At 35.8% G+C, this 121,896-nt stretch overlaps 5 protein-coding genes across 7 annotated transcripts; 2 read left to right on the top strand and 3 right to left on the bottom strand.

Moving 5' to 3' along the window:
* Positions 1 to 9,556: 9,556 nt before the first annotated feature.
* On the bottom strand, positions 9,557 to 14,070 carry LOC100893430. The gene is made up of 3 exons (XM_003729456.3): positions 13,676 to 14,070; positions 11,764 to 12,030; positions 9,557 to 11,160 (listed from the first exon to the last, which is right to left on the bottom strand). Exons 2-3 carry the CDS (start codon positions 11,991 to 11,993, stop codon positions 10,395 to 10,397), a joined length of 996 nt encoding a protein of 331 aa, XP_003729504.2. The 5' UTR covers positions 11,994 to 12,030; positions 13,676 to 14,070; the 3' UTR covers positions 9,557 to 10,394.
* A 656-nt stretch (positions 14,071 to 14,726) lies between these two features.
* On the bottom strand, positions 14,727 to 21,618 carry LOC764101 (protein LLP homolog). Its single transcript, XM_001200305.4, has 4 exons — positions 21,511 to 21,618; positions 18,247 to 18,400; positions 17,750 to 17,956; positions 14,727 to 16,371 (listed from the first exon to the last, which is right to left on the bottom strand). The coding sequence occupies exons 2-4, from the start codon at positions 18,392 to 18,394 to the stop codon at positions 16,217 to 16,219; spliced, it is 510 nt and encodes a 169-aa protein (XP_001200305.1). The 5' UTR covers positions 18,395 to 18,400; positions 21,511 to 21,618; the 3' UTR covers positions 14,727 to 16,216.
* A 5,322-nt stretch (positions 21,619 to 26,940) lies between these two features.
* LOC100893273 (8-oxo-dGDP phosphatase NUDT18) lies at positions 26,941 to 37,643 on the bottom strand. The gene is made up of 8 exons (XM_003729455.3): positions 37,495 to 37,643; positions 35,367 to 35,526; positions 32,740 to 32,929; positions 31,511 to 31,637; positions 29,835 to 29,925; positions 29,400 to 29,540; positions 27,883 to 27,982; positions 26,941 to 27,428 (listed from the first exon to the last, which is right to left on the bottom strand). Exons 2-8 carry the CDS (start codon positions 35,432 to 35,434, stop codon positions 27,198 to 27,200), a joined length of 948 nt encoding a protein of 315 aa, XP_003729503.1. The 5' UTR covers positions 35,435 to 35,526; positions 37,495 to 37,643; the 3' UTR covers positions 26,941 to 27,197.
* Positions 37,644 to 53,307: 15,664 nt separating this feature from the next.
* Positions 53,308 to 94,168, top strand: LOC100888387. Of its 3 annotated transcripts, none has more exons than XM_030999920.1 (11): positions 53,308 to 53,404; positions 71,627 to 71,710; positions 72,776 to 72,990; positions 74,308 to 74,512; positions 76,776 to 76,940; positions 78,373 to 78,579; positions 79,126 to 79,257; positions 81,433 to 81,561; positions 86,759 to 86,869; positions 88,283 to 88,465; positions 89,908 to 94,168. In XM_030999920.1, the coding sequence occupies exons 2-11, from the start codon at positions 71,635 to 71,637 to the stop codon at positions 90,435 to 90,437; spliced, it is 1,953 nt and encodes a 650-aa protein (XP_030855780.1). In that variant the 5' UTR covers positions 53,308 to 53,404; positions 71,627 to 71,634; the 3' UTR covers positions 90,438 to 94,168. The 3 variants fall into 3 exon arrangements, with proteins under 3 accessions (XP_030855780.1, XP_030855781.1, XP_003729019.2); XM_003728971.3 differs by lacking the exon at positions 53,308 to 53,404 and adding an exon at positions 61,574 to 61,636; XM_030999921.1 differs by lacking the exon at positions 81,433 to 81,561.
* Positions 94,169 to 95,412: 1,244 nt separating this feature from the next.
* On the top strand, positions 95,413 to 101,213 carry LOC579833 (flavin-containing monooxygenase FMO GS-OX4-like). Its single transcript, XM_011670589.2, has 4 exons — positions 95,413 to 96,301; positions 96,722 to 96,860; positions 98,319 to 98,452; positions 98,764 to 101,213. Exons 1-4 carry the CDS (start codon positions 96,096 to 96,098, stop codon positions 99,578 to 99,580), a joined length of 1,296 nt encoding a protein of 431 aa, XP_011668891.1. The 5' UTR covers positions 95,413 to 96,095; the 3' UTR covers positions 99,581 to 101,213.
* The last annotated feature ends 20,683 nt before the right edge of the window (positions 101,214 to 121,896 follow it).

The following is a 121,896-nucleotide window of genomic DNA, read 5'->3' as shown; positions in this document are numbered from 1 at the left end:
GTGACTTGATTAGGGTCCTACATTACAGTTAGAGACTTGATTCTGTTTTTCGAGGTATTTACATTCCTGTATGAATCAGATACACCCTGGGAACCTTTCAACTTCCATAATACATATCTCATCTAAAGCTTTATACAACTCTAGGTACATTCCAAAGTCTTGTTATATCCCTAGTTGACACCATCTGAAAGAATTATGGTAGCTTAGGCAAGCTTTAAAGATGAATTTGAGTAGTCATGCAAACAGATAATGAGGAAGCTATCTGGAAGCAATCCGAAAACCAAGGTTGATTAACCAATAATAATAATACATGCACATGAGAATATGTGCATACTGCGTGTTTTCAGGTTCATCATATTGATGCGAAATTGTCTCAAACTTGTAATAAGAAATGGTTGTCTGTGACAACACACACATCATTATGGCAAGACCCTTGGTCCGCACACTTTAGCTCTTTCTTGTCATATTTTTAATATGAATGTATTCAAAGAGCAAACCATATAAGGGAACATTTCAATTATGACTTTCCTCTAAACTGACATAATTTTTACCTAAACTGTGGGTTCTCTTTAATGATGGTATCATGGATGGCGGGCTATTTAACATCAACTACTATGGTTAACCATACTTGATGTACCTTGATCGAAATCCTAGTATTCATTATTAATATGTAGCTGAGTCAATAAGGTGGAGATACAGACAGGATGAGGTAACCATATTATTAAAAAAATATGTGTAGTGAAACATATTTTGCTACACAATGTACTGGGATAAAAAGGCTACATGTGATATGTCTCACCCATACCTGTATCATATCAAATGTATATCTTCTAATCTCCAAAAATATTTGTACACAATAATTATGGTACGGTGGTTTACTTTGGGCGTAATTGTTGTTTGAATAATAACTAAAAACAAAAGGGTCATTTTCCATTTACTTTGATTCATAATTATAATCGCCTTTGAAAAAATAGGCCTTTAAACTATATCATATATTTTAAAGACGTTAGACGTAGTAATTGCATTATATTCCACCATAAGGGATACTGTAATAACATCGGTCTTACAAAATATTGCTAATTTAAGGAGGGCAAACTTTTAATTGACAGGTTTCGAGATGTAACATTAAAAAAAAATGAAGCAATGACTCTCTTTTTCTTCTTCCGAATGCGACTTTATTTCTGAGGCGTCTGCACATAACCTTAAGTCTTTTCTTTTTAATTTTTGATTAAACTTTTCTTTAATTTCGTCTCTCTTATTAATTTTAACCAACATAACGAAGGGGAATCATTATTTTAAAGACATTATTCATTAATGATATATACTTATCTACAAAATTTAACAAACTCCAGGGTAATAAATAGTTGTATCAGAAAAGGTAAAGAAAATGAGGTACTATATAGTACATTGATATTATTGCAATCACTTTCTCAAAACTGCACGCCCTTCCAACATTGGATCAAAACAAATATCCCCATTATCTCTTTAAAAAAAAAAAAAAAATTCCAGGTTTGTCATTAGTTCTAGGTCCTCAGTGAAGAAAGGTCTTCAATTTGATTTCAGCCAAGTTTTTTATGTTAAATCTTCGTAGACACATGTCTTTGTAAACATAAAGTTACAAGAATCACACAGCTAACATCTTTGTAAATCCAGGGTCACTTGTCAAAAGTTAGAAATGTGAATGTTTGGTGATGGTCAGAGCTATTATATAGCTCATGGTCACTCAAATAGTTCCTAGCATAGGCGCCGGAAGTAGGGGACAGGGGGAGGGTACTCGCCCCCCCCCCCAACCAAAAATGTGGGGGGGGGGGGGACAAAACGCATTTTTGCCCCCCCCCCCAAAAAAAAAAAAACGCCCCCCCCCCCTCCACAAAAAGTAGAAAAGCAGTAAAGGAGTAAAGATGATTTGTATTTTTAACTCCAAAGAACATGATAAAAACCTGAAATAAATCACATATACAATTCCATTCAAAGAAAAGGAAAGTTAACAGGAATTAGATTTCCTAAACATTCTGCATGCCACCTATATTTTTCAATGGAGGTTTTTATAATAGCGATACGCGCATATCGTGGAAATATTGTGAGAGGATGGGAAAACGTGTGTGTTTTTTTTTATAGGGGTGAGAAGACATGAGTCCCTGAACGCTGGTTTAGTGATATGGGGGGGGGGGGGGGGGAGGTTATTTCTTATTCGATACCGGTGATTTACAAATGTTGCTGAAATGACATGATTTTCCGGTATTTTTTCACAATTTTTTTGTAAGTCTTACCTTTTTATGCGTTTTTGTGAAATTAGAAATTCCCAAATCTACAGTCGGGCGGAAATATGATTATTTACGAGCCTTCATGTCAGGGCCTGCAGAACGGCTGGGCTCGGAGGATCGAGCCCCCCCCCCCCTCCCTTACTTTTTGAAAAAGTATGTTTATACAGGGAAAAAGAAAGAAGGAGAGAGAGAAAAAATAAGTGATCTTGAAGATTTTTAATTTTTTTTTAAATAACCGGGTCTGGAAGAAAAACTACGCTCTAATCCCATGCTTTATTACCGGGTCTTAATTTGGAAGATGGTGGGGTCTTAGTTTAAATTTTTTTTTTTTTTTAAACTTTTGAATGACCGGGTCTGGAGGAAAGACTACGCTCGATTCTCATGTTATTCCACAGGAAAAGGATTATGGGGTCTTAGTTTTGAAGATTTTTTAAATTTTTGAAATAACCGGGTCTGGAGTAAAGACTGCGCGCTATACCCATGCTTTATTACAGGGTTTTAGTTTTGAACAAATTCGACAAAATATCCCTTCAAATTTATTACATTTGTGGGTAAAGTCATTATTACATTTGTGGGTGATTCAAAATTATTACATTTGTGGGTAAAGTGGTTATTAAATTTGTGGGTGAAATTATTACATTTGTGGGTGTTATTACATTTGTGGGTAAAGTGTTATTACATTTGTGGGCGTTATTACATTTGTGGGTGTAACAGGGGGACATGCTCTCATGGATACGCCACTTGTTGTCTCTCTTTCACCTCCATTGTCCACCAACATGCAAATGTATGCTGGTGTCTGGAGATTCCTCAAATTGATTGATAAACGTAATACATTCTCTCTTCACCTTTTTTCTGTATGACACACCTGTATCTGTAAGTATGCTGTGTCTTTGATCTTCAAGGGGGATATATATAGTTGACCAATAAGAACGTTATCTTTAAAGAGAGGGTGTTTATTGCATTTAGTATATTCGAAATTAAGTCCAATTACTTTGAAGTTGTAGGGAGGTACTTATATTGCCCCTTTTGGGTTGCTTCCCAGAATCTTGTTTTGAAGGTTTCTAATGAATTGCAGGCAAACAATGTTTGGGGAAAGTCGATTCCACGCACGAGTGGTACTTGGAATTTGGAAAGAAGGTGAGCCGATAAACATCCGTCTTGCATGTTATGTTTGAGAAGGAGAGGCTACAGTACGTGTCCCTTTAGGATCTTCTGGGCTTGTGTAATGTACACCTAATCAAATTTGCATACAATTGTGATTTATTTCACTTCACTTTTTCCTAAGTAATTAACTCTAAACATTCAACACCAGAGCAGAACAGACAAGAGTTTGGCTTTAAAATGAAGATCGGGTTGAGTTCCATGAGCCATATTTTTAATGAAATGGAAGTGATTAACCAAACACACGATCATGATGATTTTCATGTTGCATAATCCAAATAATATTTTCAAATTGAACTGAAATCAATGCCTGATTTTCATGTGGTTGAATATTGTGCAATACTACATATAGGGTGTTGAAAGACTCAGAATTATAAATGAATCTAGAACAGGGTCTTTGCCTCAGACTATATAGTTTCATAAAAATCAATTAAATTTGACGTTTCTAAAATAGAAACCCATTTACAATCACCTTTTCACCCAATCGAGTAAATTAAACAGGCTTAACGAAAGGACAAAAGACAATGAAGTTCACCGAAATGTCATAATAATAAGCAATGCCAATAACGTGTAGTTCAATCCTTGCCAAGTAATGATAAACATTGTTGCTTCCGTAAACAGTACAAAGTTGTACTTACATATATTAGTTAGAGAGAGTCGCTTACACGTATCAAAATCAACTGCAAAAATAGTTGTATTATTATTAATTATTATTATCATTATTATCGTGTTTAAAAAAATCTTTATTATTATTATTATTGTTATTATTAGTAGTAGTACCAGTATTAGTAGTAGTATAGTAGTATAGTAATAGTAGTAGTAGTAGTAGTTGTTGTAGTAGTAGTATTAGTTGTTGTAGTAGTTGTAGTAGTAACAGTATTTCATTAGTAGCAGTAGAAGTGTTATAGTAATAGTGCTTGTACAAGTGGAAGAAGAGGCAGAAGAAGAAAAAGTAGAAGTAGAGCTACGATAATGACGTCTGATACTCCTACTCACACCAAGGAGGTTAGACGTAACATCCTTGCTCATTTACTACTACTACTACTACCACCACTATGATTGCTACTTCTACTACTACTACTACTACTTCTACTATGATTGCTACTACTATACTACTACTACTACTACTACTACTACTACTACTACTACTATGACTACTAGGCCTACTATACTACTACTACTACTACTACTATTACTACTACTACTATTACTACTACTACTACTAATATTACTACTACTACTACTACTACTACTACTACTACTACTACTACTACTACTACTACTACTACTTATTCTACTACTATACTACTACTTATTCTACTACTATACTACTGCTATTACTGATACTTCTACTCAATTTCCCCGAAAGTATATTCAATGCATGTCATCACAGAACATAACGAACCGGTTTATTTTTCTGAAATATGCTTTAGCAAACGTAGTGGTACATTGTTGTGAAGTACAATATACGTTCATTTGCGGTGCACATATTAGCTGTATTATTAGCAACAGAATATTATGCGAGGATATTGCCATTTAAAGCAGTCGGTGCATAAATACAGTAAGTACACAATAAATCAATTGAATCTACACACAGACTATCCAGGCATGTGTATTGAAATAAACGAAACTAAATATCGCATTTCCATTATCAACATGTGTTGTATTTATAATACACGAAGTCCTGTGCCATGCATGCCCCGCCCCTCCCCTCCTTCAACGACGTGTGAATATGAACGACGTTAGTACACTTACCTCGGAGTGGAGCTAATTCAATTATCATTTAAATTGCTGCCAAAGAATTCCCACATAAAAAGTTGTTTACATCAGCATTCAATAGAAACCATGTACAACTGCTTCAAGTTATTCGCGATATTTGTGTTCTCGTAGAAACTGATATGTTCAATCAATTTGTCCATGAAGGACCCGGTCTAATTCTTCGTGATCCGTGGTCAATAACATGTCGAGGTAAAAATACAAATGACATAGAATTCAGCCTCGGTACCTTGGGTTTAGCCTTCCAGACGAGCTCCTATTCAATTTGTGGCACTCTTCTCAAAATTCTATTATACAATGTACTATTTACCTACACTCCGTCATAAATGCGGATCATTGATGCGTGTATATATACACCGTCAATCCATACATGTATACAAAATACTGTCACCACAGTAGGCTACTAACATTATCATCGAGACTCATTGGATTTAATGAATATAAGACTGTGTGGTGAAAACTCGTTATCAAATCATAATTATATAAGATTGAACATTTTGAATGTATTTACCTTTTGGTTGTGCTAAACCTGCAGTAAGAACAGTTCCGGTTGATGATATAACGATGTAGTATTCCAAACAGTTTCGCTGCACAAGATCGTAGGGGTAATACAAAGTTCCTCCTACCTGTTAGCGACCCTGTGGGATCGTGAAGTACCGCTCTGTGGTATGTATACCACGGTGGTTGTATAGCTCAGTATAGTGAGATGCGAAGAGTGATTGCGATCAAGGTAAATCCTTCACTCAGGAGGAGAAGAAAAAAGGTCCTGTATTATCAATAATCCTTGATGACCTCTTTACGGGGGCCACGTATTAATGGTTCCTTGACTATTCTGAAAGAGAATGACTGATGTAACCAATTTTGTAGGGTTTCTCTCTTTTTCGAAAGCTTTTATTTTAGTTGGTTAAATATTATGACGGGGTAAATAAGCCAATACCCGGGAAAAGGAATTACATATTGAAGCACTTCCTTGCCGACTATGAGGTCTAGGATCAAGAGACCTTCAGTTGGGGATGTTCAGAGTTTTGACAGTTTAAACGATGGAATAAGATTATCTCTGCTACTTAATCGCAATGATACGTACGCAAATATCCAAGTAGCTTACTGGAATATACAAAATAATATTATTATAGGAAATCGGTGCTCGGGCAGAAATCGAGATCAGCTTTTAAATGAATCCTCCAGAACATCCTGTATTCTATACATAGAAGAGTGTAGAGAAGTAGGAGACAGAAAGCAACTGAACTTACTCAAATGTCTACCTTCCTTTTGCTTATCTCTTTCGCAGCAGTCAGTGTGCATGTTAGAGCTTTAAAGAAAAGAGTAAACATTGGATAGATAGGGAGGGCATACACCTGAGAACATATACATGTAAACAATCAGTCAAGTTTCAAACACGAACCCGACTATCTTATCATTGAACCTATCCTTTATTAAACCGTTATACACATGCAGACTGTCGTATGAAGTCATAAAGATGAGTGTCTAGATGGTGAAAAGATTCTCAATCCCTCTATACTGGTCGAAATACCATGGTGATCAGAGTATTCGCAAAATGTATTGATCAGGAGTTCATTAGAAGTTGAACATGATTGTGAGAGGTACAACGAGGGCCATGGGATATTCCCCAGTTACGTCTCTCATAATAATATGGGAGTAAACTGTAATTCTGTAAATATAATACTCTTGAAAAAATGGATTTACTTGTTGTATCAGTCAGAGTAATTGGTTTTATTGAAGTATGTGTAAGCATGGTTTTAATTTCCATTACCAATGAATTCGGTTCACTCTAACATGTTAAAGCAGTAAACTTCTCTCACTATTGATCATTCTTGTTTTATAGAAAAGATTAAAACAAGATCGAAAGGACTTTCGAAAAATCCACTTAACCCTATTATACTGCCTTTGAAAATCAACTTCAGGTTTGTGTAATGTGGTATTGTTCGTACATATCAAAGATGACGTATATATATATTTAAAATTGCCCTAGAATGATTCTTTGCAAGTCTTGGCGATCCTGTACGCATTAACTCATGCATGATTGGATATTTTCCTTCGCTAAAAGCGACTCTCACGGCATCACAAACGAATAGTTATACCTCCTTGTGTGAGTTGGGGGTGGACTAATATTGTAAACCTAAATAGAGAATGAATCAAATCCATATTTGGATCACACTCAGTGGCATACTCTAGATTCTTTATTCTTTGTCGGAAGGGGGAGGGGCGAGCATTAAGTCGAAATATCACAGCTGATTAGCTATTCAAAAATTGATTAGCACATTTTTTACAGAGGCAATAATTATTTTATAAGAAGAAGAAAAAACACTCAAAATCTCAAATAGGGATCTAAAATTTGGCTGGGGGTACACGCGCGGGGATTTTTGCGAGGGATAGAATCTGCCCTTAATAATATGATAACATTGAACTGTTTTCTGTAGAGCATGTAACCGCGATTGTTGATGTCCCTATATGCCCTTAGATCGAAATGTACCCCCCATGCCCATTCCCATGCCTCCTCTTCGTCATTCCATAAGAATTTAATCCAACATAAGTAAGAAATAGTGTTTATAAAAGAGAATTAGAGAAGATGGGGGAGGGGTATGTTGTGTCAGTATCATAGAAAAGGATTGAGGGTATTTAATTATAAGAAAGTATGCTAATAGTTTTCATGTTATTTAATGTATCACTTCAATTTAAAGTTATTGTATTTATTGCTTCCCCCACAGAATGCTTAGGCACATCGTTGGATCGTTGTATTGAGCGCTATATAAAAAACCGGATTATTATTATTATTATTAAGAAATCTGACTACGTTATTATCATTCTTTATTTGAACCAGACATGTCAGATGGACGGATCACTAATACATTGCCAATGATTTCACGACTCTCATAAAAGTTTCATTGGTATGTTCACAAAATTGTTCATAAAACAACAAGAATGTGCGTCACAGACAGGTGTCCAACTTCAGAGACCGAGTTTGCCAATGTGGAACATGGAAAAGAAGCTTAATCATCTCTGGTTTTGAATGTCCTCGAACACTTTCAACCTCTCGGAATTCTTGTTTTTTTTTGTATATATATATATTAAAGTGCATGTTCATATGATATATGGACAGTTTTCTGTTGCAATTGGTGGGAGGTCATTTTCATAAAAATAATGACTGTCCTAAAATCTCGGTATCCAGTCAATAGAATTAGCGGTTGGTAGTGGAATGGGCGAGAGATGGCGTACTCTTCGTTTTGTATAAGCGCTCAGGGAAACCATCGTCGTAAATGTCAGATGACATAATTACCATGGCTCATACTTATTTTTCTTTATTAAGCCTACTTGGTAACTAAAATATTTTCAAGTTTGTCAATTACTATCAAGTATTTACGAAACCTTAGTGCATATTTAATTGCAGCTAGCCTTGTTCACGAAGCCTACAGTTAATACTTGGCAGGCGCGGATCCAGGATTTCTTAGGGGAGGGGGCCAAACTTTTTTTTTTTTTGCTCCCGAAAATTTGAAAATCGCGCCGGCCGAAAAGTCGCTCAGTGGGGGGGGGGGGGGGGGGGGGGGGGGGGGGGGGGGGGGGGGTACAGAGCACAATTTTGATTTTTTTGATTTTTTTTTGCTCCCGAAAATTTGAAAAACGCGCCGGCCAAAAATGCTCAGTGGGGGGGGGGGGGGCATTTTTTTTTTTGATCCTCAAAAAATTTTCAATTTACATGAGCGAGGGGGGGGGGGGGAACCCCCAAAAAAGGTAAAAATCACGTGATTTTACATGATTTTTTCTCAAGGGGGGGGGGGGGGGGATGGTGATGATGGATGATGCTATGGTACCCATATCGAATAAACCAAGGTTAGTTGGTGATGATCACGATGATTATGATGATGGTGATGATGGTGATGATGGTGATGATGGTGATGATGATGATGATGATGGTGATGATCATGATGATGGTGATGATGGTGATGATGGTGATGATGGCAGGATGGATGGTGGTGATGATGATGATGATGATGGTGATGATCATGATGATGGTGATGATGGTGATGATGGTGATGATATTCAAATGCACTAACTATGACATTATACAAGGAATACGTGAATTATAAGATATTCTTTGAAGATTTTGAGAGATCTTTAGTTTCAGAGAAATGTTGGTAGTTGATTCCACAATTTTAGAGCAGGAGTTGGTAATCATGTGTCATCACGTGTTTGGGTTTATATGAATAATAATGGGCGGATCCAGGAAGTATGTTCCCCATGAAAATTCGTATACTTAAATTTCACACGTGTGTCCCACGCCAACATTTTATGTGCCAACTCTTGACAAATTTGAGAACTCTCTTGGACACATTGAGACATTCAGATTAATTCAATGTCAACTTTATTCCACAAATACAAAAACACATATACATGTACAATCCAAATATTGCAGACATAGAATACATGGAATGATAAAAGTACTATCTTCATGTTTACACGTCTGTTGAAGGGGTATTTAAAAATCAATGATCGTGAACTACCCCAGTAATAACAAAAATGTATAACATACGGGAACAATTACATATAGTTACATTTAAAGATAATATACACTAATGGGCAGTTTGTACCAAGAGAGAGAGAGAGAGAGAGAGAGAGAGAGAGAGAGAGAGAGAGTGAGAAGGAGGAGAGGGGAAATACAAAAAGGGAAATACAAAAAGGGAAATACAAAAGGGGACCTAGACATGGTAAAGGAACAATGATAACAAATATATCTTTCTTTTTTAAGTGAAAGATATTTTTACTTTTTATACTGCCGCGACACCTAATTTGTAGAGATTACTAAGTATTTTAAACTATCCTAAAGAAATAACAAGTATACTTTTTTAAGGACCTTGTGGTTAGGGGCTTTGTTCGATACCTAGCAGAATTATCTTTCCAAATGTCATTCGTATAATTGTTTTCTAACCAGATCACAAAGATGAGTCATGAAATCCATGTTTGTACAGTGCATTTCATTGGCTCAATTTAATTTCAATAGCATGTATAACTATGAATCATACATATGTTTTACTTTATGTTTTCATTAGTTACCTCTAAGAGCAGTGCTTGACTTTGTCTCTCCGTCGAATAGCAACTACTGGCTGGTATCATATTATTTCTAAATAACAGTTATTTATTAAGGTACACAACAATGACAACACATGATGCAGTATAATGCTACATACCCTTATTAGCTTCATTAAGTTTATCAAGTGGTAATTGTCTCAAAGTGGCACGTTTTCCTTTCTTAAGTCTCATTTCTCGAACATCATGAAGTGTCTCAGCTGTCATCCTTCTATCTCGTTTTAAAGTTTGATGAAGTGAATTGATCATTGCATCGCTGTAGATTGTCACCCGACGTTGATTACGTAGAGCTGATGGTTGCCTGTAAGGAGGTGGACTCTGAGCGTTACCTAGCAACCCAGCTTCCATTGTTTGTTGATTATACTCTGGTGATGGTACAGCTGATTTCAGTCTGTCTGATAAAAGTTTGGAGAGTTTAGGTGCTATCAATCTGGATGCTGTTACTTCAATTTCAGGAAAGGCTTCATGTTGATATTCAATAGCCATTTTTCTGTTGGTGTGCTCAATGCAGTCTGCACATACCCTTTGTCCTAGCACCTCACAGTAATGAAGTTTCTGCTTTTCGTCATGGCTTTCAGCTAGGTTTGATTGCAGAATATGTCTGTATTTCTTATTGGATAGGAGCATCTTTCCATGGACGCCATTGTGCATCCAGTTATACTCGTCACAAATAGTGTTGGCAGTTGGTAGTCTAATGGGCGAGAGATGGCGTACTCTTCGTTTGGTCTCATTCCTCATTCCATTAACACACGCACTAAGAGGGAAACCAGTCACTTTCTTGATGTATCCTCTTTCTTCCCGCCATCCAATGTCCGATAATTCCCGAACTATGGCTGTCCGCTGGCCAGGGATGGGCAGTCTACACACCATGAAACAAGAAAACAGATGTGATTTTTATTTATTTCTTTGAGAACTATAATAACCCCTAATTACGCAAAATTTCTTCACAAGCTTGCCATTTCTTTCATTCAGCAGCTATAGCGGAACAGTTAGTTGAAATTGGATGCCATGAGTCTGGTCTCCGGTATGGATCAGAAAGTCTACCATGCAGAGCTCTCCTGGGCATTAAATAACAAAGACCTTTCTATATTATACCTCATAGGCCTACTTGAATAATCTACTTAGATAATTCCTATCGATTCCAAAACCACAAAACTTCATCCTTTTCTCCATTCACTCTCAGTTTCCATCGATTTGTCATTCCAGTGTAGAATCATTTCTTTCGGCATTCTTTTACATTTATTTTATGTTTTAGTGTTGTAAAATCTGACTTGAAAGATAATGATTGAGAAGACAGAAGATGATTGAAAATCATTATAACTGCGATATCCATCTCTTGCAGGTTTGTTATCGGTGCATTTATAATTTCGAAAACTTGCATGATAAATATAAGCTAAACAGAATACGAATCGTGACAACTGATCCTAGTCCAAACTTAATATTGTTAAAACAGTATCCTTACCCGGTTAAATTTGAAGGATTTCCATAGATAGAGTGTTTATCAATGACATTCTCTCGTCTCTGATTGAGGGTCATAAACTCCCAACATTTTGGGAACTTCACCGGAACAGGTTTTCTAGCGTATCCCTTGATAGCTACCGCATCATCTTCTTTAGCTGCTCCTACGCCCTGTGCTGTTTCCACAACATTTCCACTAGCAACGGGATCAGCGGAAAGTGTTTTGGGGTTCATCTTGCATTACCCTTTCTGGGTGAAGTTGAGAAAAGGCCTAAATATTGTAAAAGAAGTTGAAGGAGATGGATAAAAGAGCAGGAGAGAGGAAGAAAGAAAGAAAGAGAGAGAGAGAGGGGAGAAGTGGAGAAATATGATATAATATGACATCGATTTTAAGAATATACACATGGCAGAGAAAATAATGCAGGATAACGACTTCTACATGTAAGGATGTATCAAAAATACACCATGAATCAAACTGTTCTGGCAGTTTTATTTGTAAAAGTTAAGTACATGAATGACAATTTACTTATCCCAATGTGTGGGCTACCCTTAGACCCGTTGGAATGTTTGCTTTGTGAACAATTAAAAAAAAAAACACTATTGAACTTGAATGTGTAAATAATTCGATAACTGAGCTATCCAGAAGTTATGAATAGGGGAAGGGGGTTGGAGCTGCAGCTTTGCATGCCCCCCCCCCCCCACGGACCCATAATTTCATACATTTTGCATAATACATACCAGGCAAACATGCATTTAAATATAAACCTATAATGTTGGACCATCAGTAATATCCGTCTAAATGTCACTATTAGGTATTTCATTTCATTTCATTTATTTATTGTGTCCATATAGGATAATTGTTTATATTTACATGAACAATCTTGCTTCAACATATGAACATAGGAACAACATATATTTGACATTCATAGGACCCCTTTTTTAGTATACATTTGATATAATATACATGATCATGATGAATATACATTTAAATACTCTTTCTTCTTCTTCTTCTTCTCGCTTTATTCTTACATACACTCCAATTTTTTAAAATTCTTATATGCTCTAATCTTAAGTAGGTATTTTGTTTTAAAAATTATTTCTTGATATGGTATAAATGTAGGGGTACAACAGTAAAATAAGTTTACTGAAACAATATATATATATTTGTGTAATATGTCAATTAAGGTATTTTGCATGGTTTTCACATTCTCTTCTCTTTACTGGATTTCATTAACAACTCTTAAGGAAAGTGGAATGAATGAATTAATGCGGCGACTAGTTCTTGCTTTAACAGATCTCAATCCTCGTCCGCTTCTCAGGTGTATGTACTGGTCATTAAGGGGGTGATGGGTTAGATCAGACATAATAGATAGGGCCTTAGATACTACTCTTTCCTTACAGACTTGGTATTACGCTTTGACTTGTCTTCCCAAGGCCCAAGACAGCCTTTTGTCGATTTCTGTGCCTAGGTATCTATAACTTTCAACATTCTCAATGGTATCATCATTAAAGTATACAGGTTTATCAATGGATTCAAAACATTTCTTTTACCTAAAGTCAAAAACATGGAAATGGTAGCTCTGTAATCAAGTTCATTTTCAGTATATAAAAGTTATAGGATAATTCGTAATACTTATGAGATATAATTATTGGACGCTTCAATACTCATGAGATTGATTTCTAATATCTTTGAGACACTTTCGGAAACCATGGCAAGACTAGTGCAAACATCGAGGTTTTAATGATTTACCTATCAGTTAATATCAATATACATGAAATATGCAATCATATTGCTTTTAAATTTTAATTTCCATATATGCCATGACAATTTATCTTTCTTCCACCAACCCATATTGTAAAGAAACACTGATATGCAGACAAACACAAACACGACAAAGTAATTTTAATCAACTTACAGTATTTTCTTATCTTGTAGCTTCAACTGTCTAAGATTTCTCTTGATAAATAAGGTGTTCCTAAGGACGCTGCAAATCCGTTGTTCCTGCTTGGTCAATTTTTTTTTCTCCAGAGAGCAAATGTGATAAATTTTACCGAAACTACGATACGATACCCCTGTTTGTATGGCAGTAGCCATGTTGTACCGAGTTTGTTATTGAGAAACAATCCTGCGTGCCAATCAATAACGTCTTGGATTCTTTTATTCTCATTATCGATAGTATGCGTCGTTAACCCGACATTAAAGAAAGGCAGGCCTCCTAGCCAGATAGTATTGTCTGATTTTAAAGAAAAACCGGTATGGCGTATATATAGTAGTGATATACCGACATCGGGTTCACTTTACGACGCAGAGGGAGAGGAAGAGGAAGAAGAAGAAGAAGAAGAAGAAGAAGAAGAAGAAGGAGGAGGAGGAGGAGGAGGAGGAGGAGGAGGAGGAGGAGGAGGAGGAGGAGGAGGAGGAGGAGAGGAGAAGGAGAAGGAGAAGGAGAAGGAGAAGGAGAAGAAGAAGAGAAGAAGAAGAAGAAGAAGAAGAAGAAGAAGAAGAAGAAGAAGGAGAAGATTGAAGAGAAGAAGATAAGGAAAAATTAAAGCATCCGCGTTTCGCTTCAAATTCATTTTTTGGGGTATACCGATCACCCCCCCCCCCCCCCCCTTCTCCCCCTCCCTCTCTCTCCCCCTGGACTCCTCTCTCGCTCATTTCTTTGCTTCTGTCTTTCCCTTTCAATGTTTCACTAGTCCACTTGACATATTTTGACCTTCTCGCACTTAATCAACAATGTTTCCTTAACATTAAAAAAAAAAAAAAAAAAAATGTACAGTACTTTGTCATTAGCAGGGCATCAGGAAAATTGAGTGTTTCATTTGTACCGATTCCAACGAAGCCATAAGCGGCATTGCAACAACAAAAAAACTATTCAAAATTAAAGAAAATTTTAGTAGAATCTCAAATGTTTACTTCACTACACAAACTTTCACTGTCGCAAAGCAAAACAAAAACAGACCAATAAGTTGAAATGTATGTATTTTTTTAATTACATGTACGAGTGCATTTATACCTCACCAATACAAATGAGGCTAATCTTTTAAAAAATGTCATGTTATTCAACAGATTTTCATAGTTTATTCTGTCTCCAGACTTTTAATAAGTTTATGAATCTTTATTCAATATTTGACCAGGAAAGTGAGGATAAAGAAATATTAAAATATTGAAATTACCTCATGGGTAAAAAGTGTTATGAACAGCTCTTTGCAATTCATCATTCCTTGGTTAATATTCTGATATCATTAAATCAGAAACTGATAATCTTTTATATTCAAGATTAAATTTCAGACTAGGTATCTACTTTCTTCTACCATGTCTAGACCAATGTAGTACATGTATCTATGATTCAATATTTGTTTACACTCACCAATATAAATATGAAAACAAGTAATCAACACCAAATTACTGCATTTGGGTTTCTTGTATGGGTTAAATACCATTAGCAGTTTGTCACAGAAATTATTATACTATAATTATAATATTTAATAATATACATGTAACTTACATTTTTTTTTAAATGAAAGAGGGAAAAGAAAATGGAACGGGCTATGAGTCATCCCATGAATTGTTAAATACTCATCAATAAATCTTTTGAAGTTGTGGAAATGGACTTAACTGTAAAAAGACAAGAAACATTCATGACATCGTTTGACATGCCTTGTTTAAAAGCAGATTACTAATTATCTTTCATCATAAGGTGGACCATCTATAATGTATCTGCTTTGAAAGTGAACCAATCACCAAAATATAGTTTGCTCTGTACATGTACGGTAAGGGCAACAATATCCATGATAATGAGATTCAAATACTCCTTCTGTGAAGAGATAATACAAGTTGAGAGACGTGACTTGTGAGTAGACTAGATGATGTACATGTATGATGTACGTGTCAGCATTGAAACAGTTGGGCAGGGAACCCAAATTTGAATAAATTTGAATTGTGTCCTTTATTATCTTCATATTCCTCAAACCATTTGACCCATAGAATGCAAGGAAATTTTAAGGAGGTAGATTTTATCCATTCTCTCCTGACAATATAAGATCATTCACATCTTGATATACAAGCAAGATGATCTTACTTTCCCCATAATTAGTTGAAATTGGATCATTAAGAATGTTGAGAGCGTACAAGACACGCTTTGTTGCTGCCTTAAGAGTTGTGAGTAGTTGAGTACCGAATACTCTTCAAACTCCTCTGATGATCAAAGTACACTTTGGGAAAATCAATAGAATCCAGCTATCAAAGAGTGGAAATCTTATCCACACGCTTCTCAGAACTTGACATGGATTCATTGCAGCTTCAAATCAGAGACCAGTATGCTATCCCTCTCTCTCCTGAGGGTTGTTGTATTGTAGGTCAAGCCTCAGTCCAAACACGGTTCTTCTTCCATGATCCTTGTTGGGCTTTCAAAGTCTTTTAAAAATACAAGTCTGAGATGAGCAGGATGGCTGCCTGGCTACCATGCTTGCTTCTTTGTGCCTTTCTTCAAGATCTTCCCTTTAGAGTTCTTATTTTGCATCTTCTTGATATTTCTACTATTCATCCATACAGGGTAGTTACCATGCTCATTCTGAAGCTTTGTCAGATTCCATTTGGCGTCAACAGCCATGCCTGTAAGAAAAAGAAAAGATTTTTTTTTAAATTCTTCTTAAAGGCAAAGACCAGTATTGGAACGCCCCAATTAAAAAAAAAAATGAAATGGAAGCTCTTATTACCAATCGTGTGAAAGAACATGTTTTGACTAATACATAATGATAACAAATTTGCCGGGAAACCGCCTACTGATATATTTGGTAAATTAGTTTATCTATTGTTATGTGATAGATAAAACGCACGTGTCACCCACGTGTGCACAGTCCCATATACATCTTTCTGTGTACGGTCCTTGTGACTTTACCAAGGTGGGCCAAATTTCTGATCATTTTGATGATTCCAGAACCTTGCAGTACACACCAATACTTATGCTAGATGATCAACCTTTTCTGATCGATACCACAACGTTTCTTTCACAATGCGATCGCATGACCAGAACTGATCTTTATCCCTAAGTCACTGAACACAATAAACATACTGTTGACTGCAAACAATGATTCTATAATAATTTCCCATAACAAAATTAATGAAGAATGGGCTGGAGGCAGGAGGCAGGGTATAGGGAATGAGACTGTTTTGATTTGTTTCACATGTATGTAATTAACCAACGATCAAAAAGCGAAGTTGAAGAGAAATGTTGAGTTGGTAGACGTCCTGCGAGATGGCTAGACTACGTCAAAATTTGGAAGGTAGAATACAAGAGTGAATGCGCGAGAGAGAAGCTGACGGCCTTGATGGTACATGTATAACATAGTTCTAATTCACCTTTATCAAATTACAGTTTATGATTTCAAGACACATTTAAATAGATCATTCTAATACATACTCATACAGCAATTCTACTAAAAATCATAATTTCAGTCAAACTTCAAATAAAATTGTAAACAATTTAGGAATTTCTATAACATTCTCATATTTACAAGCACACCTATGTAGTAAGCCAATTTGGTTCAAAGCAGAAAAAAAATAATGAGAAGCGTTGGTTTGATATACGATAAGAAAGTTGTGAAGATTTTAATTTTATTCTGAACATGAGATTGCTGAATGTACATGGATATCAAATTGAGATACTTTCTCAAATGTAACTGAAATTTTTGCTCTTTATCCCCAATTTTAAAAAAAAGTCATGAAATTACAAAATAATTCTATATTAAATGTAGTATTTCTGTGAATATAAAAAAACAGGAGGGATATGTGACATTACACAATGGTGATACAACCAATTAAACCTATTGAAATACCCTAATGTCTAGTGATAATAACATGTCAATAATTGACAATTGCTCTTGTTTTTGTTTAACCTTTGATTGACCCATTTCAGAGACTTGCCTGCTCCCCTCCAAGGTAACTAAGAGCTACGTTGTTGTAATGCCTTTTGAACTCTATTAATATTTACCTTCAGTAGTATCTTCTTCTGCAGTAGCATCAGCCATCTTTTCTTCCTCTTCATCATCATCACTTTCTTCTCCTCTCCTTCTTCTTCTTTTCTTCTTCACCTCTGTGACCATCCTCACATCAGCGCCAGGTAAGTAACGGACATCATAGTCTTTCCCTGTAGCTTGGTTCACATCAGGTTTGGTGATCAACTCTTTTATGTCATCAACTAATAACAAATAAGAATAATAATAATATATGATACATTGACTACTCTTAAAACTATCATTCTTAACAATACTGGAAATCTATTAACAAATGAATTCATGCTATCTTAAACAGTTTCTTTTATATTTCAATTATAACAAAATGCTGAAATAAACCAAGATGTTAGAAAGAGAAATAATGGTACAAGAACTTTTATCATATTATTGAGGATCATTTATAATGATAAATCAGAAAAGAACTGCTGTGGAAATGTTTCTTAAAATGAAAAAAGAGCAAACCATCAACGCTTACATTTATATCTCCTTTTAGAAGGATCCTCCTTATCATATCCTTCTAACTTTAAGCACTTTTTCAGTCTGATCAGCTCCTTGGGGGCATTCCTCTTTCGTTTGACTGCCTTCAGCTTACGTCTACTCTTGCTACGTAAACTTTTGGCCATGTTGTTCTAGAGGAAATCAAAGGAATAAATGAAAAATCATTATTTACGTTTCCCCTAATGGCCTGATTTCTTCTCCTATCCTAGAAGATCTGTCCTAAAACTTAGAGAAGTACATGTGAATATGTAATGGGCGTTAAAATAATTTATGTGACTGATGCTGAGTGTCACACGAAACGTGCAACTCGATAGAGTACATGCAACAAAAATCTTTACCAGTTTCAGATGAAGAAAAAAGCAGGTGGCAATTGCAATTTACAATGCAATGGTCTATTTCAAGCACTTTTGGTTTGTTGACAAACCAGGAGTTAGCTGAATTATTTTCCTTTTAGTTCAGAAGACACCGTAGCTCATTTTACATCTACCATAGCGCGTATGGAATTTATGCTAATTCTAGTTCAGAGCGACGTGTTTGCAGATGCCATGTTTCTTTCGTTAGGAAAGGATCCACAGGAGACGAAAGTCTTACTATGTTGTTTTAGTTAGCCAGGAAATGTCGCCATAGAAGTAAGTTTATCTTTAAAATATTATGCTTTTGATATGTGGTGATTTAAGAATGTGTTTTGGTCAGGTTGTTGAGGGAAAATGACATTACATAATAAATGTGTACCGAGTACGGTGTATAAATTGCCATGCACAAAACTGTATAGTGATAAGGTCTAGGTATGAGTTAATTTGGAAGTCTTATTGCTTTTAGAAATGACAATGCATAACTTACGGACGCGATGTTAAATATTGCTTCATTTATGTAGATATGTTTAAATACCATGTATTCAGGTGGTTTAATACATTATTTAACCTGGGGCTTATTGTTGGCCATTTAGAGTGATAGCTTACATGTAAGTGAGAAAGTTGAGTTAGTAAATAAATACATGAATGAACAAAACAGAGTAAGCTTATAATCCGTAAATGTTTGCTCCATAAATGGAAGTTTGTGAGTTATGATGTAAACAAAGGACTAGGGGTTTGATCTTACATTTGATTAACGAGACATTGTTTTGGTGACGTTTAGGTTAGTCTTTGTATTCAGCGGGGAAGTTTCCTTAGTCTTAGTGAGTTTGTTATAATGAGGTTACACTACACATTTCAAGGAGCTAAAGTAGTATTCTGACTTGATTTCAGTTTCAGAACAGAGCATAGAAACCACACTGTCAAAAAAGTTTAGATTTGTTTATCTGTTGATTCAATGATAGTATATGCCGAGCTTGAAGTGGATACAGTTAATTTGATGTAGGCATTTAGCTTTCATTAGCTTAGTTGATGTTTGGATATTTCAGTCTTCATTTATATGTGCAAAGATTCTTCTTCTTCTTCTTCTTCTTCCTCGGTAAATGCAACTTCATACAACGAAGACTACGCACTGCAGTGTGGTGTGTGCCATGTCCAAAATGTGTGTAGGCCTCAATCCAGGTGCAAAATATATGTACATGTATTTATGATCTTTTTGTGTCTCATTTGTATTCACAGATTGAATAAAATTGCAGCTTGATTTTCAAGCTCTACCTATGCAATTCAAAGCGGCATTCCTGGTTTTGATTCCTTAACTTCAGTGATCCAACTTTCATTTAACAACATCAGGAATCCTGAACTGCGTGTAATTTTAATATAAGGAGTTAGGCCTACATGTATTTTGCCACAAAATATCATGGGAATGACTTTACTTTGCTGATTTGGCAGCTAGAGCTCTTGTTAGGTGCCGATGCACTTTTGAACCTAAGGTACGCCGATTTAAGCAGGTTTTTTTTCTTTGGCGCTCAGCTGCGCGCTGCTCTGTGCAAAGTGTGATTGTGAAATGCATCATCACCTGATCAAGGAAGGAAGGAGCATCATCACAGAATTGCTGCATTGCCAACGTTAGACCGAAAGCTTCAGTCTCTATAATCGTCGGTTGTTCCACTGAGACTACGTCTGGCTCCACTAGACCTCCGGTTATAGAGACAGAACGACCGCCTATGCCAGCCTGTGTTGAACTTATTCCGCTAGATTTTAGCCGCTAGGCCCCTCCCACAAACTTGCCACGGCCGTATTGTTATGCCCCAAAATCCCCCAAAATGTCATTTTACCTCGTTCATTTCCAATTTTAAATTAGGCCTAGGCTATAATACATCGGTTCCACTTACTAACTTTATTGATATAATCCGTTTAATGGTCCCTTTTAAGGAAATTATCGGTCAAAATCGACATCCATGTTGAAAATCTTGCAAGCCGTGTTAAACTCTCGCTGCCGTCAATCTCATCCCTTCTAGTCTACGCCGAAGGCAAAATGATTATGAAGGAAAAACTGTGCGCCATCTACACGTTCGTAAAGGCGTTATCACAGTTTTTCCTTCATAATCATTTTGCCTTCGGCGTAGACTAGAAGGGATGAGATTGACGGCAGCGAGAGTTTAACACGGCTTGCAAGATTTTCAACATGGATGTCGATTTTGACCGATAATTTCCTTAAAAGGGACCATTAAACGGATTATATCAATAAAGTTAGTAAGTGGAACCGATGTATTATAGCCTAGGCCTAATTTAAAATTGGAAATGAACGAGGTAAAATGACATTTTGGGGGATTTTGGGGGCATAACAATACGGCCGTGGCAAGTTTGTGGGAGGGGCCTAGCGGCTAAAATCTAGCGGAATAAGTTCAACACAGGCTGGCATAGGCAGTCGTTCAGTCTCTATAACCGGAGGTCTAGTGGAGCCAGACGTAGTCTCAGTGGAACAACCGACGATTATAGAGACTGAAGCTTTCGGTCTATGCCAACGTGCGCATGTGATTAGAGGCTATTTGCAAAATTACTCTTTAAAATAACAAGAATAATATAAGATTAATCATCAAAGCAATAGGAACACATTTATGGATCAATTACTAATCGAATCTTCATTTTAAATTAAATGTTAATCATGCCAATGTGCAATGTGTGGCAAATGCACAACTACTGTGCCTACGCCTAGAACAATGATATGGGACCGAAGCATCATTCAGTACCGCATGTACCGTCTGTAAAAAACGCTCAAAATATCTGAAAGACAAATGCTAGGAAGACAATCAGCAGCAATTGGAATTTTAGGTAGGTTTAAATTGATCACAAAATCGTACATTGCTAATAAATTGAATGAATACACTTACTGGAAACTTGAAATATTTTGTAGAGAATCACGCCTTGCACGGTTAATTGTCACAGTTTTCGCACGTTGTCCACTGCACTTTTACGATATCATATGATGACGTCATTGTGATTACACAGACTAATCTCTTGCTTTACGACTAGACTACGTTTGTAGAATTTATTTAATTTTTCAATTTAGAAAAAAAAAAGGTTGTGTATCACAATATAGAAATGGTATGATCGTGATAAATTGCTCAATATAGGCCACAATTCTCTCATGAACTCATAACAGACCTATTTCTTCCAGCGTAGCCTACAAGAAAACAGAAAAGAAGCAAAATTAACATAACGAAATAGCTATGCTGGGAATTTTTTTTCATTGCTACTCTTCTTCTGTTGAAATACAGGCCACCATGTTGTTGGTGTACTCGAGGGAAATGTTAGTGTTACTTTTCAATATGCAAAGTCTGAAATGATATATAAGGGCTACATCGTGTAACAATGAAAAATAATATAGATATCATCATATTGGAATCCCATACAGGCGCGTACGCAGGATTTTTTCAAGGGGGGGGTTTTAACATTTATAAATCGGTCCGAAAATTTCGCAACGACTCAGCCAGCCGCTGAATAAGCGGGGGGGGGGGGGGGGGGGGGGGGGGGGGGTGGGGGGGGTAAGAGGACACATTTTTTTTTTTTTTTGGTCCCAAAAAAATCGCAACGACTCAGCCGACCGCTGAATAAGCGGGGGGGGGGGGGGGGGGGGGGGGGTAAGAGGACACTTTTTTTTTTTTTTTTTGGTCTCGAAATTTGGAAATTTGACATTTTGCACCGTTGGGGGGGGGTAAGGTCACCTTTTTTAGGTCGGCCATGGGAATAATTTTTTTTTTAATTTTTTTTTATAATAATTTAAAAAAAAAAATAAAAAAAAAAAAAAAAAAAATCCAAAAGGGGGGGGTTTTAGTTTTTTTTTAGGGGGGTTTACACACAAAAAATTTCCAAAGGGGGGGGGGGGGGGTTTTAACCCCCCAAACCCCCCCCCCCCTGCGTACGCGCCTGATCCCATATAGGCCCTATCAATTTTGCCATACAATCTAGTTTCCCCACCCCTTCCTGAAAACTCTGCTCATGCACCTCTCACATTTGCCCTTTCATCTCATTATTCATGCATTCCACTACCAAATCCATCACCTCAAGCTAATACACCTCAATGACCGCTGATCATGGTAAAGCTCAACAAAAACACCCTACATCAAAGTTGACCAAACACACTTGATTCCAAAAAATACCGGTACTCATTAACACAACGATAGGGGTAATTCTGTTAGGAATCTAATCCTCATTTTTAATCCATATAATCTCTACACACAATTATCTTCAGTAAAACATATCATTTGAACTGAGCAAAGCCATGGGAATTCATCTCAAGAGCAATATATTCCCTAGGAAGTGTATGATTTTAGGCCGCCTACATGCTGAATAATATTTCATTTAGAATTTTTTCCATACAGTGATTGTATAGAAAAATATTGGCAACAATAACATTTAGGGTTCATGGATGTTTGAAAGTGTTAAGGGAAATAAATATTCTTGATTTTTTCAGTAGAGAGCAAATGGGAGCTAGGGGAGCTCACAAGATACATCACAGAGTTAATACCACTTTGTATTTGATTGATTGAAACTTAAAAAATTCAGAACTCTCTTATTTTCAATCAGAATTTGCTCCAACTTTCACGGACCCATTCCCCTGTATTTCTGCTTCTATAACTTAATTTCAGAGCGGACTTCCCCTTGACTAGAAGGAGTCTGGTCTTATACCAACTATATGATGATGAATGATTCTGTGCAGCGCTTTGTAACTGCAAGGAAAAGGCGCTATAAATATCTTTTGGAATGGGATGGAATACATTGATGCCAGAAAATTTTGCTTAAGGCTGATTAGCATAAATGGTTATAAGCTCCACACAATCTCTACGAAGACTGATTTTTTGTTATTGTTATCGCTTTTGTTATTATATATACTGGTACCAAATTGTTGATAAGTGACAAGCAATTATTACTACAAATGAAATTATGGGATTGCATATATATAAACATTACAGTCTCAAACATTTCCATGTGAAATTCACTGTGTCTTTAGCACATATAATTCAGATTTGAGGATGAAAACAAATAACATTTAGATTAGACTGCATGTTATGAATGCAGTACTTGATTAGTAATAACAATGCTATGTGCAATCTCAATCATACAATTAAAAATATTTTGCATCATACATCGTAGCTATGAGAGCTCATATAGTCATATACAACATCTGTATGTTGCCTGTATAAGCCTAACTTTCTGCACACATGTATGAACCTCGCACACTTACATACAGTACTCTGTCTATACAGGATTTCATGGTTTTATCTACAAATATAGAGCTTTTAAAAATAACACTTGCAACTTATTTCATAATATGGCAGTACATGTGTTTAGGATCTAGTACTGTTTGACATATAACTCATTGGCCCGTATTCACAAAAGAGGTTTGTCGACAAACCAAGGTTTTCGTACGTCATATGACGCGTTTTTACGCGTTTTTTACAAACCTGGTTTGTAAAAACGCGTCGATATACGTGTCATATGACGCACGAAAACCAAGGTTTGTCGACAAACCTCCTTTGTGAATTCGGGCCAATATCTACACACATCATCATATGTAACACTGATTTGTTCATTTGTTGAAATGTTACACGCAGTTCCTTCATAAGTTAATACATAATGAGAGTTCTCTGCATCCAGAATAAATGACATTAAAGATATTTTTTGCATTAGAAAGGACTTTTATGGGCACAAATAAAATAAAAAAGTGACCACTACACTACAACTACTGAAATAATAATAATGAATAAACAAATTTTATCATTTACTTCACGTCACTCACCCTGTACAAACTTCACCGTCACAAAAATGATGGCAACAGAAATAAAAAGTGAATACATCTGTATTACCACATTCTTCCTGTAACTAGATCCACAGACCCAAAATGTGCAGGAGAAAGTTTGATGAGCTTATTATTGAAAGAAACTTATGATAGCATTTTACTTTTGTATGGCCTAGGTATCAATTGAATGGACAATGAATTTTGAAGAAAAAAAATCACTTTAAAAGTTACAACTTAAATGAGGACAAGATAAGTACACATTACACCTATTCTAAATCTGTGTTATTTCATGTATTAAAGTAAAAAGTATGTTTCTTGTCATAACAAGTTTAAAATGGGCAGGATCAAGATAGTTATCATTAGTTATTAAGCAGAAGGTCTATATTTATTGTACCGGTACACATACACTGACAGCTTAATAAATAGTAATAAATTAACTAAACTTTAATATATACATGTATGCAAATGAGATAAAATCAGCTATACAGAAAAAGATACACCTTTATCTTTCATTCCCTGATGGCTACAATGAGACACAAAGCTAAATCAACACATTTGTACAAATTCATTCTCAAAAGTACTGAGATAAGTATATATTAAAACAAACAAAAAATCTAAAATATACAACAACAGCACCAAATATACATGCGTTAATTTAAACTAATTTATTTTAGTTATTTCAACATGAAGACATGGGAAAGACTGACAAGGGAAAGACTTGCCACTAATGGAATTATTTGGTTGATGGCAATGGCAGCAATATTTTTTGTAGAACATCTACATCTCTCAACACAATTATCACCACAGTCCTCTTAATTTCACAATACATCACAACTTGAGGATAAGATAAGAACATTGCTGAATCGTAACACAAAAGGAATTACTTTATGAAATTACATTTTGAGGTGTTCATTTAAAAGAAGTGTACAGTACTGGTTAAAATTATTTGTTTGACTGATTAATGACTATTGAAAAAGATCAAAGATCAGATCAGACATCCCACATTTTCAGGATTTTTTCTCTCCAGAATGCGGGATTGTCGGAAACTTGGCGGGTATGTGTATGCATGTATATAGCATATTACATTGATTATAGATAGAGGTATGAATTTATGAATACATTATTAGGTTTGTGCTTGCTTTGATAAGAGTAATGTACTAGTATACCTGCTCACATGGGTACATCTTTAACAGGTTACATAAAATAGGAGATTAGTCATCACATTGGGTAGTGACTGTCTACAGTGCCTTTGTACACCATCAAAACTTCTGTCTCTAAAAATTCAATTTTCTTTAAAGGACCAAATTTATGGAATGAGTTACCTCCTAATGTTAAAGCAAGCCCAACTCTAAATACATTTAAAAAGAGATACAAACAATTACGTTTTTGTGAATAGAATTTTATTAGTTTTTATATATATGCAATCAGGTGTTAGATGTTAGGTGTTGGGTGTAAGGTGTTGTTGTAGGTTAAAATTCGTTATTATGTTGCTAGGGACCAGCACCACACAAGACTTAATTGTTCTTTCTAGCTGGTTCCTCATTCGTATATATATTTGTATTTTATGTTTATCTTTTGTTATGTTATTTGTCTGTTCTTTACTTCTCTGTAAATATCAATGTTATAATCATGTATGTTTTTATATGACGAATAAAAATTAATTTAAAAAAAAATGACCATACTACAATGTTGAGCAATGTTTGTGTGTTGCAACAGGTATCAATTGTTCTGGGGCAAGTAATGTACCTTCTGTATGCTTGCAAACATAACACAAACCAATCTAAATTTCCTCTGGTTTATGCGTTGAGGTGCACCATTAGGAAACTTCTGGAACCAATTTTTATTTTTAAAGGGGGTTTTAAGTCTGAATGTCTTCCTTTAAAAGCTGTGGACATACATTTCAAAGGTTTCATTTAAATTCTCCACATACAATCAGGTTGAATTTGCTTCCGATTTACTAGGTGAAGAAGACCCACTGCTTTACACAAGTACAAGTGTGTAAAGACAGAAATCGAACCCGAAGCTTGATTCAAAACAAGAGTAGGTAAAAAGGATAATTATAAAACAGGGTGCTGCATGGGGCAATATTTTGGAATTTTAAGCAATTTATTCAAATGTTGCAGCTACGTTGCTGTAAACAAATATATCAACCAACAAATTCAGCATTTTCTAAGTAATGGCATAAGGGGAATCCTGAATTTGGAGGTGAATATAAAATTATGTTGAATTGAACAATGAAATAGATGCAATATATATTACATAAAACTAAGGGTATTTGCAATCTCATGCCTTGCTTCCTTGGATTCCATTCTGGTTGCCTTTGGTTCATATATGTATGTACACATCTAAGACAATACAAACAATGGGGACACACTCTAATTCACTTTGTACATGTTCTAGATTGCAACAAAGGTTGTTATTAATATTGCATGCTTGTGCACATCAATGTACATGTATAACATACTGTTTAGAGTCACAAGACACATCAGCCAATAGGATATTCGCTAACATTAAAGCCTTATTTCATATAATGGGAATATTGGAATGATCAAATTTCTGAATTTGATTTTTTCTAGAGTGTTAGAAGAAAGAAAAATTCTACCACAAATGCATATGTATTGCCACAAGAGAGAGATTGTGGCAGCACAGACACATAGCAATAGTGTGTTCTAATCTGAATACATAATAATTACAAGTCTCTTCATCAATTTCAAAATATTTGAAAGTACACAAATGGAATATAACATGGAGGACATTTTCAAAAATACTTTTTATGTGTTACGGACATAATACACTCATACCATGTCTGGTTCTACTTGCGAGTTGTCTCTTGAGATCATTACTTGAGATAGGATGCCAGATGTAGTGAGGATTGTTGAGTTCTCTATCTACTTCTGTCATGGTAAGAAGATTGAGACATACACCATCGGCTGAACCATGAGGGCTCCCTACATGCTCTATACATACAATATAATGAGAGCCGTACATGTTCTTCCCTTTGAATGCCTCCTGGAGATAAAAGATGGAGTAGAATATGAGTCAGTTAGGTGTCTTCAAGTTTCATAGGCAATACACAATAATGGTGATTACTGTGTGCTTTTAATCATTGGAAAGATAAGTGTCAATCCCTAGCAAACCATTTACAGGGTTGTGAATGTACATTAGTCCAAAGCAGGATCAACAGCCTAAAATTCTAGCATTAAGGTAAAGTATTTCTTATGAAAATGAAATTCACAAGAATTATATTTTCTTTCCTCTCTTTGAGCTGGGAGCATTTGGTACACCAGCTAATCCAGAGGCTTGATCAATAATTTGTATTATGAATATGTACAAAGATGACAAAACTCTCTCAAAGCCGATGGCTGGTATACATGTATATCACTCTGTAATAGTAGTGTACATAAACAAACATCACACAGAGTGATAATCACTTTTAGGCCTCTATCCCTCTATCATATCTTACCTTTTCTAGTCTATGTAACGAATCCTCTGCCTGCCATCCATCTCTGATAATAGGAAAATGAAGTGAATCCTGAGTGCAGAGTAGTACATCAAAAGAATTCCTAGATAAAAAAAATAAACACACATAACACATTTTACTGGCATCTCATTGTAAAAATTATTAAATCCTTGAAAATTTAGCAAATTATAACTTTCTCATTCCCAAATCCAGAAAACAGCCTGGCTTAAAATGCCTTAAATCCGCTGTCCCACGCATATGGAACAAACTCTCTGCATTTCTGAGAAAGAGCACTCCACTTGACTTCATCTGAATTCTGAAAACATACCTCAAAAAAGATCTCGGTGACCTTGCACCTATTATTACATTCAAACTAAAGTATAATCAAGTTTGTAGTTTATCGTTCCCAATGATTCTTGAGATATCACAATAAAAAATGATGGGAAGGATAGACAAAAACTAAAAAATCAGTGACAGACTCCGACCCCCCCCCCCCCCCTCCCCCACTACATGAACGGAGGGATACCATGCCTGTTACCAAAATGTCCGGTAAAGGGGTACTTTTCATGCACCAAAGTCCGGCTCGTAGTACACAAAAATCCGGCCCGTATTGACTTTACATACCGGACTTAGGGGGTGTTTTCAAAAGGAGGGAACATGCATATGAACCCTAAATAACACTGAGTGGGGGGGGGGGCGGGGACTGACCACACACAAATTATATATAAAGGAAAACAAAACTGAATTAAATTTTTTTAAATAAAACAAAAAATTACCAGCTTTTGACAGGAACAATGTCAACAAGCTGTGAGATAGCTTATGGTGCTTGCTTTAATAACAACAAATAAATCTAGATCTTGTTATTTGGGGCCAGTCATTTTTAGCCATGCAAAGCCTCATTTTAACACAATAGAGAGCTTTACTAGCATTAACTCATTGCCTACATGAACCACATTATACCTGTACTTAGCCTATCATCATTTGACTATTTAGTAGTCAAGAGGTTAAAACTTATTTTTAGTTGCAACTGATTTAGACGACTCGGTAGCTAAAGCAAATTACTGCACAATAGAAGGATTCACAATGGATACCCATGAGTAATTATCACCCTTAACAAAAGATCTCCGAGATAGACACCATCATGGTTCAAATATAGGCCATTCTTATCAAGGAATGCATAACCAATCAAACAATGATTGATGATTTAGCAATTTGTGCATTTAGATATCAAAGAATTCCTTGTTATGGTGTGTGAGATTATAGTCAAGCAAGTATGAATAATAAATCCACAAAGAAATTATAATACTTTCTTATTTCATCTTGAACATTATGACTATGGCCCATTTCACTTGATGTAACATGGGTGTCATGGGGTGTAATCAGTCTTAACTGAGAGGGTGAATTATGAGAGAACAAAGCTGTCTTCTCTCCTCTTCCCCCCCCCCCTCTCTCTCTCTCTCTCTCTCTTCTTTTTTCCATTAGAATTGGGGGGGGGGGGGAGGTGGGGGTGGTATACTTACTGTTTCTGTCTAACAAGCATGATCCTCATACACATATGTTTATGAGGATTGAGTGCTGGCATGATGCATGGATGTCTCTCTGTAGGTGAACTTTGGTAATACATCTGGGTAAGTTCAATGACTGGTAGGATATCTCTTGCTCTGTAGCATGACAAACAAAGAATAAAAACATGTCAACATTCATCTATCTCATGCCCTGCAAAACACATTAGCAATAGAGACATGTAAACATGCAGAATTTCAGTCATTCTTTGTAATTTTTTCTTTGAAATCGACATCACAAAGAAAGAAATCTGACACATCAATTTGATAGAAAGAGCTAGAATATTGCTAAATATTTTAACCCCCTCCATTCGTTATCGGTTCCATTAGTTATGTAACAAAGCTGTAACATTTTTAACACCTATATTTATTAGATACTGATGTCAAACTGACCTTAATCTCAGGTTAGCGATATCATTCATAGAGCACCATCTTGCTTGAAGTGATTCTGAATCAGCTTCTTTCTCAGTCTTCAGAGTTCCTCCTAATATGATAAAAAAACAAAAATACAACCAAAATACTTGACCTGCAAACGGCGTATTATGCTCATATTAGATGTCTCAAGATCATTTTCTAAACTGGATGAATTACTACTGTGATAGACTCTATACCATAACAAAGGTGTTTGAGTTTGAGTTTGAGTTTATTAACAACAAAAATAATAACAAGTAAAACATAATGTATCAATCAAGCATGATTACATAAAATATAACAATATGACACAAGATCGATAACATAACACATGAATAATATAAATATTGTTTTACAAAGTATGTCGTATATAAATGGAATAAAATATTATACATACACTTTTGTTGTTAAAGGGAGTACCAGAAGTTAGCACAAGTGCTAGTCGAGTCTGGTTCCCTGTCTTTGGCAAGAATTTTAAAACGTTTTTTTTTTACTACCGGGTATACTACATTATATACATGTAACATAAACTATATAAGTAAACAAAGAAATAGAATAGTCATTTAGAAATATTCCTTACTTAATATACATGGAAGTTAAACGTGTGTCGACTTCCATATCAAAACCAAACATACAGTAAAATAAAAAATATATCATTATCTAGTGATATTTTTAGAAATTCTCTAATCTGAAATTTCTTTTTGCCATTTTAAGAAGTCTTAACTTTTGTTTAACTCAAAGTATTTAGATGTTTCGTTAACCCCTTCCGAAAAGCATTTTTAGATCGTATTCCTCTTAAATTGTATGGTATACTATTCCATATTTTCACGCCCATAAATGATATTGAAAATTGACCTTGTGTGGTTTTGCATTTAGGCAGATATAGTTGTCCTTGTTCTTTGCCCCTTGTGCCATATCTGTGCTCTATTACCTGACAGTATTCAATTAAGGAGTGAGGAAGATTGCCATTTAATAAGTCATAGATGAAGGTTGAGACAGATATGAAATGAAGGTTGTAAATATTTAACATTTTTATCTTTTGGAACAAGGGTTCCGAACAGGTACCTCTTGGGCTAAAAGTTATCGCTCTCATTGCCATTTTCTGGGTAAGGAAAATACAATTCAAATTGGTTTTGTATGTGGTTCCCCATACTTCAATTCCATACAAAATATGTGGCTGGATTATCGCTTTGTATAATAGCACTAAAATGTTCTGTGGGACATAATGCCTTACTCTGAACAAAATTCCGACTTTTGAACAAATATTTCGATTTACCATTTTTATTGATAATTAAGAAGTCGCTTGCCTCTCAATTATTATAACTTCTTATTGTTGTACACACGTACGTACAGATGTACGTACGGACGGACGGACAACCCGAAAACATAATGCCTCCGGCTACTTCGTAACGGAGGCATAAAAACTAGTCTTCAAATTACACCGAGTCTAGCCTATGATCTTTAAGAACTAGTCCATAGCAATGAAAGATAGCATACTTCACCAGTTGATGATGCATATTAAACTGGTACATGTATGATCAAATTTATCTCAAACATACTGTAGCCTTCAAAGATTTTTAAGTTTAAAAGTCTCTCTTACTTTCAAAGCTCTGTGTATTTTCAGTCAGTTATCTAGTGTAACAATATCAAAAACTTACCAATGATATTGCCAGTAAAAGTAAATCTTATCCAGTAGCCTGCAAGCAACGAACTCTCCACTTTTACAATATTAGTTGGCTCAAAATCAAATCCTGCTTCTTCCTTTACTTCTCTCTTCACTCCCATCTACAAAGAAACACAAAAGACTTGGATGAGACAGGGAAATTCCCCGAAAGGAGGAAGATTAAATTGGGTTCCGGGGGGCAAAGGGGACCTTCGAAAAATGAGAATTTTTTTCTTGCATTTTAATTCTAAATTTGAGAAATATTTGTTACCCCATCTCGCTTAGAGACTATAATATTGTTCAGATAAGAGATTTGTTTAAACAATTATTATTATCATTATTATCCCCCCCCCCCCCCCCCCGGTCTTGAAATCATCTGCAGTCTAAATAATGAGCCTTGGATATTATTCTATAAATTAAAATTAATCATACATTTAGTTTCTCCAATGAAAGGAAATGAAAATCAATCTACTTATCATAAAGCTATTTGATATCAGATGTAGTCAAGCTAATATCAATTACACAACTACATGTATACAAATGTAAAATGTTAAATTTGTATAAAAATATTCATATGTACCTGGGCTACATTTGTCTCTTATGCAATCTGCATCTATTATCTAGGCTACATGATAATGTAGTAAAAACAACTTGGATGATGATCTCTTGATTAAATTCCAACTACATGTAGGTTCAATCTACAATTTGCCATCATACCATAAATGCAAGAATGTTTAACTTCTATAATACAGTGGAATGGCCACAGAGTAGTCACAGTTCAGTAGCTTGAAACTCAATCTTGCAAAAAGGGTCACAAACGCATTGTTTATACTTGCCATGACGGCCATGGCCATTCATGCATTATAATAATTTGGTTTCCTTTGAAATTTCCCCACCATACACGTTGACAAACATGAGGACCTCTGTTTATACTTTATATCTCTTTCTTTGACTTATCATATTTCACAGAAAATGTAGCTCAATATATGTCACGTATTGGCATCATTAACCTTCATATTTATGATCAAGGGTCAAGTAGGGTATCCAATACAATCAGGAAAAACAAATTACATAAAGTGGAGTCTGTGGAGAGCAAATATATGACTTTATAAATCTCATAAAGTGCTCTGGGAAAGAAAAAAAATCTTGTATTTTCTCTAAAGATCTAAAGAGAGGTTTTATAAACCAAAGATGTAATTTGTAGTAAGTCCTGTGGTTGATTACCTCCAAGGTTTCCTCTTTCTCCAGCCTTCCAGCAGGAAGATACCACTTCCCTCTACAGGACTCCTTAGCTTCTTGAATGAGTACAATGCGTCCTTCATCATCCAGTATCACAGCAGCAACAATGATGATAGTATTATACCCAAGTACTGTAGGCTTGGCATTGTCACAAGACTTGCGGCATATATCGTACCTAATAAAACAGACAATAATTTGAAATAGTTATTAGCATTCAGTTTTAGGCAACCAACTTTAATACATACTGTACATGTATATCCTCACATTTTGTTTTTTGGCTGACTACCTCAACAAACTTTGGACATAAAATTTGCAGCCAACAAATTCTGTAGAACTTCGCAGGAATATGTCACGTATGTACTATCTGTGAAATTTAGATGTTAGCAGTGTCTTAGTATTCAAATTATGCAAGGAAAACTGTTTACTTTCTAGACTTCACTGTCCGACACTATTGAGTGACTGACTGACTTCTTTGGTAATAAACTATAACATACATAACATGAGCTGTTAAGGGTACATGAGCATTTGTCTACATCAATAGCCCACATCTCGTAATTGGCAAAATTAAACTGATTAAATACAATCCCTAAATTTGATTCCACAACTAACGGTTGTTATTTTCTTACAAAAAGACATTTTCAAGCCCGTTCGTTTTGAGAGAAGTTCTAAATTACTATTATCTTTCAAATTTTATGTAATTTTTTTTTCTTCATACATTAGATGTTAAAATGATTTACTCAGTAAATCTTTATTAAGAATTTATGAAGTGTTTAATACATGTACATGAACTTACATGTAAATGTAATTATATATCCTGGAAATAATTGATTCCCGACTACTGACACATTTTATTTACAAATTTGCTATTGATGATGTACTGTAGCACTCTCTTAAAGATCAAACCTGAACAGCTTAATTTTGATGGAAATCATAGCTTGCATCAGTTGACACGAGATATACTCATGCGTATTCTACTAAAAATAGAAAATGAAAATAATGGCCTAACTGCCGAAATCAAATCTGGAATTGGTTTTCTAACATGATGGCCTATCAACTTCAGAATGTATTATTATTTTACTCTTTGCAAATCATCACAAAAATAAAATACTATTAAATTCAGTGTTTGGAGATTATTCATCAAAATATACCGAGTGCAAAATACTGTAACCTCTTGATGACTTGTGTAGGTAGAACAAAGAAGACTGAAAGCTGTATATTCCCCCTTACAAAGAAAAACCACAGATTCACCCAGTGCCATGTATTTGTTCAGTCACGGCAATGGTATTCAAATCACAAACCATACAATTCAGTTTCTTTTTAATTGATATGTTGATGAAAAGAAAACAATCATTATTTCCATCTCAAGGCGTGCTAATAAATGACAATACATGTATATATGTTAATTACAAAAACTTTTCATAAGCCAAATTGTACTTGATCATCACATATTCAAAGTACATTTAACAAGCCTCATCTGTAAAGTTAATCACAGCACTTGAATTTTGCAACTTTAAAGAATGAAACAAAAGAAAGTTACACCCAGTTTCTGCATACATCCCAATTCATATGACCTCTTTCATTTATATTTAAAGATAAACTCCAGTACTGGTTAAAAAAAAAATTTAAAAAAAATTCTCACAGAATCAAACGAAACTTACACTGAATGTTCAAGATTACAAATAAATGACATGTGCCAAACAATTTTGGAAGAAAATGTATACTGGCTGAGTAATGAGCATAGAAAGACAAGGAAATCAAGGTAGTACTAGCCCCGACATCATGTGTGTTGTCCCATATATAGCTTTCTATGTGAGTGCTTGTTACTTTACCAAGACTCGGTCAAAATTATTATGATTTTGATGACTCCAGAACCTTGCAGTGCACAGTAATACTTACATGCTACATGATCAACTGTTTCTGATCCTTTCCACACCTTTTCTTTCACAATGCAATCGCATTACCAGTACTAAAGTTTATCTTTAACTTTAAAAAAATTGAGTTATAACTACCATAAAACAAATTTTACTCCTGGATAAACACATCTGATAAATGGGTTCCTACAGAAAAAACCACAATGGCATTCCAGTGTAATGTTATTGTCTAATATTTTAGCCTTGGATATAAGCACTTTCAATAAAATTGCCTTAAATTACCATTAAATCAAATTGGCCTTGGGAAAGGAAATTCACTATTTGGTCCTAATGATGAAGTCAGTGACATAGTTAGATCCAGTAGAGTGAGGGTGTGGGAATTTGGCATCATGTTCTTCACTTTTCCCTCTTTCTTTCTTTCTATTTTTCTTTTGTCATTTGACTTCAGGGGACACATGTCACCCATAGACCCCTCCCGACAAAAAATTCATGATGAAGTCTATCAAAACTGTGCATGACACACATAAATTTATAGCTATATAATGCAATAAAACAACAACAAAGTATCTAATGCTTTGTTAATCACTGTTACAAGTAGATAGTAGGCCTACTTAATAGCGTGCTTTCAAAACAGGAACGACTTCTCTGGCAAGACCATGTTTGACTTTGGTCCAAACTGAGTGATTTCTGAGGGCCCTGGTGAGAATCCTACACACACATTTAAAGCAAACTTCAACTGACCTGTCAAGAGGAATATCTGGGGCTTTTCCAGCAAGCAGATCTCCGATAGCACTATCAATATCAGTCATATTAATAGTGACACACGGCAAGTTTAGATGTTAATAGCCAAGTCTCTCTCATTCCTTCATGTATCCAATCATTCCAGTCTGATATAAAGCTCCTGTGGATGAAAGAAAACAGACAGGAAATGGATTACGGTAATGTTGGATAAGAGAACCTGTCATGTTAACATTTGTTTGATGCCAACCTAACCGGTCATAATAATAATAATAATAATAGCTATTTCTTATATGATCAAGCAAATGTCAGTTCGAGTTCCAATTATCCAATTCCAATAAAATTATATATCACACACATACAAGTCATTCATTTACAATCTGAAAAACAGAAATACAGAGTAGATGCAAATAATTACTCATGGAATAAAGGGTACCATAACAGATTAAGGCAGTCTGGTCAAGAAGGTCCCCTTTATGTAGTAAAGTACAAAGTCCTTGAATGCAAGAGGTGAGGATATCTAAACATTTATACTCTTTTCACACTGGTTTTGCTTAACCCTGTACTTTGCTTAGCCCCGTACTATCCTTAACCCCGGACTATTTTTTTTTGGCTTTTCACACACGCTGTTTTTAGGCCCGTATTAGCGCCTATTCCGGAATAAGAAAATTCATGCTGTTCTCACTGTAATTCCTTAACCCCGGATATCGTGAATGTTATGATTGGACATACATGTACTTCGCATCTGGTCAGCTGCGATTTCTTCGCCTATTTTTCGTTTCTGTTCTCATTCATTTGCTTGGCACCGCAATTGCGGGGTTAGCAGGAGTTAGCACCACAAATGCTGGGTTAGCCCTGCTATTTTGCAGGGTTAGTTAGCCCACTTGGGTAAATACGAGTGTGAACAGAAAGTGGAATAGGCTTAACCCCGGACTATAGGTGGAGCTAAGACCCCCCCCCCCCTTAACCCCACCTGTAGTACAGGGTTAAGCAAAATTTTGCCAGTGTGAAAACAGTATTAGTTACGCATGCAAAACAAAAAACATGAAAAAGTCTCAATAAAACACAAAACAATATATAAGAAGAAGAAAGAACAGACAACCCTGAAAAAAGTTACTTTTTAGTTACTTTTAACTTTTAAAAGTCCAGAAAATAAGAGAAATTCCTTTAATTTCCTCTTCAACCTATTATTGACTAAAACTGACAACAGACCTGAAATGTGAATAAAAGGGTTAAAGCCTGCGTTTGAGAAGCTTCCATAATCCATAGATTTAGGGCCTAGAATAATAATACAGAACTTATACTACTAATGATTTTAAGCGCTGTACTTTCAATCCAATTTTAGTTTAAACCACTCTGCACATACATGTAGGTAAATCATGGATGACTTGAGATATCAATATCATATTTCATATTATCACCAAGTCCTCAACAAGGCTATTAGTACTAGTATAGGGATAGACCGAAGGCTTTTGTCTCTGAAGTCTGGTATTGACGGTTGTTCCGCTGAGACTGTGTCTGGCTCGATCAGGTGACCATCTCTATTCAAAGACTTATTAGCTAAAAGTAAGTCCTTATATTTTGATGTTTTATGTTGTATGGTTTTCAATTTATATTGTAATTTTGAAAATTGGATCTACTTTCTTTCCAATCATCATTTTTCCAAATCAAACTGTTATTAAATCTAGATAATAAAAAAAAAACCGAGGGCAAACTTTTCACAGGATTTCGGCCCCAATCAGCTAATTAATCCCCACCCCCCTTGTGCATGTGCACCAAGGCCGGGTTACCACCATCGGCCCTGGTCCGGAGAAGGTCGACCAATGTCAGTTTTAAAAATTCCCCACACCATGACCATGAATGATGGCAATATCAGTATATCTACATAGACCTCTATAATCACCTAGCCCTGGCTTAACGCTACCCATACCAGAGGGATAGCTTCACCCCCTCCTCCCCTGGTCCCCGATCGATGCATCCCCCATGCCATGCCCATAGGCCATAGTTAGCCATGATCCCATTTAACATGTTAAATCCTTGATTGGGTAAGTCAACGTAAGATTGACACTGAATTGACTGCACAGTGCAGTGGTCACTGTTTATCAACCGCAGTGATTGACTAGAAACTTACCGCTAATTTTTATATTTTTACGCGGTACTTCCACAATGTTTCCCCAAAATAGGATGATGTCTGGCAGAGCACTGATTCCTGATAGACCTTGATTAGACAAGCTAGATAGATCTACAAAACAACAAAATCTGAATGTCAGGAGTCAGACAGGACCACTCCAGCAAAGCATAGAGAGTCCATGCTAATGCGTATGGACCTCTAGCACTGCATGTATGTGGTATGCACGGGGTGGATTTTTTCCACTTTTAATATCATAAAATGTAAGACAAATACAACATAACATAGGTTATGTTATATTTGTCTTACATTTTACAACAGTTAAGTATGTTAATTAAATGTTAGTATAGAAATAAAAAAATGTAAACTCACTTTTAAAGCACTTTTTTCTCCTTCTGATACAGACACGGGTCAATGATGCCCTCCTCTTGCTTGCAATAACATCAAAATTGCGCACTTTGCGGACACCACACTGAAACGCGATCTAAAGCTCTTACGCAATATCTGACGAGTAGCTGTCTTATCTCGCAGACGTTTTCATTTATTGCTTTATCGCAGGTTCAAAGCACCTAGGCCTCTTATTCCGTACCAGAACAAATTTAAACAGCGCCATCTTTTGGTAGAAAATTTCACATGTTAATGACAACGAAGAGTGGGCGAGTGTTTTAGTGGGAGAGCACATCAATTAATAATTTACCAAATAACCAACCTCTTACTGAACACACCCACACACATAAAAAAATCGTTTACATACAAGTTTCGGAAAAGATGAAAAAAGATAAAGCATTAGACCCTTGGTTTCTCCAGTAGATTTATATATTCATAATATGTTTTATACATTACAAATATTTATTTTTTTTCTTCATATTTTTGTAGCGAATAGTGAACGTGCTGTTATAGTTGACAATATGTAAAATAGTCTAGAGTTGTGCATAAGTTTTTGTTGTTGATTTTCAGTTGCTGATGAAATCTTGCGTTCAATTCATTATGTGTTTGCTGCCAACGAACCTTTCTGTAGTAAGATGCATACATGTTTTTTTTTCTTTCTTTCAATGTTTTAGTTGTAAAAAGTTGTAGAAATGATTGTCCGTTACAACCATGTTACCATCATATTGAATTGATGCCAGGAGTAGGCGAACAGACAACAAAATAACACGTCGTTCATAACGTTAAAGTTCTGATTATTTTATGCACCATTATGTCGGATCGTACAGTAAAGCAACGTAATACAAAGTCTTGGGAAATTTTGAAAATTGGGTGGATAGGGAATCTTTACAATTTTGTTATATTTGGATGCCCCTGTGGATGTATTATAAGCACTAAAAAAAATTAGCCCCTAAAACACTTCTGATTTTGAGAAAAATTGAATATAAAAATTTACCGGTGCTCCCGGTAAATTTTGATAAATTTGAAATAGCGCCTATGGCCGTACAATATTAGCTGCGACCATGAAAATCTCAGAATATGTAGTTGTGATATATAATTTCCAAGCGGGAATAGCTAATCGGTCGATTTTAGTCAAGAAACATTGTTTCATAGCTAAATTAATATCTTGACCTTGAGAGGGAGCTATACAACATAAAGAGTTTATTATTTATAATTTCATAACTTTAGACTCGATTTTAACCGCGACAACGATTAATGAATATTGTAAGAACGCATATGCTTCAAATATGTTAATTTGAACCAAATTCATGACCCCATACCAAAACTTTGTAATACCTTTAACAGTCGAGAGTCGTGATGAGAAGTGGGTATATATGAGAATTGTAAGAGAGATGAAATATCGATGGGCAATACTAACAACAAAGAGGCATTCGCCTAATTATATCCATGCCGGACCAAAAGGCAGACCGCATTATGTTTATATCACGACCTAGCCAAGTACTAGTAGGGACTTTTAGATTGAGTGGACGAGAACACGACGAACGCCGACTGATCATGCGTGTTGACGTACTCAACTGCCCATGTTGACTACAATTAGAAATATTTTAGATTGCTTTCGACGATATACATGCATGCAGGAAGTAACACTATGAACATAACAGACAAAGAAAGAGGACAAAATATACAGTTCCTCATTCTACCCTCAACAATAGGCCATTTTCGTAATGTAACCAAATTTAATGCGTAGGTCTTTGTGAAGTGCACAATACAAATTATTTCATTCACCTGATAGGAATAATAGTATTTCAATAGTCAGAATGCAACTGCATATATTAAGTGTTGCTAGGTAGGTCAAGCCATAATGTTTGTCAAACCTGGCAACAATGATGTATGCAGTTAGGATTCTGTCTATTGAAATACTATTATTATCAGGTGAATGAAATAGTTTGTATTGAGGCACTTCACAAAGACCTATGCATTCAATTTGGTTACATTACGAAAATGGCATATTGCTGTGGTAGAACATCCCTTCACTGCTATTATGTAAAAATGTGTTTAACAGGTGAATAGCAGGGAAGGGATGTTCCTTTGTCTACCTGGGGAACTGTATATTGTATGCGCACGCGGCATATATACTAGTACCGTACTAGATTTAGGAAAATCAAGGTTGACGCATTCTCGATCGCTGACTGAGACGACGTGACGCATGCGCAGTGCCTTAAAATGACGTCACACGTTGCAGTCAAAGCTGTCAACGTGCAAATATAAAAGTCCCTATTATCACGTTTATGACGACGGCTTGGGTGGGTCGGTGATAAAAATAACGAGTTGAAGGCCTTGTGGTCAGATGTTTCGTATCAGGACAATTACCCCTATAGGATGATTACCACCAACCTTAAAAATTACCCCTAGGACAACCACCACGTTGCGAAATTTTCAGCCCGATTTCAAAATGTTAACCCCCCCCCCCCCCTTGAAAAAATCATGCGTACGCCACTGCCCGTGTCTATAAAGCTATATCAGATTATAACAAATGTACGTTTTCAATATTTTCAATATTTTTTTGTCTTCATTCTTTTAAATACGTGGTTATTATCTATTCTTTATTTTATTTTCATTTTGTTAAATGTATTTTCTAATAAAATTGAAAATTCCTTTAACACATTTTTTGTATATGATCCAAGGATAATTCTTGAATGATTAGTTATTTCATGAGGATACCAATTAATTTGTATTTTACCTGTTTATATGCTTGTGTATTTATCTATTTTGTTTTTGCTGCTGTTATTTTTTTTTATTTTTACCAAACAGGGCTTCATGGAAGACCATCAAATTGGTAATAATGTGCGACGTACCCATTATCAGAAATAAATAAATACAACCACTAAAACTTTACACTCTTTGTTTGTCTATATAGAATCAAGTTTCTTTCCTCGGAATATTTATCATGGAGAAATTATGGAGATAGTCCATAAAATAAAGTAATGGGAAATGAAAAGTCGCTATCGTACTTATTTTATTCATATATACTATTAAATGATTTACGTGTTCTTTTATTACCGGGTGGGCAAAAAAATAATAATCTAGAAATCAGAGATAAATTCTTTCCGAAACGTCATAACCGTAATGAAAAATGATGACAAAATGTATGGTGAAAATAATAGTCTTTATGTTACAGTTTAGAATAATGCTAGCCATACACGTCACGAATTGTTCATTTCAAGAAGACTTATTGTTGAAGTTAATAAAAGCATTATGCATGTTCATGAGAGCTTTTACAGTCCGATGTACATGATTGTAAAGCAAATTATTGAACATTATACTCTCCTTATCTCAGAAATAATGACGCTTGACAAAGGGATTTGCCCAGGGGTCTCGGTCAAATATAAATTGATGGCTGCATTCGCATGCGTAACCAAAAAAAAAGGCCTATAAGCTTCTTCTTTTTTATAGATTGGACGCGGTATTTTTTGGATCCCGACTCTGAATTGAAATCTAGTCTGGAATCTGGTTGTCTATAAGTTTCGGTTACGTCAGCTTGCTAATGTAAAAACACATATTAAAGAAGACCATTTTGTTTGTATACTAGATAAAAGGCAAAAAATACGTGTTCAAAATGTGGATGCTTTCATGTACATGTTGTAATTTGTTGCAATAAGTAAGGTTTTAAAGGTAATACAAAGTTTTGGTATCGGGTCATAAATTTTGTTCAAATTAACATATTGGAAGCATATGCGTTCCTACAATATTTATTGATCATTGTCCCGGTTGAAATCGAGTCTAAAGTTATGAAATTATAAATAATAAACTCTTTATTTTGTATAGCTCCCTCTCAAGGTCAAGATATCAATTTAGCTATGAAACAATGTTTCTTGACTAAAATCGACCGATTAGCTATTCCCGTTTGGAAATCATATATCACAACTACATATTTCGAGATGTTCATGGTCGCAGCTACCATTGTACGGCCATATAGGCGCTATTTGAAATTTATCCAAATTTACCGGGAGCACCGGTAAATTTTTATATTCAATTTTTCTCGAAATCAGAAGTGTTTTAGGGTTTAATTTTTGTAGTGCTTATAATACATCCACAGGGGCATCCAAATATATCAAAATTGTAAAGATTCACCATCCACCCAATTTTCAAAATTTCCCAAAACTTTGTATTACCTTTAATGGTATTGACTGGTGTGCTTTGTCTGTGGAAAAAAAGAGAAAGCAATTTTTTTTTTTTTTTTTTAACACAAGTCACCAACTGATGGGTGTCATTGACATAGGGTATTTTTGTACATGTGTTCCTCAGGTATTTACATTTATATTTTTGTTTCTATAGTAGAATAGAAACTGTTCATTGTATTTGTGTACTTTTTGTAAACACTATGTACAAAATAGATCAAATTTGAAATGTAAATGTTTTTTTCCTTCAAAAAAGTGTGACGGTGTATTAAACACATTTGGAAGTCTACACGTTGATGTTTTGGCTTCTCTATAGAAATAAATGTTTACATTGTGAATTTTCCATCACAACTGAGCGCAATTTGATTTATTTTACATTGTCAAAAACTTAAATGGTGATCCCTATCGCACTTCAAAATGCTCAAGGGTTTCTCTCTCTCTCTCTCTCTCTCTCTCTCTCTCGCTCTCACCCTCTCTCTACCTCTTGATATTGCTTTATCGATTGCTCTCCTCTCAGCCTTGGTAAGTAACCTGGTGAACACACATTCTATTTTTTAAATATCATGTGGTTGTTTATACCAGCCATTATGATACCAGAACTGATATATCAGTTGGCATATAATATAATCATCACCAACTAAAGACAGTAAACAAAGGAGTCGGAAAAATCATGATCAATCCATTCGGATTCGCAAATGAACACTGACGCTAACCAAATATAACTGCCCCACCACCTGACAAATAATTATGTCCCATCATTTAAAATAGACAAAAGCCATTTAACCCTCCAATATGAATATCAATACAATACAAGAAGGTGGTTTGCAAACACCGGCCCCCTTCGAAAAAGAAAACTAGTCCTGATCAAGGTCAAGTCGTTGCTTCGACCGAAGTGATTCAAGAACCGTTATTGTAAACTGTTGCTTGTAAAGTTCAACAAAAAAATCTTACCTCTTTTCATAATATGATTGTTTCTAATTTTAAAAAAAAATTAGAAAGATAAAACTTATAAAAGTACATGTTACTTCTCTGAAATTTATTGGTCGATTACAGATAGATTGTTCAGTAAATTCGAGAAGATAATACAATCTTACCCTTCACGATGCGACTTAAAAATATATGGGATTTTCTTTAAAGTAGCGAAATAATTTATTATATTGTTTAAACTGAGAGGAAGCTTATTTGGATATTTGTTGGTGTTTTGAAAGTTACTTCATTTTTCATTCAATGCACACAAAATATAACAGAACGATAACATAATACATCGCGGCGGCAAAACCGAATTGCCATTATCTTACAATGAAAACGGTATTCAGCATTTACAACAATAACAAATACACCACAACAATTAAAAATCACATTTCATTAATTTTCCTCATTACCCATATTGTTTCGTATAACAAAAATGACATGTGATTCGATATTGTACATGATAATGCGAATATGAGATAACTTATTTACTCCCTGACCAACTTTTTAAAAATGTGACATGAGCTCATTCTTGTATTACGATACACACACAAATCATACATTTACATATAGGCCTACTAGTATGTATATAAATAACTTAGAAAGCATGACTAGTTAATGTTAATGATAATAATGATAATATCTATAAGTTACGCTCTCACACAAGACACAGCGCTTCACATGCATGATGCTATAAAGGTTTGAAAAATACTGCTTCAAGTGCTTCTTCAAGTGTCTAGACAAGTGCGAGTGCTGTACGGATGTTCCGGGCAGTTGATTCCAGAGGGTATGTGGAAAAGAGAGCTGTCAGTTGCTGAGTACGTGCATGATAGATCTGTCAGGAATTACAATTTTTAATAATTTTCATCATTGCTCAGTTTAGTTTACTTTACTTTCTTAATTCAATGACAAATAAAAGTCAAACAAAATAATAAACACTGTACGAATTTGGAAGAAATAAATAACAAATCTACTAATTTATGAGAAAGTTACGATTATGAGAGAGAAAAAAATGAGAAGAAAGGGACGATTATGCAACAGAATATACAGTGCACTCAAATTAGGAATTCACTGGATAGATAGGCTGTGACAGGCGCGTACACAGGGGGGGGGGGGGGGTGTTTTGGGGGGTTAAACCCCCCCATTTGGTAATTTTTTTCGTGTAAACCCCCCCTAAATTTCTCTAAACCCCCCCCCCCCCTTTTGGATTTTATTTTTTATTTTTTTTTTTTTTTATTTAAAAAAAAAAAAAAAAAAAAATTCCCACGGTTGACCTAAAAAAGCTGACCTTACCCCCCCCCAACGGAGCAAAATGTCAAATTTTCAAATTTCGAGACCAAAAAAAAAAAAAAAAATGTGTCCTCTTACCCCCCCCCCCCCCCCCCCCCCCAAGTGTCTCAAGAGTGCCTCTTTTTACATAGGGAAAGTGACCCTTTTTACATAGGAATAGTGCCCCTTTTCCTTGTAATAAGTAAACTTTCCCTTCCAGTGATAACTGAGTGCCCCCTTTCCTTTCTCTACAATATGATTGATTGATTGATTGATTTTTATTCGACAAGCTTCCAATATACAACAATATACAATAATAACAGATCAAAAATAAGTCAGCTTGAACAGGATAACCCACGAAAGCTCGAGAGCTTATTTCCAGTGGGGTCCCTTACAGACATGTATACAATTAATAAATTAAAATAGTAATATTTACAGACAGATAAGAAAATTAAAAGAACTACTTATTAAAGATAATAATAACAACATTAAACTGATGATAGAAATGATATTAAGTACAAGAAGAAAAAGAAGAAGGAGAAGAAGAAAAAGAGGAGAAGGAAGAAGAGGAAAATAATGATGAATTTGTAGAATTTCTATAACGTACGAAAACATAAGTATATACAACATGAAAAAGTATGAACCGACAGAAGAATAACAATTTCAATCATATAACATGTCATTCACTTCTCTTCTCTGACTGTCAAGTATTAGGTATTCCTTTAATTTCCTCTTAAAATGATCATAGTTTCCTATTTCTTTTACACCATTGGGAAGGGAATTCCAATGTTTTATGGCATTGTAATAAAACGAATTTCCAATACTACCTACTCTTTCTGGTAAGTTAAAGTTGAATCGTCTATTTCTTGTATTATAATCATGTACGTCAGTAACAAGATCGAAGTTGGATCGAATATAATGATTCGCCCTAGTATGATATATTTTATGCACGTGATGCAATGCGAGTTGTTTTGATCTTTGGTCGACTTCAAGAAAACCAGCTTTAGAAAGTTCGCTATAGCCAACATGAGTTCTTGGACCAGAACAGTTGATAAATCTCACCATTTTGTTCTGTATAATCTTCAACTTCTTTTGATCTGACTTGTTTATGTTACTGTACCATGCAGGGTTAGCATAGTCAAATAAACATTGAATAAGAGCAAAACAGAGTGTACGTCTTGCTTTTAAATCCATACAACTTTGATATCTGTACAAAAATTTCAGACGAGAATTTGCTTTTTTTACAACTGATTCTACTAAAGATGAAAATGAAATTGCGCTAGCCAACTCAATGCCTAAATACTTCACAGACTCTTTTCTCTTGATTGCTTGATTATTGTGTGTCACTTTGAATTCAAATGACTTTTTAGAACTACTTTTAGAACAAAATAAAATGCTTTCTGTTTTTCCCAAGTGTAAAGAAAGCTTATTATCAGTCATCCAATCGACACACGTAGACAGCTGTTCACTGAGCTTTTCCTCAATATATTTAGGATCAGGATTTGAATAGAGTAGTACGCTGTCATCTGCGTACAATAATAGTTTGAAGTCTTTTATACAAATACACATATCATTTATATAACTTGAAAATAGAATTGGGCCTAAAATACTTCCCTGAGGAACACCGCATGTTATAGGCATTAGTTTGGAACGAATATCATGAATGGCCACTACTTGGTGCCGATTAGATAAGTAGGATCTGAACCAATCTAAACTTGCCTTATCAAAACCCATTAGTTGTAACTTCTTCAATAAGACGCAATGATTAACTGTATCAAAAGCTTTTTGCAGATCAAGGAGCACCATACCAACAAAGCGTCCTTGGGAAGTTTCTCTCCTCAAATAATCAGTCAAATGAATTAGACATGTTTCAGTCGAATAATCATGTCGAAAACCAGATTGAAATTCATAAATTATATCATTTTCTTTGAAGTATCTTTCAATTTGAACACAGACCGATTTTTCTAGAATCTTTGATGCTACGCTTAAAACACTAATAGGTCTATAGTTGCTAACATCAGTTTTATCTTTCTTTTTATAAAGTGGAGTCACTTTTGCTATTTTCATATCTTCTGGAAAAGTATACTCGTCAAGATAGATAGGTTCATTAAGTAACTTAGAGGCTTAAATAAAACCTTCGCACCATCTTTTAGAAATTTAGCTGGAATCAAGTCTAACCCAGTACTTTTTGATACATTCAACTTACGTAACTCTTTGAAAACAAATTGTTCACTGATTGGTAATAACTCGAAGCTGTTTTCACGTACACCTTTTCTTTCGTAAAAGTCACGAATACAATCATTGTCTGCGCTGAAAAAGTCTTTGGAAGGGGGGAGTTTGTCTACTAATTTGGCAGCCACATTTGTGAAATGAGAATTGAATTCATCAGCGATGGCCATCTTATCATGACATAATTCCCCATCAATTTTAATGACAGATTCTTGTTCTTTTCGCTTCTTATTTTTCAATCCTAAGCTTTTTAGATTCTGCCAAAGTTTTTTCGAATCTTGTTTATTTTCTTCTATCTTGTTTTGTAAGTAATCGAGTTTAGCCTTTTTCACCTCTCTTTGGACCATATTTCTTAATACTCTGTATCTTTTATAGAGCTTCTCATCTTTTGCTCTTTTCCTCCATTTTTTGTATACTATATTTCTCTCTTGAATTAGGGAAAGAATATCTTTAGTCACCCAAGTTTCTGATCTTTGTTTTATTCTTATCCGTTTCAGTGGCGCTATCATATTCAAATTTGAGATAAAAACATGTTGAAATATTGACCATGCCTCATTTACATCTGTACAGTCAGTTATTCGTGACCAATCAACAACAGATAGTTGAAGATTGAAAGACTCTTCTGTATATTTTTTCATGGATCTGATATCATTATATGCGCCCCTAATTCAAAGTAAGTTAGAGACAGAGCAACTGTTTCTTTAATTTATTTGATTGTTCGCACTGTAATGGTAGCTAGGGTAAAGATGGGGTAATAATAAATGCGCCTCGGAATAGAATTTCAAGATAGACTATAGAAATGCCGATTATTATTATTATTAAGACCCCACAATTCTTAAATTGAATATTATACTTTGGAATTATATAGTAATGCTCCGCCACCCCTGTCGGCTCAGTTGGGCTAAAATGATATTTATGACTTCTTTCCCTATCCTGAAAGAATTATGATTTTAAAAAGTCATTAATTTCTTTACAAATTCTATTTTAATGTACTTATTACGAATTGCTCAAAGTGCTTTCGGGGACAGATCTGTCGTAAACGGCGCTATTTGACAAAAAGCAACGCTGCAGAGTCATGTATACGTATTTAATACCAAACTCTAAAAACGCTCGTACGCAATAGCCTACCGCTGAGCTAGTGTACACAACCGATCGCGTCCATATCAACATACATATATTCGGACGTAGCGGCCGTAAAAATAAGGGTCATAAAATCCGAAAATGGCGCACGTTATCTGAATTGCGGATGGGCTATAAGCAAACAAGTAGGCCAGATGTCTGGAAACCAAGGAAATTTACACAAACGAAACTTGTAAGTTCCATTGTTTATTTATTAGTGATGGGTTATATCCCATGTAATTGATTATAAGTGCTTTTACAGCATCGTAGTGTAGTATTATAGTAAAGTTGCGTTAATGTACTGGTGCCAGTGTTGCCTGTTTTACTACACAGTCAGGATAGTGATGCTCCTATGTGTGGACAGGACTGTTCTTCACGATTGATGTTAGTTCACAGCAGCCAATTCAAGCGATGGAGCGCAAATAGTACAGAGCTAGCTGGCTAACTCGGCTCCCTCGGCCTCGTATGATACACGTATCATGCATATCGGTGGCGTATTTTTTTTTTACATGAAAGCCCGGGGAATTTGCGATCAACCTTGTGAAGAGTCTACACATCTTCTTCGGTTTTCGTCGAGATCAGTGGATTGAAGGTTTCAGAAAAAAGTAAAACAATAAGTTATGTGTAAAGGCCTACATTTACTGCCTTAGGACATTCATGATTAGTGATTTCCCCCTCAATGGCGTTTTCTGTTTTTTCATTTGCTCTTTTCGATTCGGCAGAGCAGCACGTAGCACATGGGGGAGGGGGGGGGCACCAACAATGGCCAGGGAACACCACCCCCCTGTCAACGCAGTTGCTTTCTTTTGTTCTTCTCTCTCTCTCTCTCTCTCTCTCTCTCTCTCTCTCTCTCTCTCTCTCCTCTCCTCTCTCTCTCCCTCTCTCTCTCTCTCTCTCTCTCTCTCTCCCTCCCTTTCTCTCTCCCTCTCTCTCCTTCAACCTTTGCTCAACTATCTTTCTGCTATCGAGTGCACCTCCGAGTCACAAATATAATTCAAGAATTGTCAATTGTCTGTTTTTTTTTATTTCCAAAATACATTTATACATACAAGTTTTAACAACATACAAATAAAACAAATTATAAGAAAGGAAATGTGTAAAGTAAAGTAAAGTATAGACAAACAGATGGATTGCCTATTTCGTATTTTCAAAATGGCCTGTTCGGGGCCAAAAACAAAACAAAAATCATATTAATTTACATACAATATCAATTTTCAATCGTAGTAATTTATCCCCCCCCCCCCCCCACTCCGTGAACGGAGGGATACCATGCGTGTTACCAAAATGTCCGGTAAAGGGGTACTTTTCACGCACCAAAGTCCGGCTCGTACATACACAAAAAAAGACTTTACATACCGGACTTACTGGGGTTTTCAAAAGGAGGGAACATGCATATGCGTATACCCTAAATAACACTGAGTGGAGCGGCCGGGAATTTATCAATGCACTATCCCCCTTATCGACCCCCCCCCCCCCCCTCACCTCACCACCCCTCCCACCGCCATCTCGTATACGTAGGCCTATATCTCGTATATAGGGGTGGTGGTATTACCGTATACCCGCCTCTGAAGTCCTCCAGGGAGTATTACAAAGAACAATAAACCGATTAATTTACAATCATGAAATTATCAGCTTATTAAGTCCTCCAAGGTTTATCGCAAAGAACAAAAAGCGCGTTTTTTTTTAAACAAACGTATATGGGTATTGATATTATCTAAAAATGTATAGTTCTCTGTAATAACATTTCAAACTAAACTTTCATCTTTCCTTGGCCTTGACTAGACTCCTCTCTTCTCTTCAACGATTTATTCTCTTCTTTCCTCTCTCTCGTTATCATAGGCCCCATTTATGATCCACACTAGTAAAACGCTCAGTAACTCTCCGGCTCTCAAGGTTCCTTTCCTCCGGCCGCGGCAATCATTTTCATCTGTTATACGCTATTTCTCTTTTATTTTCACCTAGTTTCCCCCGCTATTTCAATCAAGTAGGCCTATCTGCTTTTCAGTGGTCGGACAGACTGCAGACTCCTCTTCCTCTCTCAAGTTCAATATAATTCCTTAAATTCAATGAATAATCTATTTGGATTGCAAGTTACTTGAACATTAAGGACTGTATAATAAAATAGAATGGGGATAATTATGATGATTGATGGAGTTTTTATATGAGGTAAAACTAAACGCAAAGCTTGGTTGTTGGTTGTTGCCTGGAAGTTGATTGTAAGGGAAAGAACGCGGAACAGTTAAAATGTACTAACGTTTTGACGACGAGAGAACATGTACAATTTTAATGACCTAGGATCTGATTAAGAAGATCTAAATTTCATGGGATTTCATGCTTCCTGGAACTTACTCAGTGAGGAAAAGCTAAATCGGCTTGATCAGAATCAGTCGACCATTATAGTTATTATATATAGTTCGGCTTTTATTCCGACTACACTGCACTAAAACTCCAGTAGTTTAGTATTATTATCATTATTCAGAAGCTAAATCAGGAAGATGGTGGATTGTTTAGATTTTTCATGGAGCCTAGTACGATTGCCATTTCTTCGAGTGCTCCCTCTACCGCCCCTCTCTCCATTTCTATATCCCACATTATTATCACGTACTCTTATTTCCCCTCTTTGTACATAGTCTCTTCTCCCCACCCTTTTTTATAACCATGTTTGTAATCATAATGGTTATAGTTTAGTTTCGCCTTTGTCGAACATTTCTTGTATTAATTGAACCAGGCTTTTTTTTGTTTTTTGTTACAGGTCCTGCCCTCGATCTACAAACTAAAAAGCTTTTCTTATTAGGTTTCCTCGCCTTTCTTTTCTTTTTTCTTCACTATATGAACTTGTTCCTTATAGCCTAAGTGTTTCATTTATATAATCTACATGTTATAAATATGTGAAATTGTATTACATTCATGCAGGAGCGGCCGAGCGACTTCCAAAGTGGGGGGGGGGGGGTGGCACCAAGGAAAAAAGGGCACTTTCTGGAAAAAACAGGGCACCTACAAAGGGAAATCTCAAAGCGAAAATATACAATTTTTTAGACATTGGTATATACCCCTACATTGTGATTACATTATCAGGGATGATTTCAATATTTGTTTCACTTTATACACCATACAAGATATTGCTTAAGCATCCATACGTTGGAACTTGGTGTGATGGTCTGAAAATTATTTGCGAGCGAGCGAAGTGAGCGAGGAAAAAGATTATGAGTTGTGAGGTCCGGTGCGAAAAATTACATCTTATAAAGAGGAAAACACCCAATCCTGATGGGGTTATAAGCATATTCTCATAAAAAAAAGACTGAAAAGACTTTTGATAAGTAACATAAGTATATCATCTATAAAATAATGCGTGCTCTAAAGTCGCGTGAAATTAGGGGCGCGTTTTAATGATGAGAGGAAAAGGGGACACTTATCAGAAAAGAAAAGGAGCATGTGTCGAAGTACAAAGAGTAATTATCAGAGGTTAAAATGGGGCACTTCTTACACCTTCAAAAAGAGGCACTCACCAGGGATAAAAAAAGTAAGTCATGAGAATAGGAAATGGGCATTTGTCGACGGAAAAGGGGCCCCCACCAGATTTTGAAAGGGGCAATTATAAGAGGTATAAGAGTCGAAAAGGTCATTTATGAAAAGGGAATATGTCCCGTATTAGAAAGGAAAATGGGCATGTATCATTGTTAAAAGGGAATTATCAGAGGTGAATAGAGGCACTTATCGCACCTGAACTTGGGCAACGACCAGATATGAAAAGGGGCACTTATGCGAATGAAAAAGGGGCACTGATAATGAAGGAAAATGTGCATTTGTTGAAAGAAAATGGGCACCGATCAGATTTTAAAGGGGCATTTATCGGAGGTGAAGGGGGCACTTATCTGAAGTGAAAAGGAGTAACTTCTCGTACCTGAAAAGGGTCATTTATGAGAAGAGGAAGGAGCTCTTTTATTAATGGGGGCACTTTTCATTAGGAAACGGGGCACTTATTAGAAAGGTAAAGAGGCACTTGTCACAGTAACAGACGCAACTCTCAGATTTAAATGGGGGCAATTATCAAAGGTGAAGAGGGCACTTATCAAAAGTGAAAAAGGGCACTTCTCGTACCTGAAAAGGGGCACTTTCTATAGAAATTAAGAAGGGCACTTATGAGAATGGAAAATGGACACTTTTTGCAAAGGAAAAGGGGAACTTGTTGAAGGGAAAGGGGCACGTGTGAAAATAAAAGGGCACTTATCAGAGGTGAAGAGGGAAGGGGCACTTTTACAAATTACAAGGGGCACGTCTTGTCAAAGTAAAAGGGGCACTTTTACAAATTACAAGGGGCACGTCTTGTCAAAGTAAAAGGGGCACTATTCCTATGTAAAAAGAGGCACTTCTTACAAAGTTAAAGGAGCACTTTTCCTATGTAAAAAGGAGCACTTTTCGGGTGCTTGAAAAAGTGGGGGCACTGTGCCCCCTCTGCCCCCCCCCCCCGGAGGGCCACCTCTGCATTCATGTTGGAAGAAAGACAAATAAACTTGAACTTGAACTTGAAGCTGAAGTCGACCAAAGATCAAAACAACTCGCATTGCATCACGTGCATAAAATATATCATACTAGGGCGAATCATTATATTCGATCCAACTTCGATCTTGTTACTGACGTACATGATTATAATACAAGAAATAGACGATTCAACTTTAACTTACCAGAAAGAGTAGGTAGTATTGGAAATTCGTTTTATTACAATGCCATAAAACATTGGAATTCCCTTCCCAATGGTGTAAAAGAAATAGGAAACTATGATCATTTTAAGAGGAAATTAAAGGAATACCTAATACTTGACAGTCAGAGAAGAGAAGTGAATGACATGTTATATGATTGAAATTGTTATTCTTCTGTCGGTTCATACTTTTTCATGTTGTATATACTTATGTTTTCGTACGTTATAGAAATTCTACAAATTCATCATTATTTTCCTCTTCTTCCTTCTCCTCTTTTTCTTCTTCTCCTTCTTCTTTTTCTTCTTGTACTTAATATCATTTCTATCATCAGTTTAATGTTGTTATTATTATCTTTAATAAGTAGTTCTTTTAATTTTCTTATCTGTCTGTAAATATTACTATTTTAATTTATTAATTGTATACATGTCTGTAAGGGACCCCACTGGAAATAAGCTCTCGAGCTTTCGTGGGTTATCCTGTTCAAGCTGACTTATCTTTGTTCTGTTATTATTGTATATTGTTGTATATTGGAAGCTTGTCGAATAAAAATCAATCAATCAATCAATCGATGATCGTGCTTGTTACGTACATGATCGTGATCTACAAAATGCCTAGACTCTTCAAGAGCGTATTCTTCGTAAGTACCGGTTAAAATACCCTGTGCTTTCCTAATAATAAAAATAAATTATAATTGCCTTGCCAGAGAGTTTATGTTTCAAAGACAATTATCTATCGGTAACTTCCGTAATATAAATGAGTTGTGTTGCTGAAGCCATTTTTTGAAAGTCCAATTTTGCACTTGAGCAAAGATAGCTAGGTTGCTAAAAATATCTTTGAAACAGTTTCAAACATAGATTTTTTTCAAAACTAAATATTGCAGAGAAAAGTTGGAAAAAAGCTTACTCACTGCTGATATGTTGATTAGTCTAGTACTGTTGGGTAAGGTGCTTATTGACTATGACTAAACCCTCTTCGAAGCGTAATCTCTTTGTAAGGACTATAATGTAAACATAGCAAGACGCTGTCGCTGGTAGGGTTGTTTTTCTTTGCACGGCATTCTAAAAGGTAAATTTTGATTTATATAATTCGAAATATAAAATGTGTAGTCGGGTAATTCTGAAATTAAGCCTTACTTTCTTTCTACGATCTTTTATTTGATTATGGAAGATTGTAAAAAGATTGTTGACATTTCATTTCTTTTGACACTTCCTTTTTTAGTTTTACACCACCAGTCAAAAACTTCGTACCAGTGGAGTGCACTGTAGACCCTATGTCCATTGGCTTTTGGTATGGCACCGCGCTGGCTGTTTCAGAGCTGGAGCCCTGGGCCTGGCTATGCCTATGGCTTGGGCGGCGTGGAGCGCGACCGCTGGGCTAACTAGTACAACTAGTATAGTAGTAGATGCATATTGGAATTGTCTCTACTACAAAGACTAGTTACAACTTAAGAAATACTACAATGGTATAACTTGGGTGCTAGTTCAGAAGTCTATCCAGACTTTGACCCGGATCCCCGAAAATCGACTAAATCTTCATCAATTGTTCAATTGTTCAATAATAAATTAATGGTCATGATTTAGATCTAGATCTAAAAGTTGTTAAAAAGTAATGTTTCCTACCTGTTTCATGTCAATTTTCTTATCTTTTTCAGTTTTTTTGGAGTATTTTTCCTAAAAACGAAGACTGATTACATTTCTCATGGGATTCACAGCAAATTGCTGCACAATACAATTGCATACCTGTACCGATGCAACGGTGTGGTGCGGGCGCGCCCAGGTGTTAAATTAGCGACCGTATTATTAGGCCACTTACCAACTTAACTGTATAATCCGTTTGACAGTCACTTTTCAGGAAATTATGGGTCAAAATAGACATCCACGTTGTAAATCTTGCAGCCGCATTTTAAACTCGCTGCGCATGACGTCATCTAAATCTCATCCCTTCTAGTCTACGCAAGGCAAAATGATTATGAAGGAAAAACTGTGCACAAGCTACGAGTTCATAATGTAAAAGTGTGGTGACACAATTACATGACATCGGATGACCCTTGAATTTTTGTTTTCTTCTTCATGGTATTCCTGATTGTAACCGTATTTGCCAGCGTAAAGGCCGCAGTATTTTTGGAAGAGTTGGGGTGCGGCCTTTGCGGCGAAAGAGTAAAAAAAAACAATTAAAAGAGTCAAAACCAGCACGAATTTGCACATATGGTACTACAAACGGTAAAATAACTATACCACTATGGTCTAGCACATTTCCAAACATCTTACCAACAATTTTATCTTGCATCGTTGACATAAAGACAAAAATAAACTTCCTAAAACAACATTTGCCGATAGATCTTGATCTAAGTTCGTGCCAATGCATTGCAAAAGTAAAGGAAGGGACCATTTAACGGAACTGCCGCAAAGCATCCATCCGAAGTCACCATTTTGTTTTCCATTTCATGCACTTTCGCAATACGCCGTACATTGTGGTAGGGGAATCGGACACCAAATCTGCCTGCGATCACTTTTTCAGCTAAACTTCCGGTAAATTATAAGAATATTGATGAATTTAGTATCAGTTTGTAAAAAAAAAATATTGTTTTATGAGAAAATTACGATTATTTTGTTTTTTCTGTTTGTTTTTGTTCCTTTTTTTTTTTTTTTTTTTTTTTTTTTTTTTTTTTGTAACCTCTTTGAAATGTCAAAGTTAGGGTGCGGCCTATGCGGCGCTGCAGCCTTATCGTCGACAAATACGGTACATGCTTTCTAGCTCAACCTCTCTGTGTAGCAAAGTTGCAAGTTGCACTCTTGCTCTCTGGGTCTGGCCTGCGTGCTGACGTTTGCATGCTCTATGAATCATGGTTGCACTGCACAAATTATGGAAGATGTTGCAAAAAAGCTATTGACATTATAGTCATAATTCTAGTTATAATACTTGGAGAAAAAACATCTTGATTTATCTTTTATTTTAATAACGAGCTCCAAATGCTTAAATGTATGAATCATGGCTCCCTTACTCTAGGTGTAACATTGTTAGATCTTTTTTAAATGGAGGAAAACATTTGTTCAAAACTATCTGTTAGACACATTTTTTGTCTCTATAATCAACTCTCATCTTGAGAAGTACACAGTGGCGTACCTGGGGTACTCCGTCAGGGGGGGCAAGCGACCGAAACAAACAAAAAAGGCGATGCTAATTTTCACTTCTGGCGAGCGAGCGAGCAAAAAAAAAATCTTTAAGTAACGTTTGATATATAAACTGGTATTGTTGCAAGTTGGGGTGGGAACATTCACTTGTTAACGACGTTAAAGGGAAAGTCCACCCCCAAAATAAGTTTGTTTCGATAGAGGCAGAATAATAAGAAAATCAGGTGAGTGAAAGTTTGAGCAAATTCTGAAAGAAAATAAGAAAGTTATGAATTATTGAAGTTGTGATCAATCAAATACAAATTGGCAACTCTGTGACTTATTATACGAGCTCTCCTTCATTTGCTTTGTGCGTAATATTCCATAAAATCATGTTTTCTTCGTTATTGATGACGGAATATATATTTGTTCCTTGCAGGGGGATATAGAAACATATTTGCAACTATTATATTTAGGGTGCATGTATGGTTGAAATTTTTCTTGAGGGAAAATGAAAATTTTAGATTTTTTTTAGTACTGAGCAAATGGAAGTTGAGCTCGCATGATATGTCATAGAGTTGCCAATTTGTGTTTGATTGATCACAACTTCAAAAATCCTAACTTCCTTATTTTTAATCGGAATTTGGTCAAACTTTCACTGACTTGTTTCTCTCATTTTTCTACTCCTATTAAAACTAACTTAATTTCAGGGTGGACTTCCCCTTTAATATCATTTTTTTGCAAACGAGTGTAGCGAGCAAGAAAAAAAATCACTTCTTTTGTAATAATTGCCACTTAAACTTGGTTCAATTGTCCCATGCAGGGCGCGGGAACAATATTGTGTTTAGGGTGATTTTATACCCATTTTAGCTAGCGAGCGAAAATTCTCTAAATGAATTGCTATATAAAATTTGTTTCATTGTTGCAGGTAGGGGGCGGGCACAATCGTGTTTAAGGCAATGTCAATCCCATTTTGGCGGGCATGCAACCCCCTACATTTCTCTTTTTAATGATATTGTAGCAGGTTAGTGGTGGGCACATAATTCTACGAGCTAGCGAGCGTAGCGAGCGAAAAAAAAATCACTTTTCTTTTATAGGGAAAATATGGTACATAAAACTTGGGTTCATTGTTCCATGTCAGGGACGTGATTATTAAAAAGCGGTGTTATTTCTATTTTGGCGCCAAAAGAGCGAGCAAAAAAAATCACTTCTCTTTTGTAGGGAAAATATGGTATATAAACTTGGGTTCATTGTTTCATGTCAGGGACGTGATAATTAAAAGCGGTGTTATTTCTATTTTGGCGAGCGAGCGTAGCGAGCGAGCAAAATTTTTGTAATGATAATTGGTTCATAAATTTCAGATTTTTTTGTTGCAGGGCAGGGCTTACACAATCATGTCTAGGTGATGTTAATTCCGTTTTGGCGAGCACGAGCACACCAAAACTTCTTTGAATAACGTTTGGTACATAATTATTAACTGGTTGTTGCAGGTTGGGGCTGGCACGTTAGCGGTGTCAATTCCATTTTGGCGAGCGAGCATAGCGAGCAAGCAAAAAAAAAATTCTCTTTTAATAGAAATTAATAAATAAACTTGTTTTTATTGGTGCAGGTCAGGATGGACGCAATCGCGTTTAACGCGATTCAATTCCTTTTTGGCGAGAGGGCGAAAAAACTCTTCCATTTTTAATGATATTGTTGCAGGTCAAGGGTGGGCACAATTGTTTCCAAAGCAATGTCTATTCATTTTATTCGCGAGCGAGAAAAATGAATTAGTCTCTTTTAGTAACATTTGGTACCTATAGTGTGTGTTATTGTTGCCATGGTTGCAGGTCGGGGCCCGTCGGGGCAGGCACAATTGTCCCGGACAATTGTATTCTAGGCAATACTAATCCTTTTCTTTTTCAGGGGGACGAGCAAGTGAAAACATTTAATACAAAATAGGCTAGCAAGCAGTTCGCGCCAGCGAATAGTTTCAAATTTGTTATATCACTTATATTTTCCTATTTTCATTTGTTTTAATTTTTCAGGGCCGTATGCGGAATATTTTTCTGGTGGGGGAGGGGGAAAGATGCGTTAAAAGTTTTCGAAGAATCTCAAAAGCAAAAGGAGTGAAGGGAGTTTGAGCGACCGAAGTGGTCTTGAGGGTACTTTTGCATTTTCAAAAGTAGAATTGAAGGATTTGGTATAGGCCTACACTACATTTTCAGGAAAAAAACTGTATGTTTTCAAAATATCTGGGGTCAACTGCCTCCCCCCCCCCCCCCCCTGGTGCGTACGGCCATGGTCTTTTTTTTAAAAATTTCCCCATTTTTATTCCTTTCCTTTTCTTTTCCCTTTTTCTTCCTTTTCTCTTCTTCTTCCTTTTTTCTTTCCTTTTTTTCCTTTTTTCTCTTTCTTTCCTTTTTTCTTCCCTTTTCCTTTTTTCTTTTTCTTTCCTTTTCCTTTCTTTTCTTTTCTTTCCCCTTTTTCTTTTTTTTTTCCCCTGGAGCCCGTCAGGGGGGGCACTCTGCCCCCCTTGCCCCCCCCCCCATAGGTACGCCAGTGGAAGTACAGTACACTTACACCCAAAAGGTGTGTCAAAATGAAGACAAAACTCCATAAACTAGTTCTCATACCAAATTATTGCAAATTTATTATGTTATTGGACTCTAATCTTTAGAATAAGTCAACATTGGAGAATAAACCTTGAATACCAAAGCTTCTGGAACAAAGCCATCTCTAGCTGCCAAGCTTCCAGGTCTAACTTCAAGGGGGGGGGGGGGGGTGTCCCAGCTTCCGGGTCTTGCACTATGGTCATTTTACATCTGTATCTTGCTTGCTGGTTCATATCTGGATTGTCATAATGGGAGTGTCAACTGGGAAAAGGGTGAATTATATTGCTCCTTCTTCCAGTGTTTGTCAAGTCTGGCTTTAAAGCTGTTTACCGAGGTTGCAGAACTTTGAAGAAAGAGTCTAGTTTAATTCCCTGGTTGAGATGTCAACCTTAAGTGATAATGGGGGCCGTTTCTCGAAACCAACTCCATGACAGTCATATCTTTGTCGCCGACCTACGGAAATGTCATGAAGTGGATAAACCGTTTCACAAAGCCATGACAGACATTATATCGATATATCCGATACTAGCAGCTCAAGAAGATAGTCTTTGTCACGATCCATTTGATTTATGAAGAATAACCCAAAACAAGTTAGGGGGTTAAATTGTTCAAAAAGAAATAAATACATATAAATTCTCCTAAAATAAATTATAAATAGTGTCATTATCATATTTACATCATCAAACGATTTGCATATTTCTGTAAAGATTCTTAAATTGAAGAAAAACCGATGAGTGTTTTTTTTTTGACAATCGAATCAAAAGTTAGTTGAAGGACACCGTAAAGTGATAGTTTATCAATAAGTACTTTTTTGTTTATTGTGACGAGGAATTTTAGGCAAAATGTCTTTTCTCAGCCAGTTTTTATTCTAGAGTCTCATAAATACTCGTTATATAATTGATTTGATATTGAAAATATAATTTGGAAGAAGTAATTAGAGAGGGAATAATAATGCACATACATGTAGGCCACAAAGGTATGACGGTATCCAAAGAAAAGACTATGGATCGACTATGGAATACGATGTGTAACATTCTTACCTCTCTTATTTATATGTTATAGTTTAATGATTTGTGATTTAATGTTTATATTCAGCTTTTTAAAGTTTCTGTATAATTTGTATTCTCACTGTTGTACATTTGTATTTCGCATCCCAGAGAATTACGTACCAAACTCGTCTATATTTTTCTCAAAATGATAGTGAAACTAATCGTCCATTTCGCGGCCCATGGAATGGCAACAAACTGACTTGTGATAGCGCTTTACAGCAATTAAAAAGATATGACAGGTTCGGAGCAGTGACAACTCGCTTGTCACGGAAGTTGTCGCTCATCTTGGCAAAGACGGCTTCGTGAAACACATAGCTGACAAGTTGCGCGACAGTGGCGAGATGTCGTTGATCTTGTAGTTATGACGGTTTCGAGAAACGGCCCCCTGGTGAACTTATCAGATATTACCGGTAACTGCCACATTGATATACGGTACAGTGTTACATGCACATTTCATACAGTATAAGTAATTAAGAATTTTAAATTTAAAAATGTTAACATGCATATCAATAGAACATAATACCAATTCATATTTTTTCTCCATTAAATTTTTTAAGTATGGCTGAATTTACATGTACAATTTACTTGGTGAATTTTTCTTGAATTACTTACATTATCTTGGTGTTTGTGCTGAACCAACATTGAATCATTTGGATTTTGTAAGTTAAAACTATTTTACAATACTTTAACTATTGCATTCCAAGCTTTGGGCTTAAAGGGGAATAACATGGCAGGATGATCCCATTATTTTTTTCCAAATGTGCTGATTCAATGATCTACCATGATACAGAACTTTCAGAGTTATTGGCTTATATTGACTACATGTAAGGATTCTTTCCAAGCAAAGTGTGTATGTTTAAACTTAAAAGTGCTGACAGATATCCCTTTTTTGTTTTGTTCATGAAGTGATAAAATGAAGTAATAATATAATAACTCATCAAATTATATCTTCATGTATATCACACAAATATACATGTAGTTGTATTATCTTTGAAGAAAACTTGAAGTTACAGTGTATTTGTTAATAAATATATTGGAGGGCGTATCAATGAAAAGTTTACCCAACTTTGGTAGCTCGTAATTGAAAAGTCATAACCAATATGACTTTGGAATTGCTTTCATGATGAAGAGTAACTTTATTTTCTATCCAATGATACTCTATTCATAATAATTTCTGGCACAGGTGAATGGGCACCAGGGTCTTTTAAAAGTGTGTCAAAAATAAAGTCAAAATCATCTTGGTCCAAGTTTAGGCTTAAGGGACAAATGTAGGTCAGGCAATATGCATGCGCTTCTTTGGTTATAAATCCTTTTAAAAGTTAAATCGTGCCTCGTTCTTCAGTGCTCAATTGTTTAAAAGAATGCAATGTAACTACATGTACATGTAGGCTTTCACAGAATTTTGTTTCAATCGAGTTGACAGGATAACCTTTAATTACTAACTTCTTGTCTCATGATATCTAAGTTCTCTCTTCTCTCTTGTCCACTGTACCTTTTCACATGCATAAGGAGCATACAACTGTGTGATTGTGAACTTGTCACAAATAATAGTAACAATGTAGTGTTTAGAAGAATGTGTAAGATCGTTTATGTAAATTAAAGACAGTAGAGGACCTAGGATAGAACCTTGTGGTACGCCGTGTGTAATAGGAGAAAAATTGGAGGAATTATTATTATGAACTACATATTGAGATCTATTACAAAGATTACTTTCAAACCAAGATGACAGACAGATTGGAGTGTTGTTCTAGTTTCCGAGTGGTGAGTCAACACACCGATTAATGAACTGGGAGACATTGCCAGGCATAGTGACAGGTGGAGGGGCATAAATTGAAACTTTAAAAAAAAAAAAAAAATTATAAAAAAAACTGGAAAACAAAACCGTTCAATTGAAAACCGATATGCCATGGGCGGTTGAATACCGGACGGTTAAAACGTTTGACTAACAGCACTAGTAATAACATACATACAATGAGCTGTAAAGGGTACACAAGCGTTTGTCTACATCAATAACCCGCTTTTTGTAATGGCCAAAATTAAACTGATTGCATCTTTGCGCGGCATACACATGTAAAACGTACGACCGTTAGGTACAATGGTCTAAAAATCAGACTAATACTTACTGGCTCTATAGCTCCTAAGTCGATTCAACAATTAATAGTCGTTATTTTCCCACTTAAAGACATTTTCAGGCCCCCCTTTTTTTAGGGAAGTTCTAAATTAGTATTATCTTTCAAATGCTGTTGGAATTTAACCTTTTCATTTTTTGGCCTTCAAATGGGACATAGTACCTTTAACTGGATGGAGCCTAGTCTGTTTTGACACACATCTTGTTGATATATCAGTAGAGCCAGGAAGTGATCCTACAAAACTGTAGTCTACAAAACATGTACCAATAGTATATGTAGTCTGAAAAAGTAAGAATTAGCTCAATTCTCTTTCACTCTCACACTCCTGTTGGTCCTGTGAGATCATTGGTCATGTGCTGCTGATTCCTGGAGGTGAAACTTTCTGGCTGAGGTCGCATCATTAGAAATACTAAAGGTCTGTTTTTTTGTATATTTTTGTTGTTGCATGGATCTTGTTTAATTGAGTGTAATGCATTCCTTCACTTTGGGAAAAAGAAAAAACTTATTTTACTTCAGGTAGTATTTGTTACCTGCAGGACTCTATCTGTAAAATCATTGTGAATCAACCATGGATCCCATTCCTCACTTTATTCAATTTGCAAAGTTTTTACTTCTGTATCAGATGTCTTAATTATTCAGGAAACGAAAATCTCGGATCGATTCCCCTCTCAATCTATCAGTCTGAAAGTATTCTTGCTCATAAATGCAAAAATTTGGGAAAACATATTAAATATACCGTAAGTCATTTAGATTTTTTTTTTAAATCATCACAGGAAACTATTTTATAAGTGGATGCCTACTTTCAGGCTGTTTAATGCCCTGACACACATGTAAATATATACAGAACTGAGAAGTTTAAGGAAATATGTGTCGGTAATATCCTCTTCAACTTTTACCAGTGCTGTGTATATTTTTTAGTAACATTTTCATTTTTTTCATTACATGTAAACACTACTGAAATGTCAAGTACATAGTTACATACTGTACAGTATGTAACTATGTACTTAACGCCAAGAGGGAAGGTAAATAATTATCAATCACTTGTACCAGTATATTATTCATGTGGTCATGCTTTTCACCTTCAAATGGAATTTACTGGTACATAAAGGTACATGAATACATGGACATGGATATCAATACAAAAAACACATGATATGTTAAGGTCATGTCAAGGCAATCAAAGAAGCTATAAAGATTGAAGAAAGTTTGATTTCTGACTGGAATTAGGCTCAATTTTAGCAAGCTGTTGTAAATTTGGTTCAGTTATTTTGTTGTTGTAAATGGACATGTTTGTCACAATGGCATTACATGACTTTCCGTGTAGCTGATGAGTTGTAGTTAATAATACTGCCCTAACTGTCTCATTTAGGTTTTATATTCGGGGGGATTCATGATGGTCTGGGGATACATTAGTATTGCAGGGAAAAAATTAATATTTATTTTTCGGGGGCTACTTTTCAACCTTGCCTGCATGAAAATAACATTCTAAAATTTGTTTTGCATTGAACTCTATGCAAATTTACTGGGGCTCTTTTCTGATTTTCGGGGGCTCTTTTAGGCATTTCGGGGGCTAATTCGCCCCGAGCCCCCGTGTATTTTTTTCACTGTAGTATTGTGCAGTAATCAACAAATACTATTTGTTTATTTTATTTTATTTTATTCAGACAATATAAAAATATATACATGTCTTGGGTTACAAAACAAGGTTTAGAAAAACCCATACAAGTTTGCATCCCAGATATGGACAGTAAAATGGCATACATAATTACACAGTAAATACTGATACATAAAATATCGAAGTATGACATAGGTTATAGTTCAATATAAATACAACAACAGAAATACAAGTTAGAAATTGCAAGACACTTCTATTTTAAAAATCTTGATTGAGATGTTTTACCAGAGCCGATTTAAAGGTATTTAGCGATTGACTGTTTACTACTGTTTGTGGGAGTTGATTCCATTCATTAATTGTTTGGGGATAAAAGGATTTCATATAATAGTCTGTTCTGGCATATGGAACGTGCATCTTAAAAGTATTATCATTTCTTCCTATTCTGTTCGCTCGTGTGCACCTATTTACTTCTCCTACATTAATCAAGTTATTTACAATCTTATAGTAAAAAACAAGTCTATGGTACTTTCGTCTATTTTCTAATAAATTCATTTTGACATTTTGTAATAACACGTTATAACTCGTAGACCAATCCTTACACATCATCCTTACGTAACGTTTTTGAATACGTTCAATCCTCTCTTTGTGTGTGTTTCTATCGGGATCCCATGCTGTACAACAATATTCTAAACGTGAGCGAATTAGTGATTCAAAAAGACTTTTTAAAATAAACTTTGGACAATTAACAAAATTCCGTCTTATAATTCCCATGATCCTGTTACATTTTGTATATAAGTCAGTGCAACGGTCGTTCCAGTTTAAAGAATCATTTATTACAAGACCTAAGTATTTTTCAGACTTTACATTTGTTAACTCCTGTCCATTGAGAGAATAATTATATGTTATATCGTGAAGCTTTCGAGACATTTTCATAGTTTTACACTTTGATACATTAAAGTCGAGCATCCATGTTTCAGACCATTTACTTAAAACTTCTAAATCATTTTGTAATATCTTGCAATCATCTACATTGAAAATTGGACGGTACAATATACAATCGTCCGCATATAATCGAATAGTTGATGAAATATTATTAGGCATATCATTAATGAAACATAAAAACAATATCGGGCCTAAAATTGTTCCTTGCGGAACGCCTGATTTAACTTTGATCCATGAAGAACATTCGCCATTTATAACCACCCTTTGATATCTATTCTGTAAAAAATTCATTATCCATTCTAAATTTTGAGATCTTACACCATACATTTCAAGTTTTGTTCTTAAAAGGTCGTGAGGTACACTATCAAACGCCTTTGCAAAATCAAGGAAAGCAATGTGGACGCTTGAACCAGACTCCATATTATAACTCCAATCATTAATTGCTTCTATAAGTTGTGTTTCACAACTTCTTTTTTCCCGAAAACCATGTTGATTGTCACATAGTATATTATTTTCATTAAAATGTTCAATAAGACGTTTACAAATTATGCGTTCTAAGATCTTGCATGTAATGGACGTAAGAGATATAGGGCGATAATTACCCGGATCCTGTTTGTTACCCTTTTTATACAATGGACATATATTAGCTTTTTGCCAATCGGCTGGCAATACACCTGATGACAAAGACAGATTAAAAAGTTTACAAAGAGCAGGTGCCAATTGTTCTGCACCTTCTTTCAACAAACATGGGGCTAATTCATCGGGGCCTTGCGCTTTTGAAATGTCTACATTCTTTAACAACTTTAAGACTTCAGCTTCGGTACATTGAATATCCTCCATAATAGGAGCATTACTATTTGATTCGGGCTGGGAAAGGGTTTCACAATTACTAAAAATTTGATTAAATTGTTCATTAAAAACATCAGCTTTTTGTTGATCTTCAGTAATAATTCTACCACTGACATTTAAGCAATCTATCATACCACGGTCACACTTTCTGGACTTAATAAAATTCCAAAAAAGTTTAGGATTATGTTTAAGACTATTGCATATATCATTGCGTAAATAATTCACATAATTCAATTTAACTTTCTTTTTTACTTCTTTTCTCAACTGTCTGTATTTTTCCCAATGGGTTCTCTTAGTTGTTCTTTTAGCTTTCTTAAACGCTCTATTTCTTTTTCTCATCAATTTCCTTAAATCCTTATCTACCCACGGAACATTTGATCCTTTTCTTAAATTACCATGCGGAACATTTGCATCACAAATCTTTATTATTGTAGATTTAATCAACTGCCAATATTCTTTCACATTAACATCTCTGTTTTCCTCAGATAAAGGTGCTCCTTTCAAATCTTTTCGGAATTGTTCAAAATTAGCTTTAGAATAAAAATATATATGTTTCTTTTTTAATTCACTGTTATTCATACAACAAATAATGAAACTTATAGCCTCATGGTCACTTATACCAGGAATTATATTAACTTTAGACACATCTGATGGATGAGACGTAAATAATAAATCTAGTATGTTACAAGTCTTATCAGTAATTCTTGTTGGTTGACTTACATGTTGATATAGAAAATTGTTGTCAATAACCGACATAAAATATTTTGTTAACTCAGAGTTTTCGGATGTGACATTATATCCGTTTACCCATTTCAAACTTGGTAAATTAAAATCTCCTGTCAGAATAACATTGCATATTTTTTTACCATTATGAGTTATTAATGACATAGATTTTTCAAATTCATAAATACTTTCTATTTTACTGTTTGGAGGTCTATAAAAAACTCCAAGAAAAATAGATTTTGTTTCTTTAAAAAATAATTCGCACCAAATAATTTCGCAGTTTGTCTCAAGGTCTTCTCTATGGAGTACTGACAAAATATTATGATACTAGCAGGACCCGCAGAAATCCGCGGGATTCTAGAGGGGGGCGGGGTGTAAATAGATATATAGAGACCATGGGCGTCAATCCTTACGCAATACCTATTGTTCAGGGGGGATGATCTATCATCTCCCCTGAACAATAGGTATCACGTAAGGATTGACGCCCATAATAGAGACTCTCTAAATTAAAACCACCGTAAGAACTTTATTTGCCATTTATTAAAAAAACACAAAAAACGATCCAACTCTACCGGTAGTTATTCTTTAAGCCTCTTTCACACTGGAACTGCGTAGAGTTGCGTAGTGTGGCGTACCGACTACGCAGAAATTAGGCTGCGTATTAATGAAAAATGTTGCTTCCCTGTAGTCCCTGCATGCATAGGTTATGCATAGGCTATAGTGTACATGTTTGCTTATGGTTGCTTACGGTTGCTTACTGTGTGGAAAGCTTTTACTGCTTTGTCGATCTGGCGTAGGGTAGCGTACTGTTGCGTAGGCATGGCGTACAGTAGCGTAGTGTTGCGTGAAAAGGCGTACTTTCTGCGTCAATTTTCTACGCCGAAAGTACGCAGAAAAAATTAAGCATGTTGAATTGTTTGCGTCCATCAGCATGTAGCAACGTAGGCCAGCGTAGTTGGTACGCAACACTACGCAAATCTACGTATGGACCCCACGGCAATTATTGACCTGCCAGTGTCACAAATAAAGTATTAAAAATATGCTCGTCTGACCCTAATTAAATGCCTAAAACCTAGCTGTGAGCTTTCGGGGGTTTATGGCCCCTTGAAACTCGTGGACCCACGCCTATAAACACTCAACTCGCTGCGATCTAACCCTAATTAAATGCCTAAATCCCGTGAGCTTTCGGGGGTTTATGGACCCTTGAAACCCGTAGACCCCACACCTATAAACACTCAACTCGCTGCGATCTAACTGACCCCCCCCCCCCCCACTTTGAAAAAAATCTGCATGTAACATGTAAGAATGGTGCAAGGTGATGCAGATTTTTTTCCAGCACTCCCCCTCCCCCCCCCCCCCCCTCCCACTCAAACGATTTTACTCATTACGCAACTGACTGTTTTGCAATGCATGAAGTCACATACATCTGTCTGGTTGATATTGAACTATTAATATGTAAATGTACAATTCATAACCTTGTTTAAATTTTCTTTTAATTTACTGTAGATATAAGACAATATTAGTCTCCGATGGCTGAGTAGACGTAGAGTCGTATAGTTGTATAGCTGAGAGTCGTATAGTTGTATAGCTGTATAGGTGTACAAAATTATGGCACTTCGGCCCGCACGCTGTTGTGTTGACGGGTTCTTCGATGGATGGATAGACGTACGTATGTGTAATTGTATAGTTGTACGATTATTGGCCTGCTTGGCCCCCCATACTCTTCGACTCTACCTCACTCAGCCAAAGTACTCATGTTTATTCATGAGGCCGCTAGCCTAGCGTTACTTCGCACCTTCGTACGCTACCCACGGCCGACACAGCGCAGCAGCACTGTGTGTACTGTATGTATGTGTGTGTAGACTGAAGGCAGCTTGCGACTGAACTGTCAGTCCAATGGTTTTCTTGTGAAAACTTTCCTTTAGAAAATGATGATCAAAATTCAGTAAGCATGGCCAAAATAATCACAAAATAAGCTTTGATTTCATACCTCCATTCACGAAAACTATATACAAATCGCGGCAATCATGATGGAAATAGGTCTCTAAGTTTGGACGTCGACGGGAAGCCCCGTGTATCATGGCATCTCTCTGGCTTGTGCAGCGCTACTACAAAGGATATCCTATAGAAAGATGCTTTACTCGGGTAATCCCGACCCTGTGCATCGTGCATTTAATACGCAACTTAATGTGAGTGGATAGTCATCGGTCGTGTGTCTACGGATGTAATGTTGAATATCCATGAGGTATCTCTGTCGTCACGCATATCCTGCATTATGCATATCGCGTCTGTTTTCGCCCTGGACGTCGACACGGAGGAGGACCTCGGGCGGAGTATAGCCAATTCCACAGAGTAGACTCTCCCGCGGACGATGGCACCGGGCACGGGTGCCCCGAGGGGAGGGTTCAGGAGGAGATAGCTGCACCAACTTGGGTCGGCGATCTCATTAAAAAACAATAGAATACAAAGGCTCGCGGAGACGTCGCGCCCCCCGCGGAGCCTTAGCTTATTACTTATATAGATGCTATAAGAATTCCTCCACCATGTCTATTCCTATCTTTTCGTACTACCTTAAAATTTTGGGGAAATATCTCAGAAGATAAAATTTCCGGACATAAATGAGTCTCCGTAATACAAAAAACATCAGGTTTATCATGTTCAATAATTGTTCTTATTTCGTCGATCTTATTCACAACACTTCTTGCATTTAAGGATATACATTTTAGATTGTTTGGATTATTTTTATTGTCATGTTCAAAATATGGAGTACAAGTTTTAATATTAGGCTCGTCGAGGTGCACAGGCGAATGATCAACATTGGCACTCTCTTCTTGGCCAGTCTTTTGTTGGTCTTATTACTGCTTTCTCTTTTCATTTACTCTTATAGTTTTACTCCCTTGAGTCTCTTCCACTCCCTTGAGTCTCTTCCACTCCATTTTATAATGCTTCTCCTGCTTTAATCAATTTTTGTCACATCAATATTTGTTACTCTTTTACCTTTTCCTTAAAGACTTTATTTGTTGGTCTGTTCCTTGACCCCCCCCCCCCTTCCTTTCACCTTTCTTTGCTGATACATGTACTTCTCTTTCTTTTCTTTCATTCTCTCTTCTTTGTTTGTTATGGAGATGTATACTGTTTAGTATTTACTGCTCCTAATACGTGGACATGTACATCTCTTAATTCTTCATTTTTTATTTACCAAATCTCTGTTTCTCCTGTCTTCCTTCTTTTTAATCACCTCTCTTTTGCTTTTTTCAAAACCCTTTATCTTCTTTTTCTTTTTAACCTTTTATCTTCTGCTTCTTTTGACCCTTTTCTCTTTTGGAGATGGTATCTTACTACCCTTTCCCCCTTATATTTCATTTAGACTGGAGCTTGGTAGCCCTAGGACCACTTTAATTCATGTACATTGTACATGTACATCTAACAGAACTTGTTATCCAAGAAATGAACAGAAGTATTTAAAATATACTATACCATATAGGTACATACTGTACGTCCAAGATATTGGTCAAAGGTTAATTCCTGGTACAATAAATAATGCCATGATCATTGATAAAGTATCACATGTACTAATAGTATATGAGCGTGTGTGTGTTTGTACAATACATCCTGTACATGTATACAAGATGTAGATGTACTGTACATGTAAACTCAGGACACAAGTCTGTGGTCATAATTTTGTTCACGAAAAGAAATAAGACAAATATTAATAATGAATTTTATGTCCAGGTACACACATGAAACATTCATGCAGTATTAAACTGTATACAGTATGAGGCAGTGTGGAATTGTTAATAAAGCGTTTTAATAAAATATGATTGAAACTGAAAGATTGTACAGTTTGAGGAATTCTGCATCCTCAAAAGGCTGGTTTACCCATTTCAGTGAATCAAAACCATCTTTAAACCATACACATGTAGCTTATTGGACTATTCAGAGAGCTAGACTAGACTGGGAGAGGGGACCGTGGAAGGCCTCCTCACTTTTATGTCAGTCATGAAATAATTAATTTTAACAACAGTGTACATGTATGTGTATGCTAAAATTGCAAAGATATTGAGGATTTCTTGCAGAACCAGAATCGGTAGCAATGTCTTTTTTTTAATCAGAATTTTATTTTATTATCATAGTTTTCTTTCATTTGAAATCTACCTCGCAAATTGTATGCTTTACCTGTATATTTGTACTGTTAATTGAACAAGTAAAGGTCTTTGAGTGTATGATTATTTACTCATTTTTTAGTGCAAAATGTTCCTTATGAACTATACAAACTGGAATTTGTCATAATGGGTCCACTCTTTGTACAATAAATGTAAACTTAGTGGCAACAAATCTGAGATAGGTGAAATGGTAACTGTGTAGTATGAAAGTTGATGGTTAAAGGGAACCAAAACCTTCATACTAAGTTACTTTTATTGTAAAGTTTAAGATATTTAAAAAATATCAGTGAAAGTTTGAACAAAATTGGGCAAGGAATAAGGAAGTTAGATGGTTGGTTGGTTGGTTCTTCGTTTAGATGGCGCTCTTCAATCTCAAAGATTATTTGCGCCAGTCAATTTCGTGTATAGCTTTGGCGTGGGCTTCGGAAATCAAGCCCACGAGCGACTTTCCTTGGTGAAATGAAATTAATAGTGATATGGTTTTAAAAAAAAAAAAAAAAAAAAAAAAAGGCTGCTATATTAAAATTGCATAAAATGCACATAAAAGGCGAGATGGGAGTTAGTTGCAATTGTTCATGGAAAAACCGCAAATACTTCATTTTATATATTATTACAGGATCGACATAAGTTAAGGGGATCCCTGATAGCTAGCTTTAAAAGCTATCTAAAACGATTAGTATCGTATATGTAACCCAATAATTCACGAGTAAAAATTGGGTTAGACATCAATAATTGTTTCAGATTGGGGTTGTTCAATTTAATCCTTTCTTTTAAGAGACGTCTATCTTTGTCGTATTTTGTACAATAGAAAATAAAATGTTTAATTGTTTCATCTTCTTGACAAACTTCACATAGACCAGTATCGTGTTGGTTAATTTGAAAAAGGTAATAATTTAAACTACAGTTACCTACTCTTAGTTGTTGTATCAAGCATTCTTCTCTGCGAGATAGGCCTTGTCTATGTATGGGCTTTGAAACGTCGCTATGCAAAGCATATAAAAATCTACCGTGTTCTGCATTGTCCCATTCTGCTTGCCATAATTTGTTATAATGGATCAAACGAGAGGCTGCCAATTCACTTCTTGTATTTGGTATAACTATGTCTATACACCTTTTCATGGCTCCTTTTTTGGCAGCCCGATCTACGATCTCATTGCCCCTAATATCGCAATGTGACGGAATCCATTCAAAAGCAACACAAACATCCCTAAACTGCAAAATATTAATTATGGATAAAATTTCATTTACAATAGCACATCTAATAAAGTATGAATCGATCATTTGTAAAGCTGACAAAGCGTCGCTAAAAATTACCACCGAAGAGGATTCAATAAATGTATTAATCCACTCTAGTGCCATTAGTATGGCCACTAGTTCTGCTCTCATAATACAGACATGGGATAATCTAAAAAATTTCACCACATTATAATGAGACACATAAAATGCGGCTCCTGTCTTCCCATCCTCGAGTTTAGAACCATCTGTATATATATGTAAAAACCCATTCCATGAATTTCCAATGCTATCTAGAACAATCGAGCTTTTTGAAATGACTAGTCACTAGAGGGCGGTATTCAATTTGATGACATCATCTGTGGACAACTCTCCATGCCTTTTGTACATAAAATTTCACAATTTTTTTGTTTTCTTGTGATTGAGATAATCCACTTCCCTGAAAGCAAGATATAGAATGCAAAAATGATATTATACTTCACATGTTATGAAGTCGGATCAAGAACACAAATAAATACGAACAAAACCAAAAAATTGTGAAATTTTATGTACAAAAGTCATGGAGAGTTGTCCACAGATGATGTCATCAAATTGAATACCACCCTCTAGTGACTAGTCATTTCAAAAAGCTCTAACTTCCTTATTCCTTGCCCGATTTTGTTCAAATTTTCACTGATTTTATTCAACTCTTTTAAACTTTACAATAAAAGTAACTTAGTATGAAGGTTTTGGTTCCCTTTAAGAGTGTGTGGCACAAGTTATCAACAGAGATTATGGGGCCCTCACCATCCAGTGCAGATTATTAATATTTCAATGTACATGTACATGTACTACATGTAGGACAGGCAATAAATGATGTCTTTTTCCCCCTTTCATGTAGGTTCAAAGATGAAATTTTCAAGCCAATTTTACCACAGTTGGATTCTCCTCGTTCACTGCCTGTGGAGAAACGTTTCAGGGCTTGGTAAGTATCTCTTTCTATCTCATGTTCTTCCAGTAAGGAGGAGGGGGAGGGGGGGGGGGGGGAGAGGGGTTGCAGGCACAAACCATTGCCACTCACAATTGGTAAAACAGGGTCTGAAGTGCAAAACAATCCTCTACTGTAGGCCGTGTTCTACAGTGTATAGCTGCTCCTGCAAAGGAATTTTAGTTTTCATGGCGTCATTCAGTTTTGAATACAGTTACGTAAAGACCAAAGACTCTATCAGAAAATACTACTTAATATCAATGGAAAGCTGAATGAACGTAGAATACAAATATAAAGGAGTACAAATATTTCTCCCTTTCAATATTGCACAAAAGAAAATTAAAACCTCATTTTCCACACCCCTCCAAATTACGGGTCAAAAGAGGTCAAATTTGTCGCACTTTAATACGATGACGACATTACAGGTGGATCGAACCGGTTTGCCTATATAGGTGAGGTGTTGAGCTGTGCTTAATTGTTACAAATTATTGTGAATGTGCATACTCCACATAACATGATGTCATCAAGTCGATGGCTGCAATGTAGTTGTTAGGTCGATAACTTCAGATTTTCAAAGCTTCAGATTTCAAGTTTATTTTATAGAGCTGCTACTCCTCTGACAGACTCTGAATATGCTTTCCGTTTATATAATTCATTTATTTTTTTTTCCACTTCCGCCAGGGTCTTTACGCCAAATTCATAGTTATTGGAAATGAGTTGAATAGTTTGGATCTTCATTGGGAAATTGAGTTGGACTTTACTCAAGACATGATACATTTGTTAAAGTGTCAGGAGACTGGAAAGAGGGTTGGGAAAGGGTAGAGGGGGAGGCTTTACCATCTATTCACAATACATCATTTTTTACATCATTACCATAATAAGTTTCAATATGAACCTTTTTTTCTTCTTAATGTAGTAGTGTATTATGGGATACTAATTAAAAGAAAAGAGAAGACCCTAATTTATCCCTAGCAATGTTGGTCAATTATTTTCAGTGTATCTACTATTTACTTAATAATGTATGGTATTTTGACTTGTTTTCATTGACGATTATATTTCCAGCCTGCAATAGAATGATTGAAGGGTCATTTGACATAGAGGGACAAATATCTGCACCCAACTTCCCTTCAAGCTACCCTCGTGAGAACTCTTTCTACACCTGCACCTACACTCTGAGGAACAGGAACCTCACTAACCTCAGACTGGTCTTCAATGACTTTCATCTTGATGATGATATAGCAGGAGGGTTTAAGAATGGAACCAGAGATTACTTACAGGTGAGTGGGAGAGGTTTAAGTTAGACTTTCATCTAGACTTACAAGTAGAAGGGCGGTTCATTAATCGAAACAGAGTTCGTACAGGTACTAAATACAAGATGGATTCCAGAATGAAACAGAGATAAGAGGTGTGCGGTTAGGATTAGACTTTCCAAGTAGCTGGAATATCGAAGAAGGAGACCAGGTATTTCCTACATGTGAGTGTAAGAAGCTAGAGTGGGACCATGTAATGATGTCTTGCAGGCAAGTGGTAGGGCTAGGGTTAGAAGTCTATGTGAATGAGCAAGCAACTGGATATAAGATATTTATTTGCAGGTTAGTGTACGGGTCAACTTTTACCAGACCAAAAATAATTATTTTCTGTATAAGTGATGGTTCTAGTGTTCAGATTAGAATTGGATCTGGATGATCAAGTAGGAATGACGGGTCTATCAAAGAGGAATACTTGTATGTTCATTTACATGTATATACTTCCATATAGAACTGTGTAGTTGAGTGGTAGAAAATGATGATAAAAATAAAGACCATACACCCTGATCTGAAAACAATGTATTAGAAACAATATTATACACATGTGCATTGGAGTGTAACATTTTCTTCCACTTTTTTTGGTGCATTTGCAAAGAAATGACAAATTCATACTTTATCCAATTATTGCTGTGTACATTCTGGTAGTGTCCATTGATATACACATTGCATGTTGTGAGAATATTAGTGCAGCTGGCGGAGATATCCTTGAATTTGTGGCTTATCTCTGTTTATGGAAGTCATTTAGCTGTGTTTGTTATGATATAGAAGGATATGAAACCACCATGACCATGCTTGTGTATTTTGGTACCACATTGTAAAGCTATTAAGCATGTGTCATAGAGAGAGAGAGAGAGAGAGAGAAACAAAGATGAAAGAGAAAGATAGAGAGACAGAGAGAGAGAGATAGGGAGGGAGGGAGAGAGAGAGAGACACACACACACACACGGAGAGAGACGGGGGGGGGGGCAGGGAAAGATAGATAAGGAAAAATAGAGACTTTGCAGAGACAGCGTAAAATGACTTATTTTTTTTGGACAAAATGTAGGATATTCTCTGCACAAGAAGTGTGGATGCATTAAAAAAGGTTGAGGGTGGAGGTTAAACACTGTTCGTCTACATTGTATAATGAAACAAGCCCCTCCCCTTGCATCTGCCGGTATGTTGCGTGTCTTAATGTCTTTATAGTTCTAACCTTTACTTAAATCTCTGTCATTCTCTGATGCTATTCATGTTTTCAGAACATGTCTAGAGGATATAATCATTTGATTTTGTTTCATATGCTATTAGATTGACCTTGGCAACAGTCAGACACCTCGGGTGTATTTGGGCATCAATCGTCCAAACATTATAATCAGCTCTTCAGATGAAACGATCATCACCCTTGGCATTCAGGCGAATCAACCAAATACTTACTCTGGTTTGAGGACATTCAGTGCACAGTATACCTTTATCACCGACTCTGAGAAGAATAATGAGCAATCAATATATACAGGTGAGATGGTAGCTTTGTATGATCCATTATGACAGTATTATAGTAGTAATGATCAATTAACTTACGTTAGCTGGTGTTAGAGCCTCCTACTCCTACACGCTGAATGTGACACTGTGTGACTTCTTATTAACTCAACTATTTTGGGTATTGAATTTCTATAGATTTTTAAAAAAATGATTTTTTTGTATTTTGGAGAATTATGTTGGATTTCTTGTATATAAAGACTTTGCTATTTGGCATTGACCTTCTGCTTTATAAAATGTATAAAGAGAACCCCTACCCTCAATATATCTTCCTGTCCTGCAGTATACATGTAAATTGACATGATGGAACTTGCATTACCAGAGGTTTCAGCGCACGATGACACCCTCATGACATCAGATTCAGGGCATTAACATAGATCCACGTGATAAGACTGTAATGACAGGAGATGATGATGAGTCAGTGACAGTGTGGTTCAATGAATTCTCTTCACCTCAACCCTCATTTTGCATGACGGAAACTGATAAAAACAACCCAAATAAAAGGAAAGAGAGAGAAATAGACAAAGTTAATACTATCTGATAGGTCGGAAACCTGATGATAGAGTATGCAGATGTCCTTTTTATCAGTGAAACACAGATTGACCTGGAATTTAAACAAACATTGGTTTGAATCTGGTTTAGGGCAAAGAAACAGAAAGACCTGGGTTTTTGGACTGATGAGAACCACAGTCATTCCATATCAAATCTTTTTGATACAGTGAATCAGAGAGATGTGATACATGAATTTATCAAATACCTTCTCTCAAAGTGGCATAAATCGAACTTGATCCTTAGCTTTCTGGCTTTCATCTCAATTTACAGAACTACAACTCTTTTTTAAACATTTCAAAATTGGTGCAGTGCATTAGGAATATTACCTCAAAAGACATGATATTTATTCTATTCAATTCAATTTGTTACATTAAGAATACATAGGTAAATACATAAAATATATACATTCATATACAAGTTTTTAAGAATATATATATATATATATATATATATATATAATGTAAAAATAAATGGTTCTGCGTCGGTGCATAAAATGAATAGGACACAAGGTAGATAAATAAAAACACTGGAGAAGTGAATATTCCACTGACGTTTCGGCATGCTTGAATCACTTCGATAAAGGGCTATGCCCGAAACGTCAGTGGAATATTCACTTCTCCGGTGTTTTTTTATTTATCTACCTTGTGTCCTATATATATATATATATATACAGTACTATACAGTACAAATGTTTTTTGAACAGTATTATAAGAAATAGAAATTAGGATGGCCATAAAAAACAATAGGGGGTTTTGTCGAGATGGCCAAAGTATAAATGTATGCAAGTATATTGCAAGGCATGTTTGATATAATTTTTTTATTCACAATAAGAATAGGTGTAAAATATAACTTTATAATACATGATTCAGATTTATTCAGTTAATACAAATTTCTTCAATTTTCTTTTAAATATGTTTAACAAGTTGATTGATTGTAATTGAGTAGTGAGATTATTCCACACAACTGGAGCATGATGTCGAAATGAAAATAATAATGAAAGGATTATGAAATTGTCCTCAAAATTCTCACACGATTTAAAGATAAAGTTGAGTTCTGGTCATGAGATTACATTGTGAAAGAAACAATGTGGAATCAATCAGAAAAGGTTGATCATCTAGCATATATAAATATTGGTGTGTACCGCAAGGTTCTGGAATCATCAAAATGATAATAAATTTGGCCCAGTCTTGGTAAAGTTACAATCACTGTATACAGAAATATGTATATGGGACTACACTAACGTGTGGCATAAAAATCTGTCCCGCTTTTAATGCTGTTACATGCCATATTTAGAATATTTAGGCGTTTAAAGAGCCATGCTTTTCAGGGAACACTTTTTATCTGATGTTCTTCCACATTTGCATAATACAATGATAACGCTCACAAATTGTTTTTCACCTCTTCCCAGAACTCAACCTCATCTTTAAGCACATCCTGTTCCGCTATATTTTGACCAAACATCAACACAACAGCTTACTCTAGTTATAAGAGATCAAAATGAGGCCAGTAGCCAGGGTCATAAGAAAAATTAAAATTACAACAATCTCAAGATCAGACAAACATACATATTTAACTGACTATGTTTCTAAGTTCTTTATATTGTAATGTAAGTATTATATATTTGTAATTATTTATTTACTTTTATGTAATTATCATGTATAATTTCTTTGTTTTTATTTCTTTGATAGATTCTCGTACAGTAATGCCGACAGTGTCAATGGATCAGGGAAATGTTGCATACACAGTGCTTGCTCCAAGGGGATATATGTCTGGTTTATATTCTGGTCTGGAGATTGATATCATCTGGTATATAGAAGCTGAATCTCATATGAAGGTGCTCTTTCATATTAAAGGTAGGTATGGAATATTGGTCTTAGGTGAAATATGAGAGGATGTTGTCGAAATAACTAGATTATACAGTGTGAGTCAAAAAAAAGTTTACACCTAGAAAATTGCTAATTATTTTAAAAAAATCATCAATGAACATTAAATTGTTCTGTGGACCCCTTTGAAAATCAACTTAAGTTGAAAGGGCAATCCACCCCACATGTGGAAATAAATTAAAAAAAAAAAAAAAAAATGTCTTGAAAGAGTGTTTTATCCCAAATCATTTGATACCATTTCTGTGTGGTATGTGTTCACGCTTGGATGAACAGGAGACATTGTTTGCGAGAGTGCAAACATCGACTTGTGCCAAAGTTGCCTATGTGATATTTGAATAAAACAATTGGGATTTGGGTATTAATTCGGTATTTGCAGATCCAAATAACATCCCTAACGAAATTAATCATGCCACACATATCAAATATCGAATATCAAATATCAGCGAACATTTTGTGCGCGTGTATGTGGGTGTGTGTGTCTTTGCCCTTTGCAATAAAACATATGCAATGCATTTCATTTGATACATTCAATCCATTCTCTCACTCCGCTAATCCCAGAATAATACATACTGTAGGCATCACTTTGGCGCAAGTCGATTTTTGCACTCTCGCAAACAATGCCACCTGTTCATCCAAGCGTGAACACATACCACACAAAACTGGTACCAAATGATTTTGGATAAAACACTCTTTCATAAGATGTATATTAATTTACTGTTCATAGATGATTTTTAAAATAATTAGCAATTTTCTAGGTGTAAACTTTTTTTTGACTCACTCGGTATTATTTGATAAAGAGATGGGTGGAATATTGTCAAAGCAAGTTCTTTATCGGACTGTTCAGAACTAACAGGAATAGAGCCCGGGGGGGGGGGGGGGGGGGGGGGGGGGAATAGCGGAGGAGATTTCTGTAAGAAGATTTTATTTTTTTAATGATAGTAACATATTTAATTTGGTTCTGCTGGAGTAAAAATTACAAGTAATAAACATGAATTTATATATTAGGAAACCTTACAATCTCTAATATAAATGAAAATAGAATTATAAAAAATATTTTGGTAACGTATGGGTTGTTGTGATATATGACAGCATCTTTGTAATATCAATTGACTGGAGCCTAGTAGCAATTGATTAAGAATGGCTAATTATTGGGTGTTTTACTGTGAAGGCAATTTTGAATAAACAGTTGTCCTTGCTGATGAATTATTATCAAGATAATGAAAGTGCAATTCTAATACAATTTAAACGATATCAAACAGGTTTAGTACAGTAGATACATACAGTTATTCTTCCTCGATCTAACTATCATTCTGATTCCTGTTTAAAGAAAGAGAGAAAGATATAAATACATGTACATGTGTTAGAAAGGAATCTTATTTTCTTGCATCTCATCACCCATCAGATTACTCCAAGACCAATGTGGATGACACCAGCTCCTTAGAGATCCGTGATGGTTTGACCTCTGAAGCCCCTCCCCTCTATGTAGCTAGGATGGCTCCTAATAACTACCAGGTCATGTCATCACAAGAATATCTTTATGTGAGGTGGGAAGGTAGCACAGCTGTAGAGGCTTCGTTTGAAGCTTACTTCACTTTCTACATAGAAGCAGGTTAGTAACACAAACCTTGCATGTTTCAAATGGTCACCCAGCAGTGTTTTAGAGCTCATTTTGTCAGAGGTATAGCTTTAGATTGGGGTTTTAGATTTAGAAAAAAGAAATTCAGATTTGTTAGGAAATTGGCTGAAATTACAGGCAAAGTTCATGTTTTAGCCTAGGTTCTTGTACAATGAGTTAAATAATATTGTGTGAGTTGTTTATCTGATTTGATAGTTTTTTAAATAGCTACAGGGCTTTTCTTACTTTACGTTCCTCATCTAAATTTGGCCAATGATTACCATAAAGTAAAGAATAAAGGAAAGCATACCCGTATTCAAATTATTTCATGAGACTTGACACCTTCAAAAGCTCTTACTACATAATATGCTCACATCTCTCTCTAAGGATTTATTCAACTTTCAAGATATTTTCCCTCCTTTAAAAAAAAAACTGAATTATTTATATACAATATGGAATTTGATAATGAGTATTTTACGTGAGATGACTGTCTGTCAATGCTACTTGTAACAAGTGATTGGTATTGTGTTCTAATTGTAGGTGGTGGCATGCAGTGCCCCGGGGATTACTATGCCTGTTCCAATGATCATTGTATCTCAAAGCAGTTAACATGTAACATGAGAGATAACTGTGGTGATAACTCTGATGAAGATTCTACATCAGTCTGTCTAGGTAAGACACCATCCATCATCACATATTTATGTCTCATTTATAAAAATATATCATCTTTGGAGTGAATTTTCAAGTACAGGTGTTTGAGACTAACCTTATAATATTAATGTGAATGTTCTACTCATATAATACCGACACTCTGTGTTGCCTTTGTAGGGACGTAACACTTGGCCTTAAAATACAACCTTCTCTAAATTCTAAATTTGGTTTAAAGCCCCCCTGTACTACTTGTAGCTACTTGCTCCCTCTATATAGAAAACAATGCCTAATCGGTGACCATTGGTCCCCATGATCCTCTTTTTCTTTTGTTAATTGAGAGCTGAGTTGATGTGACTTTTCAGTAACCACCCTGGGTGGTCTAATCCCTCCTAGCCAAACTAGTACAGACGGCATTTAATTAGATCCAAATAGAAGAGAATACTGCTTGTGAACTGTCCTCAGAATCTAGGGGCCTACAAGTGGGTTTTCCATGCCCTTTGATCAATCTTTGAGTTACACATTGAATCAGAGGCAGGGTCATCACAGATGTACACGTACACACATATACATGTATACATGTATAAAACAGATCTACTTTGCATGTTGCATGTTGCATGTGAGTATGTATTTCTTAGAGTTGACACTTGTATCCTTGGCATTAGTTCGATGCTGTAATGATGTCACTTCAGTCGTACTTTGAAGGTTTTTTGTAATTGAAAAAAAAAAGTTGTGGCAGATATTCCAGATGATGAAGAGTATCTTGCCAAACCATGCCCTTTTTCATGATGTTCTACTTCTTTTACCAAGGGATACTGACATTTTGAAGGAACTATTATCATGGCATGCAGCTAGATAATTTCAAAGATTAGGGAGTGTGGCCCGGCTCCCTTAAAGATACTATGTCCCTTTTGCAGCCAACATCAAATTATGTAGAACTTTGCAGGAATTATAAAATATGCCATGTATGTCCTATCTGTGAAATTTAAACATTAGCAGTGTCCTAGTATTCATATTATGCAAGGAAACCCGTTTAACTTATAGACTTCACTGTCAGACACTTTTGAGTGACTGACTGACATCTTTTTTTCTTTGGTAATAACATACATAAAATGAGCTGTGAACAGGTACATGAGCATTTGTCTACATCAATAACCCACAACTTGCAATGGCCAAAATTAAACTGATTGAATCTTTGTGCAGCACAAAATGTATGACCATTCGGTAAAAGGGCCTGAAAATCAGACTATTACTAAGGTGATTGCAAATAAATATTCATAATTGAATGACACACGCCTTTAAGACTAAAACAACAACAACAACAACAAGCAATCACTTAAGTCGATTTGACAACTAATGGTCATTTTTTTCCCACTAAAAGCCATTTTCAAGCCCTTTCGTTTTGAGGGAAGTTCTAAATTAGTATTGTCATTCAAATGCCGTTGGAATTTAACCTTTTCATTTTTTTGACCTGTAAATGGGACATAGTACCTTTAACATCCGAAAGGGGCATTGCCCCCAGAGCCCCATTCAACCTTCCTCCTTTTGGGGAATTTCTCTGTCTCATCCCTGATATTGGCAAGATAATCAAGAAAACAAACAACAAGGTGAAATATATTTCATAATTTTTTTCATAAGATAATAAGAAGCGATACATCCCACCAAGATACATTTCTTTTTTTAATGATTTCCTTGAGCCTTCCCAATATAATTTTTTTTAATTCAGTCTTTGCACAATATTGCCACATTTGGTATTAAAAAGCTAATGTATGTTGACAAAAAGCAAACTAAGTTTTGTTTGTCTGTTTGAAACTCAAAATTAGATCATAATTATGGAACAGTGTTTGTTTCAAAATGAAGAGTAAAAAATAAAGCACAGCTTTGTCTTCTTAAGTCATTTTTTGTGACACTTGGAGTGTAAGATGTAAGAATATAATCAACTGCATATTTTGCACAAACATGCAAATAAGTCAAGATAAGTCCATTCCATTCCATTCCATTCATATTGAATGATCTTACAGACTTAAAGAATGTATATACATATTAGCTCTTACTACTTAGTTCTCTAATTAACTCTGGAATCTTCTCAACACCACAGCTCAGTGTAGGTTTGTTTAGCATATTGATGCCGCGTTATTAGTGACTAATTCATGCATGCTTGGTTTTATTTTCATCCTCATCATTTTTGTTTGTGTTAAGCCCCACCGTTGCCCCTTGCTTGTCAGCCGTCCCCTTGCCTTCACAGGGGCACGTGCTTAGAATTTGGGTCTGGCTTCATATGCCTTTGCTCACCAAAGTTTGAAGGTGATCTATGCGAACTTCGCAAGAGTAAGTTTACAATGATATCAAGCTGAATTCCAATCATGCTCATGATATTGTGTCACTAACTTAATTGCTTGGAAAGTGGTGCAGTGTTGACATGGGTTAACTCACATTAATAAAGCAAATTTTGTTGGTTTTATTTCTTATTTGTGCAGAACAAAAACCTTTTGATTTTTATGAAATATTGCACTTTGTGCACTTGTTTAACAAATAATCCTAAAATGGCACTTTTACATGTTGTGATGTTTGTTTTCTTTGTTTTGCAACAAAAATACTGATTTTAAATTCTATAACTTGCATTGTCCCTATGTCCATTCCACCTGGGGATGTGATAATTAGGATCCTATCCCGAGTAAATACCATTGGATTAACTATGGAGAGTGTGCACCTGTGAAGTTCACTCGTACTTAGTTATCTCGGTGTTTTTAGCCAGGTCCGGTCTTCAATTCGTACTTAAGTTAGAGTATTTTACTTAGTGTTTGGCTTAGATAAAATACCAACTTTGAAATTCAATTCAAGCTATTAGCCAAGTATTTTACCCTTAATAAGACAGCTCCCTACCACTACTTATAGCTGCTTGCGCCCTCTATATAGCAAACAATGCCTAAGCAGTGACCGTTGGTCCCTCATGGACCTCTTTTCTTATGTCAATTGAGAGCTGATTTGATGAGATAACCACCTGTCAGTGACCATGCAGGGAGGTCTAATCCTTCCTGGCCAAACTAGTGCAGATGGGCTTTAAGCCAATTATTTGAAGGCCTTGATTGGCAGGCATTTGGTTTTCTAAGGCATTACCGGTAATCATAACCTGGGCACAATTATATTAGCAGGCATTTAATGTGACGCGTTCATTGCGGGTAATTGCATGTAATTTTATTACATTATATTGTTATTCTCATATTTTTTGTTGTTGTCCTAGTCCTCATATATTATAAATCCTGTGAAGCCTTATAGATCTATCCTTGCTATGCCACAATCCTCTTAGAGAAATGTCCTTTGGTAGTGTTCAGAAAAACAAAACTGCCATGGCTTTAATTAGTATAATTGAATTCTACTTCATTAGATTATGAGGAGACTCAGGAGAGGAAGAAATATCTGCATCTTATATCACACCTAATTAGTTCTCTTGTCATTCATGCTCTCTCTCTCTCTCTCTCTCTCTCTCTCTCTCTCTCTCTCTCTCTCTATCTTTCTCTCTCTCTCTCTCTCTCTCTCTATCTTTCTCTCTCTCTCTCTCTCTATCTTTCTCTCTCTCTCTCTCTCTCTCTCTCTCTCTCTCTCTCTCTCTATCTCTCTCTCTCTCTCTCTATCTTTCTCTCTCTCTCTCTCTCTCTCTCTCTCTCTATCTTTCTCTCTCACCCTGTCGCTTTCTGACTTGCTCTTTGCCCTTGGTAGATCTCTAATTATTAGAGAAGATTGATTAGTAAGCATTTTAGACGCACACTCTTTCCAAATTTTTTTCTCATACTGTACATCTATCTTGTGCCAAAATGAAAATTAGCACAGCAGAAATATATATATCAACCTTGTTCAGTTTATAATTTCTTTCTCCCTGAGCTACTTTCGACCTACTCTCATATATATATATATATATATATATATATATTGGTATATATATCTCTCTCTCTCTTGCTCTCTCACACACATACACATACACACTTCCTCATATGTCCTTATTCCTACCTTATGACTGAGCTATATTTTCTCCATACCTAAAGGCAAACTACGTCAATTATTGCTCTCATTCCTCTCTATGACCTCATTTGCTTCAACCGCCGTGTACATGTATGTTCTCTCATCGTGATTCAGTCTTCTCTCAATGCCATATCTTATATCCTGTTGAGCTCATTTCTCTGTATTTTCTAATTACACATTTTTTCTTTGGGATGTCAACATACCTCTTTGCAATGTGATGTATTCATTCATTCTGTGAAACTTGCTGATTGTGAATTGTCGAGGTATTTGTTTGCTGTATTATAATGAGTGTATCAAGAAAACAGTGGAGGCGCAGAGGTAAGCCTTCCAAGATCTCTTTTATCTATTTGATCTATTTGATCTGTCATTTAACTTTTTTTCTGTTTCTTTGTCTGTCTTATGTGTGACTTTCTTTCTGTCTATTTCTCTCTCTCCTTATCTCTCTCTCTCTCTCTCTCTCTAGCTCTCTCTCTCTCTCTCTCTAGCTCTCTCTCCCTCTCTTTCTTTTTTTTCATTTTTGTCTCATCTCTCTCTCCTCTCTCTCTCTCTCTCCTTCTCTCTCTCTAGCTCTCTCTCCCTTTCTTTCTTTCATTTTTGTCTCTCATCTCTCTCTCCTCTCTCTCTCTCTCCATCTCTCTCTCTCTCTCTCTCTCTCCTCTCTCTCTCTCTCTCCTCTCTCTCTAGCTTTCTCTCACCCTCTCTTTCTTTCTTTCATTTTGGTCTCTCATCTCTCTCTCCCTCTCTCTGTGTTCATCCATCTCTTTGTGCAACTCACTCACTCGTCAAATGGGTAGTCAAACCCAGTCACATGTAAAAATGGTGGGATTCATCTTCTGAGAATTCCTACCTTTCACCATGAGAAAGCGAACAGTAGTTCCATTATTAAGTATGTGATGCGCAGCAGAGTACATGTACAGGGTGTGTGGAGAGGTTAATATGCATATGTTTGGGGGTGAATAATGCTGACATTAGTGAATAGCGCTGCACATTGACATGGGTAGTAAGTAGTAAGTGTGCTTATCTCTGTGCTCACTAAAGAAAGCCTATTAAACCTGAGGTTTATTTGTTAGCGATAATTACACAATTCAATATTGAAATGAATTCTTTTTGTAACAAATAATGAGGATCTTGGAGCTTTGTTTAATAAAACAAATGATGCTAGCGTCATTCGTTCATTACAGGTCCTATCCGCTCTTGTTTACGCTGTTTATGTAAACAACCTCTGCTCAAGTATGGTTAGATGGTATAATTAAGTTATGTGCATACATCATTTGTATATTGTCTCTAAACCATGAGTTGTTCAATTCATTTCTCCTTTCAATCTATAGCCATACTTTTTTATCTACCGGTATACTCCAAGTTGCTCAAAAGTTTTTGGATATGTGCGCGTTGTACCTGTACAGTCATATATTATATTCAGATTTAGCGAAAGAAATTATGCACAAATGTTCTATTTTCAATGGCTTGTGGTGGAAGGGAGGCTATTACTGAAAATAAATACATATATATATATAAAATCAAAATTGATTCAAATTTATTTTAAAAAAAATTATGGCTCCCTGTTAATATTATTCCAGTTTTAAATTCCAAACAGTGAATTTCGCCCTTGTCATACAGAAAATGTCAAATACACCTTTGATCATCATCAGTGTTTATATACTTGTGATTTCTCAGAGATTAATGTCCCTGAGTACACACAGAACTGAACCTTCAAACAATATTGACCATGCACTTTACTGCAATGACTGTGCTGGTAATGAATAGTCGTTTCCTTCCTTTGGTGGAGTACAGGAAAATGTTGTTTTTCTTAGTTTTTTTTTAGGGGTATGTGGTTAGTTGGAACATTTAACATGCCTTCAAAAGTAGCTGTAAAATGTCATTAAACTTCTGATTCATATAATGACTACTGGTATATGTTTACCATGATTTGATCAGTTTAAATCCATGTGCTTCAAGAAATCATGCAAATCTTTGAAAATTGTTTATTCAAGTGTTCCAACAATTTATTGTAATTCTCTATTCATACTGCCAAACTAACTCCACAACTGACTCCAAACCGACTAATTGCCAGTCAGAGTAATGCAAATTTAGTTTAGTCTGTCTGTTTGTTGTGACTACTCTGGACTTTTCTTAGACTTTCCATTAGTGGTAATGGTCATCTATCATAAAACTCCTTTCATAACTTGCTTTTCATACTTACTTTGAACAGAAAAAAATTAGCTTTGTAGACAGCATGCAATGCTGAGCTTTCCATTCATGTAGGTTGTCAGAGTAGACAACCAATACCTTAGTGACACCAACATGACCAACACTAGACCAACACCAGACCAACACCAGACCAACACCAGACTGAACAATCTGTACATTGAATTACCCCCCAATGGCCTAGAATTGCTTAGTTTAGAGTTGGTTTGTTGGTATGACTGAGGTACAGGCCAATCCCAAAAGTGTTACTACTCTATTTATAAAATCAGTATTTTCAACGGATATTTGTGATATCCACCACTCTGTGGTAGAATTTCATGTAATTTATGGTAGATCATTCTCATTGTTAAGAATTATTGTTTATTCTTCAAATTGTCTTTGAGCATCTTAACAATGACTATTGTTGTCAGTTATCTTGTGATAATTAGTCTATGATGTTATTCATGTGTCTGAATTTGAAATAACAATACACTAATTATTTTGAATAGAAACTAAAAGTACACCTTTTCTTAAAATTCAAAGCAGTTTCAGTAATTGTAAATTTTATCTTGGAACAATCTGGGTACTAATATGGAATGAGAAACACATTAGGATTCAAAACTTGTTTCATGATTTCTTTGAGATGCATATTTACAGTACGTGTATATACATGGTGGCAAGGTACACAAAATGTATAGTTAAAAAGCTATTTATGTAAATCTAACTATCTCTTCTTTCCTCCCTTGTTGAAAGCTATCTATCAACTACCAAGCAGTAATGCTGCATAATTGTGTCCTTTCAGTTCTCTGTCTAACAATGCTGATACAAACCATTTTTATCTTTTGATATCACTAATGAATTTTCTTGGTTATTTTTGACTTTGGTACAGTATGTTGTGTTTGTATTCATGGGCCTTTGTGTATTAATATGCTTATAAACTAACATGTATGGTGGGGTAGAAATAAAGAAATCAAATAGAAATTGATCTCCTAAGAATGCAGCTATGGTATTGGTATTATTGTACTCATTATATATTCATGATTATTTGTATACCGAAAATAAACAATCAAAATGTAATTTTTTGAAGATACAAATACACTGTACTGTGTACTCATGTTATAACTCCTGTACAGTGTAAATAATTTTTTAATTGAAAGCAAAAAAGGTTCATAATTATCTAGACTTATACCAATATTATACAGTACAGTTTAATCTTGCTAGACATTTCAAATACTGAATATAAGATACTATTACTACACCTCTATTGATATCCCTTATAACGTGGTATGATAATCATTGGGTTTCTTTCTTTTCTTTTCTTCAGGTCGCACTACCTCTACCCCATCCTGTTCTCCAATGTGTATTAACGGTGGTATATGTACCAATGGTGCCTGTGTGTGCCCTGAAGAACTATATGGAGAGCTCTGTCAATTCCGTATGTTATCTCTTTCTTTCAACAATTTAATAATAATAATTATAATAATAATAACATGTACATTGGGTTCATATCGATAGGAAAGTAGTATGGGATGGAAACGAGCAATCATGATTACTTCAAGATGAAAGTCAATTTTGGAATCTTTTTATTTGAAAGATCATGAAATTATCATTTAACAATTTTGTTGTTATTTGTTGAACTTTGAATGATGGTGATGATGATGATGATGATGGTGATGATGATGATGATGATGGTGATGATGATGATGATGATGACGACGACGACAACAATGATGACAACGACGACAATGATGATGATGACAATGGTGATGATGATGATTGTGATGGTGGTATAACTTAGAATGATAGATGAAATATTACTACCGGTACTAATCATTGTCAAATAATAGCTTTGAGTGTTAACTTAAGCGTTGGTCACATCCCACCGTGCGTGTTTTTAGTCCGTACGGTTTTTGGGGAGGCCACGGCCGCCATATTTTTCTGAAAACGTAGGGAGGGAAACGGTTGCGTGCATCGTACGTTGCGCACGTGGTAAGTGCGTTGTACGTGCTTACAACGTGCTTACAACGTACGGTCTCTGTGCGGTTGCCACGTTATCGTACGGAGGCCGTACTTACAAGTGCTGCTCACGTACGGTGTCCTTACTCACTCGCATGTTGTAAGTGCGTGTACGTGCGATGAACTCGGTGTTTATATAGGACGACATTCCGATGTTCTCCAGAAGTCCCAGCTGTTGCTGCCTCAAGATGCCGCCCATTCCACTGAAGAGACTATATACTGCATAAATCAGTGCGAACAACGTGCGTTGTAAGTGCTTACTCCGTACGGTCCACGTGAGTTCTGCGTGCTCATTGGATAGCTGAACTGGGGAAGTGGCGAGTAAGCACGGACCACGCACTTATCATGTGCGCCTTTAAAAGACGCACGGAGTCGGTGCGTTGTGCGCTCGTTGGCAGTACCGGGCACGCACGTCACACGCACTGGGATAAAACGGTAGCCCGAACGCAGCCTGAACGCAGCGACAGTTCCTCATGCACTAAAAGTGCTACGGTGTGTCTGCGTGCTCCCAAATCCGTATGGAGGCGGTACTCATCACGTACGGATACCCAAATTTTGCCCACGTTTTTGCACTTAGACAGCACGCACTTGCAAGTATGGCAGGATGTGACCACCGCATTACTAGTATATCTCCATGATATCTGATTTGAATAATATGGACGTTAAATAATATAATGAACGTAGGATAGATTATTGAGAGTAAGACATGTTTTTGTTGATAAAATAAAGCTAGGGTAATAATTTCCAAAGCTCTTTGGAAGCGTTTAGAGATGTTATTTCATAACGTATTATGCACTATACAAGAACTGAACTATTGTTATTATTATTACAGGTAATGGATCAAGTGCAGACTTTACAGACTTACAGCATACGTCCATCATGATTGGAGCATTTGTTGGTGCTGTATGTCTTCTCTCTGTTTGCTGGCTCATCGCCATGGCAAGGAAACGATACCAGGATGAACCAGCTCCTGGTACAGGTCATCATCATCGTATTGTCAGTGTTCATACGTTAGGTAAGCTAAACAAAACAGTCATGACCATTGATATCATGAGATGTGAAGTAGTTCAAAGCAACACTGTCCAAGGTTTTAGTTAGCATCTTTAAAGCTATAAAAAAATATCGGCATAGATTCTAATTTCATTAGTGGAATGACAAGCAAAAAGAAAGGCTTTTTATTTTACCATTGCAATATATTCCTATTGAAATCAAACGTCACACTGCTAACAAAGGATGTAGTTGAACAGTTGAAAATTTGGGAGGTAAAGATTTGTATTGAGATCAAAAATTTACTTTTCAAACATACCTATTCCCAATACAGATGAACTTACATGATTGTATTCATTGATGTGTGGTGCAGACAGCCCATGAGCTAATTAATAAAAGGTCATCAAGGTCACTTCTTGAAAATGGCTTCCTTATCCTAAAGAAATAATTTTCTTGAAGGTTGGCCATCTTGAGAAGAAGCCATTTTCTTAGGGATAGGCATCACTTTATGTTAACTTTGTGTACACATTATTGTTTTTTTAAATAAAGATTTGCCTATAAAGAGTAAATTTCAGATTTTTAGAAAAAGGTCTCCTTTTTGGAAGAGCAAGAAATTTCATGAAAAAGGGATCATATTTTCAGGATATTGGCAAGTATATTAATGCATTTGTACCTGTTTTTGTGAAAAAGGGTACTTATGTGAATGTATACTCAATAGGCCAAATATAGTGACATATTGAAAGCCTACTTTTTATTTAATGGAATATTTTCTTGAAAGTTAAAAAAAATGGGGGTCATTTTCCGACTACGCTAACGATCATGTGTTAAACCTTTGAATATCAAAAGACACCACAGCAACTTGTAGAAGGGGTAATTCATTGTATTTCCCAGGGACGGAATCCAAATACGTACAATCTGATTTTGGAAGAATCTACAATAGCATCACTTACAAACATTCAAACACACATGTAAAATCTGAATGATCAAGGATCTGTATAGTCATATGATTAAGAAAATGGAAATTTTAAGGGATTTCATGTTTCCTTGGAAGAGGAAAAGCTAAAGCAGCTCAGAATCATAAAGACGTCAGACCAGTAATGCGATTGTTTATGATTTGAAGCCAATTCGGCTTTTATTCTGACTAGAAATTCTCAATGCACTAAAATTCTGTTTTTAGTATTCTTATCATCATTTAGAAGATAGATCATAGTGTGTGTTTTCTATTTAACATGATACAATTGCTATTACTTTGAAAATCGGATCACAGGAGGATCATGTAGTATGTGTTGGGTTTTAAATTGTTGCCTTCGAGGATAGTTTCTTGGGGGATCTTTTTCTGGGGTTGGGGCTAGCTGTCCTTTGGTGGTCATTGTCAGGAATGCTAGCTAACAGATTGAAACAATTAATCTTATTACCTTTCCCACAATAATTGCCATTTAATGATGAACAAATGTTTGATTTCTTTGGCAGAGGAAGCAGGCTTGCGGCGGAACACAACAATAACAGGCAACGAGGACATTCCTCCAGAGTACAGTATCGCCTGTCGTCGTGACAGTCGACGTGACAGTCGTCGAGACAGCCGTCGAGGTTCATTTGCAAAGCGTTACCGACCCTCCATCGATTCAATGGGGCCCTTATCTCCACCACCTGCATATGAAATAGTGACAGGTGAAATGGGTTTGGGAGATTATGATGGGCTAGCATTCAGGATACCAGAGGTAGAAGAGAGAAATCTACCAGATGTTGTCAACAGAGAACAGATGTTATCCTCATCACCACCACCACCACCACTACCATCACTACCACCTCAACAACAATCAGTGTATCATGAAACAGAGATACATGATGAACCACAAGTATCACTACCACCACCATCATCAACACCACCACAATCATCAACACCACCACAATCACCACCACCACCACCATCATCATCACCACCATCATCACCACCACCAACAACACAAACAACACCAATTCCTCAAGATACACTTGTATGACCAAAACACTGCCTCCATTGGTATTGAACTGTCAAACTTATTACTGATGATTTTAGTCTTTGTGATGTGCCCCACATTTGTTTGTATAGACAACATTTTCCAGGGGATTTATAAGACAATGGTCATCAGCATTTCAATTGAACCTAAATCCTTTTTTATGTGCCTTTTTGTTTCAGGTATTTTTAACTCACATATTTTGTAATGTAATGTAATATGTCAGAACATGTGCCGATTTTCAAGGATACAATCTCGTTTAGGTAAGGTGTAACATTGGTTGTCTAAAGTATGATAAAGCCTTTGTCACTTTAATATAAACTATTAGTATTACATTTTATATGAACACAGTAAATGAGTGTCAATATATTTCTGATTTTTAGAGGAAATGTTTTGCTCTGTGTCTCTTTCTATATTTTCTTTAATCTATATCTCAGTATGACATTAAACTTATGTATTTGATTGTTTATTTCAATTTCTTTGTCCTAGAATAAAACATTTGAAAAAAAAGAAAAAAAATGATATGAAGTTCTGTTAATTGCATTGGATGTATGGCCATAGTATAAAGCAGTATGATAGTAAGAGCATAAGCCCAAATATTAAGATGTATACATGCCATTAAACACTGTCATTGTATTGTGTCTTATATCTTTTATATCATCTTTATATGTGAACTCTCTTATACAACACTTAATCATTGCCTTGACTTAAGAAATAGATTACTGTCAATGTATTGTCTATAATCATGCCATACTCGTACTTATTTTACTTGTAGGGGATATTCCTTCAACAAGGGAAGTTTTAAAATGTACTGTATTGTGCATAATTTTTTGGGGTGTATTTTTAAAGGTATCACAACATTGTAATTTTATAAATATTTTCAATAGAACACTTGAAGGGAATAGCTTTGTGGTTTTAATTTTTTTAAAGATCAAGTGTGCTGTTGGCTAATATTATTTATTTCCTCTATTGGTAATCAATCTATTTGATATTTTGCAGAAGGCCTATGGCTATGTGTTAGCAAACTAATTTATATCTAGGATCATGTGTGAATGCTTAAAACTAGTTTCATACAAAATGCAGGAAGGTTAATAAATAAAATTATATCACTTATCTGCCATTTTATAATTTTAATCCAAAAGCTTACTGCCATCACTCTTTAGAAATTGCTAAAGCTTTACTAGGAACTTTTTTGATCCAGCAATTCAAATAACATTGTAAGGCTTGTGTCATGAATATTCCTTTTGGTTCAAGTTAAATGAATGAATATAGCAACAGCCATGTAGATAATGCCTGTATCCTTGTTAACTAGAAATGTTGTCATCATTACATCAACCAGAGAAGTTCTTCTTTGCTTCAATCTCCATCTGTTGAATTCTCACTTCTTCTTGTTATTCTCAATTCCTCTTTTGGATCTTTTTTTCCATCTCTTCTTTATTTAACATTCTAAAATTTGCATAAGGTGGACCTTTCAAGTATATTTAAAGTAAATTTACATTCCACTGCATTATTTGACTGTCTTACATTTCAGCTGTCAATATTACCTTCAATGCTTCCCTAAATTCATTTCAATATTTGTAAGCCCCTTTGTTATTACTACTCCCATTTAGGCCCTGAAAATGGACAAATACATTTATTACATCAATATTATTATCACCAGTTTTATATCACATTAATTAGAGTACATGTTTGAAAACTTAATTTTGGCAGCAATGAAGAGTGTGTATATTACACGTTGCTATACCTTTCAATGACTTCTTCATTATTTCAAGTGTAACAAATAATACAAAGTAATGATGATAACGTTTATATAAAATACACATTATGCATACCTGAAGTAGTAGTTCATATTTTTTTCTTTTCTTTCAGTAAGAGTGATTTTTGAATTGTGATACATGCAGTTTGTAAGGGATTGGTGCATTGTTTTTTTACATTCACATGACGTGTAATATACTACTTTGTCTCACATAACTGGACAAGCCTTCATCACTATTGGCATGCATACATTTTGTACTACTACTCCTTTTTTCCCCAAAGTCTTGAATATAATGTTCTAATGTTTGTTTTATATGCCTATTCTTGTTTGGAATAATCATGTCACTGCTAGCACATTCTTGTGTATATATACTTTTAATCGTAGTTAATCTGTGAAATTAATTTTACCTAGAACTTTGGTTTATATCTATACCCAAGAATGTTGTTGCCAGTAGTTAAATTTGATATTAATCCATGAATTATAAATATAATTGTATATGTATGCAGTACTGTAGGACAATAGAAGAGAGTATATTTTGCTACAAATTATAAAAATGAATGAACAAACAAAGCAAGAATGTAATGTTTTCACTAAATTCTATCACTTTATTATAATATAAATTGAAATAGATATCTGTATTTAAACCAAGCACGTATTATACATATATTCAAATTTGTGCTAATGTTTATATATTTACATGAAATAACTATTATAATTTACATGACTATTGCCCCAAATATGATGAGAAAACAAAAAAGTAGGGGTTGAGAAAGAATAACTTTTCAATAGGCCAGGAATTTAAATGGAGTTGACCAGGCCATTTCTATTTCCCTTTTGTGTTCTACAAGAAAGTGAACCAATTGGATTTTTGCACAAAATTTGAAGATGATGTGTAGTGATGCATGATACTGAAAACCTAATCAATTATACATTCCAGATGATATGAACTTTATTACCATAATTTTTACTCTAGTTTTTCTCCTCAGTAACTTTTTAAAAAATTGTGTCACCTTTTTTAATTGACATTCTCTGTACCACCTAATATGATTATATGAGTTAACACCTGTTTGGCCCCAAACACATGATGTGGTATGACTGTGTAGATATTGTATTTACAGTCACATCAGTAAAATATGGCAGACTTTGCCCTTTGACTGTCTTAAAGCTACAATAATTGTCATGCTCTTGGCCAATCACTATTCAGGATTGTCATGTGATTGGACTCTGATCGGACAATTATTCTCAAGATCTCTGTTCCTGGGTGATGCTAAGAAATAAGGTTAGGTTTCGATGGGAATGTTTATGCAGTTTGGACGGATCCTTTTATTTGTACAAATGATGTAGCGATGTATAGATATATATTGATAACGCAACCATGCTGCCATTGTATTGATTGATATGGACATAAGCAAATGATGCAACTGCACTGTAAGTACAAGACAGTAGAAATCATGAAAAGAGTTAATGATTGTAATCATTTTTTAGTGTGTGGTATCAATTATTATAGAACAGACACTTTAAAAAAATTAGTTAGTCTTCAGGACATTATGGATACGATACATTTGTATCAAGGAAATTCGCCCTGTTCTTGTAGAGATCATTAATTATGATTGTGTGTTTTTTTTTTGGAAGAATTGTCGCAGAGATCCATATAACAATGCCTTACACAGACTGGAATATTAGCCCACAAAATGAATTGCCATGAATGTTTAAATTTATTTTATTAACCACTTCATTGTTAGGATCTTTGCTAATGGTTCTGGTTTACTGGAAGGTCCTTGAACGTGTCTTGTAGAAGAGGAAAAACAATTAAGCTTTAAAGAGGAATAGAAGTGAGTCAGGAACTTGCACTATGTGTACATATAAAGTTGAATTATCATTATGCATTCATTATGTTAATAGATTTTTTAAATTTTGTTCTTTAATTGTATGACTGTATTATGTTATCAGAATAAAATGTTGACACTTTTTGTAATGAAAATAGTACCACATTATTGCTTTCATTCTAATGCTTCTTGTTCTTAGAGAAAGGGGTAGATCACGGGGAAGATTCTTGGGAAACAAAATGGGGAGGGGACAACAAGAAAGAGAAAGGGAGACTTAAGGGTTACATGTATGCTTCCATGCTTCCCCCACGTAGGGATTCCTTACCAAATTTTTGCCAGTTCAGAAACAGTGACCCTCTTTGCCAAACAGCTTGCCGTACTTCCAGATACCACAGGCAGTGAAGGTAATCAACACTCTGAAACTTATGTAAATCTATCACCTTCTAATTTCCTATCTTGTGTTTTCCTCTCCTTTTCTTGAATTCTTCTCTTTTCCTCCTTGTTCTATTTCTATTCTTCTTTGGTAGATTGCACATATTTCTTTTTCCTTTATGTAGGCTACATGTATTTCGAAATAATTGCAATGATGTCTACAATGGTTGGATATAATTATCTTACAGATTCTTTTGTATTAATATTTCCATAACTCTCTTCCTCTCTCTCTCTTCCTCTCTCTCTCTCTCTCTCTCTCTCCTCTCTCTCCTTCTCTCTCTCTCTCTCTCTCTCCTCTCTCTCTCTCTCTCTCTCTCCCTTTCTCATTTCTTCCCTCTCTCTCTCCCTCTGTCTTACTCTCTTCTCTTTCTATGCTCTCTTGGGAAATTCTTTATTGTATGTTACATATATGCAGGCCCGTATTTTTTGTTCGAAGGGGGGGGGGGGGTTAAAATTTTAAAATCGCACCAAAAATTTGGGGTGGGGTCCAGGGGGCACAGCCCCCGGAAACTCAGGGGAAAATCCTGCCATTTCAGCAAAATTTGTAAATCACTGGTATCAAATTAGAAATAAACCACGTATGAATTTTATTGGGGGGGGGGGTGCAATTGCCCCAATCCCCCCATCAGTACGCCAGTGCGAGGGAGCATAGTGAACGAGAAGGGTGAAAGTTTTGATATATTAAATGAACTATAGTATAAAAACAAGCAATATACTTTCTTCACACTTCACTTTTCTACAATATCTGCTTGTACATTTTGATGGATATTATGCGAGGGAGCGTAGCTCCCGAGTGAGAAGATTTTTGCATTTTTATTTGTCTAAACGCTGCACTCTTGGGCCCTCCAGAGCCTAAAAGTGTGTCGCAGTCTTCAGTCAGTATTTGCTATCCATTTTTTCCCTCACTTTTTCAAATTTTCCGGGGGGGACGATTCCCCCTAAAAAAATCGAGGGGGGGGGGCCCTGCTTTTCACGGAACAAAGTCAGGCTCGTAACACACACAAAAATCGGCCCGTATCGACTTTACACACCGGACGAAGGGGGTGTTTTCAAAATAACACTGAGTGGGAAATGTGACGTAGTATCCCTTAATCTCCGTTCAGTTTTAAGTGTACACAAATGTCACTAATTTCTGTTTCTCCCATGTTCCTTCACCCTTATAGGGCACTAATCAAATTATATTATGGAGAGTATATTATTACAGGTCCTCTAAAAAAAAGACCTTTTATCGAGTCATAATTTTTTTCAATTCGACATTTTATTTACTTTGTGTGTTGGAAGAAATGGAAAGTTGTCCTACACTATATTACAAAGACATTACCGCCGATTCAGCCACTTTGAAGAGCCCATTGAAACTTTTAAAACATCATAAATTTTCTCATTTTTGTCCTATTTCATTCAAACTATTACCAATATTCTTTTCTGATTTTTCTGCTTTCATCTAGAGTAATTTGCTATCAACGTTGGATTCCCTTTCAAAGTAAACGAATAATTTGGACGACGAATTCTAAACTGAAGACGATTATTTTATCTGATATTTATCAATACAAAATTGATCAGGGTGAGGGGTAAAGATTGTATAACCTCAAGTGCACATTAATGTATTAATAATATGATATTATTATTCTCCAGTGCTCTTGATTGACATACATGATGAGTAAACGTCGTGTAGCTGTGATTGGAGCCGGAGCAGCAGGACTATGTGCAGCCCGCCACCTATCGGATCATCCTCATCTGTTCGATGTGGTTGTCTATGAGAAGGCTGATCGTGTCGGAGGGACTTGGGTCTACACCGAGAATGTTGGCTTAGACCAATATGGATTACCTACACATTCTAGCATGTACAAGTCGCTCAAGTATGCTCATTGTTTTGCTCACAACCCCATTTAAGTCAAATCAGCAACGTCTGAAATGCGTCTACAGGCAATCTATTAGAATAGCCTATAGTATTCTATAATTTCGGCAGTTCTATAAAATGTATTTTTTTATAAGACCATTACGTTTCTTACTCTCAGCAAATAAATGCCAATAATAAAACAATCTCTAACATTTTCAGTAACTGGCTTTTGTTATACTTTGGTTTACTAAAATGAAAAGCAATAGACCTAGATCAACTATGGAGCAATCGTTTAAAAACATAAAAGAGTGAATTACCAGATCACAGATATTTGTTTTAAATCAACGGTTGTCCCTTACCAATAACTAGTACATGAACACACACCACGGTTCTTACACAACACTCATTGGTATTACACCTTTTCTCTTATTGTTTACAGAACGAATCTACCGAAGGAGATCATGGCCTATCCCGATCTCCCGTTCGATGACGGACTCCCATCGTTCATCATGCATACAGATGTCTCAGATTATTTACAACAGTACTCGGATCATTTCCAGCTACACCGATTCATACAGGTAGGACATCACCATTCATATGTAATATGTAATCCTAGACATAATAGTTGTTTGTAAAAATCGAAAGGGTCTTTAAAAAAAAATTCTCATTTGTGTATGTGTGTGCGTGCGTGCGTGCGTATGTGTGTGTGTGTCTCTCTCTCTTACTTTATCATAACACTCGAAGACCGTATCAGGACATTTACCCCCTGACAATCACCCCCGGAAATTACCCCCCCCCCCTCCCCCCCGGAAATTACCCCCTCCCCCCCTCCCCCCGGAAAATACCCCCCTTCCCAGAACATAATTACTGCCCGGAAAATTACCGGGGGGTATTGTCCACGGGGGGGGGGGGGGGTGGGAGGGTAATAGTTCTCGGGGGGGGGGGTTATTTTCTGGGGGGGGGGGGTCATTTTCCGGGGGACGATTGCCCAGAGGGTATTTGTCTTATAACCCTTAAAGACACACCTTTTCTTCCAGTAGTGTAACAATTCTTGTTTTTATGTTTCAGCATGGAGTTACTAGCCCCATGGTTTCAGTGTGCATGAAGCTATGTTATGTGTCCTTTTATATTATGTTCATGTAAACTTTGTTAAAGGTACTATGTCCCTTTTGCAGCCAACCTCAAATGCTGTAGAACTTTGCAGGAATTATGAATATGTCATGTTTGTCCTATCTGTGAAATTTAAACGTTAGCAGTGTCCTCATATTCAAATTATGCAAGGAAAACCGTTTACTTGCTAGACTTCACTGTCAGACACTATTGAGTGACTGACTGGCTTTTTTCTTCTTTGGTAATAACATACATGAAAAGAGTTGTAAAGGGTACATGAGTATTTGTCTACATCAATAATCCACTTCTTGTGATGGCCAAGATTAAACTGATTGAATCTTTGCGCAGCATAAACGTATGACCATTCGGTACAATTGTCTGAAAATCAAGACTATTACTTTTGGGCTCTATAGCCCTAAAGTCGATTTGACAACTAATAGTCGTTATTTTCCCACTTGAAGACATTTTCAAGCCCAACCTTTTTCAAGGAAGTTCTAAATTAGTATTATCTTTCAAATGCAGTTGGAATTTAACTTTTTCATTTTTTTGGCCTGCAAATGGGACATAGTCCCTTTAATGAGTGTTATTTCAATGCACTAAATAAATTGAAAGTTGCAATTATCATTATCATCACAACACTGGTTATTTTACTTACTTACAATAAGCATATACGTTTACCCTTCCACCGCAATGCGAGAGATGAAGATGTGCTTCAGGTAAACCCAGTTCTTTTTATTAAATTTTGATTCTGTTATTATGAAACAAAACATAAAACTAAACTACAAGTGCAATTTACATGGGAGGCCTATAGGGTGTGTCTGACTATAATGTGTAGTAACGATTAACGTTGTAATCCCCCGTCAAACAAAATACATGTGTTCTGAATATTCAATAACATCATTAATGCCATTCGATTTCTATGGCAGATCTACACGTTAGTTGAGTTGGTGAAACCAATCCAAACTTCAGATGATTTGATGACATGGGAGATAACAGTGTCAGACATCAGGACCAAGCAACAGACATCGTCCGTCTTTGATCTAGTCATGGTGTGCAACGGGTAAATATCTTCATCTTAACGATCTTTGTTGATGTTTGGTTCTTGAAAACACGATTATTGCCTTCCATATTATACACTCATGTCATTCATCCATAGGAAAATAATGTCACTAATTCGGTGTCATAAACAGACTTCAGCATGTTCAGAGCAATACAGACTCTTTGTCAAATATAGAATGTCATCATTTTACATCCATTGATCAGGCCCAATGCCCAAACTGTGTTTAAGGGTCAAACTTGTTAATACCGCTGAGTCAAATAGCTTCAAAATTTACATTTAAACATCTCAGTATTGCTTTTTTTATTCGACAGTCATTATGCAATACCCAACATCCCCGACCTGCCAGGACGTGACAAGTTCAAAGGTCTTCAGCTTCACAGTCACAACTATCGTCATCCTGAAGTCTTCAAGGACCAGACCATAGTAATGATAGGAGCAGGATCATCTGGTCTGGATATCATTCTTGATCTGGCTCCCCATGCAAAGTCTATATACCTGAGTCATTGGAAGGATCGTGTAGTAGCTCCTCTACCAGACAACATCAAGCAGACCAAGGAGGTTGTATCCTTCACGCAGGAGGATGCGGTCTTTGCTGACGGAGAACGTTGTGAACCCGATGCTATCATCTACTGCACAGGTTATAACTTTGATTTCAGTTTCCTCACTCCAGAATGCCAGCTGAAGGTAGAAGATAAACGCGTCATGCCTCTCTATAAGCATATCCTGCATACCACCTACCCATCTCTAGCATTCATTGGTATCACGCAGAAGGTTCTACCGTTCACTCACTTCACCGCTCAGGTCAAGTTTGTTCTGGCGAGTTGGATTGGTACCTATCAACTACCAAGCCAAACTGAGATGGATCAATCTATTGAAGATGATTACCAATGGAGGACGACTACCATGAACATGCCTCATAGGTATGCTCATTCCATGGGATCTATCATGAGGGACTATCATAAAGATCTACTTGAGATGGCCAAAGAAGAGCAGGTCAAACCATTTGTTATGGATCTATATGAAGAGATGTACAAGATAAGAAGAGTCAATCTCATGCATTACAAGACATTAGGGTTCAAGGTTCTGGATGATCAAAACTTTGAACTAGTGCAAGATGACGCGGAATGATCGGGTGGTAATTCTTGCAATGATTTTCCAGTCGACTTTCTTAATCTTTGCACTACAAATAGTTAGGAATAATCACATTGAAACATTGTCACATTTATATTGTTTTAGCTAAGGAGAAATGTTATATACATGTACATTTATATCTTTTATAATACTTTCCGTTCTAAATATTACACTAATTTACGGGTTTACTTCCCACACGAATGACCTCACTAGTAATAAGTCTACTGCTTTATAAAGGACTACTTACATGTTACTCCTAATTAAATGTTATTACGAATCCGTTAAAGCTGCATTTGTATTTGCTATTAATCCGATTCGACTTGTAGTGTTACGTTTTTTTATCTGTTTCGGCATTTCTTGTAAACAAAATATTCTGCAAGATGTTTAATTTTGTATTTACAGTTTAACTGTCTTGATATCTGTACATAATATGTTGGAACCAAATGTTAACGTTTCTCTCGTAATAATTACTGATCTTAACCAAAAGAATACAACAACCAAGGTGTGTCGTGAATTAATCTCAAGTTTCACGAAACATTCATAATACATCATTCGCACGAGCAGACGACCATTGGTTATATTAATTAAAAGAGAGAAATTATAATGATTCACTATTTTTCATTTCTCTGTTTTTTATAAATATTAAATTATATGAGTAATGAGGCTTTAATATCCATAATCATTCGCGCCAACATACACATGGCATAAGTGTATTCCATTTAGCACTTTTATGTTTCTTCACTACCGCCACCATCGGCAATATATAATGCTGGGGTAATATTCATAGGATAAAAAGTAAGATTCTTGGGTGTAGAGATGACTAAGTCTCAGTAAGTTCATTCATTATAAGAGTATTACGTGTGACTGGTCTGCAGTCTTTATAGAAACGGGTATATACTACAGCTTACTAAATGCTAAATTTTAATACTGCATTTCGATTAATTTTAGAATTAATAGAAAATATTCAGAATTTCGTAAAACAGTCAAGATATAAAAGAGGGAATTGATTTGTATGACTTTTTCATTTTCTATTATCCTTTTTTTTGACGGGGTTGTTTGAATGATTATTGGGTTTATACAACGGCGTACTTGCTAAATATTGCTTTTTGCTTGTATTCAATACGCCTTGTAACGATACAATATGAATATATAAGAATAAAAAAGAACGGACAATAATAGTAAGGAAAAAGGGAATAAGAGTAATAGTTGAAATCGTACTTCAACAAATCATTTGATAGCTAGCGTATAAAGTATTCTATAATAATATAATACTAGAAACATAATCAAGTCAAATCAAAGGTTAAGTCCAAGCCCACCGTGTGCTGGTTGATTTTTTTGCTCTGACAATTTTTTTTGTATTTGATACAACCAGTGAAAACAAGTACTTGGTAACTTTTTTCAAAAACAAAATTTGTGGAAGATTTCGATTATGTCAACCAAGTGTCACGCACACAATTAGGTACATGACAATACAAAATAAACTCTCTTGAATATGAAGTGTTAAAGTTAGTAATCATTCGACATAAATTTCCTTCTTAACTAATTTCCTTGTTAATTTTATTGTATTCATATTATTTGTAATGTTACCCTTCTACATGTATTTATATATTTCTCTCTTTTTTTTTTAATACTATGTATGTATTGTATATGTTTTTTATGAAGAATGAAATAAATACCATACCATACCATACTAATAACAATATATTTACATATATTGTGCTTAGTTGAAGATTACTTATTGATACAAAAAAAATAATAACATTGTATTCTTGTCTTCCTCATTTATTCCGAATGGTTAATCATTCCAAAGCCAAGAGCAGAGCCGCCCTCTATTGTCTATTATACATAAGATAGTGGTCCACAAACTTAATATATTTTCATCATCATTTTATTGTTTGGTCTATCAATTTCTTAAGATCAATTTTTCCCTTCTTTATTATTTAAATTCCTCTTAGTATCTGCCTCTCCTTCTTAGCCACAAATAATCCAATTTCTTTTCCGTCATTCTACTTTTATATACGATATGCTCTTCGTCGAGACAGCCTCTTTCTATCTCCAGCTAAACAACAACAAATTTGTCCCATCTGGTATGAGCTAACGATCAAGACAATGTTATGTTCATAAACATGGCTGAAAATCTCGCTGTGTTTTTCTTTTGAAGCCATGGTTTCATTCTCGTTACGATCTTTGGGAGAGATAATAACCGATAGCGACATAACATTCAACCGTTGTAGAAATAACATGTATGGGTGGCGAGAAGATCCTGCAATGATCCATCTTCTCCTCATGCCAGAGTAAAAGTAGATGCTGATCTGGTTTTCAAGTGGAGAGGAGGGGGGGGGGGCTAAAGAAAGCACTCATATTCATATTGCTTTCCTGGATTCATGTTTTTGTCTTTATTTATCTTGGAAGAAATAACAACTGTTCATCATGACAATTAGATAATTTGAAACTAAAAAAAAGCTCTGAGAAAAAGAATACGCTATGTTAAAATACGTCGAGGTCTCCATAAATGTCGTCATGCCTTATTAATTGTTATGCGACTGGTGTTTGAATTATCATAACGATAAGACTTCAAATCATTGCATGACTTGGAAAAAATTAATGTGTTAGATTTGCTGTCTTCATTACCCTTTTCCCTTGTCTTTCAATGTGTGTTTATATCCATCTATCTATCCATCTATCTGTCTTTCTGTCGGTCGGTCTGTCTGTCTATATGTCTGTCTGTCTGTGTCTAGCTATCTATCTATCTATCTATCTGTCTATCTTTCCATCTATCTATCTATCTATCTACCTATATATCTATGTCTCTCTATCTCTCTATCTATCTATCTATCATTCCACCTATCTATCTACGTCTCTCTCTCTCTCTCTCTCTCTCTCTCTATTTTCTATCTATCCATCTATATATCTATCTATCTATCTTTCTACCATCTATCTATCTATATTATCTATCTATCTATCTCTCTCTCTTTCTCTCTCTCTCTCTATTTATCTATTTATCTATCTATCCATCTATATATCTATCTATCTATCTATCTATCTACCTATCTATCTATCTACCTATATATCTATTTATCTATATATCCATCTATCTATCTATGTGAATGAGTGGTATCATCTTACTGGTGAAGAGTATATATTCCCTGCTAGGCAAGATGCTTGCCACCAATTTGTGTAATTGCTGTGAAATGTTACCCTAGAGTTTCAGATGTATAGCCGTGCAAATAGATCTCTGTCCTCGATTTCCACCAGAAATCACCAATTAGAAGCAGGCTGTTTTACTGATTGTGTGACTTTCTTTAATTTATTGTCGATCTTGCATTTCTTTGTGGATTTTCTTTTGTCAGATTTGGGCCTCTGGCTCTGCTGAGTCCGAGAAGCGCTTCCTCGGGAATCAACATTCGGACTTGTATTGAGGCAAGCAATTAACTAAAATAGTAAAACGTTGTGCCAGGTCTTGTGATCTGTCTATATTATGTTTGATATTTAAAATTTAAAATAGTGCGAATCAATAACGTTAAAGGCAAATCTGCTGTTTACTATGGTAAATTTTAAGTCAATTGAATATCTCATTTTGTATGTTTTGCATCTAACATTCGATATATACCTTTGAATTTCTGAGGCCTACTGGTCTTACATTTTGCAATGATGAACGCCTAAATCTATAATTCCTCCAGAACCATTTTAAATTTCTACTTTTAAACCGTATCTTATGTGTTGGAAGCAAGGTAGTATCCATCATAATCAGAGTCATAGTTACCAGGCAAGCCATCAAAGTCATGATCACTGCTATCATGAATTATGCACGTGATTTGCCTTGGGCGGTAATCGATTCTATCTCACAATCTCCATGATTTCAGTCTTTAGGCAGGCTCTCCTCTCTATCCTAGACCTTACAGCCAGGTGGAAGCATCAAGAAACGAATGTTTGTTTGAATAAATACAAGTAATCAATTTACAGGCACGTCCACTATACATTAACTCGTTTGTATACGTTGAGCAGTCGAATGTAGAGAAATAGCAGGATGCTTCTCCGGCTTGTGTTCACAAAGAAACTAACATTTACCCCCCCCCCCCCCCCCAACTGCCCCCCTCCTCGTTCGCACGCTAGCTTGGTGCTAGAGTTATTGCTGTTTGCATAATTGTGATCGTTTCACGGATGACGGAAAACCGAAAAGGAGGAAGCAAATGTCAAGCACATTATTCAAACATCTCGTTACAGCAGTTTCTTCACACATGCATGTAGCGACAAATTCAAGGAGATATACATGAATATCGTTAAGTTTTCTTATGTACTCAAAATGCTGGCTAAAAGTCTCTGAAAGAAAACTTTTTGTTCTTTCTTTTGCAATGTTGATGTTTGCTACAGTTTAGAATGAGTCTACTTTAGAATAAGAATCAGAAAGATGAGGCGTCAGGAGGTAGTGCTGAGCTAGGCTCTATTCATTCAAGCATCTCTGTGATGTAACCGTATGAGAGTGAGTTAGAGCGTCCATGGTTTGAGGTACATCACATTTAATCTCTCTATATATCTTAAGTGCAGTGGATCATGATATTAACGAATCATTCACATCGCCAACTCGGCTCCCTAGTCTGTTGGAGTATGAATCCTGTATCTTATATGTTGTCAACGGTGAAAGACAGGAGGAAGGGAGATGGGGGCAATCCTGTACCCCCATGAGACTCTTGTGATCCAATTCAAACTGGATGAGAACAAACGCGATTAAAGGTCATCTTATGTGTAGACAATTTGAAGGTGAAGGTGCAAGGGAATTGTTTTTCTTTCCTTCAATAAGCATGGCGTCTAATCCGATTAGCTACTTCAAGCGTCAGGTTTATCGTACCTAGCTACAGGTCTATAACCTTTCGGTGCCTTTCAGAAGCTGCACAATCCGGTGTCTTTTAAAGGTACTATGTCCCATTTGCAGCCAACATCAAATTCTATAGAACTTTGCAGGAATTATCAAAATTAAACTGATTGAATCTTTGCGCAGCACAAAACGTACGACCATTCGGTACACGGGTCTGAAATCAGACTATTTACTTAAAGTATTGTTATCCTTGTAGTCGATTCGACAACAAACGGTCAAGACATTTACAAGCACCTTCATTTTGAGGGATGTTCTAAATTAGCATTGTCTTTCAAATGCCGTTGAAATTTCACCTTTTCATTTTTTTGGCCTGCAAATGGGACATAGTACCTTTAAGGCATGCTGTGCAATACCCTTAGGATTTTTGGATTTCTTTAAGAGAGAGAGAGAGAAAGAGAGAGGGAGAGAGAGAGAGAAAGAGAGGGAGAGAGAGAGAGAGAGGGAGAGAGAGAGGGGGTAGAGAGAGAGAAAGAGAGAGGGGGAGAGAGAGAGAGAGAGAGAAAGAGAGGGAGAGAGAGAGAGAGGGGGAGAGGGAGAGAGAGAGAGAGAGAGAGACATTTAGACACATGAAAACGAGAGTTTTGGCGAAAAACATCGACGATGGAAAACGCCATAATAAACCCACAACAACAACATCGAATGATAGAATAAAAATAGGGCAGATAGAGACGTCGGAAATCGGGAGGTCTATGATTCTTTTTAATTTTTTTATTTTCTTCATTAGTATTTTAAGGACTCTTAAATAATGGTCAGTATATCTAAAGGCTCTATATTCCTTAGGACCCGAATAGTGCCACAAAGTACCCATACAGATACTACTCATAACACAGAACGTACCATCATTGAAAGTGATTATCGCACAAAATACACAAACAAATGAAAAGTATCGAGTAATTGTTTAGATTTTGAGGAAGTATAATATATTGATAAGATAATCATCTCAATTTTATATTACTTTACATGGCATTGCATGACAAGGTAATCATATTATATGGTTGAATAAAAACACTCTGAAAAGTGGAACCCATGACACAAGAATTTTGTGTCCATACAACTATCAACAAAATAATATATTTATATTTTTGTACTATTCTATTTCTACATAATAGTATAATAAGTCGATACTGATCTTCCAACTTTTTATGGGGTGGGTAATGAAAGTCGTTATGGCCTTATCAATCTAATATATCAGCCTATAAGATAAATTATAGATGACCTTAAAAGGTCTTTATCAACAAACAGCCTTCTGTGTAAATGGGATCATTGATTATGATGACGAATAGATGTGTTGTCTCGATTCATCTAACTGATTAATGGTACGTTAAATGTCACGTTCGACGACTTGATAATCATCATTCAGCACATATTGTCTTGACTTTAAACATCACTTTGGAGTAATGATAATCATTGATAATCTAGTCGTGTCTTCACAGCACGGATTGGGGCCAGGGTACATCTTAATATTGTGAAGGCCCATGCATGAAAAACAATCAATACAACTCACAAGAGCTTTTCATTCCGCCCCTTTTGATTAATGTCTGGATATGCCATAGACAAACTAATATGTGAAATAGATCACATAGGCCCCACGGAGTTAGCATAGTTACATATTTTGAAAAATAACGTGAAGTTAGACATACTTTTGAATCAAATTGAAGCATTTTATTTAAATAATTTTCCTAAATAGTTGCGGAAACTATGGCTCAGCTAGACCTCATTGTTTTGGTTATGATCCGAATAAGCCAGGTTTGGGGATTTGAAAAACTCAGTCGCCGCTCATCTTTTCCCACTCCTCACAGTGAACAGCCGACAGTGATGTGGTTCAATTGGTAGTTGATACCCTTCTACACGGTGCTTGAAAAGATGAGCTTTCTAAAAGACAGACTGGTCACGTGATGAGGGCAAAACAACCGTAGGGCGGGCGGGGCGGACCATCGACATCGTGCGCTCAGTGGAAATAAAAAAGAGCGCTGCTTGGAATACCATGAAGCAATACAGAGATCCATCTTGAGCTTTAAACAGTAAAATATTGAAGAGACGACATTATTGCCATGGAATGCCCCCCCCCATAGATGGCACTATAATAAACCATCTTTACTTCACAAAACAGCCTACATTCTTTAGAATGAATAAATCATTAAAAAGAAGTGTCTTGGAGATAGATATGAATTTTTGAATGATTAAATCAATTGCCTAGTGAATTTTCAACCATTTTTAGAGTCGAATAATAGTCTTAGGTTTTTCGGCTTTGATGATAAGCGAAGAATCGTTGTAAATCAGTATTACATTTAATGATAAGAGTAGTTGCCAGTATTAGAACTTTTAAGTATGGTAAGTATGTCCAAAACACCGTTCACCTGTGTGGTTTAGTCCGTAGAACCCGGTCAATCTGTGGATAAGTGACGTGGATGCGGGTTTCAAAGAACATCCATTAAACAGCTGAAGGGTGTTATCCTCATCACGTCTTTAAATTAGACCAATTCATCACACTGATATGATTACGTGGGACTGATAGCTTTATCATGCTACCCTGCAGTCAGGGCGCTCACTATCGTCTATAAGCTGGTCATGGATTGATTGTCACGTACTATATGTAGTGGGATGTACAGAAGGGTAAGATAGATACAAACCTTCATAAAACAATGTACTATAATAGATCTTCAATGCAATCAATTTATTAAGTAATGGTCAATTCATCTCTCTCTCTCTCTCTCTCTCTCTCTCTTTCCTTTGTTCTCCCCTTCATAATTATTGTATGACTATGATATATAGCTATAGATTTGTAATATATTACATTTGTATGATCTTACTTTGTATACTCCATGCAATTCAGTCCGTAGGGTGTATGTAGATAAATAACATTTTAGTTTCAATTAAATGTTCAACTGCTTATTTTTGGAAAAATCAAGTCATAAAATGTTTTCCTTTATCCTCAAATTGTTGAAATATAATGGGTAACACTGAAATGGGAAATAACTTGAACTTGCAGCAATGAAAGTCATCAATCAATATTAGTCAATGGGAGAATATACATACTATACTAGATATAATTGATAGAGCTGATGATGTGATATAAGAAGTATAATAATGATCGGCGAGTAATGAAGTTTAAACATAATAATCCTTTATTTGATCATTAAAATGCAGATAAAATTAATCCTTCTGATTATTACTTATAATGAAGAAAACGCATTTATTTGATATAAAGCATTATCTCTTTAAAATTGATGCTCTGTATTAGAGATCTTTTTGTTATATTACATCTTTTAGCCAGCGCTTTGGAGCATTCAGAGATATTTATTTTGATGATCTTCTCGGCTGCCCCACAGTCTGCTCAAAATCTTGTCAAATATTTGCTGAATCGATGAGAGGTAGCCTTCTAGCATGTGTTTACTGTGTTATATCTGTCTATTCTCGAGCCAGACTGGGCACTGGAGGTAAATACATAATCCCGCTCTCAATCTGTCCATCCTACGATTCTAGAATGCTTGCATCTTATAGACCTACATAACACATACAAGAACAAGACATCCCATCATACCTTCCCCATGCATGCAGGTGACCCTTTCTCTTTGGGTTTTGGGGTAATTTGTCTTGCATGTCTAGTCTGACGCTTTCATCAAAGTTTTATAAAAGAATTAGCATAGACTCAATACTAACATAGAAACATTACAATACATTGTATAGATATTTTTTGTCGTTTCAACGAGCTGTACAATAATGAAAAGAATAATGAAAACCTTTAAAGAAAAAACTAAGCAATCAATCAAAAACCTGTCTATACTATAGAAAACGATAGATCATGTTTTGTTAAACAGATTTGTCTGAAGTTTGAATGTATAATGTGAATATACTTCATGGTCATATTAAAATGTAGACCTATTACTAGATATATCTATATTTTTTGTTACTCCATAATGTTACAAGATTACATTCTAGTCATCACTATGCAATATTGCCAATGATACACAATGGTGCAATTATTGTTGTGACATGTAAGCTAAAGAACGGTTTTCATTAGAACAGCTACTCAGTAATGGCAATGTTCTTAATCCTTCCAAATTAAAAGCTGCGATAAGTTGTAATATAATTACCAGTTCAGAATAGGTTTGACCACGGTGTCAATTTAGATGAAACTTGTGAAAAAGGAATATGCATATCTGACCCGCAGTATTATGCATGCATGAAGAAGAAAGAAAAGAAAAGAAAAAAAAATCAAAAATACCAGCCTTTCTCTCTCTATATATATCCCTCCCTCCCTCTCTCTCTCCCTCTCTCTCTTTAGCCCCCTCTTCTTTCCTTTTACACTCTTTCTCTCTCCCTCTTTTGAAACCTTCTCGACTCCTTCCCCCCTTTACCGTGAAATATTGAAAAATATATCACTATTGGCAAAATATCGTCGGACTTAATTATATTCATGTCATCTATACTAAAGACCCCATTATATTTTACTTTAATGCTTTCTTCGAATCACATTTTAAAAGAAAAATTAGAACATTGAAGAACGTCTATATAGGTTAGTTGAAGCATGGTTGAAGTGAGGATGTGCTTATGTGTCCTCGGTTGGATGATAAGGTAACGTCCTCCTAGTGACGCTCAAACTAGCCCTTACGTCATCAGCTGCTGATGTGAAGTGAGGACTGTGCATAAGGATTATTCATTGAAGATGGATGCAGCAAACCGTGGAAGATGAAACGCTTGTGTCCCAGGTGTGAGTTCAGACTTTAAAGGACAATGAATTTAATCAAATCAAATTAAATTAAATCAAACCATTTTATTTTGATATGCACACTTCAAATAAAAACAGAAAAACAAATTTTAAATGTGTGATCATGATAAATAATGTTGCGATAAAGTTATGTTGCTCTAAGCAGAACAAAAATTTGCTATTTTAAAATACCATAGTAATTATTATGAGGTTATGGAATTCGTCATATGAAGAATGCTTTCATTAGTGAGAATAATCTTGTGTCTTTATCTTTTACAAAAGAGGACATGCAAGTGTTATACTCAGCAGCTTGTGCATTATTTTTAAAATTTCTATTTACGTAATGTTTCTTTTAATTGTACCTGGACCCCCAGGAAGAACAGTGTCATATATTTTTATGACACTGAACGGGCAATCCAGCCAATCATTTTTAAGCAATCTATATACACATGTAATTTTTTTTTTTTTTAATTCTGTTATGTTTCATTTCGTTTTATGTCATATGTTATTTGTCTTTTTAATATGATTGGAAAATAAATACAATACAATACAATACAATACAATGCAAGGAAAATGCTTTGTCTATTGTTCTGTCCATGAATTTCTAAAAATTACCACAGTGTCGTTATATTATTATATATTACATTGTCTGGCCTTTATCGCTACTACTCGACCCTTTCCAACGCTTGTTGCTAGAGGCGATGGCGTGGCTACGGGTGGCCCGGGGGTTAAGTGCCCCCTCCCTCATCGTGAAATGTGAAGAAGGAAAGCGAGAGGGGGGGGGGGAATAAAAAGATTACGATAGGACCCCACTCACACCCTTCCCCCTCACTCGTTGGTCTTGTCAAGTCGCCTTCTATCAATGCTGCCCCCTCAATGCCTCGAGCCATGCTACGCCCCAAGATAGAGGTAATGGAGATAATGGAGTGCCTCATCAGTGGCATACCAGACCCATATCTTCAAGCAAACGAGCATGTTTACGTTATCTGTTAGGCTACCCTGGCCTAGCTAGGAGGCGTGCATGGCAGTCTCTATGCATTACATGATCACGCCTTGCCTGTTAACCAATCTTCTACTCCGGAGAAATTCAATTTGTGTGCGTGGATTTAGCTCAAATTGAGTCCATTAAGATGAGCTCTCTAGAGTGGGATGAGAGAACGTATTGTATAGTCACGTGACCAATAGGTCGCAGTCGATAAAGAGCACACCCCACCCACTCATCCCCTCAAAAAAGATTGCCATTTCTGAACTCAAATGTTTTAGCAAAGTTAACTTTTAAAAAGAAGATTTAAACAAATTATACATTCCATGTGCTGACGAAAAACTGAGAAATAATTTAGAAAAAAGCAACGGATATAGATGAGCAACGCTGGATTACATACTATATACAAGGAAGTGGTGAAAAGCGCTCAGCTTGCTAATTGGTTGTCACAATTTGATTTATCTTTCAAAAAAATATCTAAGTAACGATTACTGCTCTCACAAGGCACATAATCCTTCTAAAAACAAAATGTGACAAATTTACGACTCTGCTGAGAGGATTTATGAGGACATGCAATCGTGGTCAAGTTTTAAGCAGATGGAGAAAAAGGGAATCGAAATTTGTGCTCATTCGTGACGTTCGTTCGCGCCAAACACACACCACTCTCTTTCTCTCTCTTTCTCCTGCTCTATCAGTTTATCTGATGTTCCCGAGTTATTTGCACTGCACCTGCCTATAGAGATGCTTTCCATTAAGTCGAGATGAAGCTGTTGCCTGAGGACCACACGTCACATCAAGAAGAATTAATATTCTCATCTTAGTTTGACGAGCAGTGCACAGATCAGTAGACAATCGGTAAGGTAAGACCCATCCTTAGCCTGTAACACTAGACATTACTAATGTCAACATGTAGTCTTTCAATTCAATGTGATATTATAATGGCGCCTCAAGTAATTCTTTCTCATGAAGAAACGTTTTGTATTGATTGTTATGATGGGAAGTATCTTTTGATCATTTTCATTAAGAATTCCTGTATTTTCCGGTCTATGTAAGTGTGTTTCTTGACGTCATTATGAATATATAGTATTATGGGATAGGGATAGTTTCAATCAATGGTTACAAAAATATAATTGTATTATGATCCGATAAGATGCTTATACAACAGAAATGACCTGTGGTATGAAGTATTATTCAATCTTCATTTGAACGCCATCGGAACCCTAGTAGGCTTATATTGTTTAGCGAGGAACCATAGGACTGCGTGCGCATAAATAATATTGGAAAGGGCATCATATCATTTAATAATTTAAGTAATGCAGGAGGCCTTTATTTCTACCCAGCTGAAATGCAAATTTCGAAATATTATGTCTTATGGTTGCTTCTTTATATTTTCCAGCCAATAAGACCAGTTGATTTGACTAATTTAGCCACTTTTGGCAAAATAACGATGAAATTTACTTAACTAGACCATATTTCCTTTTCTTTAATATCCCTTTTATGAAAGGATATAAACAAGTTGAATACATCAAGTCAATAAAAATGAAGCCGTGTACAAACAACATGAAGCTAGATGAGATGTGAATCCAAAATGGCTGGAAGCATTGTAAGAAGAGTGGAGCAGCTATTCGTGGCTACCGATATTGGTTGTTGGAACGAACTTCTAACCTTAACCGACAGCTGCTGATGGCAATCTACAAGAATTCATAAACTAGAGATTTTGTTTGTTGCTCTCTCTGCCAAGTGCGTTTATCAAATAAATTATGCAAATTCTTGCAAAAAGTACCATCGCTGTATTTTGAAATCAATCCCTTTTTTATGCTAAGGGGCTCAGACTGGTAAATAGGAATGACAAGAATAAACATATTACATCTATAATACGAATTTTAACTTTATTTCTAAATATTATCCTTTATAAATACCCCTTATGACTGTTACATGGGTCCATTATAATAACTTTAAGTTATGCTCATGATTTGAATTAAAAAGTCACTGGATCGTCCACATCTCACAACTCAGCTAATCAAAATAAAGAATACCCATTGTGATTGTAACCAATGGTGATAACTTGGACAATATCTTGTCGTAAATTAATACTGTTTCATGCTCTCATTTTAAGTTGGAATCCTGAAATCATTATCGAGAATTGGGGTTACCTCTTTTCTGTACAAAGACGTATCAGCAATAGGAGAGAACTCGTGTATCCATGCACCATCTGCAGCAAAAAATAATGAAGTACTTCTTTGCTAATCCAAATTTTGGCTGCAATGGCAGTGAATGAGTGCACGTTAAGCACATTATTGGCTTTCGTTATACTGTTATAAAAATATAAAAATATTATTTATTTACCATGTTTGTTTTTCAAGAATATGCAAATTTAAACACCGATTGGCCTACTGTAAGCTATGTAACGACCACACTAATAGCATGTCTACCTATCACCAAGCCATAGAGTCTATGCTATTAGGGTTCATCTATACTCCGGTGAAGAGGCTAAAGGGAAACCTTATCGACATGGTTGAATTACATACCAGCTCTCCTCCTCATCTTACTTTAAACCCGTTTGTATATTATCATAGCCAGTTATATAGGCCTATACCATACACACATGCACGGTGAAAGAGGTACTTCTTGTATTCCAGTTAGAATGAAAGCATAACTAAAGGAAATTATTAACTTGAAGTTGTCAAGATATACTTCGGTTAGGATGAAAGCATAAGTTTACATGCATTCAAATTGTAGTGATGAATCTCGTGATGGCGTATATGTATAAATTCTCAGTCTGTGTGATTTACATGTATCTGATAAGATATTCCTATCTTTCTTTGTAGTTTTTACGTTATTATTTCATTCACATTCATTCAGGTCGTTGACGACATTTTATTTGTTTTTATATAAACACACAAATCATTTTATATACTTCTAATGGGTTTAATCAGGTTACTTGATCCTTGGAGGGGTTATTCCTGAAGCAGCTTTTCCAAGCTACACTGGGATGGGTTTAGAGCCATTGTTACCAGAATGTATTAATTGGACCTGTGTGAAAAAGGTTGATAAGCGATTGATTGATTCGGTGGTTGTCTTTGAAGTTCTCAATCTTATTTTCTGTTCTTCACATCAATCATTATGTGGGCGCTGAAATCTTACTGCTGATATTTTGAAATGACCAGGTCAAGACGGTGTTTTATCCATTATTTTACTAGATTTAGAAATCAGTTAGATAGCTCTGTACCATATCAAATTTTGATATGGGTATTCCAACATTTCTAAGACATTCTACATTACAAATAATAATTTATTATCGGAATTCTGATGTGTCATTAACTACAAAATTATGCCGAGATCTGAGTGAAGTTGCGATATCTACACCGATTTTTGCTACATAGTAGGTTATTCTTTCCCTGAAATGATGAAATTCGTCTCAGTATGCTCACAAAGAAATCAAAATACGTCGTTGAAATAATTCTATGTCGGATATTTAGGGAAGCTGTTATACTAGGCTGGATAGAGAAAAGACATATTATAGATTATTACTGTGTATCTAGAGATGATCGATACACTCACAGAGAGGGGGAATGAGTGTGAGAGAGAGAAAAGGAGAGAGATAAAGAGAAAGAGAAACCGAGAGAGAGAGAGGGGAGAGAGATAGAGAGAAAGAGAGAGGGAGAGAGAGAGAAAGAGAGAGAGAGAGAGAGAGAGAGAGAGAGAGAGAGAGAGAGAGAGAGAGAGAGAGAGAGAGAGAGAGAGAGTCCTAGTACATTGTTAGCCCATTGTAAATCGGCGCCTCCATCGTCGCGTTACACTGTCCTGTATGTATCCACAACGCCTCTGAGTCTGTTAATTTGTTTGGAGAAAATACTGTCTGTAACCTGAAAATGTCAGGGTTGTCTAAACATAGGATGGAGGGAGGCTAGGGGATACGTCTCATGATCTGATAATGGCCAGAGATGCTCCAACTATGCTGTGATCATTTCAAGTAAAGTTTTAGCTATTCACATCTTTTTTCGATTCAAGTCCACATGCACTGTATGACAAATAGTTTCACTTTGAAGATTACGCCCGCACTAAAACTTGAATAGGTATGGATATTACATCAGTACAACTTTAACGATGCCTTCATTCAAGGGATGCAGCCTGCACATTGTGTGCATCATCTCCTCCGTGTGTTTGGTATGCTAGAATCCTTGACATCAATATTTGCATCTCAAACTCATTGAATATTAAGATAATACAGTAAACATGCATACTTTAAAGTGCTACATACACAATGCCAGAATCACACACGTTAATTATTCCAACCGATGAGACGAGGTATTAGACGTTACCCTTTCAATGCTTTGAGAACCGATCACTATCACATGTCTTTCGTTCTTATCACCATGATCAGTCTCTCATTTCAACCTTTTAGACGTCACGTGGGGTACTCAACATCACGCAATTCAACAGCTCCTATCGTGCATTTTGACCTTAGAGGCATTGTTTAATAATGTTTCCAGTTTTAAAAATCTGAGATGCATGGCCCTACGTGTCATCAGTGGCAGTGATATGGTGTAATATTGAAGCCCTACACACATTTGCGCTTAAAATGATCATGAAGTGCCTCAAAAGAGGAAAAATCTTTGAGTGACTAGTTTTACCATACTCATTTCCTCCAATAGACTGTAATATCTTGATAATCAGACAGGCGATCGGCTTGTAAAATTCATGGGATTCCTGACAGACCTAAGGGTTTATAATTATGATTGCAGCATGAGTTAAATTCAGGATTTTGTTTAGAATCTGAGACAAAGATACCCAATCCCTTTAAGCACTTTCCGCCTCCACGATCGACTTTTTTTATTGTCATTTCTGTAACATGTTTAGTAACTCACTTCATTAACAAAATAACGTAATATTATCATTTACTTGAAATAGGAAATAGATATAGTTTGTAATGCTCTAATGTATGTTATGAACAGATACTGATTATCCCATGTCATGTATGTATGTTAATGGATCAATAGTCTCCGGCACCATCAACTAGATCTTTTACATGAAGACACATACAAGATTGAACCGTCCTACATGAGGCAGACTATCCTGTCATGCGTGCGTCCTATCGTCTGTCTCTGTCGATGGATTGGTGGAAGGGAATGAGTCAAAATTAATCTCTCAATTCTTTTCGGGATGGGTACAGGTGTGCCCTTGAGGGGCCATGTTAAGAAGATCATTGATTTGTAATTGCTTCATCACCTTTTACCCCTATTACAGTACGTGGGTGAGCCTTTGGGGGAAACCCATTAAGAAATGGACGTTAAAGCACGTGCTTACTGTTGAGTAACCCCGTAAACCATGCTTTATGACTTGTTCAAATATTTGGTAAATGTGCTGAGCACTTCAATTTCTAAGCCCTACTTTTTGGTTTACAGGGGAAATTAAAACATATCTGTTATTTTCATATATTTTTATTTGTTTTCCATTCACCCTTCAAATGTAGTTCTATGATGCATTATTTATGGAAATGTAATCTATCTTTCTTCTTCAAAGAGCTTGGATTAAAAAGAAATAAAAGCCCGCCGTTAAAACTTCCAATATCAATTTCAGAATGAATAATTCAGTGTACTTTAAGTGATACTTAAGTTTCACACTGCTTGCGACAATGTCAATGGTTATGGAATTTAAGCTTTTTGAAATGTACATAAATCAGATTTGTGATGGAGAGCGTGGTACATGGTACATCTTGTGCTGTTAAGAATGCAAACAATTCATCATTCCACTTTCCACTGAAAGTTGAGATGAATTTTTTCCAATAGGTGGAAATGGAAATGAATATTTCAATAACAAGAATATGATCTTATAAAGTATATCTTCTTGTCAGTGAAAGAAGAATACTACTCTTAAAACTTTTATAGAATTAACTATACACGAGTAGTAATAAGAGCAATTGTTTTTCAGATTTCAATTCAAACCTCATACTGGCATTAAAAGTAGATATAGGCAATATAGAAATGTGGCAACATTTAAATTCTCTGCATAATCATGTTAATTGAATATGTTCTGATCAGGGTGAAAAGAAGCCGTTCTCATCGTCCTGCTTTAATTTTAACGTGCAAATGAAAACCGATATAGCCTACTGTCCCTGAACTATGGTCATGATTGATACTTCAATGGGTTGCCATGTTTTGAAGGAAGAACAGTAGTGTTCTATGAACACTGCTGAATTGGGCTATCCACCGATTTTTGTCTATGTACATGTATAAATATTTCACTTTGTATATTTTACTATGTATAATATTTTTATGTGATTTCGGAAATAAAAACAACAACAACAACAACAACAACATTGCTTTGCAATAAAAGTGGATGATACTTCTCCCGACCCAACCCCCCTAAAAGAAAAAAAAAAAATATATATATATATACAAATTGCATATTACAAAGAGACAGTATGAACATAATGATCTGAATGTTGGCATTTTGAAACGAGTCAATCTTTCAAAGACACTTTTCCAACACACACAACTACTTAAACAACAAAAAATATCGAACAAGGTCAATTACTGCAGCATCATTAATTTTTATTTTGTTAAATATTTTACTGCAGACGATAACGATTTGCGTTATAATTGATGAATTAGTTTGACAGTTGTTCGTCTTGACAGACGAACTTGCGTGTCAATTCATTGTCATATTATCAGTGTTGGATCCCTGATGATTGAAATCCTAATACTCCAGTCTACTTCAAAGTGAAATAAATCTCATCTTATGATCCTTTACCTTGGGAATAAAACGGTGTGATTCTCATTCAACTTTGCTACTCTTACCTCAATTCGTATGACCTGTGATTGTCGAATATTAGACTTTCTGACCCAAATACATTTTTAGAAGCATAATGAGAAGAATAAGCCCAACATATCCTCGGCGCCATCCTCTCGCGACATCCATAATCCATTGATGTGAATGTATTGAATGGTTGGACGGAACTCAAACGTGTCAATGTAGGTTTAAAATGTGTTGAATTTACGTATAGATGGGGTTGAAGAAGATCATGTGTTGAGTTTAATGGATTTACTAATGAAGTATTCTGTTACGGCAATGTCTAGATTGATTAACTCACCAGCTTAGTGACAATGACTAGAAAGACTTCATGCTTTGGGACATTCCTTTAAATCAGATTATAAAAGAGTTGTAATGTCAAAGTATCTGTATTAGTCTAATATACATTATTTGTGCATGCTATTTCTCATTTTCCAATTCATCCTTCATTCTACATATATCCAAATATATATCCGTAGACTATTGTTTGGCAGACAGTGTTTATTGATGCACTACTTCGGTTCAGTGTGATTATTTCGTTGAAAGAGGAGAAGGTTGGAGAAAGGAGAGATGGGAGAAGAGAAGAAGGAAGAGGTATAAAGTGAGAGTACAGGGGAGATGGATAGATAGAGCGATAGATGTTTACATCCTTCACAAGATGTAAGTGGTTAATGTGGTATCTAGTTGCTGTAGAAGGAGAAGATTCAAGCTGTATTCCGGACAAGTTTTCAGATTGCCACCACGGTATGGTAACCTGATAACAACAATCTGGCAAAGATTAACAAACACTCCAGATCAATAGAATAACACATCTCATTCTCAGGTTGCCATAATCAAACATCATTTACCAGTCAAATCAAATAAAACGCCGAGTATGATATAATGGAGAGCCATGCATGCAGCTAGCATACAGAGGAAGCCGTGTGGTAGACCAGTCCTTACAACAGTCATACACAGATTCAATTGGTTCCTTCTTCAGAAAAGGAATTGAAGTCTCTGTCTCAATCAACAGGTCCCATGCTGTGGTTCACCGAGCTAAACATTCAATTTTTTGCATTGATATTAGGCTTGTTAGATACTTTTAGGAAGAAATGTTTCTATGGTGCAGGTACATAGTCTTTGAAAGGATAAGATAGACTGATTAAGTATTTATTTATCCGAGAGTCGACGAAGTTTGTGAGTAGGTTTTTATTAGGATATCCGTTGCTCGTGTCTAGACCATTGCTTTCTGAGGCATCCCTTACATTTCCATTAATTCATTTGTTGCTTTTATCGCAGCGGTTCATCGAAATGTCACGCCAAAATAATTGCGTGGCATTTTTCTATGTCATGTTTGGATTACGTAATACGCTGTACAGTTATGTTTGCATATTTCGTTCATGGACAAGGCTATGGGAATCTCCTAGGATGATAGTTCGAAAAACTATGCGATCCTGTTCTTGACACGGAGGAGCGATAACTCATTGATATTATAGAGCAGTGGTCTCGTAACCGGGAGGTCCCGGGTTCGAAACCAAGTCGGTGCGCTAGTGTCCTTTGGTAAGGTATTACTTCTGATTGCATAGTGTTTTGGATGGAGAGTCCTTTGTCGGTCCCTTGGTGGCTTAATTACAAGCACCACATGCTTTCTTAGCAGTCAAGTACAAAACATTGATAATAATAATAATAATAATAATGATAATGAAAATAAATGTTACTTATATAGCACCTAATCCACTCTGTGGAGTGCTATAAGGCGCATGTAGAAGAATTAAACAGAAGCGGTTTACATGATTTTTAAAGGAATCAGAGGCTATTCCGGCCATAATGAAGGGCATGCGTGAGCAGAGGATCCCCCCCCCCAAAAAAAAAAAAAATAAATAAATAAATAAATAAATAAATAATTTTTTTTACAACTTTAGGAATCACAAGGAAACCGGATGTGGATGAGCGGAAAGATTGGGGAGTAGAACCGTGAATGCAGTGAAAAGTGAGCGACAAAATCTTGAAAATAATACGACAGCGAGCCAGTGCAGCGACTGCAAAACATGGTGATATGAGTAGGACATGATATGAGGTGGACAAAGTGACAATGCGAGCAGCAGGGTTTTGAAGCTCCTGGAGCTTGGACAACAGATTCTTTATGTATTGGGGGCCCCATTAGTCAAGCCTTGGCCTTTGTTAATGTTGATACACGCATAATTTGTATACTGTTTTTTATTTTAAATGGTTTAATAAAACGAATTGAATTGGATTCTGGGGTAAATTGAACAGAAGGGCATTGCCAAAGTCAAGACGGGAGGAAATCAAGGCGTGAACTAATTTTTTTCAGTGGCAGACTTGGACAAATATTTCTGAATAAAACCAATATTACGTAATTGGTACCTAGTTGATCTACATTATTATATTTAAAATTTGAATAGACATTGTCATATTATGCGAGTCAAACATGACACCGATATTGCGTGGCCAGAAATTTAAATGCAATTAATATCAATTTTACTAAGCTGCACTTTAGAGCCAAATATAAGGAATTCACATTTATCTGAATTCAATTTTAGAGAACGTGCGAGCATCCAAACGTGAACTTCAACCATGTACGATTCAATGCGATGAACAGCCCTTTCCGCAGCGGATCGATTTGGATTGAAGGGAATCATAAGTTGAAGATCGTCTGCATAAATAAGATAATCTATGACAAGTTGTAACAAAACTTGTTGGAATCCTATCAAATAAATTGAAAAATGTTAACCATCAACATTTTGACAAAAAGAGTAAAAATGTTAGATGATACTGCAATGAATAGCGTTCGATAGTGTAGACATTGTACATTATCGCTTTGTCTTATTCCATTTGATATCTTTTTCTCCTAATGTAACGTCTGTTTAAACCATGGAAATTCATACCGTTTTATAACTATTTCGTTATCAATTTTCTCTGTCAGAGCTCTTTAGTACAAAACAGAATTATGTTTTGCATGACTAGTCACGTGACCATGTACCAATCAGTTCATATCTAGTGTAGATGAACCTCGTAAGAAATGTCAGATATTCATTCGGGGGGGGGGGGTAGTTTTGAATTATTAATAACATCTAAGTGGTCGACAATATTAACAAAAGACTTATCTTTACGTATTCTTCAGAACATTATTCATCGCCCTTTTATAAAATACACGAGCATTAGGATTTTAAAGATTATATTTTTCATTTCAATTTGCGGTATTGGACGTCTCTTTTCTGCTCCACTCCTTTCTTCAACCTTTTTCCTTCTCATCCTATTTTCTACTTGACCATGTTGACTGTGGAGTAACCTTACAACATTTCTGACCATCACAAGTCACGACATAATGACGTAGAATATCAGCCCGTCGTGAGAAAGAGCATCCTTTGTGATCCAGCTCAGACAAAATGATTAAATAACATTATTTTCGTAATGATGACGATCTTTGTTTACATGATTCAACTCTACGATGTCGCACATAACGACATCAGTGATGATGAGGCGTGATGTTCATTGGTATTCATGACCATGCCGTGTTTGTGAAGATTCCCCGAGTGAGGTAACTCAAGCCTTCTAAAATGTACAATTAGAGCAAAATGGGCCAACAAATTAGAATTCGCAGGCGTAGACCTTGAAATGGGTCATGCGTTTTTACCTGACAGCGTAATCTTGAGGACAAATAGGGTTCTTTAAAAAGACGAGATTTAAAGCTCTGCAGTGACCCATTTATGACTGTGAAAAAACCGTAAATTGGGTTTTAACTGTGATGTAAAAAACATGCCTTAACTCTCAAAGGTACACTGTTGGTATTGATCAAAATTCAAAATTCCATAGAATACATGTTATGGGTTATTGTAATCTATTTAAACTATTATTTATTCTCTTTTTTTTTTTCTTTGTGACATCTGGCACTTTTTTAAAATCAAATTTTATTATTTCGGTATATTTTTTCCTCATCTCGTATCAGTTTTTTTCTAAAGCAGTGCCTATTCATTTCAACTCGGCCCACATGCATGACTGATGTTGTATAAAGATAAAAGGTTTTTTGATCCAATGTTATCGACATGATATTCCCATTTGAAACTTCTCGGTTTCTATAAAGTGCTTGGCAACGAGACAGAAATTTATCAGGAAAAGGGTAGAAAAAGGTCTGCATTACTTTATACTCGTCACTAATGGGTAGTTCGTGTCATGGGAAAATGATACAAGCAAAGCTTTTTATCTAATATTGAAAAGAGATGCATTTGCTCAGAGAATCCCTCAAGGCATGATTTATTTTTTACCGGTCCTATAAATCTCTTTCTCTCTTTCTTTCTCCCTCCAACTCTCTTTATCTATATCTTTTCCTTTTCTATCCTTTGCTTTCTCACTCTCTTTTTGTCCCCATCCTTATCGCACCTGCCTCAGATACGTGATCATCTTGAGATGGCCTCTCCGCAGGATTAAAGGAGGCCAATTTCAAAGTTCTGCGCTTTGTTTTTTTCTATTTTGGTATTCGGTAAAATAAAATAAAAAACGAAACCAGCAGCCAATATAACATCTTGTATGGATATTTAGGTTTGAAGTAAAACAAATCAGCATTAAAAGAAACGAATGGTAACTGGTGATGAGGGTAGAAGTACACATTATTTTCTGTTAAGTTCTGTGAGATATTTGCGTTACAGATTGTATCCATACCGTTCAATGATTAATCGTCAGCTTTCCCTGGAATTTTACCTGTTTCAGTTTGGGTTCAAAGTCTACTCAGTTATATTTATAAAAAAAGAAAATAGTGATTGGTCATCTTTGACATAGATGTCAGTCATGAATGTCCGATTAATAACTTGCCCTGAAATCGTTATTGTTTAATCTCATTGTTGAAGGGACTTTGGTCAAATATGAACCCTCTTCAAAGTCACCTTTAAATTATACAACTTACGATGTGTTTTTGTTGACGTTTCCTTTGCTAAGCCTGTACATCGTAATAGCCACTTGTACTT

Source organism: Strongylocentrotus purpuratus, unplaced genomic scaffold (assembly GCF_000002235.5).
Source record: "Strongylocentrotus purpuratus isolate Spur 01 unplaced genomic scaffold, Spur_5.0 spur5_scaffold_6, whole genome shotgun sequence".
Taxonomy (NCBI): Eukaryota; Metazoa; Echinodermata; class Echinoidea; order Camarodonta; family Strongylocentrotidae; genus Strongylocentrotus; species Strongylocentrotus purpuratus.
Note: the sequence above shows the minus strand (reverse complement) of the source record. Positions and strands in the feature narration are given on the sequence as shown.

Excerpts from the sequence above, each read along its gene's own strand:
- LOC100893430 (XM_003729456.3), bottom strand. The coding sequence starts at position 11,993 with ATGAACCCCAAAACACTTTCCGCTGATCCCGTTGCTAGTGGAAATGTT. Across the intron at positions 11,161-11,763 it reads AATCCTTCAAATTTAACCGG|ACTGCCCATCCCTGGCCAGC; the intron begins GTAAGGATACTG and ends CATGGTGTGTAG.
- LOC764101 (XM_001200305.4), bottom strand. The coding sequence starts at position 18,394 with ATGGCCAAAAGTTTACGTAGCAAGAGTAGACGTAAGCTGAAGGCAGTC. Across the intron at positions 17,957-18,246 it reads TTCTAAAAGGAGATATAAAT|TTGATGACATAAAAGAGTTG; the intron begins GTAAGCGTTGAT and ends ATTTGTTATTAG. Across the intron at positions 16,372-17,749 it reads AGAAGAAGATACTACTGAAG|GCATGGCTGTTGACGCCAAA; the intron begins GTAAATATTAAT and ends TTTTTCTTACAG.
- LOC100893273 (XM_003729455.3), bottom strand. The coding sequence starts at position 35,434 with ATGACTGATATTGATAGTGCTATCGGAGATCTGCTTGCTGGAAAAGCC. Across the intron at positions 31,638-32,739 it reads AGAAAGAGGAAACCTTGGAG|ATGGGAGTGAAGAGAGAAGT; the intron begins GTAATCAACCAC and ends GTTTCTTTGTAG. Across the intron at positions 27,983-29,399 it reads ATGCTTGTTAGACAGAAACA|GAATTCTTTTGATGTACTAC; the intron begins GTAAGTATACCA and ends TTTTTTATCTAG.
- LOC100888387 (XM_030999920.1), top strand. The coding sequence starts at position 71,635 with ATGAAATTTTCAAGCCAATTTTACCACAGTTGGATTCTCCTCGTTCAC. Across the intron at positions 76,941-78,372 it reads GGTGCTCTTTCATATTAAAG|ATTACTCCAAGACCAATGTG; the intron begins GTAGGTATGGAA and ends ATCACCCATCAG. Across the intron at positions 88,466-89,907 it reads TGTCAGTGTTCATACGTTAG|AGGAAGCAGGCTTGCGGCGG; the intron begins GTAAGCTAAACA and ends TTTCTTTGGCAG.
- LOC579833 (XM_011670589.2), top strand. The coding sequence starts at position 96,096 with ATGATGAGTAAACGTCGTGTAGCTGTGATTGGAGCCGGAGCAGCAGGA. Across the intron at positions 96,302-96,721 it reads AGCATGTACAAGTCGCTCAA|AACGAATCTACCGAAGGAGA; the intron begins GTATGCTCATTG and ends TATTGTTTACAG. Across the intron at positions 98,453-98,763 it reads CTAGTCATGGTGTGCAACGG|TCATTATGCAATACCCAACA; the intron begins GTAAATATCTTC and ends TTTATTCGACAG.